Below are 137272 nucleotides of genomic sequence, written 5' to 3' on the forward strand. Positions count from 1 at the left end.
TGTTGAACCAATTAGTTAATAAATTTTCAATAATTTTTTTTTTAATTTTCTATTTATTCATATCATGTTAACATGTTAAAATCTTTGCATTAAAGCAAAAAATTGTTTCAGTTTTTGAATATAAATACGATGATTTTTCATTCATTTATCTCTATCGTCGAAATCACTTTATATAAAGTTCAGAAAACTTAAATTTTTTCGTTTGATGTTAATGTTTATGTCCTTTTGTTGAAGGACTCAATTGAGGCAAGCTTGAATAACCACTCCGTGGACTCCTTATAGCGATAGATGAATTAAATTGTTCCATTAAAATTCTCATTTGAGCCAAATCATTTTCTGTTACCATTTTCTTATTCATTTCCTTTAAGCTTGGCAACATGCATAGACATTGTATTCTTGGTGAAATATTTTGTGTTAAAGGGTTATCATTAAAATCGAAACTTTTTAGTTCTATACAACATTTTAATTTTGCTACCTCATCAACTGTTGTAATTCTATTGTGAGATACGTCAAGTGATTTTAAAGTAGGAATTCCTATATTATCGAGTTTTCTTAATGAGTTATAGCCCAGATTCAAGTTCTGAATATTTTGACAATTCAATGAAATTTCGGTTATATAATTGTGTGATAAATCCAAATCGATCAAATTTGGGAAGTTTAATACAATTTTTCTTATGGAGTTGTTTTGTAAAATCAGTTTATTTAAGTTTGGCAAATTAACCATTGAAAGCGAACCGATTTGTAAATCATTCAATTTGTTTGATGAGATATTTAAAATTTTAATTTGAGGAATAAACATCAAAAAATTCAAATTTTGGAGTTGATTAAAAGATAAATTTAAGTCTAAAAGGTTTGGAATCGATTTTAATGTCCATTCGATATTACTAATTAAGTTATTTGATAAATTTAATTCTTTTATTGATTTTGATGTAAGTGCATTTACATCTTTTAACTTTTTACTTGATAAATCCAAAATTTTTTGGTTTATTTTAATAAACTTTGGTAAATCTTCAGTAAATAGAATGCCATTATATTGTTTTTCTACTTTTGAACGAAGTTGTGAAGAAATTCGTAATGAATTTAACATTTTTAATTTCGGCAGAATGAAAATGAAACGATTTTCATTAAATAACTTAACACATGGATTATCATTAACATTTAAAACGATTAATTCAGGGAAACCATTAAAAGAATTTATATTTTCTATTTTATTGTTTGATGCAAATAATATAATTAATGTTTTATGAGGTATTAAATCTTTTATTTCATTATTATTCACATTTAAGATTTCGATATTTGGTAATTGTTCGGAATTTGGAAACTCTTTTAAATGGTTATAAGAGAAATCGACAAATTTTAATGAATTGTTATTAAAATCGATTTTTTCTAAGTTGTTTCCACACGCAAATAACTTTTGAAGATTTGGTAAATTCGAAACAAAAGAAAAAGAATTTAAACATTTCCAATTTAAGTTTAGAATTGTAATCGAATTTATATTTATATTATTTGGATTAAATATTTTATTATCGAAAAAATTATTATTTATTACATTATTTTCGGATATTAATTTCAATGTTTTAGGTAAACAAATTGGATTTCCATATATTAATAATGTTTTAATATTGTTTATAGTTATTAAATCATTTAAATTGGAAATTTCATTAAATGAAACATCCAAAATTTGAAGTTTCGGAAGATTTGGTAAATCGGAAATTGTTTTAATTTTATTAAATGGAACTCTTAATTCGATTAATTGTTCGAGTCCATTAAATATATTTAATGTTTCAATATTACAATTAACTAATGTAATTACGGAAAGATTTTGATTTGTTAATAAATCATTTTCGAATTTATTATATAAAATGATCGAATTATTTTCGTTATTTTGTATATTATTCTCTTCATTTAAATTCGAATTTATTTCGTCACAAATTTGTGAAATTTTATTATATATTTCATCATAATTTAATCCAAAAATATATAATTTCGTTGGAGATAAAATTTCATCATTTTGAACATATTCAAGAATAGAAATAATTTCCTTGTTTATTATTAATTTTGTTTCTTTAATTAAATTCCTCGAATTTGATACCCAATTTTTTATTACGTTTATTACATCTGAAAGTGAATCAAAACTTATGTAATAATTTTGAATTGATTCATTCGATGCGTTTTCGTATGGAATATATGAAATATCATATGATTTGATAATCGATAATTGCGTTTCAAATTTAAAGTTTTCTGGAATAAAATCTTTAACGCATTCATTAAATTGAATGGTTCCACTTGTTTCATATGTTAGTTCACCGCTAAGTTTAATGAATTCTGTGATTTGTTCGGTAATTTGTTCTGCAATCTCAATTAATGAATAAATTTTTTCTAATTTTTCGACGTCAATTTGATGGTTAGGTTTGATTTTACTTATAAGGTCTTTTGTGTTAGATAGAAATTTGAAGTAATTCGATGATTTATCTGAGATTTGTGAAATTGATTGTGACGTATAATAAAGATGGACATCATTTGCCTTTGAGGTGACTGATTGCCTGGCTTGGGGAGTTATGATAAAGGTATCAATAATGTTTATTTGCGGAAGTCGAGCTAATGAAATAATGTTATAATTAGGAAGTAAACAAAGTGGATTACTACCATAACAAGGATCATATATATTAAGTTCTCTGAGCTTATTAAGCTTTGATAATGGCCCAAAAATGGAGAAATCATTGAATTGATTTCCTCCAAGATATAATGTTTGCAGATTAATTAAAGATGTAATCGAATCAGAAAGAAATGAAAGACCACACGAAGAAATATTTAAGAATTTAAGTGATGTAGAACTTGGAAATTTTTCAATTGTATTTATTGGATTGTTTGAAATTGAAAGATGTTCAAGTTGACTTAAAAAAGATATATCGGGAAATTTTTCAAGTTTTCCGCGTTCCATAATCAATTTTTTAAGTTCAAGTGAATATTTAATTCCATCGCAATTTGATAAACATGTATGAAAAACAATTAAAGAAGTAAGTTTTGGTAAATCTGAAAGCCAGTTTAAATCAACAATATCTTGTTCAATTATACTCAATTCACGAAGATGTGAAAATTGAGAAAAATTTGGATGAATTGATATATTAAAATGAAAACATTCAATTTTTGTAAATTTGTCTGGATTTTCTTTAAAATCATTAGCATTAATTTGATTGTCAATTAGGATATTTTGTAGTTCTTTCTCATCCATTAGACCGTTACATTTAGAACGTTTATAATTTTAGGTGACCGTTAACCTAATATTTTCGTAAAATTAAATCAAATCCATTTAAGCAATTTCAACAAAATTATTTATCAGACACCAGAAGGGAAGAAAGGTTTGGAGAAGGGGTTACTAAAAGAAAACAAAATTTACTTCATAAATCAATTTTAGATTCAATTTTTCAAAAACTTTCTAATCCTGAAACAGTTCAAGAAGGCCTGAATGAACTCCAAAATTTATGTGATGAATACATAATAGTTTTTTCTGTACCTCAAATTAATTTTTTATTTTCATTACTTCAAGCCGCTTCAAATACCCAAGCACTAGAGCAAGTCATTTTGATTATCCATGAGATTATTTCTTTTTGTGAAGAATTTAATAATGAACCGATTTCTAAACCTGAACTAATAAGATTTTTCCTTAACAATATTAATCATCCTCTAATCTTTGAATGCCTTCTCTTCCTTGCTCAAACCAATGAAACGTGTGCAACTGTAATTTCTGAAACTATTACTCAGTCGGAAGTCCAAAATCTTATTGAAACCACAAATCCAAATCTTCAACTTAATATTGATTTATTAAGCTCATTTGTTGAATATGAGTCACTTTCACAATTTTCTTTAACTTTTTTACCACAAATCATTCAAATTTCAAATCTGACCACCGACGAAAACATTTTATTTTTATGTTTACAAACCATTAACATATCATTAAGCAACTCTGTTTTACGAAAATATTTGAAACGCTCCAAAGAATTTCGACTTCTTTATACAAATTGCACAAATTCAATTCGATGTATTAACGAACGACTTGAAATCTTACAAAACTTTAAATATCATTGTTATCAAGTTATTATTAACAATGAATTATTTCCATTTGTTTTGCAATGCATAAACATTGATAATTGCGGTATTAAATGCAATTGTTCGAATATTTTTTACGAAATATCGCAAATGAATTTAATTGATTCGCTTCATTTTTTATACCAAAATAATTGTGTTAACATATTATTTTCATTTCTTGAAAATAATCCATCAGTGGAATTAATCATTTGTTGTATTACTGCACTGTCTTCGATTTTTTGTTATTCGCAAACAGAACAAAAAATTTCTTTTTTCGAAAACGGTTTTTTTGATTTGTTTTGTAATTATTTTGATTTGATACCAATGAATAATCTCGAGCTGATAACACGCGATTTGATGCAAGTGATCAGAGACGCGGAAGTACATAATGATATTGTGATCATAGAAAGATTTAAAGCAATGACAAAGTTAATAGAATTGTATGAAGAAGTGTTGGAAGTGGAAAAAGAAGAACCGTTTTATACCATTGCGTACTCATTTATAGTAAGAATTAAAGAATAAAAATTTTTAAAATAATTTTTTAAGATAAAAGAATGTGATTTAAAACTTCGCTGTATGCATGTGAAAGTGTATGAATAATTTTGTGCACAAAATTTATTTTTTGATATTAAAATGGTTATTGTTGAACAATTTATTTGTATCTTTTACTTCCATAGTAAATATATTACAAATTGTAGTGATTGTGATGAAAGCTCAGTTTAAAATTGATCAACTACTTAATGTTTGTAATATATTTTAATTTGTTTGAAATTATTTTTTGAATAAAAATGAAGAAATTTTTAAGAAAGCCGTTTTATTATTTCTAATTACACAAAATTATCCCTCCGTGAACTTTATGAATTCTTGTACTTTATCACGTAACGCAATTCTATAGACCAAGAAGCCAATCAAAGCAATGACTAAAATAGTACAAACCATTGTTATAGCTACTACAGCACCTGTTGAAAGTCCTTCTTTCATTGATTCTTCTTGAGCAATTTCATCATTTGTTTGCTGTGCTTGTTCTGTGTTTGATGGATAATGTGTATTTGTTGGATTCTGTGTATATGTTCTAGTTTGAGTATTCGTTTTTGTATTTGTTGGCGCATATGTTTTAGTTTGTGTATTTGTATATGTTTCATCGGGTGTATTAGTTGCAGTTTGAGTGTTTGTTGCATCCTGACATTCATTATCAGTACCAATTGTAACTTGTGTTAAGCCAAAAGTTGTTCCTTGATATGATGACACAACTTTAACATCGGAAACTGGTGCTGAGCCAAAGATATCATTGAACCCATTTAGCATAGACGGATTATAATAACCACAAAAACAAACAGTATTTAATTGGTGGCAGCCATCAAATGCATACTTAAAAATATTAGAAACTGTACTTGGTAATGTGATAGATTGTAAACCAGTGCAACCTTGGAATGCATATTCTCCAATTGTAGAAAGTGTGCATTCCATACAAAATTCCAATGCAATGATTCGTGCTTTGTTTTGAAATGCTCTATGACAAATAATATTAACTCCTGGTCCAAAAAATATTTTAGAATATGTATCAGTAACGTTATTTACATCTGTTGAAGTAACATATTTTTCATCACTGATAGAAAGTATTCCATCTTGCACATTATATGCTGAAAATGAGAGAGTAAAAAATGAAAGCAACATGAAAGGAATTTTTTAATAATGAACTGCCAGAAGGTGGAATGGCATTGAAAAATTCAAAGCAAAAAATCAATAACATTCAATTGTGCACTTTTTAGAGGTACCCCAAACTTGAAGTCGCAATACACATTCTTCACTCGTTCTTCAAGTGTTGATTTCAGTTATAGTAATTGTCATGTAAGCAATCTTTATTTTTCAAACAAAGTTAACTCTAAGAGTTTCTAAGAGAAACAAAGTTAACTCTTAGAATAAAAGAATAAAAGTCAACAGTAGTTACCATTATTTGTGGAAATCCATCAATCAAAAAAATTTATGTTAATTTGTTTAACATTTTTATCATTTGTCGGATACAATAAAAGTCCGAATCCAAAAAAGTTGTAATCAATAAACACTTTTCATTTGAGATAAATTGATCTCATAAAAATGTTGATAATAACTTTATGTAGAATTAAGTAACACTTTTGGGAACATAATATTGACAATAAATAATGAAATTAAAGGAATCCTGATTAAAATTTAGAAATTCTGAAATAAGTAAGAAATAAGAAATATTTTTTGGACAAATTACTGACAACTTACAGACGTGACATTTTCATAGTGGTCATTCAGGAAATAATGGAATTCTTTAAGATCTTCAATAAATTGTAAATATTAACATCAGAAAATGATATGGAACATTTTAACTTTATCACCATCGTTATGACAATGATATTGTAACATATTCATATTTTTTATTGGGATAAAAAATTGATTATTATATTATTATTAAATGTAATGTTTCTCGAGATATAGGAGTAGGAAGTTGTACATGTAATAGATTTGGTCTCTTCAAATTTGATCTATATAAGTGAGAACTGTAAAAAAAGAGAAAACATTTTTGTGCAACTAATTGTGAGTGCTGACCGTCATAACTTTTTGATAGGAATTTTGTGAATAAAAAATATAATTAATTCAATTTTGAGTTATGGAGATTGCTGGTGAACTGAATATACACTTGCTTTGAAATCATGGTGGTTCCTGTGAGCATTCTGGACTTTTTCTGTCGAAAAAGTACTGATTTCAATGACTTGAAGCGTTTTAGCACTCAAATTTACCAGAAGACAAAAACAACAAGAACATTTTTATACGAAAAAAAAAGTAGATACTGTCATTTGCCAATTGAAATTTAGAGCCAAAATGTTTTCTATTGAAACGAATGCTAAAATTATTTTTACTTAAAGAAGGTTATAAGGGGAGGATTACGTCATATTACACAGTCTCAGGAAGCTGGTTCAATAAATTATTAATCTGCACAAAGTAAAAAGGATCGAATTGTTGATTGTTTTCCTGATTGGTATCTTTCAATATTTGATCTTCATCATTTATATCATTATGAAGATTCGGAGGGTTTTTTGTTATTAATCTTCCACAGTAAAAGAAGTCTTCTTCTGACTTCACATTCAAGTTTAATGCCTTGATCTTCCTCATAATAGAATTCCATCGATTTTTGACATTATTAAGTGATCTGTTATCGAAATATTCTCTAATGATTGACCACTTCGGACCATATATATTATATTTATCAAATAATATACGATCTTCTTCAGGCGTCCATGGGGAAAGGTTCACACTCGGGCACAAATAGAATTTCCATCTTTCTCGGCATTGCCTAGCATTTCTAGTTCCAATCTCAGATGAAATAAAATCCCAATTTTTTGTTCCATGTTCTTGTACAAGCATTATGAGCTTTTGATCCTCTTCATATAAGAATGTTTTTCTTTTCTTTTTATTATTTGGTTCATGAGATATTTGTTCTTCAGTACGATATTCCATTTGATTTAACTGTTTTTTATTTGTTCAGAATTAAATATTGAAGGCAAATTTGAGATTTGTGTGATATGTTCTGGATATTCTATACTAGATTTTCTATCAAAATTTGTTAGCCGCACACAAACCGCTGGTGAAAACAAATTTAAAACACGATTTTCTTATTATTATTAAGGAATCATCATTATTTCACCATTTCTATTAATAACAAATATCAGTAAATTGAAAATTAATATAAGTTTCATTATATAATTAATACCAACAGAAATAATATTATTTTTCATATTGAACTTATGGTTCAAGGTTTGTGAGAAAAGCGTTCAGTTCTATCAAAAAGTTAAGATTTTTAATCCGACGAAACGTCAAACGATCGACCATAGAAAGTTTCGCATTTGCATGTCCACTGATAAACCATACAAAACTTTACATGAAAACCTGTAAATCTTCTAACACAACAACAAGCATGTTTAATATATATATAAAATTGTTTTGCATATAAGTAAAATAACTAATAAAGATAGAGACATATTTGATAAGCTGTAAATCCTCCATATCAATTTAGATTGTTCAAAAACATTTAATTTATGAAACAATAGATGGGATTTAGAGTTCTATTTATTTTATTTAAATTTTTTCTATTCTATAATATTACAAAAATAATTTGAATTTGATATTTCAAGAATAGTTTTAATAACAAAAATATTTATTCATTGTAAATTTCATTGAAGAGACCTAGTAATATTACATGAAGTAGTTCCATAGAAGCGATGGAAAACATAATTTTGTACAACCAGACTAATCATAAATTTATGGCAAAAAGTGACACACGTATACTATTCAAAAAGTTGTATCGTACTAACTTTGGCTGTTGGAAATTTTTATGGAACCAAAAACAAAAGAAGAGAAAATTCAGGAAATACTTGAAACATGTAAAAGTCCATACATATTGGCACCAATGTTTCAAGTTAATGATTTAGCTTTTCGATTAATGTGTCGAAAACATAATGTAAAAATATGTTATACAGGTATGATTAATTCTCATTTATGGGAAATTAACAGAACAGATCGTCCAAAGATGTTTGAAACATGTAAGGAAGACAGGCCATTAATTATTCAATTAAATGGAAATGATGAAAAAGAACTTATTGACGCAGCAAAGGATCTTGAACCATTTGCAGATGCAATTGACATTAATTTGGGGTGTACTCAACATATAGCAAGGCGTGGTCAATATGGATTTTATATGGTTAATACAGATGAAAAGCGTCAAAACGTCATCAAAATTATCACCAAAATTACCAACACAATATCTGTTCCAATGACAGCAAAAATCCGTGTTTTTAGTGATAATGAGAACAATGTTGATGTAGAAACAACTGTTGAATTTGCCAAAAAACTTGAATCAGCAGGAATTTCATTAATTGCTGTTCATGGACGTTCCAAGCAGCTTGACAAAGCTGGTGATGTAGATGTTTCTATTATTAAATCCATTGTTAGCAGTGTTAAAATTCCAGTAATTGGAAATGGTGGAATCAAATCAAAAAGTGACGCAGATTCAATGCTTTACCAAACTGGTGCTAAAGCGGTTATGATCGGTCAAGCTCTTCTTAATAATCCGCATCTTTTAGAAACAAATGATCCTGATCCTGTTGACCTTTCATATGAATATCTTGAATTCAACAAAGAACATCCAAATTCTGATTTTATTCTAATTAAGAGACATATTTTCTGCTTTTTTAATCAAGTTCTTTCAAAGTCTCCTGACATATCATTGAAACTCAAAAATGTTCATACATTTGAAGATTTAGAGACATTTCTTAATGATTATCGTGAAGCACACAAACAAGAATAACAATGATAAATGTAACGATAGAAAAACATCAAATGATTGTGTGCAATATAATCGTTCTCTATTCAATTAAACGGCTTGTATAATAAAAACAAAATATTTTTTATAAAATTATTTCTGTTGTTCATATTTTGTAATCATTTGATAACTCATTAGATTTCCGCTTTTTGTACCGCATGCAAATATTGGCAAACAAGGATGGAAAGCCGAAAAGTTTGCGATATCAATATCTGGTACATAATTAGTAATTGCTGTATTCGACAATGATGTTAAAAATGGAGGCTCTTCTTTCGGTGAAAACAAAATCATTCCTAATTCCTTATGTACATCGAATGACAACAAGTTTGATCTTTTTAAACCACAAGGAGCAATAATTTTGGTTTTCATATTAAAGGAAACACATCTACCACTTTCAGCTGCTGCATAAACATTATAAGAATCACCACATATTTTCACTACTTTTGAATCAAGCATTGTTTTTGTAACGTCAGTGTTTAACGGCTCCCTCAAATCCACGCCGATCAAATAACCGTCGTTGTACCCTGCGAAACAAATGTTTTGATCAACGGAATTCAAGAACAAAGCGGAGATAATATGATGAGATTGGAAGGACCATTCTCCTATTAGTTTTTGAGTGTTTATATCCCAAAGAGATATTCCACTATTTCCACGAGATGTAACTATTCGATTTGAATCTTGAGCCACACCACAAAATTGGGATATTTCCTCACAACGAAAATTAGCGTCTGCTCTCCACACAATAGAAGAAAAAAGATGAGAAGGATTCCATATTTGAACGCATCCATCATTTGTACAAATCACGGCCGTATTGGAATTCACGAAATGTATATCCGAAACGCAATGTTCAAGTTGATGTTCATATAGTATATTAAAGTCCTTATCGAGGTGATAAAACTTATTATCGAAAGTTGCTGCGATCAAATTTAATGAGTCAGGAGAATAAGCCAAGTTAATAATTCTCGAGTCCAGTGTAATTTTAGCCGACATCTTTGGCTGTGTTTTTTTAGGCAATGAAGCAGGCAAACAAGAACAAGATTTTAATGATATCTCTTCATTTGAGTTATTATTTTTGTTGAGAAGATGATGTAAAGAGCTATTAAAAACTGATTCCGATTCATCTTCGAGTGAAATTGTTGCTTCTATTGGCTCATCTGCTTGTATGTTCAATAGCGCTTCATCTTTAGGGTCACTCATCCAATTTATATAACTTTCGTAACTTGAAGGCGATGGTTGTTGTGATTGGATTTCATGTTGTTTTTTATAATGTATTAAAAGTTTAATACTTACTGCTGTTTTACGTATGAAAGGATGTGGATCTTTACATAAATATTCGATGATCCCATATATAACATTACAGAAATATGAATATTTATTTGTTCGATGTGATGCATTATCTACGAGTTTAATAAAGTCATAAAAGTTGTTGTTGTATAACATTTGTATGTCGATTTTTTTATCGAACCAAAATGATAAAAGATCAGAAAATGTGTTATGTGCATTAGTGAGCTCACTTTTTTGTAACGATGAAACAAATAAATTTGTACGAGTTTTAATGAATTTGGTTAAAAAACATAAAACTTGATGACGGACTAAATATGACATATCTATAGATGAAGGAATTATCATTAATAAAAGTTCAATGTTATTAATGTTTTCAGTGCCTAAAACAAATGTACATAAAGTTGATAAAGAAATGGCTCTAATTTGATGTGACGAATGAATTAAAGATTTCGAGATTTGTAAATAATATTTACGTACTTCATTTTCTGGTAATTCGTATACTGAAAATGTAAAAATCCGTTTGAGAAATATATATATCCATAATAATAAATTCGAATCTTTCTCTTTAAGAATTTCACGAATCTTTAATAAGAATTGGATTTTAGTACATGTTAATCGTATAGATCGTGATGTAGGGACAGTACATGATAATATCGAGAAAATATTAATTCGTGATTTTATTGGTATATTTTCATCGAATATTTTCTCTGTTATTTCATCAAAATCTAATTCTTTATTAATTAATAATATTAAATTCGGATTTTCCGAAAACAAAAACAAAATTAAATAACAAACAGCTTGAAAAACATCAGAATTCACGTCACAAATCATAAACTTCGAAAATAACTTTGGAAATAATTGTGTATAAAATATTTGTAAATTATTTTTCTCATTGTTCTTTAAATATTTCACTAATAATATTAATATTTCATCATATTTATGTGTCTCGATAAAAGGGATTTTAGTGATGATTGATAACAATGAATATTTGACTTGATTTGGACTTAAAGTTTTAAACGATTGAATCGCTTGTTTAAACAAATGATTCGAAAAAGAAGGTTTAGGAGTAAATATCGAAGTGACCCAAATATCTATGATTGATTCCCAATGTTTCCATAGTTCGCTCCCTCTTAAATCAGGTATAAATGGATAAGAAATCGGATGAACGTCATAAGGTAATAAAAGAAACTTTGCTAATATAAACCCACGTGATAAAGAAGTCATTATTTTATCACTTTGAAATAACTTTACATATATTTCGGGACTTAAATAATCAGAAGCAATTGCATCAATAATCGATGAAAATGATAATGTCATTGAATTAATTTCTTCATTACTAATTTTACTATTAATAAAATTCGTTAATTGTTTATTATTACTAAATGTAATTCGATAATATTGTAAGATATACCATATTATCGAAATACGAACAGGAGTAAAAATACATGATGTTAAAAAATCACGTGGCAAATATGGATTTATTGGTAATGTCTCATTCTCAGAGGTCAAACAAAAGATATAATAATCTTCGTTTGATGGGATTTTAAAAAAAGATGAAGAACTTGGCATAGAAGTGGTGTTCCGCACTTGCGAAAGTTGCTTAAAATATGGTATTATTGATCCAGAGTTATTACAATCAAAAATATAACAGGAAGGTAAATAAATATTCTGAAATAATTTCTTTAAAGGATATTTTTGGACTTCATTACTATGTGTTTCTGATGCATAGATGTTTGTACCATCAGTATCAAGTGAACTAAAGCCAATATAATGAAATACAACTCGACCTGTTGGAATGTTTTTTCTCATTTTTGATAAATCATCTAAAACTTCAATTGTTGGTGAGACGTATTGATAAAACCGGAGTTGATAACATAATGTTTGGTAAAAATTTTTATATGTGGAATTAATAAAAGATGGAAAATCTGAGGGTGTCATTATTTTAATGTTTTTCCACGCAAATAATAATGGACATTCTGTAAAATAATCTGAGGTGACCTTGATACTTTTAGATGGATATTGTGTAACTGTTATAACACATTCTATTTCTTCAAATGAATCATCAGGATGTGTGACATTTTCTTTTCGAGTTTGATCTAAATTATAATCATAATCAGTTAATGAATATATAAAATCACCATTGCTTTCTGGAATTTTAAAATCATCTTCTGGATATAATTGAGACAATGGAATTACTTGATTATCACTTGAAGGATCAGACATATCTGTTTTAGAAAGTGTATCTGAGCTATCATCAATGATTGAATAACTATCTGGAGAACTGATGGATAAATTTAATGTTTTCTTCATTGATGACATAATTATTTATTTACAATTTTTATGGCATTTTATATATAAAATTTGAATACAACTTCCGCCATTTTAAACGGTTGTAATCTGTTCAAAAGTATGACATGTGATATGAAACCAACAACAAAAAATATCAAAATGGCTTTACCTTTTACTAGAGATGATGTTCATATATTAGTAATTGATGATGATATCATGCAATTAACTGTCGTTTCAAAATCTTTAATATCTCTTGGTTATAAAGCTACTAATGCAAATAATGGAAAAGAAGCATTAGACATTTTAAATTCTGGTATTCATATCGATTTAATATTAAGCGATGTTATGATGCCTGTTATGGATGGCCCTCAATTTCTTTCTGCGGCGCGTGCTGATCCACGTTTTACTGAAATCCCAATCATCATGATGTCATCTAATGACCAATATGAAATTGTTTTTAATTGTCTTTCACGAGGTGCTGATGATTATATGATTAAACCTTTAACGCCACAAGTTCTTAAAAACATTTATGCAAATGTATGGCTGAAACGTAAGCAACAAGCTATTGCAGCTAAAGTTCAAAATCAAATTGTAAGTACTGCAGCTCTTACAAAACAAATTCAACAACTTAAAACTAATTATAATCAATCTTTTCATTCACCAATCCAAGATATTAAGACATCATTGGAAAATCTTTTACAAACTAAAACACTAACTCCTGACATACAAGAATCCTTAACTCAAACCATCAATAAGCTTAAAGGGCTTGACTCAAATGCAAATATTCCAATGACTTCTTCACCACAACAACAAATTCCCCAAAAAATGCAAAACTATTTTTCCTCACAATATGGTGTTAAAATGCAACCAAGCAATTCCAGTAATAACACGCCAACTGTTACACCAGTATCAATCCCAGCTGTTCGTAAACGTGTAGGCGCACCAATACCAGCACCAGCGCGACCAGTAATAGACATACCACAATTATCATCCTTAAATTTAGGCGAATCATTATTCCAACTTCATTTTAACATTTGGAATATCAAAGAGTCACTTTTGATAAACCTCGCAAATGATTTATTGAATTCCACCGATGTAGTAAAGACATTAAATTCCAAACCTGGTGAAATAGAACATTTCTTAAAGCGAACATTACAAAGTCATAATGCTAATCCATTTAATAATTTCCGCCGTAGTTGTGATTGCTTACAATTTGCAGTATATCTCTTACGAAAAATTGGAGATAATTTCACTGAAATTGAGAAAACGGCATTGATATTATCCACTCTTTTACATGACATTGATCATCCCGGCACAAATAATTTATTCCAAATTAATACATGTTCAAAGATATCAATTATATATAACAACAAGCATCCAATCGAAAGTAACTCAGCTTCTTTAGGCTCAAAAATCATCCAAGAATGTTTTTCGTTAAATCTTAATGATAATAATTATATTGAAATCCGGAACATTTTCATTAATTGTGTTTTAGGTACTAATTATTCGAAGTTACAAAAGTTTTTGATGAAAATTTCTTATAATGACAAAATCGATTTCAATAATAAAAATCATAAAATGTTAGTTCTAAAGTTAATTGTGTTAATGGCGGACTTAAGTTTCGCGATAAGGAAATGGGACATAACAAATTATTGGTACCAAATGTTAAAAGACGAACAGCTGCAACAAGGAGATATGGAAAAGAGATTGGGAATGAACGTAGAACCTTTAATGGATAGAAGGAATTCGACAACTAAATATGCGGTGCTGAAAACATATTTTAACATTGTCGTGCTGCCAGTGTTCCAAACTGGTATAAGAATATTCCCAGAATTGGAGGAGGAGTTGCTGAAGGCATTGCAAGAAAACTTAAGCATTATAGAGGAAATAGATGCAATGCAAGAAAAAGATAACGATAACGAAAATAAATAAAAATATTTTTATGCAAAATTGGAAATATTGTTAAAATGAGGTACATCCATAGTACTCATTTAGGAAGTTTTGTTTTCACATTAGATAAGCTAAAGAAAGCTGAATATTTGTATTTATTGATAATGATTGAAGATATTTTCTGATATACATTTCGATGTGACTTTTTTTCTAGGTTTGGATATAACCATATTCTATAAAATCTTAATAGCTTCATTTAATTTATAGTGTTGCATTTAGAGAAAGATGAAAAAAATGAATAAGATATTCAAGAAGTGATTTAACTATTGCTTGGTGTTTTCATATTTTTTGAATGAGTAGTACGTTCGTAATAAAACATTAGCTATGCAGATTAAAAACTTGACTATCTAAAACAATCAAATTTAAATTTGAAGCATTTCCAGGTCACCATAATTTAATATGCCAGAAAAATTGAAATTAATATCTATTGCTCCCTTTAATGTTTTTTTTTTGAAACTTATTTATTTTAGAAGAAAAAATAATAGATGAACTAAACTATGTCATGTTCATTATGTATCCTTGTAATTGAGAAATATTTTTTGTATTAATATACAAAAGGTAAATTCAGGATATCAAATTCGATGATACAATTAAAAATGTCACACTATTCGTAAGTCAGCACTTGAAAATCATTTTCGCTTAGCATTTTGCAATTTACTTCTTTTAACTGTTATTTTCTAACAAATAAAATCGATTTCACAAATGTTTATGAATTCATTCAAACATTTTTCATTGTATTTGTTGCTTCGGCTTAATAATTCCCTGTCTTACCAAATCCTGGTACACCTTCAAACTCATTACGTCGCCCGATTCTGTCTCTATTTCCTCATCTCCTTTTTGCCAAACCTCCTTTGACAATGTCTTCTTAATCTTTTCGAACAGTGCAACTGCCTCAGACACCTTTGTCACATAAACGAAGTGTCTTGTAGGCGGAATGCCCAAAGCTTTTAAGCCATTGATATGACGCACATCAAAAAAGTGACGCTCAAATGCCAGGGCACCCCAATAACTACGGTTACCGCAAATTTCGCATTTGTACTCAACAGACAAGCCATGAAGTTTGTAGAGCCAATATGGAATAGGCTTACCATCCCAACCTAACGGTAATCCTTTCGGATTATAAAAGTGTTGTTCATCTTCACTATCACTTTCATCAAATACAATTGGAGAATCTAAATCTTGTTCTGCTTCAATGACTGCAGCTGTTAATGTTTCACGTCTACTTGTGTTTTCGATTGTATTGTTAAGGGTATTACGTACGGTATTAATTAGTTGATATAATGTGTATGCTAATTCTTCATAATGCAATTGTCTTAAATGACGTTCTTCAATGAGCTTATCAACGCCACCTAATTTCTCTGCGCGTTGAACATTCTTTGAATGACTACGCTGCTTTTGATGTGATTCAAGTAACTCGGGGCTTTCGAACGAACGATCGCAATAATGGCAGTAGTTTGGCGGTAACGGTTTCGGGCCACCCCTATATTGAGAGAGGAATCCTTTGTGAATTGATTGCATCGTGGACTCGATGTCATAAAATGGATGGGAGCGTTCAATAAAGGAAACGAGATAGTCTATGAAGTTTTGGAGGAATTTCTCTCCTTGTGGGGATTTAGGAATGAATAAAAAATTGTTGGAATCATTAACCATGTTAAGAAAGTCAAGATATCGCATGTCGGCGCCACTTAAGGTTAAATATTCACGATGAATTTGGGTTAGATCAAGATATTTGCCATAACATTCTTCGCCACTAAATTTGGAAAGAGCTTCATCATTTTCGGGAACAACAATGTGACGCTTGTGACTGCGGTGACGTTTCTTCTCTTGCTCTTTTCGTTGGTTTCTCCATTCTTGATATCGATCATTATCATAAAATAAACTGAGATGAATAGTGCCTTTGATATCAAGTACAAGATCATTCATTGATACTTCCTCAGGAATTGGCGCTTGTGGTTGTATATTGACTTCAGGTTCTATGTCACTGACTTCTTGATGAAATTTAACACGCTTATTAAGCTCTTCATAAAATGACTCGACTGGATTTTCAACTCGCGGAAATCCCTCATTGACTTTTTCGAGAACTTGCTTGCTCAAATCTTGGATTTCGTGGCATAAACGAGCAACATGATGATTAATATAGGCTTCTTCTTTAACTGTCTTTGGCTGATTAATTAGAAGCCTTACCGCCCTTTTTCGCTTTTCCTCAATATCTTGGTACATTTGACGTAATTTTTCAAGAGGTGTTGAAGACATTGTTTAGGAAAATGAAAATAAACGGTCGTATATCCTTATCGAGAAAAGTGACATATAAAGGAACAAAAAACCACTTATTTTGATTTTTGTTCATTATAGAACTAATGTTTCAAAACGCCATTTAAATGTTTTGACAACACTTCACACCCTAAATCTCTATTTTAAACACTTCCAACAGGCGGCAATCGTGTCATATTGCCATTTTCAATATCGCTTGATAAGAACATGCTCAGATAAATAAACGGTCGAAAATTGTAGGTTGATTTTAAAAAATGAATGTTTCCACAATGGATATCAAAGTAATGGTAAAATCATAAGGTCACCAATCATTAAGAAACATTAGTGCTGTTAATAATGATTCTTTCATGGTAATAAATCATATGTATCCAAAGATCTTATAGACATTTAATGCTAAAAACATTTAATTTTTTTAAATAAAATTTAGTTTAATAATATATGTTTTTTAATGCATAGATTTGATTAATGCTATTGTAATTTTAAAATAAAAATATTTTTTCATCATTGATCATATCTCATTTTGAATTTAATTTTTTGAAGATTTAATATTAATTTATTTTGTTACTTTGTTTAAGCTATATCATATATTAATTTTGTCGAAAATCTTTATTTTTGAAGTTTCTAAAAAATCAAAAAATGATTTGGAATTTTTTATGGCTAGATTCGGCGTATATTCAAAAAGTGCATATTTGAATAGTTTATTACTAAAAGCGAGTATGAAAGTGTGTACAAACTCCCTCACGCGTGGGTGCTGTTTTTCATGTAGTTTCACTTTTTCTCAAATTTTTTTAAAAAAACAAGATAATGATTTGGAAAATAAACATATCTAACATACAACATTGCTATGTAGGAAATATTCCAAGATTCCCTAAAAAGTATGGTCGAAATCAGATCGAATTTGGAAAGATTGAACAGTCTAAATTTCATGATGATGGTGTTTTTGTAATCTCTTACCTATGTCATTCTTAACCCAAAATTACTGCTGAAAAAATGCAACAGGATTTTGAATTTGAGGAACTCTTTTTTAATTAATTAATTTCCTAAGTGACCAAATAAAATAACCGTTTATATATGATTTTTTTCCTTTTTTTAACATGCATCCAATCTGAAGGAAAAAGTAATAATATTGAATATATCGACGAAGGTCTTAGAGGTCGTGTGGAGCATGTTTTTTCAGAAGAACAACTAAATCAATTACAGAATACATCAGAAGCACATGAATATCAAACAGAAATTACACGTTTGATGAATATCCTTGTTGACAATCTTTACCAAAACAAAGACATTTTCTTAAGAGAAATGATTTCAAATGCAAACGATGCATTAGATAAAATACGTTTTTCTGCTCTTCGGAATCAATCAGTTCTTGATGGCGGACCAAAGGAACTACAGATTCTTATAGATATTGATGAGGAAAGTAAAACTTTATCAATTACTGATACAGGAATCGGTATGACGAAAAAGGACTTAATTGAAAAATTAGGAACAATTGCAAAGTCTGGAACTAATGATTTCCAAAAACTTCTTCAAAGTGGAGATGCAACATTAATTGGTCAATTCGGAGTTGGTTTTTATTCAGCATTTCTTGTTGCAGACAAAGTCACTGTTATTACTAAGCACAACAACGAACCCAAACAACTTGTTTGGATTGGCGATGTTTCATCACAATATACAATTAGTGAAGATCCACGTGGTAATACTCTTGGCCGTGGCACGCAGATTATTCTTCATCTTAAAGAGAACTCATATAGCTATCTTGATCGAGATCGATTGATATCAATAATTCGACATTATTCCATGTTTGTCGATTTTCCTGTCAAAATTTGGCACTACCATCAAGTGTATACCGAAGAAGGTGAGATTGAAGAAGATGATATTGATGTATCTGAGGGCGACGATATTTTCAAAGGTGACGATGTAACCGAAGAATCAGACTCCACTGAATACGTCACGTTTGAAGACGGCCAGAAGGAGAAGAAAGGCATCAAAAAGAACGTTTGGCAGTGGGAGCTCGTTAATAACCGTAAACCGCTATGGCTTCGTGATCCTGACGATGTTCCCGAGTCGGATTATTCCGATTTTTACCAAGCATATTTCAAAGAGAGTTCTCCGCCTCTCCATCATATTCATTTTAAAGCAGAAGGAGGACGTCTAACGTTTAGTGCACTTTTATTCATTCCATCAACTGCACCTCCTGCCGATCAATCGATGGAACGTATTACCAAAAATGTTCGCCTTTATGTTCGGCGTGTGTTGGTACAAGATGAATGGGGTGATGAACTTCTTCCAGATTATTTACATTTTATCAAAGGGATAATTGATAGTTCTGACCTCACATTAAATGTTGATCGAGATCGACTATCAAAGATGAATACACTTAAACTTATTAAGAGAAGGGTTACATCAAAGGTTTTATCAACTCTTCGACATTTGTTTCAATTTGAACCAGGAGTATATTATACCTTTTATAAGAATTTTGCTGGAAATCTTAAGTATGGAGTTATTGAAGATTCAACAAATAAAAGAGCATTATCAAAATTGCTCATGTTCTATACAAGTTATTCACCTAATGATCTAACAACACTTGATGATTATGTCCAACGAATGAAGAAAGGACAAAAGAAAATTTATTATATTGGTTCAAGTACCCGTGAATCAGCAGCAGTCTCTCCTTATCTTGAAGATTTATACAGTAGAGGCATTGAAGTAATCTTTGCTATTGAGCCCATTGATTTATATTGCTTAGATAGGATGGAAGAATACGAAGGCTTCCAGCTCGAAAACCCTGAGCAAGAAAGCAACAAGAAACACGGCCATACAACCGACATGTCAAACTTTAACATCACTCAAAAAGACTTTCAAACGATTTCGAGGTGGTTCAAAAAGACGATAGGAAACCGTTTAGAAAAAGTGGCAATATCAACACGATTAAAGTCTACACCTGCTATAGCTACTTGTACTAATTGGGGTTATACGGCAAGCCATGAAAGATTAATTAGGGCTCAGACAGTACATGACCACAAGTTAACAGATAGTATTTCAATGAATCGAAAAATATTGGAATTAAATCCAGAACATCCAACAGTTTTGGAGATGTTTGAACGAATAAAGAAGAACCCGGATGATAAGGACTTAAAAGAAGATGCTTTGTTGTTGTTCGATACTGCATTAATCGCTGGCGGATTTACTGTAGACGGAATCATGAATTATACCAAAAAGGTCTTTAGGATGTTGGGGAAGTCGCATGGATTGTTGGACGAGATTGATGAGTTTGAAACTAAAAATGCAGTATATTATACGACCATGGACGATGAGATTAAAGCCGGGAAAGAGTTTGAAACTAAAAACGAGAACAAGAAAGCGGATAAAGGAAAAGATAAGCCGAACTCTATGGAACTGTAAGAATTATAAACAGATAATTATTTTTTCGAAATCAATTATTTCAACATATGCAAACACAGCTTTGTTTGTCTTAATATTTATAGTTTTTGCTTTCTTTTGTAAAAGTTATTTTAATCATAAAAATGTTAATCATCCGTATTGGAAAAGAAAACTTGATGACACCAAAGTAAATGTTCTTGTAACATAAAAAAAAATAATATTTTTGCGAATTAATATAGAGGAAATAATATAATTTTCATTGAAAACAGAATGATTTAACTCGATTTGTTATAAAAAAAAATCATATCACTAAAATAAAATTAAAATATTATTTTATCTATATCATATTTTTTTTTAATAAATTCGATAAATAAATAATTTTCCAGATCATAGATAATATAAATATATAAAAAAAACAATATTATAACACTTTTTTATTTCAGACTTTGAGATTCAGGGAATTGATGTTGATTATAAATTAATGTTTATCTCATTATAAATAGGATGTATCAAGATATGACCAAATTAACTTTATATATATATATATATATATATATATATATATATATATATATATATATATATATATATATATATATATATGTATTTACTTTATAAAAATATTAATATTTTTATATCAACTATTACCAGTCTGGAGATCATATATTGAAAAAGAAAACAAAGATAATAAAAAATGCCGAAAATAAAAGTGTCAAATATATTGAAAACCAGATGCTTCCTCAACACCAAAAAGAATTTGTATCATTTATTAAATGGCAAATCGGACAAAAAATATTTGATATTAATGGTAAATACGTTTTTCATGAATATTGAATGTTTAATAATTTTTTTTGGAATTAATATAAAATTAATGAAACAGCACTTCATTGGGCAACACGCCAAGGTCATTCTGAAGTTACAAAAGTTCTTCTTGAACAAGAAGGAATTGATATTAATGCTAAAGATATTTATTTGTTTTATTTAGAATTTATTTTAATAATTTTATATTTCAAAATAATATTTGAAAATTATTTAAATTATTTTGGACAGCACTTATGTTTGCATCTAGAAATGGTCATACAGAAATCGTTAAATTACTTCTAGAACAAAAAGGAATTGATATTAATGCTAAAGATATTTATTTGTTTTATTTATAATTTATTATAATAATTTAATATTTCAAAATAATATTTGGAAATTATATAAATTATTTTACACAGCACTTATTAAAGCATCTTGGTTTGGTCATGCAGAAACAGTTAAATTACTTCTAGAACAAAAAGGAATTGATATTAATGCTAAAGATATTTATTTGTTTTATATAAAATTTATTTCAATAATTTTAAATTTCAAAATAATATTCGAAAATTATTTAAATTATTTTGGACAGCACTTATGTTTGCATCTAGAAATGGTCATACAGAAATCGTTCAATTACTTCTAGAACAAAAAGGAATTGATATTAATGCTAAAGATATTTATTTGTTTTATATAAAATTTATTTTAATAATTTTATATTTCAAAATAATATTTGGAAATTATTTAAATTATTTAAAACAGCACTTATTAGAGCATCTGAAAATGGTCATACAGAAATAGATAAATTACTTCTTGAACAAGAGAATATTGATATCGATACTAAAAATATTAATTTGTTTTGTTTCAAGTATTTTCAAATAATATGATATTTCATATAAACATTTGGAATTACTTTCAAAATATATTGAAAGTGATAATATAATGTGCGGTACCCTTCGAACAGTAGTAAACTTTTAGATAGAATTTTCGTGGTTATAAATCTTTTTAATCAATAATTGATAAACTTATTAATATATTTTAATAACTGAAAAAATTGCATATATTTTACTATAAAGAGCTAGCTATAGGAAATTTTGTAATAAACAGACAAAAGAATTTTATCTTTGGTTAAGTGATCTATAAATTACAATATTTTAAACATGATAGTGAAGGTGATGTCAATGATATGATTTAAAAAAATTGAATTTAATACTGAAGCAATTGTCACTAGAACTTCATCAAATCATAAAATGAAGAAAAAATATTGGAAACAAAGAAAAAAAGAAATAAAGAAGATGAAGACAATGAATTTGAAGAATTGATGAATACAGATATGACAAAACATAATGTACAGAAATTTGTTCTTAGCCTCAAAATATTAATGTTATGAATTGTTTATCCAATTTTGTCATATTCAGTTGTGGTATTGATTGGTTCTTTTTGACCGTCAGCGCCGCTAGAAGCGCCGCCCTTCATAGCAATTATCAAACCAATGCAGGCAGAGATGATTCCACCAATGAACCATGCAGCAACTGAAATAGAAATTCTTCTGCCAATTGAACTAGTTGATACGCAAACAAGAAGTGCTGCAATGAAAGATGTGATGAGATTTGATGTGATGTAAAGGATTGCTTCGTTAACTTTGTCAATTGATGCTGATTCAAGAACTGATGCTGCAAACAAATTTGTTAAATATGGCCAAAACACACAAACAGCTAACTCGATTCCAGCAACTATGATGAAGTAGACCACAGTTCTGTTTAAGTAATGTCCTATAAGGTGGAAATTTTTCGGAACAGAAATAGCAACAATGCCTGCAAAAATTGCAGTAGAGGCTGCTATAATATATACCGTGCGACTCTTTGGATTGTCGTTGTGGAAGAATGCTAAGAATAAACAAAGTCCTGCTAAAACAAGTAAAATAATTAAAATAATTATGCCATCTGCAATGCCTTTAATGAGAAATACTGCTAAAAAGGTAGAAATAAAAGTGGTGACGAAACCAAGTCCAAGCAGCACCAACGTAATTGAAAGAAGGGAACGGATTTCCATTTTTTCGATTTGGGTTAAACTGTTTGAAAGCGTCAATTCAAAGGGCGCATCGTTTCTGTCAAATTTGACATATATCGATAGGACAGTCAAACATTTTTGAGGTTATTAAACGGTCGATTTAGTCAGTAAGGGGGTCCAACACCTTTAATGTTGCACTTCTTTGGTCTGTTCTAGGAAATAATAATAAGAAAAATATATTTGATAACAAGTTTTTCTGTTCCAATTTTTTAGGTCTTTTCTATGCTTTTTGATCGTATTTTCTTTCATTATAAACATTTTATCTCCAAATCAAATTATAATTTAATAAAATAATATCGTTGTATCAATTGTGATTATTATGTAGTTCATTATATTTCGAAATCAATATTCATAATTTTTTGATTTTAAAATGAATAGGACTCAATATTAATCGAATATAAATCAAAATTAATAAAAAATTAAAATATACCATATAATCTTAAAAAATGTAATAGAGAGATTTTTAAACTTTTTAATTTAAAAGTTAAATTGATTATCTATCATGATAAAAAAATTAGAATTAAAATCAAAATAATTTAGTATTTAGCATAGAGCATTAATAATTATAAATATATTTTGGGTTTACAAATTAAGTTTATAAATGTGTATAAATTTATTATTAACAAAACAATATTTTTATGGTGGCAACAGTTTGGAGTACAACTTTAATAACTCGTTATCTGTGGTATAATACATCACAATATATAAAAACAATATTTTTTAAAAAATATTTTACTTTTTGTTCAAACTTAAGAAGAAAAATGTGTTTTGGCAAATTAGTACTAAAATTATTATTGCAAATAATAATTTCGATGATACTTTTCTTGAACATGTTTTGATTCCATCTGTTTGTATACATTTATCTCCTGTTTGAACACATTTATCATCTGTTTCTATGCTTTTATCATCTTTTATGACAGCAGAAATGTTTTTTTCATCATCATAAAAAAATTTCTCTTTTCTCATTTCTATTGGATTCTGAATGTTTCTTTTTGCTTCGGAAAATGATAAATTATTATTTTCATTGAACTTATTTTGAAATAGTTTCATGACGTCATCTCTTTGCGTTCTATTTGAACTGAAACCATTGAACCCCATTGAATTTCCCGAATTTTTATTTGTTTTCTTACCAGAATTTTCAACAGCTCCTTTTTTGCGAAGGAGTTCAATTATTTCTGTATGACCATTTTCAGATGCTAATATAAGTGCTGTTTTAAATAATTTAAATAATTTCCAAATATTATTTTGAAATCCAAAATTATTAAAATAAATATAAAATAAAACAAATAAATATTTTTAGTATTAATATCAATTCCTTCTTGTTCAAGAAGTAATTGAACTATTTCTGTATGACCTTTTAAAGATGCCCACATAAGTGCTGTGTAAAATGTTTGAAGAAATTTCCATTTATTATTTTGAAATATTAAATAATTAATATGTATTCTAAACATAAGAAAGTAATACTTTTCATATTGACATCAACTAATTTTCGTTCAAGGAATAATTTTACAATGTCAATATGATCATAATCACATGCAAGCATAAGTGCTGTTTGAAATAATTTTAATAATTTCCAAATATTATTTTGAAATCCAAAATTATTAAAATAAATATAAAATAAAACAAATAAATATTTTTAGTATTAATATCAATTCCTTCTTGTTCAAGAAGTAATTGAACTATTTCTGTATGACCTTTTAAAGATGCCCACATAAGTGCTGTGTAAAATGTTTGAAGAAATTTCCATTTATTATTTTGAAATATTAAATAATTAATATGTATTCTAAACATAAGAAAGTAATACTTTTCATATTGACATCAACTAATTTTCGTTCAAGGAATAATTTTACAATGTCAATATGATCATAATCACATGCAAGCATAAGTGCTGTTTGAAATAATTTTAATAATTTCCAAATATTATTTTGAAATCCAAAATTATTAAAATAAATTCCAAATAAAACAAATAAATATTTTTAGCATTAATATCAATTCCTTCTTGTTCAAGAAGTAATTGAACTATTTCTGTATGACCTTTTAAAGATGCCCACATAAGTGCTGTGTAAAATGTTTGAAGAAATTTCCATTTATTATTTTGAAATATTAAATAATTAATATGTATTCTAAACATAAGAAAGTAATACTTTTCATATTGACATCAACTAATTTTCGTTCAAGGAATAATTTTACAATGTCAATATGATCATAATCACATGCAAGCATAAGTGCTGTTTGAAATAATTTTAATAATTTCCAAATATTATTTTGAAATCCAAAATTATTAAAATAAATTCCAAATAAAACAAATAAATATTTTTAGCATTAATATCAATTCCTTCTTGTTCAAGAAGTAATTTAACGATTTCTGTATAGCCATTTTGAGATGCATAAATAAGAGCTGTACAAAATGTTTGAAGTAATTTCCATTTATTATTTTGAAATAGAAAATAGTTAATAAATTTTATAAATATAAGAAAGAAATACTTTTTATATTGACATCAACTAATTTTCGTTCAAGGAATAATTTTACAATGTCAAATTGACCAAATTCACATGCAAGCATAAATGCTGTATCAAATGATTTGTATATTTTTTAATATTTTTGAAATATAATTAAGTAATTTGAATAAATATCATATAAAACGAATAAATATTTCGAGCATTAACATCAATTCCTTTTTGTTCAAGAAGTAATTTAACTGTTTCTATGTGACCATTTTCAGATGCGCGCATAAGTGCTGTATAAAATAATTTAAATAATTCCCAAATATTATTTTGAAATAAGAAATAAAACAAATAAATTCTAAATAAAACAAATAAATATCTTTAGTATTAACATCAACTTTTTCTTGCTCTAGGAGTTGTTTTACAATATCTGTAATACCGTTTCCAGCTGCTTGTATAAGTGGAACTCGAAATTATTTAAGTAATTCCCAAATATTATAAAATATCAAAATCTTATAATAATTATCAAATAAAAGAAAACAATTTTTAGGTCATTGATATGGTTTCTTTTTTTCTCAATGAAAAGACTAGTTTCTAGTTGGTTTGACATTTTGAAAATGAAAATTCCTAATCAAAACCGTTCAATAAGTAGTCAATTTTCAGAAGTTTATGGTTAACTGCACCCACGAGCCAACCCATCCACAAACATAAATCAACCAATTTTGATGTTTTATTCGAGACCAAATAAGCTCATTAGTTATGGCGCCCACTTTGTCTACTGGTATACCTTTTGTCAAAATAATTTCGAATCTACAAGAACTCATAAATTTATTTATTATATTAATTGCTTTCTACAAATTTACATAAATATATATTAATAATGTTCGTACGAACTGTATATATTAATACCCAAAACATGAACAAGTTCTCCAGGAAGTCGAATTTTCGTTTATTTTATCGTCCTACCAAAAGCCACATAAACCATGCAAAATCCACTTTTTCATTAACAAATAACAACAAAATTTATATTTACATATGATTAAAAAAAGGTTCCAGAAATTGTATTACAAAATTTATCACCAACCAAAATAAATTTTTTGTTTCATAGGTTTACATTGATTCGGTGTTATACATGGAACATCTCCAACTTCAATATATGGAAAGAATGACTTATTTCCACAACATTGTAAGTTCAGTTCCATTATTAAACGATTCCAATTACTATTTAAAGTGCCAATCACGTGCTTCACGTCAATTGACTCCTTTAAATTAGCAAAAGAAGTCACTGCTTCTCTATAATGATCACTGATTTTATATAAGTTAAATCCGCCTTCTGTTCGTTTGTAATCAAAATATGAAAAATCGAATTCATCCGAATATTTCAAGATTTTATCAATTGCATTTTGATCATCACTACTTACGAAAACGGAAATTTTTTTATTATCATAAATTTTCTTTAATACTCTTAAAGGGTATATGAAATAGTTCGGATCAACAACTTGCATTTCCAAACTTTTATCGCCGCATCGGATATGGACTGATACGTCGTAATGATTTTTAGGGTTTACTAAATGTTCTTTTCGGAATTTGAGAATAATATCATTAAACTCGTCGTTAAACTTGGTGAGAAAAAATGCTGTTTGAAGACGCCAATAATAATAATATAATGACTTCGGCGTCGCTGTGTTTTGAATGATATCTATGATTCGCTTTGGTACAAGTGTACGCGCATATATACCTGTCTTCATATACTTCGGATTAGAGAAGTTGATCTCTTCGGGCCTTACCGAACATGATGATAAAGGTTTGAAGTAACAATCAAATAATTTCTTGCCGTGACAATTCGGCGTGTTAGAAAATGCATAATGATATCGAGGATCATATATTACTGTGCGATTAAGTTCAAGACCTCGGCCAATATAAGTGCCAATAACATGGATATATGAACCAATGCCTGACGAATAAATGTTTGGAATAAAAAGAAAGTTTCGTTCACTACAATTCTTGGGAAACTGATTTTCATAAATGATCTTTTGAACTTCTTCTGTTCCTGGAATACCTTGTTTCTCTGGTGGATATGGATTATCCAGTGTAGGATCAAAAAAAAAGACTTTCTGATGCATTGTATGATAAGGATATAGATGATCGAATATCGCTAGAAGTCGTTCTTTGGTATAATTTTTCTCTAGCATCTCTTCATATAACTTGTACTGAAGCGTGGTGTTATCAAACTCGGAAATGGGTGAGAAGCCATTGACATATACTAGGCGATGTAATTTATCTTTATCTGTGTAAAAAACTGTAATAAATAACAATAATGTTATCGTAAACAAAGGGATAAATATGAGAAAACTTTTACATTTTGTCTTTTGTTTCTTTTTCTCGATTTCATTCATATTCGGTGTTTTCAGACGGTTTTTCTTGGAAATTTTGGATATTTACCCACAGTTAACTCATTGAAAAAGTGGTATACGGTAGAATTTTAGACGAAAAAAAATATTTAATAAACGTTTACTTATATCTTAACAAAGCTTCTGAATTTCCTCAAACAAGAAGAATGTTATGACAGCAGACGAAGTAAACTTTTTTATTGAACGTATTGCTACTTGAAATCATTTAAATAATTTCCAAATATTGTTTTAAAACACTAAATTATCATAACAAAAATATACCTTGAACATTAGTACTAATTCCTTCTCACTCAAAAAGCAATTTAGCTATATCAGTATAACCATATGTTGATGCGATCATAAGTGGAGATGAATATAATTATATCAAATTAGATTTAAGTAAAGTAAACATCAAATATATAATACAATTACTCGACTCAAAAATTTTGGCAAACTTTCGAGTTCAAAAGATATGAAACTTATTCAAAGTAATTATGCCATCACCATTTTTTGAATAAAAACGATTAATCGTTTGAATGCTTCCAAAATTTGATTCCAATGAATGATTTACTTGAGTAAAACACACAAAAGCTAGAGAATTGAGCATTTTTAAGTTTGAATTACTAGAGAACGGTTTTGATCGGATTCGATTCTAAAAGTGTGGATAATATTAACGTATTTCCTGGTATTCAATTCCAATGTTTCAATAAATAACTCAGTTTTTGTCAAGTTAATCTTTACAAATCAAACCCCGCGGTGGGGCAAAAAAAGCTAAATAGGTCATTTTGGGACAGTCTATAAAACATAAACAAAATCCATCGAAAAAATCATGTTAACTCCTTCTTTTCCCGCTAATGTTTACTATGAATCATAGCATATGATCTACAAACTTTGAAATAGCATCTTTTGTAACAATTGTGTTGGGCAAAACTTGTGTAAACGTTCTATTTTTTATTTTTCATCTTGGCGAAGGGGCTCACATTCAATGCTTCCAAGATTTGAGCTTACAAGTCTAATGCTAAAAATATCTATTTGTTTTATTTAATATTTATTTTATTAATTTAAAAATTTATTTAAAAATGTTTGTAAATTATTTAAATTATGAAACTGCAGATATTCAAGCTCCTTTTAGAGGTCGTACAGAAATAGTTAAGATAATTCTAGAACAAAAAGGAATTGATGTATCTTGAATATAAGATATTTAATTGTTTTTAGAGAGAGATTGAAGTAAAAACAACATTCTTTGTTTTCAGCATGAGTTTCTGTAAAGTTAATAAGAATACTTAAAAAATAATAATAATGATATTATTTATGTTTCGCATTACCCAAATTATAAATGGTCCACATTTTTCATAGATGTGCAATCGTTTATTTCTTCAATAAATGAATTTCAATTATTTATTTAAAAAATGACATAAATGGAATCATCATTCACAAAACTAAAAGGTATAAAAAATTTTTTTAAAGGAAAAGAAATTAAACAAATACAACTTTTTGCTATCGCCGAAAGTGTTTTAGTATTTACTACATCAACTGACCCTCAACCAAATTTTTATTTTTTTAAAGATGATAAAGTAGCCACGCCATCAATTGATGAAACTGTTATGTACCAATATCACATCGATAAAGTTTCTTCATTAGATATTTCACCATGTGGAAGATATGCAGTCACAGGTCATTCTAATGGTCAAATTATTTTATGGGATCCAAAACTTCTTATTCATATTACCTCATATTATATACCTACACACAGAAGCATCACATATACAGCAATTCGACATGATTGCAAAGCAATTTTAATCTCTTTAAATAATTTTCAATTACATCAATATATGATTATTTCTCCAATGAACTATCTCACCATCAAACAGGGTGATCAAATGGTGTTTGAGTCTCGTATTACTGGAATCAAAGCAGCATCTTCATGTGATTTATCCATTCATTTTTTTATAGTTTCTTTCACAGACAAGATTATTATCATAAGGTCAGAAGAAGATATGACTCAAATTGTAGACATTCCCTTTGTTACGCCTCTTATTAACATTATTGGAAATGATTACAAATTTATCGTTTCAGTTGCTACAGAAGAAAAAATAACACTTGTTCAAATTCGTGAAGATGGTGAGCATACGGAACTTTACTCACATGTTTTTGATTCCAAAATCAAATCCGTATCGTTTCTATCGTCGCATCATCTTTTAATTAAGTTCAACAAAAAAATCTTAATTTTACATACATTAGGAGAAATTTGTTCAACTATTCCACTTGATTCAGCAACTGATGAAGCTACTTCATTAGGGAATAAAATATTCCTCACACCGCATTACCAAATAACATTCAAAACTTGGAAAGATCACATTTCACAACTTTACGAAAATAAACAATTCAAAACTGCCATAACAGAAGCTTATTCCATATTCACAGATAAGTCAATAATTTACTATTGTGAAAATAAAGATGAAATTGTAGAGCTTGTCAAGTCTATCATGATTAGTTTCCTTAAAACAATTCAAGGAGATCTTTCACAAATACAATTTATCGCAAAATACTCAATCGATTTTGGCCTCTTTGAGTATATTTTGACTGTTGGTTTCTCGCATATTCCAGAAGAAACTCAAAATCTCCTTGCTATTGCAATGCTTGATTTTGCGAAGAATCATTCATATTTAACTTCAACCTTATTTCGAATTGTTTCAAAAATCAAAACTCCTTTTACAGATACACTTGAAGATGCACTTTTAAAAGTATCTCTTCCTCCTTCATTTACTGAAGAAATGATATCAATTGCACAATCTCTTCATTTTAACAGGTTAATTTTTCATCACTTTGATTGTGTGTTTGGTGATATTTTCCCAGCATTTTCTCTGATTATAGATAATGGATTACCATCTGAAATTTCATTTGCGATACGCCATGTTTTTCTTTCAGGCAACTTTACACCATCCAAGACACTTACATGTACTATGTGGTTATTTACCCCCGATTATAGTCGTCTTCGTAAATGTTTTTCATCCGATTGGATAACCGCCGCCGATTATATTCAAAATGTACTTTTTCAATGTCCTATTCAATTTTCGTCTATTCAATCGTTAAATCTGAATGATGTAATATCTGTTTCATTATTATGTTTTACCAATGCGCCACTTGATAAAGGCACGAACCTGTTTGAATTATTAGCCAGAGCAACATTAGAAAACAATGTTATTATACCAAGTGAATCAATTAACACTATTTTGAATTTCATTTTTAATAATAATAAAGTTACAAGAACATTACGCGAAAAGTTATTGTTAAAAATCATTAACAATGATTATAAAAACGAAATGAAACTCATTGACTTTAACGAAAGTATTATAACTTCAGGTTTTATTAATGCATCTCGGATTATATATGAAAGTAATAAAGATTTCAGCTCATATATAATAGCAATTTTATTTAGTGATAATCCTTATGATGCGTTAACGATTCTTGAAGAAAATGACACAATAACTATTGACATATTATATCTCTGTTTCATTCCGTTACTTCTACTTGATGCAAAACGGTTTATTAAGTTAATCATTGAAAAATTCAGTGCTTTACACCCAAAGTTCATTAATGAAATTGAAAACCCAAATTTGATATCTATTTATTATGAAAGTTTAATAGATTGTGGATATGCTAAATATGAGGATTATATTTATTATTTGTTGTTTATTTCTAAGGTCGATACTAATAGATTTGTTGATTTTATTATCAAGAAAAAAGCCGAAATTGTTAACGATAACTTATTGAAACTTTTTGAAGACAACAAAATTTACATCGGATTAACGGTCGTTTATATGACACTTTTGAATTGGATTGAATCATACAAATTTTATTTGAAACATTTGAATGAAAACGGTTTATTTAATGTAATCGTTTCAAAAAAATTAATCGAAAATATATTGGATATTAATGAAAATCCCACTGAAGCTTTATGTAAAATTTTAAGACCAATTATAAAAAGCATTAATGTTGATGATAATATAAAATTAATTTTAGATTTAATAAAATTAGCAAATAATAAAATGAAGACATGTGAAGTGATATCGGCTGTTTTGTCGTTATCGTTGGGGTGCTCCAACACTAAAATGAAAAGTGCTCTACTGGCGTACGTTAAAAAGGTTGGCGGTTGTTGTTTTGTTGAGCAGTCATCGTTAACCGCCGATGTAAAATTCAGAAAGAACATTGAAATGATTTACGAAAAGTGCAACGGGAAATCAATTTCAGATGGAAAAGTTTCAGCTGTAAATACTCAAAACGGAATCGTAGTAATATCTACAATCGAAGAACAAAAAGGAGAAGAAATGGATAAAGAAACATCAGATGAAATTAAATCAGCATTACAAAGGGCTGAATCGATTCTGATAAGTCGAGGAAACAGAATTCCTCAGAACAAAGAAGCGACAGTTGTTCTTTTTACAAATAAATAAATGTTTTTATATGCGATTTTATTTTTGGCGTTTTCGGAATCAAAACGATCATTTTGTGTTTGCAAATGTTTGTAAATCCATAAATTTAAGTTCTTTTTTTATAAAGTAATTTTATTATGATGGTGACCATCATCAAAAGATAATTTTGTGTTTGCAAATGTTTGTAAATCCATAAATTTAAGTTCTTTTTTATAAAGTAATTTTATTATAGTGATGATCATCATCTAAAGATAATTTATCACGATATGATGTAATGAAATCTGTTGTACACAAATTATTTAATTTACTTTTTCTGCAACTAAAATTTTTGTATCTTTTGCATTAGGTTTGGTAATATTGACATAACATAAGCAGTCACACAAAGACATTAAGAGATATTTACTTTTGAGCAAAGGTTTCTTAGTCAAGAAGGTCATCGAATCCGAGCGCTTCATCCATTTCTTCTAATTCATCGTCATCGTCTACTGCTTGATCCAGCGACTGCATTCCCATTGCCATACCCACAGCAGGCGCCGCCGCCAGACACTGCATGTACACTCTATTCGATAGCATTGCTCTTTGCTGCATTTGCGTTCCTGCGCTAAACGCGTTGCTTACACTACTTTGCTTTATTACGACGCCTTCTCTCGGCTCTAAGAACTTCCAAATCTTCGGAAGTAATTCCTTCACTTCGAGTGAGTCTTCTCCCAATTTGATTAGGCATTGTTTAATCATTGGATATAATAACCTTCGAACTTTTGGATCATTCGAAATCTCTAAAGGCCAATCAGAGATTTGTTTTAATTGTTCATAAGTTAAAACGTTTTCATGTTTCGAAAACATTTTTTCCACAATTGGAACGAATTGGAAATCTTTTTCTTTCGCGATATTTAATATGAAATTTAATAATTTGTTTAAAGTATTTGACGAAATTTCTTTAGTCGAAATTACATACATTAAATCATCATTCGAATAATTCTTTAGTTTTTGGACAAGTGTATCATAAGGTAAATATGAAACTATTGGCGGAGATTTACCTTTAATAGCAATGAGAATTCTTTTACATATGTTACACATAGAGATAACATCATTCGTACCTATAATCTTTTGATGAACTGAATCAAATGTTTCATTATATATGTCAAAGATATTATCAATTGATGAATATATTGAAGAATCGATTTTTTGTGGATTAAACCAAATGTTTTTGACTTGCTGTTCATTTATTATATCTAAGGCTTCTCGAGTTTTCTCGAATATTTTAATGAAACTATTTATCATTTCGGTATATTGTTGATGAGCTTCACTAAAACAAAATGAAAATGTAAACGTAAGTAATATCGCTGATGGTGTTAATACATTAAATGTATTAAATGCTTTTTGTATAAAAATAGATACTTGTGATGCTATTTCTCCTCCTTTAATACCGATTTTAGTCAAAACTTGAATAACTAATTGTAAAACATGTTGATCATTAGTTAATAATCCATTCCCTAAGAACTCGGAGACATATTGTTGATATTTTTGTTTCCATATACCATTACGTGGCATTGATATTTCGCCATAATCTTGTGCGCCAATTAAGTTAATAGGCCATGAAGATTTAGGCATAAGTTCTTTATATATTGGCGATTGATATAATACATTATTACAAAACTTAGGTCGAATTAATTGTGCTAAAATTGGTAAAATTTGATTTTTACCAAAACTATAAATATTTATTATATACTTAAAAAGTTCATCAAATTGTTCCGGTTCTTTATTACAAATCGCTTGTGATTTATAATATGCAACTATAGAACTAACTATAGTTTTACGGATATCAATATTTAATGTCGATATACAAATAGTATCAAGATAATCAAACGTGAATTTAGGTAAAGGAATTCCACAAATTTTATAATTAAGAATCCATGAGATTAATTTAATACTAAAGATTGGAACATAAGAAATATCTTTTTGTAAGTTTAATGAGATTAAACTTGTTAATATTCCATAACGCTTATCTTTATTAGGTTCATTAATTAATTTTTGATGAATAAATTCTAATATTTCACCTGCAAATAATTCACATGTAAGTAACTTTTGTAATGTTTCAACTTCTAATGTTTTATTGTTATTATACCAATTTATACTTTGGATTCCATCAGGAAAATGAATTTGATTAATTATAACATGTGAAAGATAATTAATAAATCCAAATTTATTGTTTTCGCCTAAAGTTTTCTTTATATCATTGATTGATTGTGAAAAGAATTTAATTAATGTTTCATAACATTGTTCATTAATTTTAATATATGAAGAAATCGTCGGCTTTAACATAAGTGAACATACATAAGCTATTAATGCCATAGTTCCATCATATTGTTTTAATCCAAATGATTTATTATTATAATATTGGCGACTTTTAATTTTTAATGGACTTAATGAAGTCGTTGTTATTTCTCCAATTTCATTCCTATATAATGTTTGTTTTGGCTGAGGATTTGGATCATAATTTGTTGGAATTGGATCTTTAATTAATAAATCATTGAATAATAAAGTTAATACTGATGATAAGAAATCATTTTCTTTATCAAGTTGAATTGATTTCCAACATTTATATAAACATGAAATTACATTTTCAAGTGATTTTCCTGAATATTTAATATTTTCAATGAATTTTTCGATATTACATTTAAGTATCGAATTACCAATTCGTTGATAAAATGAATTCGTCCATAATTCATATTGATATATTTTAGGTTTGTTTTGTTTTGTTGGAATTGGAGGTAAAATATGTATAACTCCATTTATTAATACTTTTCGTGGCTTATTTTTATGTTTCGGAATCTCTTTCTTTAATTTTAGATAATTAATTATATAAATATCAGGTTGAGCTTTTATAGTTAATGAAAAAGTATAAAAAGGTTTCGCTTGTAATTTCTTTTTACGTTCTGTTTTTTCTATTGGTGAATCATTATGGAAATTAAAAATCAAATCTAAAATTTCAAATGTTTCTGTTGAATTTTCATTATTAAAAATCCTTCCAACAAATGTATAATTCGGTAAAAAACATTTAAATGCTTCAACTGAAGCTTTAGTTATTTGTACATTTAAATCCAATTGTTTTATAGTATTTTCATAATTTTCAAGTGAATGTGTATCAAAATAATCATTAGGTAATATTAAATCATTAATTAAATATAAATTATTTCTTGTAAATAATGATTTTATATATGAAATTAATTTCATCGTAAGTATAGTTGATGGCATTTTATAATTTTTAGCTTTATAACTATTAACTTTCTCTTTTAATATATTTAAAACAACTTTAATTGGTTCATAAGCAATATCAGTTGAATTTTTGTTTTCTTTTTGATATTTACTTGCAAGTAAATAATATTTTATATCTAATCCACCTATAAAATTCAGACTTCGATCATTATATACATTTCTTGATAATATCATATCTCGATATTTCTTCGGTAATATTAACGTAGAAATTCCATTCATTATTTCGATTCTTAATTTCATTAATTCATTATTAGAAATAATTGGATATTTTGGTTGAGGAATTGAACTAAAACTCATATCAAAATTGGTCGGAACATTATTATATAATTGTTCTAAAAGAATTTTCGTAATTGATGAATAAACATTACTTATATCTGGTAATTTATCATTATATGACCATTCGATTGAATGTGTAAGTAATCTTCCATAAGGCATTGAATTTTCTTGATAAATTGGACACTTCGAAATGATTTTATTATATAATATATCAGAATAATTATCATAAACTTTCATTCCAATATATACTGAAAGTGGACTTAAAACATTATCATGAAATATTTCCATTAAATAAGAACTACTTTTTGTGTTTTGATTTAAACAAAATATACAAAGTCGATGATGACATTCTATTGATCTTTCCATTAAATATTTATCATTTGTTTCATACGCTTTAATCAGAATCTTATTAACAAATGATTGATAAACAGAATGAACTCTTTCAAATAAATTCGAATTTTTGGTTTTCATTACTTGGAAAAGATATCGTTCGAATAAATGGACTGTTTCTTTAGTTATTTCACCATTCTTATTAACATTTTTTATTAATGGTGGATATTTAACAGTAACATTTTGTTGAAATCCATATTTATCACATTGGTCATTTTTCTTTTTAGTCTCAATTGAGTTTGTAAGTGTTTCAAGATCATCAATTAATAATGAAAGTGATAATGGAACAATCGTAGGTTGTTTAGCTAATTGTGAATTTAATGTTTTCTCTCCAAGTGGATCAGCCATTAATTCATTGATTAATTTATCTCTTAAATTAATTGGCAAATAATAAAATGGGAAATTTCGAATGTCATCATAAAGAGAATTTACTTCCCATGATTTTCCATTTATTAAAATTTTGGTGATTCTGGTTAAATATTCAGTGTATTTATTTGGTGATATTTTAATAATGTTTTCTTTATTATTAAATATCCTTTCGATAATTATAGTGATAATATTTATCGCTTCATCATAAGTAGGTACAATTCGATTAGTTAATGATTTTAGAACAAATTCCATGTTAAAAATAGATATTAAGTTCTCAAATGGTTCATAATTATTATGTTCAATGATTTCTTCATAGATAACATCAGGTGTTTTCTCCATAAAAATGTTCCAATATTTGGAAAGTGGATGTTGTGGTTCATCAATACTAAGTGAACGAAGTGTATTTATGAAATCAATGGAATGAGAATTATAATTAGGCGCAAAAAGTTGTTTGATTACATTTGTAAGATGTTTTCGCTCATGTTCTTTGTGTTCAAGTTCATATTCAAATGAATTTGGTATAAGTTCTTCATAAATAAATTTCATGTCAATGAGTTTGCAATTTAGATAAAAATCAAGTGGATAAAAAATGTTTGTAAGAGCACTCGGTTTCTTATAAAATATGTCGGAAATATGAAGTCTTTTGGATTTATACGCAGGAAATTGGTGAATCGCTTTTGATAATGATTGACATAAATCTTTTTGTTTGATCCATACTTGCTTGAATTCTTTGAGGCAATGAAACATGGGATAAAGTATTTTCGACTTATAATGTTTTGGTGATTTTGTTGAATATAAGTTTAAAATTTCAATTACAACATTGATAAGACATTTCCCAAAAGATGACCGATGTTGAAGTACCTTATGGGAAACAAAAAAGCGCTTGTCAATGAAAATTATGGATTTTCGCTCAGGACTGATTTTCGAATAATGATGATCAGGATTAATATACTCTTTCCAGATTCTAAGGCTCATCTCGTCTTTAAGTGGTTCACATAGACGAGCTGAAAATGCTGAAATAATATCTTTATCTGATTGTAATGAAAATAATTCAGGAAGGAATTTATATGCCCAAAGATGATCTTTAATATTACTAAGAATTTCCACACCAACTTTTTCTGATATTTCAAGAGAATCAAATTGTCGAATAAGGATCTTGAATATTGTCGATCGAACAGAATCAATTGTATCATCTAAAATTTTGATAACGTCATTATACCTTATATTTTTAAATATTTGCTTACGAACAAATCCTTTTTTAAGAATTGAATTCACATAAGTGAGATATTTAGAATCATAAACTAGCTGAAGCAATTCAGCCCATTGCTTACGTGTTGCAAGGCACCATACATAGCTTTTTGGATTTGATTGAATAGAGTTTATTTCGCCATTTTTCCAATCAAAAGACATTAAAATTTTTTAAATTTTAATCACTTCACATGGCAATTCTATCTGCCATTGAATATTCGAAAATTTTGAAAAAAGTTTAACACAAATATTTTCAGTGGTAACCGTTCGCACAGTGTGAAAATTTGAGTACTTTTTGTTCAACGAAATTTCTATCGTTTTTCTGAACGAATGGTAAAAATGAAATGATTATATATATCGTTATTATTTTCCATAAAGAACAAACACATCATTCATTTTATCTTATATTGAATATGATTAAAAAGAATTGTGTTGATTCAAAAATACCGAAAAACACAATCTATTTTTTTGCATTACATGTCAGAAGAAAAAAAAGATATGAAGAACCATTTGACAAATCAACTTGAGGGAAATTATGATGTATATGTTTAACTTGATTTTTTTTTCAATATCAAATTTGTGAAAATTATTATCAAATTTTTTATTCATAAATTTTTTTTTCAATCAATCATAGCCATTTAATAGGTCATTCAAAAAGAAACTTATCCATATCAAAAAAAGTTAATTAAAATAACTTAGATAAAAAGTGAGAGATCATAAATGTGATCGAAATTCGAGAATTTAATATCTTCTGAGAGGAAACAATAAAATAATTAAAAAAATACAAAATATTTATATATAACAGATAGTGAAAATATGCAGCAGAAACTATAGATGGATAATAAGTTTGAAAGAATGCATTCGCTCATCGCCGATAACGTTTAGTTGGTTTCATAGATTTGGGAAGTGATTGTAGAACAGATGCTTTGCGGATGTATGGTATTTCATTTTTCCTTAGAGGATAAATGATTTTTGGTGTTGAAAATCTTGAATCATGCACTCCCTCTATAGTTGTTTTTTTAAGAGCTTCATCATCTGCTTTTGCTTCTCGTTCCGCAATTGCTGGAAGACTTTTTGTTCTTTTTGAATTTTTATTTTGATGTAGTGTTTGATATGATATTTTCTTAATTGTTGCATTCCAATTGTAAGGCTTGTCACTTGGCTGAATGCCTAAGGTAAGAAAATTATGTTTTTGTTCAAGATTTAAATTATTATCACTACGACTATCGACAGGTTTTTTCAAAAAATCGTCAACAGTTTCAAACGCTTCCTCTTCACTCATGTCTTTTGATTTGTGATTTGGTTTTGAGCGTTGCTTTTGTCTCATGTTTTTGTTAGCTTTTCTCTTGGCACCAAAAAACGTTTTTATGTAAAGTAAAAAGTGACGTCATCATTTTTATCTGAAAAAAAAAATCGAAATTAAACCAATGTTAAATAGAATGAAAGAAAATTCATTTATTGCTGATGCCTATTAAAAAGATCTTTAAACTTTTATTCCCAATATTTAAACATATTACATTATTGAATTGATGGGGTACTATACTTCCATTCAAGGTTAAATGAATCTATATCAAAGTCATCAACACCTTCATCATTAGGTGGATTTTCTAATTCGTTTAAAGTTTGATCAACAAGTTTGGCTTTTTCTTCAATTTCAGCGATACGCTTTTGTTTTGATTCTTCTTCATCTAACCTAACCACTTTCTTGATTTCAGTGGTTTCAACAATATCGTATGAATCATTATATTGATGATTATCATTTTTATGAATTTCTTGTTCACCGTAATTACCGTCATCTGAGTCATCTGAAATTCCAGCAAGTTCTTTATCCAATTCAGCCATTGCGGCATCAATATCTGAGTCTGCCATTACTTTGGTATCAATGTCATATCACATTTCAAAAAAAAATTTGAACGTTTAAACAAAAGCACTTTTCAAATTCTTATAAACGTATTTTGCTTCGAAGCAACAATTTCCTAAAAACAGAAAGATAGACGCAAACCAACCAACCTATCTTTTTACCCAAATACAAAATAAAAGTGTTAATCACAAAACCCAGCGGATACTTTTTTTCCCAATCATTTTTGGAATCTTAATCCATTTTTTAGCAACATTATCATATCACAACACTGAAGTTCAGTGTTATCTGCATGCACATGATTTATGTTCAGTTAATTTAACAATAGTATATGACATACCAAATATTTCTTCATATTTAAAACATGAATCTGAATATCATTTTTCTAACACTCCAAATTATGTTTACATCCGCGATACGCATGTCCCCGAAATGACATTTCTTGAAAGAGTAATTTTATCTAATTATCCAGATCGTGGATATATTCCACTTATAGCAGCAACTTACGCATATACTCTCCCTCAATATATTCTTTATATCAATGGATCCACTATAAGTGAATTTCCTTCTGATGAATGGATTAACAATACATTATACAAAATGCAAAAAAATGATACACAAATTGCATTTGGTTGCCAAACAATGTATCATAACGAAAAAGTCGGATGCGGCTTAGCTATTATTCAAACTTCTGTTGTAAACGAACTTCTTTTTTACACAAATTCAAGTTCACAATCAATTCCACCACTTCTAGCATTATCTTTATACTCCAATATGCATCCAGATGAAATTCAAACCATATATGCACCATTTCAAGGAATCAAACCGAACATTAATTATAATTATGTTGATTCAACATATCAACCAATTCGTTCCCAAAGATGTCCACCACATAACGAAACATACAATGACACCTTTGCAATACTTTTACCACAATTTAAACGCGATTATATTTATAATTTTAGTAAAAAATTCCAATTACAAAGTGTTCAACCCGAATTTTATTGTATTGTTCAATGTGAAAATCGAATTCATTATGACTTAACAACAATTCAAAACATATTACGACGAAAAGTATATCAAATATGGTGTTATAATTGGAGTCCATTATTTTATTTTCCTAATCATATCACATCTATTTTTCCTGTTGATTTTGTTATTCGATATGATGATGATATGTATTCTAATAGCACAAACACACATTATGAAGTCATCAAAAAGTCCAAAAACGATGACGTTATTATCGGTAACGAATATTTTATTTTGAATATAAATTTGTGCGGTTATGACGGCAAAATTAACTGCAAAGATTTTGACCATGTGACCTCACCTTATGTTTATCGTCCTTTTCATGCCAAGTTGAGTTGTAGGCTTAAACATTATACTTTCGCTGGTGGTGAAGATATTGGACTTTGCGTATCTTCAAATTTGTTATGTAATACAAAACATTCGGTTTATCCCTTTGATATAATTGCATTTCATCAAGATAGAAAAGGACATATCGAAGATGAATCAATTAAAAGAGCATATATTGAGGAAAATATTAATGGAATTTTGTTGTTTAAAATTTATTGTAATTATGTGGATGGCGGATATAAGCCAAAGTGTTATAATGGATACACAACGCCAATAAAGAAAAGAAAGAATTTGGTTCATGATCATTATAAAATGAATTTCATTTAATGTAATAAAATATTTATTTGTTAATTGAATTTTTGTTTTATTTAACATGAAATAATGAAATTTTAATATCAAAATTTATTTGTTTGATTAAGATTAAAAATAATTTATGCATTGCATCGAAATTTTGTAGTTCGGAATTTAATAAGGATAATATTAAATTTACAAATGGATTTTTACCAAATTAATTTAAAGAATATAATTTAGTAAGTCAATTATCTAGCTTTGAACAGCAGACACTTTCCCAGGACCAGCCAATAGAGCTAACACATTCCCCATTGCAAGACGACGCACTAATTAATTATTGAAATGGGTTGGTATCAATAAAAATAAGACAAAAAGTAATCCACGCATACAGTTTTTGCAAATTTTATTTTGATGATCCGTTTCAAGCTGCTGCACTCCAATTTTTAATAAATAGAAAAAATTTTTGGGACCATTTATTTTTTATTTTTCTTTTTCTTTTTTCCTATTAAAGGTCATCATCCTCAATGATAAGGATTTTGATTTGCATACTCCATTATTTTATTTGCTTCTTCATTTGATATATTCATTCTTGGATCTTTAAATATGTATCTTCCTACATACTTTAATGAAATTGTACCTCTTGGACCCATATCAGCCATCTGAAAATCAGTCGAATGCACAGGCAAAAATGTGGCATTTGAAAAAAACCTTCTCTTGAAATAATTACAAATTCTTTGCTTTTCTTTCTTGAATCCCAATTTATTTACTAGAATTACATGATACATTTTTTGTGATAACATTAGCACATTTAAATTATTTTGGTTTCGGGGACGTAATGTTAATTGCTGACCTTCAATGAGATCTTTTGGTTTATCACTACCACGTCTAAACAATCTCTCCATTAAATTTGATATTTGGATTCCATCAAAGAAATGATTTTCTGTTTCATTGTTATTTGATTTAAATTCAATTCCAGTTAATGCTTGGAAAAGTAATTTTGAATTTTGATGTGGTTGTTCATAATATACCAATAAGGGATATCCTAATTTCTTTAAGCCACCAAAAAATCCAAAGAATGATGATTTAAAGAATGTACTTTCAGATTTTGTTATTAAATTATATTCCCATAAGTTGGTGTATAATGAGGTATCGATATCAACTTTAACATCTCGATTTGAAACATAATGTTTGTACACATAATTTACACTTAAGCCTGCAACTCCCAATAAAGCTAAAACACCAGTTCCTCCAAGAACTAATTTTCCAACAGTAGTTAATGCTGGTAAATAAGGAGTAATTAAATGAAAAATCTTTGAACCTAAAAAAGTAACTACCTCATGAGTAACTTTTCCAAGTTCTATTAATTTTTCAATTGATGATACATATACACCATGTTGAGCTAATACATCTAAACCTTCCAGGAATGTTAGTGAATATATATAGGAAATTGATTTTATACCTCCAATCGCAACATTTTCCCCAGTTTCTCCAATTAAACCAACAATAGATGTTCCAATGTCTTGAATATTTGATATATTTTCATCAGCATTTCTAATACAATCAATTACGTACTGACGAGCAAATTTGTTCCTTTTTAAAATTGAAAATGCATCCTTCAATATTTCATGAAAATATTGTTGATAATCGTTCGCAGAGATGTCATCTTCACCAATGACATAAGGTAAAACAACACAAATAACAATACCAATCGTTAAAGACAATTCTGAAAAAATTTGGCTAATGTTTTCTTGGTTAGCTTCTTTTAATTTATTGTTTATCAATGTGTTAAGATTAGCACAACATGTAGAACAATGTTTTGCCACTTCACTTGCATTACGTGGTAATATGTTGTTATCATGCGATTTGATTTCATTTCCAAAATCTACAAAAAAATTTTCAAATAACCCCACAGATAAAAGTGCTAAAGATTGAATCTGATCCTTTGGATGACATAATTTGTCATAACTGATAGATTTTAAGATATGGTATAATGAATAATAAACTGTAATATAAAATGTCACTGGATGATTTATTGCATCTCCAATTGGTAAAAATTGAATAAATTCATTGAAATAATGTTCTGATGCAAGTGAATGTTCGTTCATCCAATCTCGTTTCAAATCTTCAAGTATTGAATTATATTTACTTAATGAATAATCCCCACTTAAATCCCTCATGTTATTATAATCTCGTACAAGAAATATAACTTTTGTCAATGATGAAGATGAAAGTTGTGCTCTTCGAATTATTGTTAAAACAGGTTTAATGCTTTCTCCGATATCTTGGATTTTTGAAACAGTAATACAAATTGTTGAAATTGATGAGAATATTGCATGAATGCGATCAAGGTATCTTGCTCTTGCATCGATCGATCTTTCATCCCCAGTTCCTTGTGCATCAAATAATATTACACAAGTATTTTGATTACTATTTGCTGCTTGAATACAAAAGTTTCGAATATCTTGAAATTGAACTGGAATTCTATTTATGAAATCAGAAACTCGGTAAATTCCATCTGCTAATAAACCTTTCGTTGTCGTATGTATTCCATTTCCGCTTGGAAATCCCATATTACCTGTAAGTGCTTGTAAATATGTTGATTTACCTGTTTGATATAATCCGATAAGCATAATTAAAATAATTGGTACATCTCCAACTTGATTATACATTTCTTGAAGCTCATTTATTTTTATAGGTATTTGTGATCCACTATCAGGATTTGTATTTTGTTCATTGATTAATTGATATGGGATATTAAAATAAGTTTTAGGCAATATTGATGAACATTTCAATTGTTGTTTATAACAATTAATGGTCTCTTGATTTACAACAATATCATCATAACTTTGATTAATCATTTGGTAAACTGTTTCGAATGTTATGTTTGATCTATAATTAATACATATATCTATTAAGTCTCTAAAAACAAGATTTTGGGGAATTGTACCTGCATATGCATGACCTGAAAATAAATGAAACAAAATTCGCCCAAATGATTTAATATCGTTTTTTTTCATTTTTGTTGAATTTCTTTGGTTGGTTAAATGCGTAAATGTTGTTCCTGTTATGATTGGCCATTTATTGGAATCCAAATAAATATTTTCCATAATGAGATTGCAATGTGCATAATTATTTAAATGTAAATATTTCATCCCAGAAGCTACACCAATTGCAATTATAATTTTTTGAACAAGTGATAACGAAGAAAGTGTATTACCATTTAATTTATTTTCGTAAAATGGCGTAATAAGAACTGAATGATGACTTGAATCCTGACAAAGGCCAACAGCTTTGATTGAGAAAGATTATTAAGAGCATTGAATGTGTTAAGAAGATTTCCTTCTGTTACATGTCCATTTGCTTTTTGCATTGAAACGATTTGACCTGTCGAATTAATCATTCCTTTATCGATTCCATTTCCAATCCCTCTTCCAACAACAGTAAATGACTTCATTTCGACATGGCGATTTCGATTTGCACTCAACATTGTTTTACGAAAAAATTTGTGAGATGAAATCAGCCAATTGTTAACAATTGTGAATTCCTTTGAAAAATTGTATTAATCTTATGACATTTTGTCATAATATTTTTGACAGCGCTGACACGTATCTGGCAAATTCTAGACTATTGAAAAAGTTGTGTTTATTTATCAGTTTTTGAAGCAAGTTCGTTTTTTCAGGATGGACCAAGGAGAAGAAACAGAAGAGAATCATGAAATTAATGAAAAAATAAAAAACTTTCCTATACCCAGGTCAATGAAAACAAAAAACAAAGTTGAGCCAATAAAAGTTGAGTATAAATATAAACCTGAAGAATTTGATCCTGATCTTTTCCAATTGTTTTTTGGTCTTGTAAACTTTCATTTGCCTGCTTACGGACTCGAACAGACTCAACAATTTTCAATGGCTTTAAAAACAGTTGGAACTGCTTTTGAACAAAGTGAATCAAATCTTCTTCAACTACATATTGCTCGACAATTCTTACTTGAATGCCATAACCAACTACTTGCTTTGACATCAAATCCAAAAATTTCAAAAATATCTGTTCTTCATAATGAATTATTTTTAGCTTCAGAATTCTTTCATTTACAAATGAAATTAGGCAAATTAATCGATTACTGTGACATGCTTATGGCAGAAACATGTGATATGTTTATATCTGTAATGACCAAAATTGCAAATGATTATTGGAAAAGTGGAAAAACAGCTGAAAAACTTATAAGCGAAGTATTGAAGAAAGAAATGGAAAAGATAAGAATCCTCAACAATGGAAGTTTCGAAATACTTTCAAAATGGGCTGTGAAATGTTCAATCGGAAGTGCGCCACCAAATGATAAACAAAAAATTTTATATTGGGCGAAAGAAAACGAAATAAAATATGAATAAAGTATCTCTAAAGTGTGACATAGTGTTCATTTTTAAATATGAAACCCAATTTTTTAGAATAAAATTTATATTTCTCACATTTTGTGTATAATCTTCTGTTCACTTTCATATACACAAACAAAACTTCAAATTTTACTTGTAATGATTAAGAATTTTTCAAAGTTTGGAATAAATTAATTCATAATTAATCTCTTTTTATCAATTAAAATATGCTTTCGTATATACTTATATGTATTATTTCAACATTATCACTTGCAATTAATAAATTTTCAGACAAATTAAATTACAATTAGATAAAATAATTTATAAAGAAATAATTGCAAAAAAGAAATAACAAGGAATAAGCAGTTTAATGTTTTTTTCTTCGGTAATCAAAGCTTGGTGTAGAATCAACGTTGAAATCAGAAAAAGATTTAAAAATAGTATTTTCATTTTCTTGTGCATCTGTTTCATTTTCTGCTTTTATATGAATTCTGTCACGGTAGGTTTGCATCATTTCCCAAATTTGTTCAATTACTTGCACAGATGATTTTTCATTTTTTACTATACTTTTAGTACGATTACTCTTTGTCAACGTAGCAAGTTCCATTTCTAGTTCTTCTACTTTTCTTTGCTCATTTCTTAGTTGTCTTTGAAGATCAATATATTTTGTTGTGAATTCTTTTTGTTCTTGTTGATATCTTTCACGTGCACTTAAGAAATGCTCTTTTAGTTTACATAGTTCTGAATTTTTTTGCTTCATTACAACATCTAACGAAACATTATCATTAGATGTTGATTGTTTAGCAATAGATATTGGACGATTCATTGATTGTTGACGCTTTAGCCCACTAAATTGGAATCTGCCAACACCACTGCTTGCTGCAAAAGAAGGCGAAATTTCCATTTGATGATGAGAAACATCAAAGCTTGTTATCACATCAAAGAAATCAAACAGAGTGAAATGTCATGTGAAATTCATATGGGGAACAAAGAATTCTGTTTTTTTCGGGTAGAAAAGATCGAATTCCAAAATCCCATTGATACACCTGTTTATCTTTCAATCACAACAAATAAAGGAATCAATTTTTCTTCTCAAACAAAAGCAAAAAAATTTCAGGAAAATGTTATTGAATTTCAAGAAGAATTTTGTATTCCTTTTACATCAGATAAAAAATCATCACTTCAATATATAGATATTGATTTGAAAACTCAGGATAAAAAGAAAAACTTAAAAGAGAATTTGGGAAATTGGCGATTTGAAATAAAAAATATAAAGCATGAAGAAAATTATAAAGAACGACAAAGAGATGAAGAAATTGAGGATCAAAATTCGGTAACAATTTTTTACCGAATATCCATTTTCCCGCAAACTTTTTTTGATCAAGAAACTCCTCCTGAAGACTTTTTGGAACTTTATAACACCAAAAAGTTCCAGAAAATTATTCAAAAAAATCGCAAAAAAATAATTAAATCAAAAGTGCCTCATTCAACAGAAAACATTGTCCTTGAGACAGAAATTAAAATGCCTAAAAGCCATGACTCACAAGAAGAAAACTCTAAAAAATTTTTGGATGAAGATATAAATGAGGTACCCTATAAACAATCTAAGAAATCCAAAGAAAAAGCACTTAAAGAGACAGAAACACCCAAACATAAGAAGCATCAAAGCGAAAAACCAAGTTCTGAAGCCTCAAAGCAAGGAAATCTCAAAACAAATTCGAGTCAATTATCAAAGAAAATCACTCCATCCAACTCAAGTGCAACCGCTTCTTCCATTATTGAAACCCAACGGAAGTGTGCTGAGTCTATTGCCTTATCCCAATTTCAAATTAAATTTAGCATAACTGTATTTCGTCTTATCTCTCATCCATCATCCATAGGCAATGATTTTTCCCAAGATTTGTTTCAGCCATTTCTTGATTTTGGCATATTTCAAAATTTTGATTTAAGTGAATCACAATTTGAACAAATTATCTTTCCACTTATTCATTCCCTCATTTCTACTATGTCCAAGTCACATACTATCGAAGAGTTATTTACACTCCTTATCACGATCATAAACTTCAGCCAAAGGATCGGCAAAGAAGCCGTTACGAAAACGACCGTTTACGTCGCGTCACTTCACCAACTCGAAATCATTGTAAACAAAATTATGTTCTTTTTAGTACAAAATTTAGCGTCTATTATAGCACCATCAGTTAATATGTATTCATTTACATATATTGATGAACTTTTAATCGATTCTGTTAAAGAAGAAACAAATCATTTTTTAACAGTAGCAACAAATATGAAAATACCATTAACTATTAAGCAATCAATAATCACTGAAACATGTCGAACAATTGACTCTATGTTATTTAATGTTGTCATCCAAAATGTAATGCCAATAGATTCTGAAATGATATGTTGTTTAATGCAAAAAATTAATGTAATGAAGAAACTGTTTCAGGTTGAAATTGGTGATGACGCATTCGAATGGACAATGTACTTAATTAGGACAGTTGATGAATTAAATTCAGGCATCAAAAATTTTAGTGGAAATAACCCTTTTTTAAGGCTTATTGCAGAAAGGATCGAACCAAAAATAGTTTTGCCGAGTGGTATAACTTTGGAAATGTTGGGTCCATTAATTGATGACAAATCACAATTATGTTTAACCAAATCAACAATCACTGAACAGTTTTCTTTTGATGATTTCTTTCAATAGAACATAATTAATAGAATGTTTTCTGAATAAAAGTTATATTTATAAATTTTTTCTAAAAAAATATTTGTTTTATTCGAAGTGGAGCCAAGAAGAATGTAATTGGTATCAATTTATTATAAATATTTACTGAATATATATTGATGAAAAATAAATTGACATTTATTGATATTTTTTGAAGAGCATTTCATAATAAATATAAGAAGCCCCTTTCATTTTGCATTATTTAGGGAGATTTATAATAAATAAGAATAATTTTTCATCATTGCGAATTCGTTTCAAAAACTGACTTTGAGAAGCTTCTAGGAGCTTTTAGGCTCAGAATTTTCTGTCACTGTAAACAATATTTTGTGCAGAATTGAATCATCTGAAAAATTGAGCGTTTATTTGCGGTATCATCGTTTTAGATTGAGAGTATCGAAATCTTATCATTGAAAAGGTGAATTTACAACCATTTAAATCAGTTTTAAATGCCAAACTTTTTAGTCAAAAAAATGATTTCACTTTTCGTTATTTGAAGTCAAACGTCAAAAAACCGCCTAATTGATTCCATGGTTTTGTCGTTTTTAAGGTATTTTATGCATAATTCGGTCTTAAAAAGCAATGTGAATAACTTAAAATGTATTTTTATTTAATATTGGAAGGATTAAGCCAACCACCAAGTCCGAAATCTCATTAGGCATTGGAGAATACTTCAAAATTCCGAGGTCGATTTAATAATGTATCGATTGAAATAAACTCACAAGGATCTAATGAGTGTGGTTTTGGCTTTGCTAATTCATAATATTCTTTAACCATGGATATTTCACCAGGTATTACATAGCTCTTGTGAACTACGCCAATTGACTCAAGAATATAAGCAATTTGATAAAGCTTGCAAACAGTTGTCTTGTATCTCCCATTATTTCTTGAAAGAAAAGTCCCCATTTTCTTAACATCCATTGTATCTGTTTTGTTTGCATAAAAAAGCATTACAAAGGAAACAGTTAATGAAGATATTGAGATGCATTTTTCGTCAGGAAATAGATTTACATTCTTTTCTACCAACTCTTTTAGGTCGGCGAAGGTCTTTTTGATGTTAGAAATCCCTAGCCAGTTTATGCAATCGACGCTAGGCTTTTTGCAGCAGCCAACAGCTTCAAGAACATTAATCAAATCATAAAATCTTCTTCTTTGGAAATTAAATTTTTCACATATTGCAGATATTGGATAAATTTTGAACTGGTGTGATTCCGCGTAGTTTATGAAGGATTGGATATTCATTCTGAATGAATCGGTTGTCTTTATTTCTGGTGGCTTATTTAAAATGCTTTCTCGTTTCACCAATTTTGCAGGCTCAATTTGTAAGGGGATATTTGGGGAAAAAAATTGGGGATTGACTGTGCCGAGCATATAAAATGAAGTCACTAATTTGAATGGATGAATGGGAAACCACTGAAAAAGCTGACATTGGCCACATGTTTGAATGATGGATAACCGAATTTTTACTATGGCTTGTTATGGTCAAAAATTTATATCGACTTCAAAATCAATTGACATGCGATCGGGATTACGCAATTTATCGCGTAAACAACACAAATTTCTTAACAAATTAAAAAATTCTGTGTTTAAAAACATCGGCACCATAAACAACGAAACAACCACCTGAATTTATCCAAAAACTGTGGATAAAACTAACTCCTCAACTCAATGAAATAAAAGCTAAAATGCATTGATTTCTTAGTGCCCACACAAACAAGTATTTAAAGTTCAATCTATCATAATATGAATAATACAAAAATTGAATATTTACATCTTCTCGATGTTTCAAGTTGTACCCTGAACCAATGAAATTCTGAAGTAATTCCGTTCCAATCAATATTAATAGAAAAATATCCTTATCATAAAAAAACTATAAGCATTCTTTATATTCGAACGTAATGTTACAGGCGTTGAACGGGAAATGTATAGTTAAATTGTTCTGGTTGTATGCATGGTTTTGGTAAATAAAAATTCCGACAATAAAAAATTATTGCTTCTTGTTTGTAATAAAATGCTACACAAGTGTTACCCACTGTATGTCGAATTTCAAGAGGTAATAAATTTTAGTATTTTGGTGTTAATACTTTTGTGATAATGAAAAAATTTGCTCATTGATGAAGCTCATCATCATTGGGGTGCCCGAAAGACGGTTCAGTTCAAAATCAACGGTTTGGCCATCCATTTCTCAAAAAAGAAAGAAGTGTATGTTTTCCCCTGATGAGACAGTACGGACCTGTTCTGATTATAGATGATTCGTGCTTGTCTGATGGAAGTATCGACATTCTAACACATAGATATTCTCAATCTTTTCCTTAGGTAACCTATGGTTATTAATCGTACATCTTAGACAGTAGCTTATCTTTGCTAAGCTTTGAATAAACAATCTAGTTTTTTACTTTCTGTTTTTATTCAATGTATTGTTTCATGCTACATTTATTATACAATAGAAAGAATGAAAACCTTCTCTCTGTTTTTATAAAAAAAATGCGCCTTCACTCATAGGAAATTGTAATAATTAATAATTAATAACTTAAGAAAATTCTTACAAAAAATTAAATTTGCGCAAACTATCAACCAAGTAAAGCCCTACGGACCTTTTAAAACAATTCCAATAATTTTTGAAATAACTTGTGAATTACATGTTTCACAATGATATCACTGTTAATAATATCAATTGGAATATTCCAATTGATTTTTTAAAAATGAAAAAAATTATATATCCATTATTGCCATTCACAACAAATTTTTTGAACTTTTCTTTATGGGATAATGCCCAAAATTAAGAACCTATAAATAGGGAATTCATCTGCACTGGGCACAATTCATTGCCCATAAACGTTTTTTCACTACAATTTTGAATGAGTTAAACGGCTATTATTTTTGAAAAGGTTTAGCAGCATCAAAATGTTTGATGTGGTGATTGTTTACTTATGGAAGTTTACATTTCGTCATCTTCCTCTTCTTCACCATCTTCGACTGATTCAGAAGCAACTTCATCATAATCCTTTTCAAGGAGTGCAAGATCTTCACGTGCTTCAGGGAATTCAGCTTCTTCCATACCTTCACCTACGTACCAATGAACGAAAGCTCTTTTAGCGTACATAAGGTCGAATTTATGGTCGAGTCTACTCCAAGCCTCAGCGATAGCAGTAGTGTTAGCCAACATGCAAACAGCGCGTTGAACCTTAGCAAGATCACCACCAGGAACAACAGTTGGAGGCTGATAGTTGATACCCATCTTGAAACCAGTTGGGCACCAATCGACGAATTGGATTGTGCGCTTTGTCTTGATTGTAGCTACGGCGGCAGATACATCCTTAGGTACGACATCACCACGGTACAATAATGTGCATGCCATATACTTACCGTGACGTGGATCGCATTTAACCATCATATTAGCTGGCTCGAAAAGTGAGTTCGTGATTTCGGCGACAGATAATTGTTCGTGATATGCCTTTTCGGCTGAGATGACTGGTGCATATGAACAGATTGGGAAGTGGATACGTGCATATGGAACAAGGTTAGTTTGGAATTCGTTGAAATCGACGTTGAGTGCACCATCGAAACGAAGAGATGCAGTAAGGGAAGAAACAACTTGACCAATCAAACGGTTCAAGTTGGTGTAAGTTGGCCTTTCGATATCTAATGCACGGCGGCAGATATCATAAAGTGCTTCGTTATCGACCATGAATGCGCAATCAGAATGATCAATCATAGCATGGGTGGCGAGGATTGAGTTGTATGGCTCGACAACTGCTGTTGATACTTGTGGTGCTGGATAAACTGTGAACTCGAGCTTGGACTTCTTGCCATAATCGACAGAAAGACGCTCAAGAAGAAGTGAACCAAAACCAGAGCCTGTGCCGCCACCGAAGGAGTGGAAGATAAGGAATCCTTGAAGACCAGTGCATTGGTCAGCGAGTTTACGGATACGATCAAGAGTCAGATCGATGATTTCCTTACCAACGGTATAATGACCACGGGCATAGTTATTGGCTGCGTCTTCTTTGCCATTGATGAGTTGATCTGGGTGGAAAAGTTGACGATATGTACCAGTACGGACTTCATCCATACATGTGGGCTCGAGATCTACAAAGACTGCGCGCGGGACATGTTTGCCTGAGCCCGTTTCGGAGAAGAAGGTGTTGAAGGCATCATCGCATACACCGATAGTTTTATCGGAGGGCATTTGGCCATCTGGCTGAATGCCGTGCTCAAGGCAGTAGAGTTCCCAGCATCCGTTACCGATTTGAACGCCGCATTGACCAACATGGATAGAAATAACTTCACGCATTATGAAGAATGAAGTGACAGCGAAAAAGATAAACGGACAATTATTTGAGAGCTATAATAACGTATTAATTTCAATGAAATAAACGGTTATTGGCCAATGAATTTTTATCGTTTTCAAACGACAAAAAAGTGCGATAATTCGAACAGAGTACTGTTAACGTTTGTAAAATAAAATGGGCGGTGCAACGTAGAGGTGTTCTGCAGAAGGAGCTGAAGCACATCTGTTACCCCCGCACATGGATAACGTTGAATACAAAAGAAGCAAAAATTGCGTGGCGGTTTTATTTAACCAATTTTAACACAAAAACGAAATGTCATGTAAAGACGATAAGTACTCAACCGTGCAAATTGTCAGATAAAATGAAAGTTTTTTGGACTTTTAAAACCGTTGTTTGCTTTGAAAATGTTTTTTTTTTTTTTTTTTTTTTCTCGCTCAAAAACAAGAATAATACAATGCGATCATTTATTAGGGCTGAACACTCAAAGCGCAGAAATTTATTTTTATAGATTGTGGTCAATTTTTTGCGGAAAGAGAAATTTTGGTAAAGAATTTCTGGCAGATGAAAACTATTTTCTCTTCAAATAAAATGGATTTTTAATATAAAAATATTACAAGCTGCTTTTGATATTAAAAAAATTGTTGAGAAATTTAATATTAATGCTGTATTTGAACACAAACATTATTTTTTTTCTTCAGCGAACAGCGGTTTTGATCGTCATTTACTTCATTTTTTTGGATGGATGAAGTATCAAAATACAAAATTGTTCTTACTGGAAGTGCTGACGTCGGTAAAACATCTTTGTTGACTCGTATTACAAAAAATTATTTTTCCAAAACATATAATCCAACTGTTGGAATTGGATTTGGATTTTGGGAAACAGTAGTGGAAGGACACACAGTCAGACTGCAAATTTGGGATACTGCAGGAACAGAAAGATATCAATCTATAACTCCAATTTATTATCAAAATGCAGAAGCAGCACTTATATGTTATTCCTTAAAACAAACAGAAAAAGAATCAGAAGAAGCAGTAAAATTTTGGGTTAAGAAATTTTTAGATACTGTACAATCTAAACCAATATTTATTGTAGGAAATAAGAGAGACAAAAATGATACGATATCAGATGAAATGGAGAGGTACCTCAAAGAGCAAGGAAAATATAAGTTATACAAAGTGTCTGCTAAAACTGGTGAAGGAGTAATTGATCTTTTCAGCAGTGTAGCTAAAGAGGTTTGGAAAAACTCATTTCCAAAATCCGAATTTTTGGAACAAAATACGAGGGTTTCTGGTCCTCCGCAAAAAACGAGTTGCTCATGCTGATTATCTTGTTTTTTACTGTGTAAATATTATATATTGAAAAATGTATAAAACTGTATTGAAATAATGGTGGGCATTTTTTCTTCTTTCAAGGCAAAAAGTCATTTGTATTTAAAGTTGAAAAATTTTAAAAATTCTTTTACAAGTTAAAATTGATTTCAAACCAATTAACAACAATCTGCAACGCCCAATGTGTGTATAAAAACATATTCCATTTAAAAAAATTGCAAGAAAATTTTTGAAAAATCGTCTAATTTTAACTCTAATTTATGAAGAAAAAAAATACACTTCTTTGGAGTTGTTCGAAAAATCTACTTATTGTCAAATTACTTTTAGTAAGTCCAAGAACTACCATCCATGTACTTGCATCCTATCTCACATACTTCATATTGTTCTTCAGGATGACCAAGGGCAGTTGTATGCGCACGACACAAGGATTGGCATTTTGATAAACTTCCATAGAGAGGTGGATATGAGCAGCAACCGTATTCGCAATCATAGTATTCACTAGTATGCCCATTTTTTTTGTCGTAACGTCTTTCGCAATAACGCTCGTAATCATTCCTAACAACAACATAGTTCCAATTTTTCTCAGGTTTGATGGTTTGTTTTGGCTTTGTTATAAATTTCACTTGCTTCTTACTTTGTACAAGACAGCCTGCCTTGCAAGCATGTTCTAATGATGTAGTGTTAAATTTTTCGCAAAACTTGAAGCATTTTTTGCTTGAGGCAACGAAGCAACCGCAACGATCAAACAGTTAAATTTTCTTATAGTTTGGATAAATCTCAGTGTTTCTTGATATTAAAATGATAAAAATTAGGGTATGTAACATCCAAAACATCGCATTTACAAAAACATCAGTTTTAAGTTAGTAAATAATGATTCAAGAAATATTTAGGACACAGCTGCACGTGCTGATGTGAATTGCATGGCTGATAGGGAAATTAACCGGCAATTAAATAGTAAAGAATTGCTAGAAACTTTGCACAAAATATATTATGTAAAAAAACAAAACAGAGCCTATTTTCTATGGAAATTGATTTATTGTGAAAAATCAAAATTTTATTGAAATTTAATAAAATATTCAGAAATTCCTAAATTACATTATGCATATTCATAATATATAGAGTTTTCAGGTAGGGACAAACCGTTGACATCATTTCTTCATTATTAAAAGGCAATTTATAAAAATACTCTATGTAATTCTTTGAGACAATTTTTTTTTTGAATGCACCCCCACTAAACGAGGCATTCCAAAATTTTCCTGGATTTAATTTATTATAACGCCTAAATGAAATCTTAATTTTTTTCAACATAATTTCAAAAAAGCATTAACAAAATATATAATATGACTAAATATTTAACGATCTTATATTACATATTATTTATGCTAAAATATTTCATTCATATAAAGAAATAAAACTTTACTTTTGTAAATATTCCCAATTCTTCACATAAGAAGGCATAATCGAATGATAATATTATTTCAACACTTTACTTATTTACTTTTTATTAAAATTATTCATCATAAGGCGTTATAGGAAGCCTTATGTCATCCAAATTTAACTTACACAAATTAGCCTGTTCTGTAGTTGTTGCCTTCAGCATACAATAATAGTACGCCCAATTGTCCATAGCCAGCGCGGTCATCTTCGCCTTATAACTCCATTTGCCTCTGCTTGTTTCGATTACCCAACGCGCGGCTTTGCGGATACTTTCGTTACCCAAATCCGGCATTCCATACGCCTCCGAAAATCTGTATTCGAGGTCCCATTTGAGCTCATTATGTTTCGGATTCATTAATATATCTCCGTAATATTGCGCATAATCAATTAACCCGCGCTTGGAACTAACTGTGTATACTCGAAACGCGGGATTATTGTTGTGCGATGGTGAAATACTAGGACTGGAAAGGGTATAACCTTTCGATTGACCTGTTTCCCCAAAAATAGGCATGAATAAGTCATAATGACTATGACCAACTAAAAGATTTTCGATTTTATATTCTTTGACAATCTTGTCGAAAATGTCAATGTACTTAGTGTGCCAGCCTTGCGACGCTTTGACATCGGAATAGCCCGGTGGAATATGCATCGTAATCAAAATTTGGAGATCTTTGTTTTGAGCATCAATAATGGTTTTTCGGAGCCAGGAGAACTGGCCATGTGGATCTGTGTCATTGATTTCGGCTCGGACTGTACTATATGCGACCGTATTCAAAACGATGATTCGAAGATTTCCTTCAATGTAGTCATAATAATAATAGCCTCCTTTAAGAAATGTGTCCAATTGTTCGCCTTTTAGCGCTAGACGAGTAAATGTTGAAATTTTTTTGAAATCTGTGGAATCAGTTTCGAAACTACCATAGTTCTTGAAAAAATCATTGTTCCCAAGGGAAAAGAATAGAGGAATATTAGGATAGATGTTGCCAATTTGATTAACAACATTTTCAACTAATGCTTTATGTTCTTCTTCATTGAGACCAAGACCATGTGCTGGTGCATCGCCTCCAAAAATAATAAATTTAGGATCTTTGCAAAATCTTGGCACTACTTCAAGCATTGACATGAATGTTGCATTCGGTGTGTCACAATTGTATTGGCCGTATTCATGTGTTGAATTTTCATGGAGAAATTCTGGATCTTGGCAATAATATGGATGTTGTGGTAATCCGTTTGGAACGTATTTTATATCTAAATGTACATCATTGACAAAAAGAAAATCAAAAATAATTTCTTTGTCCCATGGCCGCGTTAAAACTAACGATGATATGATTCCTATTACTACAATAACTGATGACAAAGCAAGCACAACAACAATAGAAGATTTCATGAAGTATTGCTGTGTTGCTGGTGTTTGTCAGAAACCACTTTTTTAAGAACGATGCTTCAATTTCAATCAAATCGGCAGTTATGTGAGGTCAAAATTGTGTGATTGTAAACATTTCAAAAAGTCGTTTGAATAAAATTAAATTTTATTTGAAATGTTTATGTGGTAAACGGGTGAGTCTAAACGTAAATATGAAAAAAGGAAATGTAAAATCACCAAGAAGAATTATTCCAAAAGAAATTTCACATATAAAAAATAGTGGTTTTTCAACACCTAGATTTGAAAATAAGAAAATAAATCAAAATGATTTTGTCTTTAAAGACACAGATTCAAATCAAAGTAAAAAGCCATCAAAAACCATCAAAGAAAATATTGAAATGAGACATATAATAAATAAAAAACAAGAAGAATATGAAAATCGAATTAATTCATTAAAAAAAGATATCCAACAAATTGACAATGAGTTAGAAATTTCAAAAAACATTTCTCAACAGAAGACAACACTTCTTTGGAAACAATTAAAATCATTAAATGAACATGTTTCTATTCTAGCAAATAAATCAAATCTTGATCAAAGTGATGAAACTCCTCAAATGTTAAAATCGCAAATTAGTATTACACAAGATGAATTAGAAAGTCTTAAAAATACGGCACTTCATATTCAAAAATCATGTGAAGAGATTGAAAATGAAATCAATGAATTAAATTATTTAATTAATATAATTCCAAATGATTCAGCCGATATTTTAGAAATTGCTAAGTTACAAATAAGTTGTAAAGTTCACCGTTCAATTAGAGACTCAAAACTTAAATATCAAAATCACCAAAAATTTGTTCAACAGCTTGAAGACCAATTTCAATGTATTACAATCGTCAACACAGAAATTTCAGAAGACAACCGTAATATTAACAACAGAATTAAAAAACTCGAAGAAGATTATTTACAATTTCAAGACCAAAGAGAGAAAATGTTAGATTTATTAAACAATTCTACTACTAAAGTTTCATTACCATCATTACGGTCAACACTTTCAGATATTAAATTACAACATCGAACTGAAATTTATGAAATTCGTTCAGAATATAAACGTCAAATATCAGAAATCGAATCACAAATTCAACAACTATCTAAAGAAAATGATGAAAAATGTCAAATAATTGAATACTTAAATACTAAAATTAATGATTTAACAGCAGAAACGTTAAACATTCAAGAAAAAGGCAGATTGGAAATCCAACGAATCCAACGTAAAAACAAAGAAGAGATCAATAACATTCGCAAACGATATCAATATCAAAACACGATTAAATAGATTTTTTATTTAAAAAATTTTTAATTTCATCAAAAACGTTTTTATAATTATCAATTTCTATTCCATCAAATTCATTTTCATCAAATTTTTTAATAATTTTTGGATACAATAAATATTTTGTTAATTCACTAATGTTTTCATTTTTATATAATTCCATCCATTTCGATTTCAATTTTTTTATTATTAAAATCCCAACTAAAATCAAATTAAATGGATTAACAAATATTTTATTATCAATTTCATCAACAAAAAACATATTAAAAAACGAAGAAGCACAAAAAACAAACCATTCGTAAGGTGAAATTCTTAACTTCGAAAATATAATATATTCATTTTCGATACATATTATATATTCGAATAAAATTCCTAATGGAATTATATCATTTGATGTATTTAAATTTATGTTTTTGTTTATTATTTTTAATATTTTTTCATTGTTTATATCAAACTCTTTTACTAATTTTTGTAATTCCTTCTTTAATAAAAGATTTGTATATAAAATTTGTTGAATATAAAATGAAAATTTTTCATTTTTCATTGTTTTCATTTCGTTTAAAAGTATTAATAACTCATTTTCATTCGAAATTAAGCACATTTTTAAATGAATAAAATTAAAATCTTGTGAATTATTTTGAAACTTTTTAATGTATTTATTCGAATAATTTTTTTCTTTTTCATTTTTATTATTCAAAAATATTTTGAATAAAGAATTAATACTAAATTTTGGTAAAGGAATATTTTTAAAAAACGAAATTTTTTCTGTGATTTTAATTATGTCTATAAATCGAATAATACTACTAAAAATAGAAGAAATAATTTTTTCTATTTCACTTTTATTATTTTCTTTTTCATTTTCTAAAAGTTTCAATAGTTTTAAATAAAATGTTTCATTAAAAGGTATTAAAGGATTCATATAATATAAAATTAAAAAGTCACAAAACAAAAATAAAATTAAATTTGTTTCAGTTTCAATTTTTTCGTTAATGAAATTTAATATTTCATTAAAATTATCCAAATTAAACATTGATGAAAAAGAAGAAAAAATATTTTTAATATAATCTAAAACATCGAAAGAAAACTCATTCAAATACGAAAAAGTATTTTTCAACGAATTTATCATTTTTTTGATACTTATTAAACCTTTTTTAGTTCCAATTAAAACGAAAATGAAAAAAGTAAAATTTCCTTTTTCGATATAATCATTCGAAACTAATAAAATCTTTTCGAAGTTATTAGTTGGAAGTGTTTCAGTAAACCATTTAAGCGAAACATTAAAATTTAATAAAAGTTTTAAATTTTTTGAATACGAAAATTGTTCTAAAGTTAAATATAAATTTTTTTCAAGTTCTTCATCAAGAACAAATGAAATGTAATTACAAAACTTATTAAGAAATAGTGAAAGAGATGCAGAAAATTCAAATGTTACATTTTCGTTTCGCCAAATGTTTACAATGTTTCGTATTAGTGATAAATATTCGATTGTTTCAACAAGTTCGGGACCGCAACGAATTAATGAATATGAATAATGTCGAACAAATGGATCATTAGAGTTACAACTTTTAAAGAGAAGAGTATAATAATCGATTAATGATGTTGATGATAATTCATTCGGATCAATATCATGAATATTTTGAAGATATGATGTGTCGTAAGTAGTGGCTTTTCGAAGTTGTTCTAAAAGTTCTTCAGAATTTTCGTTTTTGGTTGTGTTTCCTATGGGTGACCATAAGCCATTTTTGATTATTGAATGAATGATTAAACGAATTTTAGAACACGTTTCACTTAAAAGTTTACTGTAATGTTCGCTGTTTATAAAATATGTTTCATTTGATAAATATTTTTGTTTTATTGATTTTGGGAATGAATAAATTATTTGTCTGATCTTTGGTTTCATAATCAAAGACGAACCAGTTTCATAAATACCTAAGAATTCTACATCTTCACCAATCATCTGGAAAACGAAATAAAAGAGTTCAATGTCTTCATTCATTCATTTGGAGACCGTTTAGTCTTGTGTTTTTTCAAAATGTTACAACTTGTTGCTAAACATATTTGATTTTTGAATTAAGGATAAAAAATTCAAAACCAAATGTTAATGTATTTTTTATCGAAAACATAATAATAAAATATTCGAAATGATCAAATATGAAGGAATATATTCAATGAACTTTGACAATATTGTACGTAAAGTATTTTTTGATGAAATAAATACACCTGCAATACATTTTGGTTTTTTAACATAATGATGAATTCGACGAACATTTTATTTATTTTCAGCATTTTTACAAATACAATAATCAGAAATATACTAGTCACACGATATATCACAACATCAATATCCAAATCGATTTCAGCATTACCAAATTATATATGTAACTTTAAACTAAGTGTAATTATAATATAATCATAATTATATTAACAAAATTGTTTATCATTCATTTATTAAAAGCGAACAATGACTAAATACATAGCTAATTCATGTAATTTAATATATATATATATATAAAATATATCATAATAAAAGTTATTTGATTTTTTCTTTACTCAAGATTTTTTTTCCTTGAAGTTATTTATTTTTAATGTATCAACTATAACACCTTCATCTTCATTACTTAACTCACTTTTTATTTTTTGAGTAACATTATACTTATCATAGTTGTCTTTGATTCCTTTAATAACATTTTTTGATATTTTGAAGAATTCATCAAAATCAAATCCTAGATAATAAAGAGAATAATTATATTCATATATATTTGAAAAATTATACATATTTATTTGGTGTGCATTGTTGAATTTCTTAACCATATATAAAGATCTCTTTGGAATAATATTAAATTTGCGAAGCATTACCAGTGAATCATTGACTTTTACCATAATGTTTCTGGAATAATAAGTTTTTTCATTACGAATAATAAATAGACTCATTGCAAATTTAATAGGAACCATTACTGAAGTATTAATATCATTATTCTCTAGTTTTTGCGTTAACTTTAAAGGTATCTTTGAGCATAATCTCAGCGACAATAGTATTGTAAACATTTAAAATGATATGAAAAAAACATAAAATTCATCATAATTTTATTTTTTCAAATATTTCGTAAATTCAATTATATAAAATTAAAACGAAAATGCTTTGAATTTAAGTTCCATGATATTTATTTTAATGTATAAAAAATTGGATAAAAAGCAAAAAGAATTTAATACACCTTGTCGTGAAATCAAAAAGTAATACCTTCAGTATTTATATATATTTAAATTTCACGATAGTTCTTGGGAAATATTTAATATGATATTAAGTCCTTGTAAAATGTTATAAACCAATTGGAACGTTATTTCTGAGTATGGTTTGTTCAACAATATTAACACCTATCTTTGGTTATAACAATTGGCTTCTAAGCAATTTATGATTGTTATTTATAAAATAATATTCTATTCTCTGGTTTCAACAATTGATTTAATGATCAAAAATTAAAAATATATCTATTTAACATTATGATCATAAAATTATTAATTGCAAAATGTTAAATATTTTTATATAAATATTTGTATAAATTTTAATTTATTTACGCATATATTTATTAATAACAACAGTTTATGTCGACAATATCATTGCCAATTTTCTTGACTCATCGATTGCCTCATTTTTCGGTTCCATGCAAAAGGAGTACAGTTCCATTAACATCTCGGCGCCGAACTTTATTCCTTCCTCAGTCATTTTCCCCACAATCGTACAAAACAACGCGACGTGTCTTGCATAGACGTGTTGATCTCTTATTGTCTTACTGCATTTCATCATTTCGATTACGATTTTTTGAATTATTTCATTTGGCAATTTTTCTTTTGTTAATAACCATTTTAATATGTTCGCATTTGCCGCATTTAATGGAACATATGAAAGTTTTTCGATATGTTTATATGATTTAGCTTTAACAAGTTGTGATATTAATGATTTTGCAATAAGTGGATTTATTTGAATTAATGAATCAATTTCTTCGAATTTTATGTTCGTGGAGAGTTCTTTATGAGAACAAATGTATTTAATGAGGGCATCGGTTTCCCCTCCATTAAGTGGAGATTTAATAGCTTTTTTATATAAAGTTTGCGCTTTTTCATTTGAATCAATTACAACGCATTCATCAAGTAAAAAAGTGACATCAAATGATGTGATATATGTAGAAGAAAGTTCGCTCACACTGACGGGAAGGAGTGGAGGAGGTGGTAGAAGATGTGGCGGTTCGAAATCAGATAGAAGATTACTAGTTAAAAGTTCAGAAAGAATCTGATCATGAGTTTGGATATCATAAGAGATTGACGATTCGTCAATAATAATACATGGAAGGCTTGTTTGAACTGTATAATGAAGAGTTGGATTTTGTGTAGTTTGTGGAATTCGAAATTTGGGATTTAGAATTGACTTAGTGGAATATCCACCAAAATATTGTATTGATGAGCCAGATAAAATTTGAGATAAAATACAAGTAACACGTGGTGAAGTAGAATCTGGTGATGAATTCAAAATTGAATATAAATATGAAAATAATGGAAGAAATGGATTATCGACTAAAGAAACATTATTGAATTCATTTGATAAAAGCCAAATTGCGACGATTTGTTGGGAATGTGTTAAAATTCGATTTGAAAGGAAAATTGAAATTCCTGTTAATGCGATCATTCTATATCTTTTTTTCAAGGAAGAATGAAATTTATAAGTAATTGAAGTTAATGTATCTGTTTCATTTGATAATAAAGACACCAAAAAGTCGGCATCTTCTTTTTTGAGCATTTTGGCTCTTGGCGAACAAACACAGTCAATTTGGCATAAGTCAAATATTTGTCAAAAACGGTTTGTTCAAAGATAATTCCTTTGAATGGGGTGTGTATTGTCCCTTTGTAACAAGAAGGAAGGGGTTGATTTTCAACCTAATGAAATGCTTGACGGACCTGGTGGACAACATACTCGTGGTGTTAGAAATGATAAAGAAGATCCAAATGCTCCACTTCTTACAAAGAAAAATCCTACACCATTTGACAAAGAACTTGACGAATTCGTGGAAGGATTAAGTACAGATGATGATATGATCCCTAATGATGAGGAAATTGAGGCGATACTTGGGGAAAAACAGGATTAATGTTTTTCTGTATCATTGATAAAATACGTAAATATTACAAGTAGATTAATACATTTTTTAGTTGGAATTTTTAGCACAAACAATTAATTTTTTTCTTGATTTCTTTCACAAAATAAATCAAAATTATTTCACACTTATAAAAAAAAAATAAATTATTGTGTAAAATATTGTAAGAAAAGATTTATTCGGCTTCTACTGTAATGACTGATTTATAAAGAAGTTCAACTAATTCATCAAGATGTTTTTCACCATTCTTCTTTTGTGCCTTGATTTGTTTCTTTGTTTTCTTCATCATTTCTTTTTCCTTTGCGTCATTTTCCTTTTTCAGGGAAGATTCAAGTTCTTTCAAAGCTTCTGCATTTTTAGCTTGGATTTGTATAATATACTTTTTAGCTTCGTCATGTGTTTGACTATGAAGTTCCTCCTGTCTTTGAATTGCTGCGTCAAGGACTGCGTTTACCTTTTTCTTATTTTCTTGGAGATCCTTAATGACTGACTCCATTCGATTTGTCACTTTTTTGTGGATGTTTACCAATGACAGTGACTGTGAAAAATTTGACAAAGTAAATCGGAATGAATTTACTAGAAAATGATCAATTACCAATAATTGAAGAACAATCTGTAAAAAGACCTTTAAACTCTTATATTTTATACTGCAGTAAAAATAGAAGTAAACTTCAAGAACAAAATCCTTTCTTATCAAATAAAGAAATTACAAAAATCCTAGGAAATAATTGGAAAAATCTTTCTCCTGAAGAAAGAGAACCATACGTTCAAGAGGCAAATGCTCTTTTAACAGTATTTAAATCATCGAATCCTGAATACCATTACACAAAATCAACAAAAAAACGCCTTCTACAAGGAGAAAGATCAACTGCTCTTTATGAATCTATTTCGAATTCTGCTAATCAGCTAATTCAGATGACAGAACCACCAACAGATCCATCAGAATTTCTTGCTTGGATTGGTGCACACATTTTCACACAATACATACAATCAAATGAAGCAATCCCAGATAAGCTTGTGTCAGTGTTGCTAAACGGAAACTTAATGGTACCTCCTACACAGGAAGATATTCAAACGATAATACAAAAACTCAAAAAAGAGCAAAAAAGAAATAAGTCCAAAACTTGAAAGAACAAACCTCATTATAAGTTTTGGTATTGTTTGATAATATTAAAGAATAAATGTTTTCAAAATATTAATATTTTGTAATTTATTGAACAATATTTTATAACAAACACTATTTAAAACAATATTAGTTCCTTTGTTGATAGGAAAAATTATATCATTTCATTTGAGATTGTGTCAATATGTTCAATGATCAAATATTTTTCAAACAAAAATTCATAAACACAAAACTAAAAGTCAGTGATTCTCAATGATCACAACTTGAAGAAAATTGAGTCATAAATTGTAAATTTTGATTATCGCAAATGGAAAATGTAATAATAAATATTCAAGAAAAAGGTATACCTTGTTTGTTTAATGAGTTGCAACTTCGAAAACTGTCTTAAGACCAGTCAAACGATGGTATGCAGCTGCAAAACCGTTAAGACGATCTTCAACTCTTGTCTTGTCATGGGCGTCAAGGGTGACATATGTTGTTTGCTTTCCATCGGTGTCATAGTGGGTACGCTTTGCAACGATTGCTGTTGGGTATACAACATCATCAAGAAGGCCTTCGTGAACAGCGCGGAGTGTACGTCCAGCATTACGGATGGCCTTGTAACGGCGACCTGGTTGTGGTGTCTTTGGAAAAGCACGACGTTTGGCAACGATGACAACTTGAGAATTTCCAAGTTTCTTTTCAAGTTCTGGAACAAGAGCTCCTTGAATTTGGTGGTAAGCTGAAATTTGCTTGTATGGAACTTCAACAATAACAACTTTAAGTCCATTAACAGTAGCTTCTTTAGCACCAGTGATCTTGAGAAGATTCATGGCTTTTTCGTTAGCAGCACCCTTGATTTCAGTGAGTGCTGTTGCAACTTGTTTTTCGAGAGCTGTTGCTTCACCTTTTTTGTCGATGATGCTCATTTGCAGAAAGGGCCACGCATAACCGTTAAAACTCCTTTTTTGAATGACACTTTTCCAATTACCAAATAAACTAATTTTATTATAAAATAAAGATGAAAATGACAAAATAGAATAAGAAAAAAGTAAATTCAATAAAAGTATAATCAGAGCAAGAAAGTATTTTAATAGGTAAAAAATAAATTTTTAATTATGATAATTATAAAGTTAAATAATAACACGAAAACGAAAAGCAAGGAAAGAATTCGTGTTCTTTTTAAATTGGAAGAGAATATGCTACCTAATTTTTATGACTTTCACATTATAATGAATGTCCAATTCAAGGAAAACATTGTATATTTTACTCGGGACATAATTTCAATTCACATGTCACGTTATTATATTGAAGATTGTTGTTGCTTAAATGGAAAATTTTTTGAAAATGCACAAGAGAATTTTGATTAAATACAAAATATTTTTATATTCTATTTAGTGTTGCTTCAAATTTTTCAAACCCATTGTGGAGTGTTTGAGCATTTCGAAATATTTTCATATCATAAAAAATTAAACATGATGAAAAATTTTGTTTGAAAACTATATCATAATAACTTTATTATTATAATCACCCGATAATAAATAAACCAAAGTATTCAAGTATCACAAAAATATATTAATATTTTAAGAATTAAGAAAAAATCAATAAATTTGTGATTTTAATTTTTTTTTGAATAAATATAAAATTATATTTACTAAATACCTTAATAATAAAGATAAAATTTTGCTTGATTTTATTAAGGATAAGGCTCATTTTTGAAGAGTTTTTTTCGCTTACTCCATACTGCCAATTTCAAGAATCAGAAATTCCTTTTAATTTTTATATATTTGATTTAGAAACAAAAATTTTTAGTACAACTATGTGTCAAGCAATCAAATCCAAATCATAAATGATAACAAACTGAGGCTTGAATCAAGCCGCTTGATTCAAACCAACGAGTTCAATACTTGGAACTGTTCAACATTCCAGTCCAAGTTTTACAACAACATTGAATTTCAATTTTAATCATTTGAATTTTGTGAGAGCTGATTTTTGTGAAGACTCCGCAAGAAAGAAGACGTTAATTATCAATGGGTGTGAACGAAAGCCAACTAAAGAAAGTCGATCCATCCTTTTCCCATGCAAACACATACGCCAACATACCACTGAATGTACGTGGCCGTGGGAGAGGCAATAGGTTCCCTCGAAATTCTGCAACAAATAGAACAGAATATCGAAGAGAAGCAATTCTTCCTCAACCTGAGCTACTCAAAATGTCATTCGCAGCAACATGGAGCATTCAATTTCCAGAAAGTCTTGCACCTACTCCTCGAGAAGGTCATTTTTCTACATATTCTGAAGAATTACAAAAACTATATATTGGATATGGAACTGATTCAGTAGGCACAATAATGAATGACGTCTGGGAGTTAGATCTCGCCCAACAAAAGTGGCGTAGAATTATTCTCCATGATCCACTTTTCCCACGTACTAATTGTAGTGCTTCAATTTCTGGTGACTTGATTTATGTTTTTGGTGGCGAAACTAATGAATGTGAATATGTTTCACAGCTTCATTCAATTAACATAAAAACCGGTGAAATATCCATTGCAGATGACTCTCTTCCGGACTATCCAGAGCCACGTATTTCACCCATTATCCAAGCCTACAACCAAAAAATCTTCATTTGGGGCGGTTCCAATGGATCTAATCTATCAGATTTATCAATATTAGACTTATCTGAAAATCATTGGCGTACCATCAAGATTGATTTCCAAGGCAGAAGTTCTGTACCATGGTGTTTAATTGACCACAAAGTATATTCATATGGCGGATCAAAAAATTCTAGTCTTATAATAATTGACCTTGAGGAAGAAAGTGTTGTGCAAGAGCAATGTATAGGATCACCTCCTCCGCCAGAGTCCTCAAGCGCCGGAATGGTTCGCGTTGAGAATTCAATACTTTACTTCGGAGGAAAGACACAAACAAATTGGAGCTTACTGTATGCATTGGATCTATCACGTTCGTGGTGGTATGTTTTCCATGTCCTTCCCGATAATGAGACCGTCACAGTTCGCGATGGTAGGGTAAATGAGTATGGACAATTTATGCTTCCTCGAACACATCATTTTTCGATCGGCTATTCGCCGAAAGATAAGAAAGTTGTGGCAACGCTTGGTGCGCCTTTTAATGAGCCGCCGACATTGTTTGTGCTGTCGATTGGCGAGGCGCTTGGGGTGCTCCATATGAGGGACGATATGCTCGACGAGCTTGCACGCGCGCATACATAGTCATCTTCTGTAAATGTTATGTCAAATTGCTTTTGTTTACAAAAAGAATAAAAGTATTAATTTTAATAATGAACTTTTTGTTTGTAAATGTTATACCTCTTGAGAAAATGCACTTTAAGTGTTCATTGTTTTAATTGCTGAATTTCATTATTTTTAGGAAGAATATTAACATTAAAACTTTCACTTTTTGGAAACTTACTATATAAATTAGCTGGTACTAATTTGATTTTCTAATAATATTTTGATTAAACTACATTTTGAATCTGTATTTGTTGGAATTTTTTTGTATTTTTGTTATCAATTAAATATATAATAATAGTAATGAAATTGTTTGGTGTAACTTTATTTATCTCCATAATATAAAAATAGCTGCATTGATAATGCATTTTTGTTCATTGCTCCAGTATAAAATCATCAAATTATCAACTTGAGGTTAACAAGGAATTTTGGTGAAAATTTCATGAATGAATCAAAAACATAATGGTGTTCTAATTAAAACATAAAAACAATGGAATAAATAAGTTAGTTATAAATTATCATCAAAAAAATTAACATTTTTGAATGAGCATGTGTGTTTTATGTCTGAATAAAAAGATCGACTTTTTTCAAATTTATTCAAAAACACCTAAATTTCATTTACGAATATTTTTATATAATTTTTAAATAAAACTAAACCCATTTAAACCACCCACATTTTGCTGTGCAATAATTTTTAGTTTAACGAGAAAATTTATGCACCAAGCTATAAAATGATTTATTGAAATTTTTAAATTTTTTGAAGAAAATTGACAATTTCTGAATTATTTCCTGTTATCATAATAGTTAACCGACATTTTTATTAATAATTATAAAATGAACATTTAATGGATATGTTTTACTTGAGATTTCATCAAAATTTAATTTTCTAAAATTATTATCAATTTTTGAATTTTTTCCTATCATAGTATTGCTCATTTAATAGAGCACTTAAAAAGAAATCGATTTATATAAAACAACTTAGATAAAAAATTATGAAGAATTACCAAGAAAATTATATTCGTACAAATATTTATGAATGAAATTGTTCTCATTACAAACATTCAGATATTAAACTCCTTGACGCTTCTTACTCGTGTGGACAAGAAACACATTGTAATTGTATTTGCACATACAAAAATTACATATAACTTGAGAACTCAGATTTATTAAGCGTGAGCCTTTCTTACCTCGGCTAGGATTGACTGTGCCTGCTTCAATGCCTCTATCAGTTGTACGCATTTGTTACGCTTTTCTCTTACAATTGGGTCTTCGACCAAATCGGGGTTCAATACGAATCTTTCGACTAATCTCAAACGTAATTCATCAACGGAATCCGTCAGCAAATACTTGAAGATGGCTTTGGGGATAGAATCCATAACTTCTTTTCTTACAACGACATAATATCTATGTACTAAATCTACAAGTGCTGATACATTGTTTATAACTGAGCCAAAATCGATTTTGATACCTTGGAAGTCAGGATGTGATGTATTAATGTAGGCTAATTGAATGTCAATTAATTGGTTGATAAACTTTTCGGCATCTTGTGTGGCTTGTATAACACTGTCTTGAGCTGATAAGACTATGTTATCACGTAATGAGCTAAAACGTGATAATTCAGGAACATTAACAGAATTATGTAATTCAATTAATGCTTGTTTAACTTCTTGAACACAATCAATAGATGGCTGACGAAGCTTTTCTATTTCGTGGTCAATAAGTGTTTGGAATGTTTGTTGTGGGAAGAACATTGAGCTGTTGATACCAGCATTGTTGGCGATCAACTTTTGCACTTTTTCAATTTTGAGATCTTTAACCGATGGAATTGAAAGCATTTTCTGAGGAAATTCATCGATGAGTATTGAAATAATAGATGAACCTCCCTCGAGACCGTTTGGTGTCAAATTTTTACTCGATCCATGGAGGAGACCGTTAAATTCTTCCATATATTTGCTGACAAGATCAAAGAGAAGAAGCTCTTGTTCTTCAAGGGTTAGACCAATTGAAGCTCCATATGTTTGAAGTTCATTCTTCTTCGCTGCAAGAAGTTCATTGACTTGAGCATAAAGTGATGGGATTTTAGATTTGATGTGTTTCATTAAAAGTTCATTAAGTGTACGTGAAAGATATGCAGTACCACAGTTGTTGGCAATATCTGCATAAGCTGGGTGACTGGCAAAGAATTTACGTTCACTTTCAGCAGCATCTGAAACTTTCTTATTAGAATTGATATCATGTTGTGAACGATTGACAACACCAATGTAACCAAGCTTGAGAGGATAAACTCGGTTGAGAAGAACTTCACGAGCATCAGTTCCTTTATCCATAATATCAAGTTTTGTTAATACACCAATTGTACGATTACCTTCTGGATCTACTTTACGTGCGGCAATAAGAGAGTCTGAGTTGGCAAGATCAGTGTTTGCTGGTGTAATAGCAAGGATGATAGCATTTTTAGGTTTGATATAACTCATAACCATCTTTTCGATTTGCTCTGAAATATCTTTAGGTTGATCTTCAACAGCAATTTTGGTAAGACCTGGAAGATCAACTAATGTGAGGTTGAGAACTGTTGGTGAATAAATTCTTAAATTGATTGGAACATCTTTAACACCTTTGTTTTTGCCACAGAGGCGGTCTGTTTCGTCTTCGATTTCTTTGCGAATCTTGGTGAAATCGGTATATTTATGTCCAGGATCATGAAGAAATTCACCCCACTCACGTGGATTATTGCCTTCTTCGATGTGGACAAGTTGCAAAACTAATGGGCGACGTGTACAAATACCGGCATTACGTGGAAGGAAATCTTTTTGAACAATAGCTTCCAAAACAGAACTCTTACCGGCTGATTGACAACCTACAACGACAATTTGTGGCAAATCTATTGCATGTGATCCAACTGTTGAAAAAACATTTTGAAGTTTGTTTAAAACAGGAATCAAGTTTTGCATGGTTAAATTAGAGAGCGGTTTGACACTTGACGATAGATTTGAAATAAAGTTGCGAATATTAAAAAGTGACGATAATCAGCCATTTTTTAAATAAAACGGTTTCTTTGGCAAAAATAAACAACGATTTTGGCAATGATTAACCCGTTCAAAAGAAAATAAAAATTAAAGAAAAGAATGTAGGGCATTTTAATGACTAACAAAAATGATATTTTCGTTTTTGATCCAATAAAATATAATTATTATCAATCACAACATTAATTTATTTCTTTTCGTTTTGCTGAATAAGGAGAGTCTTGAAAGAAGCAATGAGCTCAGTAAGCTTATAAATAGGAAACATTTTCTCATAAAGAATAATTTATTGTTCTTTAGTTTGGTTTATGAAACCGTTATTTAGTAGTAAACGTGCTCTATAAAAATGTCCAACCAAGAAGAAAATAAACCTATCCCAGATTGGGAAAAGAATAGAATGAAACAAATCGAAGAGCAAGAAGAAGAAGAAAAAAGACAGAATGAGGAAATGAGAAAGAGAGCAGAATTAGAAAGAGAGAAATTTCTAAAAGCAATTCAGGAAAAACAAAAACAGAAAAAACTCGAAAACGCTAATATGAAAGCGCCACAGCCACTTCAGTCAGATCCAGATGATCCAATAGCAGGTTGGGGGCAGGTAATGGATGCAGTTAAACCTTTGAGACCAAATATCAGCCCAGAAGAAATGCGAAAAGTTAGGAACCTCTACTTTTCAATGAAGAAATGAATTTTTTTTTGTATTTTCAATTTCAATTCAAATTTAATATTAGTATATAAATAAATATATTTTTTTTATAACATTGCATATTGTACAAAAATAATATTATAATTTTATTCATAATTTTGCTGAGTTGGAATCTGATTCATAAATGAAAAAAGAAAGAAAAAAACTCCCATAACGATCAAATTGTTCACAATTGATGTCGATTTTTTTTAAGTACTTTTTTTTGGCACAATTATTTTCTCACAATTGAACGCTGCTAAAAAATAAGGCCACAAATGGAAAAAAAGCAACTTCAGCAGGATTTAGAAATTAATGACTTCATTGACTTAGCTCGCCCACTTATTAATCGTAAAGGGAAAAGCACAACAACTTTATGCCTTGAGTATTCAAAAATATTTGAAAAGACTTCGTATTATGGCTTCCAAATGCAAGGCAAAATATGGCTTTTACTTTCAATGATTACCGATCGTTCTTCATCAGTTCCTCAAAGTTATCAGCCATTGATAAGACAAATGCCTTCAATTGAGATTTATTTAATATTCTTCTTTTGGCTTTCAAAAATCTATGATTTCACCAAAGAAGAAAATCCTACTGATGAACCAAATACAACATTTGAATTTATTCGAAAAGGAGATTATGAAGGATTTCTTAATTACATACAAGAAATGCCAAAACACTGGAAACCTGTAATGTACACAGGTTCTTTTTCACCTGCTTATTACAAAAGGTGGCGCCAAACAGCACTCAATTATATGGCGAATGCAAATACCACAGAAGAAGAAAAGACAATCATGTCTGCCCTGTGTGCGAACAAGGATACGCTTTATTCCTTCTCACATAACTTCTTTGATAAATTATGGAGCGAACTTTACATATTGATTTCTAATGCAATATGCGGTACATACGAACAGAAAATAGAAACACCAGAACCACAGTCCTTGTTCGAGAAGTTAACGTTGTTGTTTCTTGATCCTAAAATTAATCATCTAAATTTCAAATCAATTTTGGGAAATAAAGAAGTTCCACTTGTACTCAGAGTTCACATATCCATAGTATTTGGCCAGATTGATCAGTCTGTTCTCGAAGATTTTATTGATCTTCTTGTTCAAAATTATCTTCTTGATCATGTCATTTTGTATGCTTCATTTGCTCCCAAAGAAAATGCTCTTGAAATCATATCGAGAATATACTCTGGCCTTCCCGAACCAGAAAAGCGCGTTTTTAATGTTTCCCAGCAAGTTGGGCTTGATTCTTTCGAAGTCGCCGATGGAATTGTAAAGTTCACAATATGCTCTCAAAAAGACGATTTCGACGGTTATGTCAACGAACAAGAGCTTTCACAAAGAAAAATAAATTCATTAAAATGGATGAAACTCATCTCAGCAACAAAGGAACAAGAGCTACTGGAAGCTAGACGCCTTATATCACGCTTTGTAATTGAGGGTAATTTCATTGAAGCTAATAATGTCTTTAAACAATTCCAGAGTTACTTCGATGACAAATACGAAATCTCATGTTGGAACATTCTCTTTAAGACTGAACATCTTTACGCTCAATGGAAGAATGGTTCTGGAGATGCCAAACAATTGATACAAAGTTTATACGATTTGATTAAATATCCAAACGGATGGATGAAAAAGTCTGCGCTTGTGGATAGAGAGGTTGGCCAGCATTGTATTCCATTGGTAACAAATCAACTTTTAGAAGCGCTATGTTCTATCAAAGATTATGACCGAGCGCTTGGGCTTTCGTGTTTGCTGTGCGATGGCAGGCAGATCTTGCGCACGTACTTCCAGAGAAACGATGCGATGCTCCTATTGCAAGAAATAAAAAGAATCGCAATCGGTAAGTATAGAATGAATCAAAGTGTTCAATAAAACTGTAATATTTTTAGCAATCTTGGTGTTCTTTGAGAACTTAGTGATATGGATTTCAAATCATCTGGATGGAAAGATCCATTCCATACAAAAACGGTTGCCCAAAAAATCTGTACAATCAAAATTTCAATTACAATCGATTTTTCTCAGAATCTGTGTTAAACTGTCGAATTCATTTGTCCGCAATCAAAAAGTTAAATAAATTTTGATTTGAATGGATTTTGATTTTTATATTATCAAAAAGTTGTGCCAAATTCTTATTGGTTGACAAACAATTTCTTCTTGATGCTATCTATGCTTCTATTTTATACTTTCTTTAAACATAACTTAAGTCAAGAACACTTTAAAATCTTACAGAAAAAAAAGCAATTCAAAAAAATTGTTCCACTAATTCAAAATCTGAATGCACAAATTGAATTTATACAAATTGTTAATACTGATCATTACGCTACTAGAGGCTATCAAAGGTTTAAGCTTTTTTTAAGATGCACTTTTGATTATTATAAAACAAATCTTGTAAATTCCAAAATGTATTTTTGTAGAAACAATTTTATCGAAATTTTAGTGATGTTTTCTTGTTTTCTATTTTCTTTTGTGTTTTTTTTATTTCTTTTTTCAAGATTTTTATTATTTTATAAAAAGAAAAAAAATATAACAGAACATAACAATAATCTCAAGATATTTTTGATATTTTTTGTTATATTTTTTGTAAATTCGATTCAAGAATATAATGAAGAAACTTTTACACTTACAGTCAATAGCACTAATGAATTTACACAAGATTATAAAGCAACAACCAAACATGTTATTATTGGTGGTGAAATCAAAGAAATTCCTTCAATGTCATTTGAAAAATTGGTCAAATCTTTATACTGCATATATTGGTGATTCAGTAATAACGATTCACTTTTTCTGCATTTGGCACATGTTCCAATTTGAAATCAGTTTATATTGGGAAAAATGTCACAACAATTTCTGGCGGTGCATTTGCATATTGCACAAGTTTGAAATGCATTTTCTTTAATGGTGAAAAAGAACCAACATTTCGATCAACATTATTTTTTTCATTAGCATTTGATAATGTTCCGTCAACAACAGTTATGGTTCCATCATCATATTCAGGAGATGAATTTGAAGAATTTGAAGTAATTCAAGATACAACGATTGAAGGATGTGAAAATGATGACTGGGGCTTGTCAAACATTAAAACAGAAACATTTACACAATCAAATACATTTTCATTATCGAATACATTTACAAAGTCAAATACATATACTAAATCAAATACATTTACAAAGTCAAATACATTTTCTCAATCGAAAACATTTACAAAATCAAATAATTTTACAAAGTCAAATAATTTCATTAATTCAAATACATTTACAAAGTCAAACACATTTGGTCAATCGAATACTTTTACTAAATCTAATACATTCATTAAATCAATGAATTCTGACATTAATTCTAATACTAATTTTACGATTTCGTTTCTTTTAACATATTCATTAACATTTACACAAACGATTTCATATGAATTAATTGTTACGAATTCATTTACAATTTCACTATTTGAATCTAAATATATTTATAGTGAAGTTGAAATGATATATTATAATTATACGATTGTTCGATATTCGACATATTTCACATATTTTTCACAATATTTCATTACACTTTATAGTGAAGAACAACAACTCCAAAAATCGAACTTCACCACCAGTCTTTTGATTGGATGCATTTGTGGCGGCATTGCATTTGTTTTCATTGTTGTTGGACTGATCATTTTCCTTGTGCATCATCAACGAGGCAAAACAATCGCAATTTCAACGACAGAAGATCTCGAAGAACTTTCAACATCAAACACAGAAGAAAAGGAATCAATCCAAAGAATTCGTGACTTTGTTGTAAATGATAATGATCAATGGATTTGAACTCAAGAACAAGAAATAAAAATGTAATAAAAATCCATGTAATCGATTTTTATAATATTCTTCGCAGTAAACCTTTTTGTTTTGAACTTCAAATACTCCTAATACATTTGAAATTCATATTTATATTAGATTTCGAAACATATCATTAAAATAAGTTTAAGTTTTAATTTGAAAAAAATAATTTATCAACTATCATAAAAAAAGATATTTTATGTTAATCAAATCAACTATCATTATCATGAAGATTGATATAATCAAAATCTAATAATATTGATTGTGGTGTTCCTTTTTGTTGGTGCACCCCGCAAATGATATTCGTTAACGTTCTCTTCAATTTTCTTGAAAACATTTCCTTTGTTAATGAAAGCGAATCAATTCAGGTCTTTTGGCTATTTCACGTATTTTTTTTGCATGCATCCGTATACATTTTATTTCATAAAGGGCATCCTTAATATTTTAAATTTCCTACCAGTTAAAATTAAAAACGATTTCTTTAACAAACAAATTTCAAACAATATCTTAACATCGCCAAGCAATAGTTTTTCTTGTTTTAATAATTTGTTTGATCAATTTTTTTTTTATGATCATAACTCTTTTCCCATTTATCAAAACTTGATTCACCTAAATGTAAATTCGTGTTTTTTATCTAATATTAATTCACTTTTCATAAGTAAATTGTTTAATATGTATAAAAACATTTTTTTGAATTCACATTTATTCTTAATGTTTATTATTTTATTATTATTGATTTTCTCCAAACTTTTATTATTTTATAAAAAGAAAAAAAATATAACAAAACATAACAATAATCTCAAGATATTTTTGATATTTTTTGTTATATTTTTTGTAAATTCGATTCAAGAATATAATGAAGAAACTTTTACACTTACAGTCAATAGCACTAATGAATTTACACAAGATTATAAAGCAACAACCAAACATGTTATTATTGGTGGTGAAATCAAAGAAATTCCTTCAATGTCATTTGAAAATTGGTCAAATCTTTATACTGCATATATTGGTGATTCAGTAATAACGATTCACTTTTCTGCATTTGGCACATGTTCCAATTTGAAATCAGTTTATATTGGGAAAAATGTCACAACAATTTCTGGCGGTGCATTTGCATATTGCACAAGTTTGAAATGCATTTTCTTTAATGGTGAAAAAGAACCAACATTTCGATCAACATTATTTTTTTCATTAGCATTTGATAATGTTCCGTCAACAACAGTTATGGTTCCATCATCATATTCAGGAGATGAATTTGAAGAATTTGAAGTAATTCGAGATACAAAAATTGAAGGATGTGAAAATGATGACTGGGGCTTGTCAAACATTAAAACAGAAACATTTACACAATCAAATACATTTTCATTATCGAATACATTTACTAAATCAAATCTATTTACACAAAGTAATACGTTTACACCATCAAATGCATTTTCTCAAAGTAATACATATACTAAATCAAATACATTTATACCATCAAATACTTTCACTAATTCGAATACATATACTAAATCGAATATATTCTCTCAATCTAGTACGTTCACAGAATCAAATACATTTTTTTACTTGAATACTTTCATTAAACCAATTAATTCTAATTCTAATTTCACGATTTCGTTTCTTTTAACATATTCATTAACATTTACACAAACGATTTCATATGAATTAATTGTTACAAATTCATTTACTATTTCACTATTTGAATCTAAATATATTTACAGCCAAGTTGAAATGATATATTATAATTATACGATTGTTCAATATTCGACATATTTCACATATTTTTCTAATTTTTATTTTATTTATCAAGGAAATTCATTTTTACAAGAAGAAACAAATGAAAATGTTATTATTATCATTGTTGTTGTAATTATTGTTATTATTATTGTAATTTTCATAATTATTATTATGTACATTAAAAGAAAACAACTAAAAATTGAAACTTCAATGATCGAAACATCTAAAGAAGAAGAAATCAACTACATTAACGAAATCGAAACAATTGTACCGAATTCAAACATTGAAAATGATCCATTTGCGAATGATTTTCAAGAAGATAATACTATTAACCATTTGTAAATGTAAATATAACTTAAATTTCAAATTATATTTTTATATCTCATAAGCAAATCTTTCCATCTGTTTCGAACAATTTGCATTATAAAAACAATGATAAAATATTTTTAACTTTGGGCTTATAAACGTGTAAATTTAACTCTTGAAAAATTATTTTACGACTCATTTAATATAAAAATTACCCAAACGCATTAAAATACGAAAACAAATTTATAATGAATCTAACATTTCATATTTAGTGAAAACTTTAGATATAAATAAATGTTATATAAATTTTTCATTGATTTTGTATAATATATTCGTAAACTGTAATTTCAAAATATTTTTATGAAATTTGTGTTCCATCAAATATTTTAACATTTGAAAATTAATATCATTATATCTAAAATACAATACGTATAAGCAAAAATAAATAAATGCAAACAAAAAGTATCAAACGAATTATTATATACTATTAAAATTTCTAATTTCATATAAAAGTCAAATATATTAAGGTTTAGCATGATAACATAAATAATTTATTTCTTTTTCATAAATAAACTAAAAGTGTCATTTGTTCTAAATTTACGAAACGGTTTATCATCTGCCAAATTTTTTACTTTTGAGAGAAATTTCAACTTTTTGAAAGGGCAGATGTTCCAATTTAAAAATTAATCAAATTTTCAAAGAAACCAACTTTCACTTCACAAATGTCGGATCATTCGGACAAATCCTCATCATCAAGTTATGATGTTCCTGAACCAGTTCAAGAACCAGTCCAAGAACCACCAAAACCTGAAGAACCTGCTTGCAAAATTGGTGGATCATGTGGTGGCTGCTGCCCATTAAAATGCTGCCGCAAATGCCCATGCGAAGCATTCAAACCAGAAAATATCCAAACCACCCTTGAAAAGAACGAAAAACTTGTTCATGAAGTTCAAGCCATGATTATGTTCAAGCGCCCAATTCCATTTGCTATCCTTCTTGTTTTCGTTAACCTTTGCTTCTGCCTTTATCGTGTTCTTGACCTTAACTTTTATGCCTTTGTTACACTTGTTGCTATCATTAGACTCCTTTTCAAAATATTCGGCTGCACAATCAAATCAATTGTTCTCAAGACATTCTTTGGTGGTGAAATTCCAAAGGGTGACGGTTCAAACCGCATTCGTTCTATCGAAGAAGTCAAATTCTTCCTTAACAAAGTTTTAGCACCACTTTTCAACCTCCAAAAGATCATCAAGAAGCTTGCTTCCGATGATTCAGTTACAGGACTCCTTATCTATGCCGGAATTCTTTTCTTTGCATTTGTTTTAACCGCTGCAATTGATTTCTTCTGGCCAGTTGTCATTCTTGTTAACCTTCTCCTCATCCTCCCAGGCGTTCTCCTCCACCCATTAGTTCTTGAACAAATCCAAAAGATCAAAGGAAAGGCTGCACAACAAGCACCAAAGGAAGAAAAGGAAGAAAAGAAAGAAAAAGACCTCAAGGAAAAGGCTGCTGATTTGAAGGAAAAGATGGAAGAAAAGGCTGAAGACCTTAAAGAAAAGATGGAAAAGAAAGCTGAAGACCTTAAGGAAAAGATGGAGGAAAAGATGGAAGAAAAGAAAGAAGAAATCAAGGAAAATCTTGAAGAAAAGAAGAGTGAATCATCTGATAGTGAAAAGAAGGAAAAATCTTCTGAATCATCTGATTCAGAGAAAAAGAGTGATTAAATCATTTGATCACAGCGTATACTTTACGCTGATCATTTATTCACTAATTTTTTTATTTTTTTTAGAAAATTCTCTTCATCCAATTTTTGTAAGGTTTTTTATATCTATTCCCATACTCTAAGTAATATATTATATTTGCTATTGATTTCTTTTATGCAATGCATTGCTTCTGATGACAGAAAGAAATGTGATGTAAATACGATAATTTTTTATTCATTTAATCTATCGTTATGATTTGTAAAGTTTACAATGCCAAAATGAGTGAAATGAAGAACAAAAATATTTTAGTCAGCTTTGATATCGATGCAACGCTTTTGAAGGTACCACTAACAAATAATTGCCATCACGAATCAATGGTAAAAGCTATGACAGATATTTTCGGAATTGACCCACCACAAAACTTATCGGAGTATGTTGGATTTAAATTTGCTGGTGTGTCAGATTACACAATAGTAAGAAGTGTTGTCGAAAAGGCTACAGGTAAAACAGAAAATAATGAAGATTTAATAAATCAAATGATTCTTCTTTCAGAAGAGAATTACGAGAAAAATTATGATGGTACAACCGAACTCCTTCCAGGATGTGAACATCTTTTGAAAACACTTAGTGAAAATCCAAATGTTACTGTTGCAATATGCTCAGGAAATTTACCAAAAATCGGAGAATCAAAACTTGTTGCCGCTGGGCTTTGGAAGTATGTTAATCCTGGCTGTTGTGGTTGGGGACTTCATGAAGACAGAGCCGAAATTTTGAGGGATACTATCAGCAGATCTAGAGAAGCAACGAAAAAATCATTTGACAAAGTTTACCACATTGGCGATGCTGTACAAGATGTACAGGCTGCGCTTGATGTTAACAAAACAGAGGAAATCGATGTGATACCAATCGCTGTTCTCACTGGGCGAACCCGTGAATTCCCACCAAACACACGCATTGTAGAGAACCTAGAGAAAGGGTTCCAGGAGCTGGTGGACTTAATCACGTACTGAATAAACGTTTTTGAAATTCATTCAATTAAAAATATACTAAATAACAAATGATAAAAACATTCGTGAATAAATTTCTTTATTTCGTTGAACATAAATATGTAAAGTGTTATACGGAATAAAATTATTTTCCTTGATTCGAGTATCATTTTATTTCAAGATCTTCAAATATTGTATGAGGATGACGCAATTTCAATCAATGATTGAATGTGAGCAATCTTTCATTTTATTAATTATAATAATAATTTCGAATAAAGAACAATATTTATTCAAATTATTCAGTTGTTTTCACGCATTTTTAAATTTAAGAACAATGCCCAAAAGCATTTACCAGAAATGAAACACTTGTTTGACCGGTCAAATATACAGTATATATTGTTGTATGATACATATGTGCGGACTCTAAACGTGAAAGGATGAATTATCTCAGATTTTGTTAACATTTTATTCATCATGAAGAAAATGATTATAAATATATTCTTTGTTGATTAATACATCAATTAATTGGACTCAGATTTTGAAACTCCCAAATTCTTCATTCATTGCATTGATGTATTTTGATTCAGTTTATTTAATCTTTCTGCTGAATACAACAAATGCGTTTAAAAATTTAGTATGATAATACAAGAAGCATGTGTTTCATTGTGGAATATCTTTTTGCATGGAGTATTTTTGTTTTTTTAAGTTGAAAATTTAATAGTGGCATGAGCTTTAAGATTTTACATGCCATTCATCAACAAAACTTGTATTCAAAAATCCGTGTAAAACATACGATAAGAACGCTGGTTTCTCTCAAATATTCTGAAAAATTTCAATTTAAACAGACCGAACATATACACAACTTTTGAATGGAAATCAGTGGTTACTTAAGTGGGTTTTGAATGGTATCGTTTATACTCCACAGAATTATAAACGTTATACAAAATCAAAATAATTAAAATCATTTAACAAATGAAAGCTTCAACAAACAATGAAACTTATAAGATCATAGTTGTCGGCGACATCGGGTCTGGGAAGACATCATTAATTAAAAGATTAGTTCACCATACATTTTCAAATCTGTATCAATCAACAATAGGCGCAGACTTTGTAAAATTCGATATTCATTTAGGCCCACAAGAAATAATAAGTCTTCAAATATGGGACATTGCTGGAGGTATAAAAAGAAATTGGGTAACAAGAATGTATTACGCATCTGCAACTGCTGCATTAGTACTTTTTGATATGGGAAACAAAAACTCATTTAAATCAGTAATAGATTGGAAAAAAGACATTGATGATAATGTTGTTACATCGGAAAATAAACCAATTCCATGTTTACTGATTGGAAACAAATTTGATTTAGTAAGAAATACCCAAAAAGATTGGGGAAAGAGTCAAGAAGAGATGGAAAAATATTGCAAAAAATACGGTTTCTTGGATTTCTTCAAGGTGAGTGCAAAAGATGATATTAATATATCTGAATCAATAATGTTTTTAACAAATTATATCGTGGAAAACAGTATCCACTCAGAGGTTTTTTGCAGCACTGAATTGGTTGAGAACCCACAAAGAAATAATTGCTGCAGATAAGCAATTTTGTTTTGAAATTTTATATAAATAAAGAAGACCGTTGAATAAATAATTTTTTAATGCAAAATGCACAGCCTTAAAAAAGAATGAGATTCGAATGGGATTTTTTTCCTGAATCTAAATTTTTATAAGCATTTAAACGGTTTGATATTTGATAACGGTCATCAGATTGCATCATGAATCAAGAATTTGAAGTAATTCGTGGCTCAAGTGATGGATATAGAAATACTACAGAGATTCCCAAATACCAAAAAGATGTATTTACAAATTCAAAAAAATTTTTATTTTTAATTCTAATTCATAATTTTATTTCTTTTAAAATGTTCAATATATATTAAAATTGATATTTGTTACTCCCATTATAATTCTTATAATTAATTTTATTTTTACCATCATGAAACATCTAAGAATTGACAGTAATACTGATATCAGAACAAACATACAAATAAGAGAAATCAACAACATTCGTAATGAAACACATTAAGAGTTTAATGAACTTTTTCTTCAGTAAACAACAAACTTAAGTTTTAATCAAAATTTGTTTTTTAAATTGTGCGAATTTCTTTGTAATGACAGATATTAATTATTTATTAATTCCGATTCAGTGAATACTGAACATTTTTTAAATTATGAAACTACTTTCAACAAAATTTGTTTCCGATAGATTCTGTAATTGGTTAGGAACAAATGATAACGGATCACTAAATATGTCCATTGGATCATTTTCAACAAAGTTATCAAATGATTCTGATTTCTGATCAAAATATTGATAATCACCTATACCTTCGATACGTAGCTCAGTGCTTTGATTAAAACTTGATATATCATCAATTTCGGTAGCCGGAGAGATATAATCAAAATTTGAATCATTTGGAGTTACTGTTTCTTTTTTTATCCTTGAACTGGAGTTTCTTTGTCTAGTTGTCCACTGCCTAAGTTCGGAGAAGTTGTCTTTTAAGAAAGGAAATTGTTTTAATAATGAAGATGATTCATATTTTTGTGGTGTCAACCCATACCCAATAAGCTGAAATGACCCATTTATTGATGACTTACATTTCGAAGTAAGTAATCTAAGTTGTCTTGTATTGATTGCAATTTCATCATCATCGTTTAACCAACAAATTCCGCAAACAAGTGAACGCTTCCAATCATCTTTATTCCCTTGAACAACAAATGCTTTAATTGCGCTTATAATTTTTTGAAATGTTTCGATAGAATGATTTCTCCTATTTTTACAAGATGGGGCAGAAATAGCAGCTTGCAGTAGAAAATATGTAGCACGGTCTTCTTCAGAAAGAAGTTCATAATACATAGGTTTTTGTCGGGAATGATCTTTGAGTTGAGTCTTGTCCCCCCACATCCCAATTGTAAAACGGTTTTTTAAGAAATTCAACTTTATCACCATTCAAAACATTTCGTTTGATCGTAATAACCTCAAAAATTTTCTTGCTAAAAAACAACATGCTGTATAACTAATTAATTTGATTGATTGCAATTAAAACATCTCTAACTTCTCTTGTTAAAAAATTCTAAGCACATTTAAAAAAGTATAAATTGTAATTGATGTGAACACTTTTATCTGTCATAAGTTTCAAAGCTTACTTTTACAGCTTATTTACCACACATGATAATATAAAAAGTTTCCAATATTAGTATAGCTAATTATGTATTAAAAAAAAGCGATTTTATTTAAAAATTTGTTCTAGAACATCTACTTTTCAAAGTTAGTAAAAATAAATGTTACAAGGTATGGTAAATGTGTTGTATTTCCTTTATTTTAAACAAATATATCTTGAATAAACGAAATTAGACATTATCATTTCCTGTATTAAAAGTGACGAAGAACTTTAACGGCCTCCAAATACACGTTACTAAATATGACTGATAGGTTTTCAAGAGCATGCCAAGATTTATTAAAAAATGAAGAAATAGCTGAATCAAAAAGAGCACAGTCTATTCGTATGGGTAAAACGCTTCCTGATCAAAATGTAGTAATTCCAAAAATTGGTGATTGGGTATTATCACCAGGAATTTCAACAATACATTCTAATCAAAAGAAGTCAAAAAATAAATCAATAAAACCATTTCCACAAGATATACCATTATCAGATGATCAAAAAGCTCGGAAACAATTAGCAATAAAAGAAGGTCGTCTTCCAATCGCACAACCAACATCACATACTGCCAATGCTCCCTATCATGTTAAAGCTCCTCGATTAATTACAAATTCCAAAACTAATTCCAAATCACCAAAAAAGAATTACCCACCTGGGACACTTACAACAGATCTTAAATCGATAATTCGATCCAAGTATCGTCATATGACCGATTCTTTACCACCACTTGAAGATCATGAGAATTCTGAAATTCAATCATTAATATTACCATTAGAAGTATTTGATGATTCAACATATGAAGAATATCCCATTGAAGAGCTTATGAAACATCCAGATGCTGTTTCCAAATTTAAAGCATCTAATGGTGATGTCATATGGAAGAAATGTAAAGTCATAAATTATAATTCTGAAAATGAACTTTTCACAATCCAATGGAAAGACAATGACAAAACCAAACAAGTTGCCAGGTTTAACATTCGATTTCTTATTGAAAATCCACAAAAGTTTGAAGAACGAGTTTTACATGCTAAAGAATCATGCGAAAAATACATTACACAATTTCGCTTTAATTATCGTATTGAACAAATGCCTATTGATGATTTACCTGACATTAATTACGACACAATTCTAAATCCTAAGAACATAAAATATCCACAATATAATATCCCGAATGATAAAAATTATGAAGAACTTAAACAAGAATTATTAAATGATGTATCAAAAGAATTCAAATTCTTAAATAATAAACTTCAATTTATTTATGAATTAAATATGAATCCATTAATACCAAATCGTGATGAATTTTTATCATTAATACCACAAAATAAAACATCTAAAGATTATGGATTAATTATACATGTTAATTATGATTTTAATTTATTATTAAAGAAATTTTCGGCAAAATTTTTATTGGCAAATGAAAATGTATTAAATGGAATTCGTTCGATTTGGTGTATATTACAAGAATCTTCTTCATTAACATTTTTACGAAATGATTTTAATGAAGTATTAACATTAGATGAATTCATTAAAATACAAAATGAAAAAATTGATAATACAAATGATTCATTAAAAGAAATCATTAAAGAATCACTTGAAGGTATTATTAGTTTAACTATATGTAATGTAACGACAGATGAACAAATTAAAAATCATGATTTATATCAAAATATGGTAAATTTATCAATAATTATGTTAAATACGATACTTCGATCAATTGTATTAAATACAATTTCGAATTTTATTAATATATTTAATCAAAAAAATCCAATTTTTTTATTTAATTTTAATTTCGATGAAACGAAAAATGAATTAAATTTAAATCCAACAATTAATGATTTTAAAGATTTAATAATTTCATTATTAAATCAACTTGAAAACACAATAAAAAATCTTCCATCAATAAGTTTAATTATATTTAATTTAGAAACAAAAAATATTTCATTTGATTATTCGATAATCGAAGACAATAAAATGAAATTAAATGAAATATTAAATAATTTATGTAATGTTTTATCAGAATTTATAAATGAAAGAAAATATTTAGAAAATACATTAAAACTTAACACTAAAACATTTATAAATGAATTTGATCCAAATGGAACAAAATCATTAAATGATTATAAAACAAAAATTGATGAATTTGAAAATGTTATTAATGTTATACAAAATGAAACTCAAACATTAAACATAATAAATATATTTCAAATTCATTGTCAACAATTTAAAGAAGAAGGATTAAAACATACGAAACAATTAATTCAACAATTATTATTACATATGAAAAATTTTGCATTAAAAGAATTAAAAGAATTACAAAACGAATATATTGAAATCACAGAAAAGATAAAAAATATACCAAAAACACCCGAAGAATTAATGAAAATATTTCAATATATCGAAAATGTTATTAATAACACCGAGAAAAGAAAAATAAAATTAGAAAATGCTAATAAACGATTTGAATTTCTTGAGATATATAAATTCCAAATTAGTGATGAAGAATGTAAAATTAAATATGAATCTTCATTAATACCAAATAAAATTAATAATATTATTAATGAATCGAAACAATTATTAGAAATAGAACAAAATAAAATGATAACAGAAATTAAAAATGATGAAAATGTTCTAAAAAATGAAATCGAAAATGAATTACCTCAAATTATTAATAAATTCCAAGATTTAGAAATGACTGTTGATGCATCAGAAGCAGTTAATTTATTACAAAATAAAATCCAAAAAATTCGTGAGAAACAAGAAAAATATTTAAAATGTGAAAAATTTTTTTCATCCGAAAAAATATTATCGAAACCATTACAAAAATTAATAGAAGAATTCCAACCATTTCATCTTTTATGGAATTTAGCTAATGATTGGTTAACTATATATAACCAATGGCTTGACACTCCATTTATACAAATAAAACCAGAATCAATAAATATATTTTTAAATCAATCGATTAAAAAGACAACGAAATTAAAAAAAGACTTAAAAACATATCAAATAATTATCGAAAAAGTATTAAATCCATTAACAGATCAAATATTAAAATTTAAACAAATAATTCCATTTATAACTAAATTATTACATCCAGGAATTAAAACAAAACATTGGGAAAAGATATCAGAAATTGTTGGGTTTAAAATAATTCCTTCAATGGAATTAAATCTTCAACAATTTTTAGATTTAAATCTAGAAAAATATCAACAAGAAATTACAGAAATTACAAATATTGCTATTAATGAATATAATATCGAATCTATACTTGATCAACTTGATATCGAAATACAATCTAAACAATTCCAAACTTCAAAATATAAAGATACAAATGATTATATTTTAATTAATATTGAAGATTTAATGAGTTTAATTGATGATCAAATAATTACTATACAAAACTTATTAATGAATCCATTCATTAAACCAATTAAAAAAAGAGCTATCGAGAAATTAGATTTCTTAAAAAACTCGCAAAATATTATTAATGAATGGATTGAAGTCCAAAAGAATTGGATTTATTTATATCCGATTTTTACTGAAACTACAATTACAAAGAAATTAAATGTTGAATCACGTGATTGGAATTATGTTAATAAGAATTTTAGTAATATTATGATAAACACAAATAATTATCCTGACTTTCTAACTGTCATTCATCGTAATAATCTGTTAGATAACCTAAAAGAATTAAATCGATTATTAGAATCAATTATTAAAGGATTAAATAAATATTTGGAAGATAAGCGTAACGGTTTCCCGAGATTTTACTTTTTGTCAAACGATGAATTGATTTCAATACTGTCTCATTCAAAAGATTTGAATTACATTCAAAAGTCATTCTCGAAACTTTTTGAGTACGTCGCATCAATTGATGTGGATGACAACTTTTATATTACATCAATGAATGATAATGGTTTAGAGAAGGTCCAGCTCAAGAATTATGTGAACGCTAATACAGAAGAAATAGAAGATTGGTTAAATGCTTTTGAAAATGAAATGAAAAACACATTAAAATCCGAAATTTCAAATGCAATACATACATCAACAAAAAAGAAAAAAGAAAATTGGATTAGTGAATTCCCTTCGCAAGTTGTGTTAATTACAAACCAAATTTTGTTCACACAAATGGTTACATCAACAATTCGTTTAACTAAATCAAAAGGTTTACCAAATTTATTACAAAAATATATTGAACAACTTGAAATACTTACGACAATTATACGAAATCCAATCACATTATCATTACGACAATTAATTTCGAGTTTATTAATAAATGAAGTACATAATCGCGACATTATCAATAATTTACTTAAGGAACAAGTCAATGATGTTAATTCATTTCATTGGATTAAACAATTACGTTATTATTGGGAAGATGATACAGTTATTATCCATAGTCTTAATAACATTTTCGAATATTCATATGAATACGCAGGTAATTCTACAAGATTAGTCATCACGTCATTAACAGATCGATGTTATCAAACATTATTAACAGCATTTAAACAAAACTTAGGTGGTGCTCCATCAGGTCCTGCGGGTACAGGTAAGACGGAAACTATAAAAGATTGTGCTAAAGCATTAGGTCGTTCATGTATTGTATATAATTGTAGTGAAGATGTAACACCAGAACAAATGTCGCAATTCTTTGCTGGTTTAATTAGCTCTGGTTCGTGGAGTTGTTTTGATGAGTTCAATCGTATTAACATTGAAGTCTTAAGTATAATATCACAACAAATTCGTATCATTCAAAACGCGTTAAATTCTAATTCTGATTCGTTCGTATTAGATCAACGTAAGTTAAAGCTAAATATTAATTGTGCAATATGTATCACTATGAATCCTGGTTATCAAGGCCGAACTGAACTGCCGGATAATTTGAAAGCTTTATTCAGACCGATAGCGATGATTGTACCAGATTTTCAATTTATCGCAGAAATTTTATTATTTTCAGGCGGATTTAAAAATGCAACGATATTAGCAGTTAAATTAATTGCGATAATTGATTTATGTAAGAAACAATTAAATAATTGTAAACATTATGATTGGAGTTTACGAAGTATTAAATCGATATTAGAAATATCATCAAAATTAAAACGTAATAATGTTAATGAAGTTGAAGAAATTATATTAATTCAAGCAATTGTTAAATGTATTAAGCCAAGATTAATTAAAGAAGACATTATATTGTTTAATAATATTATTAATGATGTCTTTCCTAATGTAAATTATAAATTAAATGTTATTGAAACATTAGAGAAATATTTACTTAAAGCATTTAATGAATTAAATTTAATACCTATTGATGAATATATCCAAAAATGTTTTGAAGTATATGAAACTGTTTTAGTTCGACATGGAATTATGTTCATTGGTAATAGTATGAGTGGCAAAAGTATTACATGGAAATGTTTACAATTAGCGTTAAATAAATTATATGAAACAGAAAAAATTGGAATGAAAATTAATATAAAAACATTAAATCCTAAATCAATAACTACATCTGAATTATATGGGTTATATGATCCAATTACTAATAATTGGACCGATGGAATATTATCAAAAAATATTCGTGAATTTGATGATAATGAAAATAAATGGATAATAATTGATGGCCCTGTTGATTCATTATGGATTGAAACTATGAATTCATTATTAGATGATAATAAAGTTTTATGTTTATCTAATAATGAACGAATTTCATTAAATAATAATATGAAAATTATGTTCGAAACTGATAACTTAAATCAAGCTTCACCTGCAACAGTATCACGTTGTGGAATGATATATTTTGATTCTAATTCATTACCTTATAATGTTTTAATTGATTCATGGATTAATTCCCATAAAAATATTAATGAAATTGTTACTAATTATTTAAAGGAATTATTTGATGAATTCGTACCAATAATGATAAAATTCATTAGAAATGACGTGAAACCAATTATAGGATCAAATTATTTATTCATTTTAAAGAACTTTTTGGATTTAATCGATTGCTTTTATGATATATTACGAAAGCAAATTATTAAAAAAGATGAAAATGAAAATGAAACATTAATTGATCCTTTAAATCATGAAATATATTATTCGGATTTTGTGAAGATGAAAAAAGAAATTCCTTTTATAGATGATTTTAAGGAAATATTTGAAAATATATTTTTCTTTTGTATTATTTGGAGTTTCGGTGCAATACTTCCCGATAATTCACGTAAATTATTTGATAACTTCTTAAAAGATATTATTGTTAAAAGTAAAAGAGAATTAAAATTACCAAAAACAAAAACTGTTTTTGATTATTTCATCGATATTTCGAATAATAAATGGATAGAATGGACTGATGGAGTTACAGGAACTGAATTAACTATTAATAAATCAATTGAAGAAATATTTATACCTACAAATGAAACTTCTTCGATTATATATTTAACAAAATTATTGATATATCATTCGAAACATTTCTTATTATATGGACCAGAAACATCTAAAACTTTAAGTATTAAAACATTATTTGATAATATTTTAAATAAAACAAAATTCGACTTAAAGAAAATAACATTAACAAATTGTACTTTGGTAAATAATTTATTAAATATCATCAAAAGTTTCTTATATAAAAATCATAATAATTATTATGGACCATTAAATAATGAACAAAAATTATTACTTTTCATTGATAATTTAAATTCCATTAAACCTGAAATGTATGGATCACAACCTACTTTAGAATTAATACGACAATTCTTTGATTATAATGGAATTTATAATCCGAATTCTATGGAATTTCTTAATATATTTAATACAATAATTATATCAACAATGAATATTAAAGGTAATTATGGATTTAATTCGATATCTGAACGACTTTTAAGACATTACTTTTATATATATATACCTAAATATAATGATGAAACTAATTTAAATATCATCAAACAAATATTAAATATTAAATTTAATAAATTTAATGAAACAATTAAAAATATGATAAATTATATAAGTTCAGCAACATATTTAACATGTAAAAGTTGTCAAGAGAATTTATTACCATTACCTTCGAAACTTCATTATCAATTTTCATTACGTAATATTATACGTATTATTAAAGGTATATTAAATGTTAATGAAGTTAATGATGAAAAACAATTTATCCGTTTATGGTATCATGAAAGTAAACGAGAATTATATGATAAATTAAATGAAATCTCTGATAAAGAATGGTTTGATTCTATCATTAAGTTAAATATATTAAAAGAATTTCATATTTCATATTTATTTGATGAACCTAAGTTTAATACATTAAATGGTAATTATCAAGAATGTAATTTAAATGATGAAGAAATGTTAAAACAATGTCAAATGTTATTAGAGAATTATAATAATAATTCGAATATTAAAATTAACATAATATTATTTAATGAATTAATTAATCATTTGACAAATTTATTACGAGTTTTATCAATTGAAAAAGGTCATATTATATTAATAGGTATTAAATCGAGTGGAAGAAAATCATTAACTAAATTATCATTGTATTTATCATCAATCGAATTATTTGAGATACAAATCACTAAAAATTATTCATTTAATGAATGGAGAGAAGATTTAAAGAATTTAATTAAACAATGTGCACTTAATGATATAACTACAGCTTTTGTTATCTCTGATAATCAAATAATTCATAAGTTTCAACTTGAAGATATATCGAATTTATTAGTTAATAATGAAATTATTGATTTATTTGATAATGATGAGAAAGAACAAATTAAAATCGAGTTAATCCAAAACGAATTATTAATTGATGATAATCCATGGGAAATATTTCTAAATAGAATCAAAAAGAATTTACATATAATATTATTATTTTCACCTTATTCGAATAATTATAAAGAATTTATATTATCTTTTCCTGCTTTAATTAATGAAACTACAATTGATTATTATCAATCATGGAATGAAGAATCATTTAAAAATATATGTTATTATTCATTAACTAATTTTGAGAATTTAATGCCTATCATTAATTCATTAGTAAAAATTCATATGTCTGTAAAAGAAATTTCCGATTTATATTATAAAGAAGTAAAACGTTTTACTTCTTGTACACCTTCACGTTTCTTCCAATTAATTTCAACATTTAAAACAATTTTAACTAAAAAACAAAATGAATTAAATGAATCAATTACAAAATATTCGGGTGGAATTGAGAAAATTATAAAAACTAAATCACAAATTGAAATATTACGTAAAGAACTTGATGAAAATATACCGATTTTACAACAGAAACATAAAGAAGTTGAAGAAATGTTAAATGAATTAAAAGTGAAACAAAATGAAGTCGAAACTTTAAGAATTGATGTAAAGTCACAAAATGAAGAAGCTGAAAAAGAAACAAAAATTGCAAATGAAATTAATAATTTGGCTCAAGAACAATTAAAGAAAGCTGAGCCTATCTTAAAGTCTGCACAAGAAGCCGTAGATTCTATTGATCGTAATTCACTTATTAATATTAAAACATTAAAAAATATTCATCCAGCATTAAGAGAAACATTTGAAGCGATATGTATAATATTTGGTAAACAACCAAAGAAAAGCGATACTAATATACCGGGTGTTAAAGAAGAAGATTATTGGCCTGAAACTTTAACATTATTAAATGATATACAATTCATTAAAAAAATTAAAAATTATGAAATTGAAAAAATACCAAAAAATATTATTGAAAAACTTAAGAAATATGTTGGTGAAAATAAAAAAGAAAGAGAAAAGAAATATAATGAAGTAAAGAATGGATATCAAGCAGTAGCGAATTTATATTTATGGGTTTGTTCTGCTTATGATTATTGGTATATTTATCAAGAAGTATTACCAAAGAAAATCGAAGCTGATAATGCTAAGAATAAACTGATTGAACGAGAAAAGATTTTAGAAGAAAAGAAATCATATTTACAATCAATTGAAAACCAATATAATGAATTAGAAAATAAATATAATGAATTAAAACAAAATGAACAAGAATTATATAATAATGTCGAATTACTTAAAGTTAAAATTAATAGAGCAGAGAAAATTATTAATGGTTTAAGTAATGAATATAAACGTTGGAATGATAATTTAATTAATTTAAAGAATTCATCGAATTATATAATTGGTGATTCAATATTAATATCTTCTACTTTAATATATTTTGGTGTATTTTCTTCTATTTATCGGAATAAATTATTAAATATATTTAAAGAAATATTAACAAAAGAAAATATTCAATTTTCGAATAATTTCTCTATAATAAAATCATTAGGAAATGAAGCAGAAATAAGGAAATGGATAGTTAAAGGGTTAACTAATGATATAAATTCTATTGAAAATGCTCTCCTAATAAAATATAATGAAAATAATTTCCCATTATTAATTGACCCACAATTTAATGGTACGAAATGGTTATTTTCTGAAATTAATTCTGACGATTTAACAATTTTACGTTTTGATCAAAATGATTTCACTCAAAAACTTAAAAATTCAATAACTTTAGGTCAAAATGTATTAATAGAAAACGTCGGATTAAAATTAGATCCAATTATTGAGCCAATATTATCTAAAGAAATCATTGAAGTTGATGGTCAAAAGAAAATGTTAATTGGCGGTGAATATATTAATTATAATGATAATTTTAAGTTATTTTTAAGTACTAAATATCCAAATCCAATATATACACCTGAAATATGTTCACAAGTTATATTAATTAACTTTAATACTACTAAAGAAGGATTAATTGATTTATTAATGAATACTTTAATTGAAGTAAAACAAACTGATTTAGATAAGAAACGAATACAAATAATGGAAGAAAATGCTATTAACATAAAGAAATTACAAGAAATTGAAGAAGAAATAATACAAATTGTTTCTAATAATAGTAATGATATCCTTAATGATGATAAAGCTATAAATACTTTACAAAATGCTCAAAAGACTTCGATAAATATTGAACAACAAATGAAAATATCAGAGAAAACTGAAATATTAATACAACAATTTAAAGATAAATTTATATTAATAGCAGAACGTTCCAATATATTATATTTTTGTTCATCTGATTTTAATATTATTGATCCAATGTATCAATTTTCATTAAATTGGTTTTTAGAAATATTTAAAAATTCGATTAAAAAAATCGAATTTAATTTAAATGATAATGAATTAATTAATAAGTTAAATTCTATAATAACAAAAAAGTTTTATCAATCAATTTCATATTCATTGTTTTCGAAACATAAATTATTGTTCTTAACTTTAATGACAATTCGAATTTTATATTATGAAAATAAAATTACATTAAATGAATCAAAGTTTTTTATATCGCCAAAGATTTCAAATATCGAAAATAAAATCGAATCTTTACCTAATGAAATTTGGAGAATCGTTGAACCTTTAACACATATTTCATCGAATTTCGAATCAATAATTATCGATGTAATGTCACGTAAAGAAGAATGGAAAATATATTTCGAAAGTAATGAACCTGAAAACTTAAATATTCCAATTAATAATGAATTAACTGAATTCCAAAAACTTTTAATTCATCGAATATTTCATTTACATCGAATTCCATTTGCATTACGTATCTTTATAACTAAAACATTAGGAAATGAATTTTTAGAATTACATCCTTTAAGTTTAACAAAAACATTTAAGAAATCGACAAATTTAACGCCAATAATTTTCATAATTAATTCTGGCATAGATCCATTAGATGAAATTATAAACATTTCGAATTCATTAGAATTAAATAAATATTTGAAATGTTATTCATTAGGTAAAGGTAAAGAGAAAGAAATCGAAGAATTTATTCTCAATGGAATTGAAAATGGTTATTGGATCTTATTACAAAATTGTCATTTGTTATGTAATTGGTTAAAACATTTAGAACATATATTAGATAATTTAAATCCGGAGAAAATTCATCAACGATTTCGATTAATATTAATAACTATGTCAACAAATGAATTTCCAATTGGTTTATTATATCAAAGCTTAAAAATTATTTATGAAATTCCGAAAGGTATTAAAGAAAACATATTACGAATTTATGATGGATTTAATAAAGAAGAATTTGATAATGAATATACCGAATTAGAAAAGAAATTAATATTTAATTTAGCAGTGTTTCATTCAATAGTATTAGAAAGAATTCATTTTGGTTCAATTGGTTGGAATATTTCATATGAATTTAATTCAAATGATTTTAATATATCATTAAAAATATTAAAACAATTTCTAAATGAATCAACTAAAAATAATAAAATTTCATTTAAAACTTTGAATTATATAATCGGCGAATTAAATTATGGTGGAAGAATTATTGATAAATTCGATCGTAGACTTTTATTAACTTTATTAAAAATATATTTTAAACATAAAGATGAAATCGAAATTGGTAAAAATTATCAAATCCCTAAAGATTATAATATAAATTTCGATGAATTCATTTCGATAATTAAAACTTGGCCAAATATTACTGAAGGTGAAAACATTGGATTAAGTGAAAATGCAAATACTATAAATACACGACATGAATCAATACAAATCTTTAATTCGTTAATTGAGATTCAACCGAATTTAATAATAAATGATAATAATATTAATAATAATAATGAAGAGAATTTTCAACTTAATTTAATTGATAATATAATAAATCAAATTCCTAATAAAATAAATTATAAAATCTTCATAAAGAAATTCGATTTAAATAATATATTAAATAATGTAATTAATCATGAAATCATTAAATATAATTTGTTAATAAAATGTATAAAGAAATCATTGAATAAGTTAAAAAATGGATTAAAAGGATTAATTATTATTAATAAAAAATTTGAATTATTTAACAAAGAAATTATATCAAATAAAATCCCAAATATTTGGTTAAAGAATTGTTACCCATTAAACCCAAATATGAAATTAAATGATTTCATCGATGACTTAAATCAAAGAATTAATTTCTTAAATGATTGGATTAGAATTAAAGAGCCGTCAATATATAAGTTAAACGTCTTCTTTAATCCTGAAGAATTTCTAATTGCACTTTTACAATTATATTCTCGAAGACTTAACGTTCCCTTCGATAACTTAAAATTTGAAACGTTAATCTCGGAGAAAGAAAAAGATCAAATTGTAAGTGATATAAATGATGGTATATACATCGAAGGTATTAAGATTGAAGGAGCGAAATGGAATAAGTCATTGAAATGTTTGATGGAATGTGAAAAGAAAGAACTGATTTCGGAACTACCAATCATTTGTCTAAAGCCAATTGATAAAAATGACGTCAACAACAACGAGAAAGAGAAGTTGTATCATTGCCCTTTGTACATAACTCAGAACAGAGGATCAAATTTAATTGGGACATCAAACTATTTGATGTCCTTGAATTTGCCGACGGGTGAAATGACAAAAGAACATTGGACATTAAGATCGGTAGCAGCATTTGTAACTGCGGGAGAATAAATAAATAAAATGTGTTTTGTTTGAAAATCGTAGAAATCGATTTTTGTAAATTTATTTATAGAGATTAAAAATATTTGATTTCATAGGTAAAAGTGGCACTTTTCTTTACGCATAAATAAAAATATAAATTTCTTGATTAGATAATTAGGGATTGTGGCGGCGGTCGAATGGAATGAATGTAAATTATGTGTTAATAATAAATTTAGAATATTATATCCTGTTTGTCAAAAAATTGACCGATTTAGATAATATTTCATGTGTGATAATGTTCAATTTTTTATTTATAAAAAGTACTAAGAAGTGGTGTTACTTTTGACTTTGTGCAATAAGAAGTTTTATCAATTAAATTAATTTAATTCATTATTTTGAAATATTAAATTATTAAAACAAGTAAATATCTTGAGCATTGATATCAATTCCTTCTTGTTCAAGAAGTAATTTAACAATTTCTATATGACCATTTTTAGATGCTAAGTGCTGTTTCATGTTTGGGATAAATTCCAAATATTCCTTTGAAATATTAAATTATTAAAACAAATAGTAAATTAAACAAATAAATATTTCTAATATTAATATCAATTCCTTCTTGTTCAAGAAGTAATTTAACGATTTCTGTATGGCCTCTTGATGATGCTTTTATAAGTGCTGTTTCTACTTATTCAATATTTCCTGATTCTGCGGAAAAAATCAAGATGTCAACTGGAAGCTGATTTGTTTTTAGAAAATATTTTGTTAGAAATAAATTACCTGTTCTTGATTCTATTATAATGAATCATCAATTTTCATTCCTTCTTCTTGTAAAAATGATAAAATTTCATAATTATAATGTAAAATACATTTCTTCTCTAACTTCTTGATGCTTTTGTTTTTTATTATTTGGTTTTCATAAATAAATATACCTTCATCGCGGAGACTATACAAACAATGGATTACTCAGAATCAGGCCAATAGTTCGGGAGATTAATAGATATAATAGTCCCCGTGATTATTATAATTATTTTGGCTTTAAGAACAGTATACAGGAACCAATACATTTAGCAGTATACAAGAATCATTGGTTTGTATATGAAGAAACACCGTTTAATGATAATCTTGTAATAGCTGCTAAAAGAAATCTCAATAGTATACGCTTGGTAGTCGAATTGGAAAAAAGGGGTTTAATTAAACTAAGAACTATGTAAATTTTTTTTTTATTTAATAACCATAAGGGGTACCATTAGCATAATATTTCAATCCGTTGTGTAAATCTAATGTGAAATAAGTATCTCGACATATGAATAGTTGTGGTGGAGGTGAATGATTTCCAGCATCAATCAATGAAACATCATATACATGAATATGTAATGGTATATCTTTATTGTTAATGAATGAATATCTTTCAAAAATTGATGGCTCAATTTTCTGATTAAAATCAAAATTATTTTGTGATGACATTTCTTGAAGCTTTTCAATTTCATCATTTCGAATTATTTTTGAAATTTCATTCGGATTAACTCCTTCTTCAAAATATTTCTTATAAAGTTTCCAATTGTTCTTTGAAAGTTATGCATAATTTTCTTTGATTTGATCAATGTATTTATAAAATTTCGATTTTTTAATAAATTGATCAAGTTTTTCATTTGAAACATAATGTATAAAATATGGTGTTATTTTATTTTGATAAATTGTTGATTTGACGAAATTGTTTTTAATTAAGTGATTAAGGAGATAACTTGATTCTTTAGTATTTTTATTCGGAAGAAATTTTGCAAATATTTCAAATATTTGGTTATTTTCTTCAAAAATTTTTAATTTCTTTCATAAAATCAATATATATATCAAAACAATTTATTCTAGCAACAAAAAACGAATATAATATTTGACTTATCATAATATATAAAGAATAAATGTAATTTTCACTAAAATTATTTATTATCAAGCCTGCTGATTGTGCAATATTTCCTTTGTCTAAATTGAAAACTATTTGTTGAACTGATAAAAGTATTTCCATTTCATTTTGATTTTTTGCTTCGCTTTTCTGATTAATGTTTGTACATTCTGAAAACCGAAAAATAGATAAAATTCAGGATTAAAAAAAAATGATTAAAACTTAAATTTATTGTTTACTGAGGAAAAAGTTCAATGAACACTTTTTACAAATGTTTAATAATATTATCTTCTTGAAAATCTTTCTCAAATGGATCATTTTCAATGTTTGGAATAGGTAAAATTGTTTCGATTTCGTTAATGTTATTAATTTCTTCTTCTTCTTTAGATGTATCCGTTCTTATTTTGCCTCGTTGATGATGAACAAGGAAAATGATCAGTCCAACAACAATGAAAACAAATGCAATGCCGCCACAAATGCATCCAATCAAAAGACTGGTGGTGAAGTTCGATTTTTGGAGTTGTTGTCCTTCACTATAAAGTGTAATGAAATATTGTGAAAAATATGTGAAATATGTCGAATATCGAACAATCGTATAATTATAATATATCATTACAACTTCGCTATAAATATATAGGGGGTGGAAAAAGTCTTTGCGTGCGAATTTTTTTATTCAAAATAATTAAGTAAATATTTTTTTAATTATTGCTAATTAATGTACTCCCCTTGGTTTTCAATTACCATGAAAAGTCGGTTCATCCATTCATTATACACGGATTTAAATATATCTTTTGGTATATTGTATAGCAATTCAGTCACTTTTTCCAAAAGTTCATTTTCATCCTGAAATTCACATCCTTCTAGTAACTTTTTAACATACCCAAAGAGAAAAAAGTCCGAAGGAGCTAGATCCGGTGAGTACGGAGGATGATCAAGTCTTTTTATGCCTAAATCATTGAATTTTTTAGCAACCAAATGTGGTCTTGCATTATCTAAATGTAAAAAGTATACTTTTGTTTTGGATTTTTTGAGCTAAATCTTCAAGAACAACTTCCGCAAAAAAACTCCCTATTAAATTTTCTATCGAGCGGAAGCATTGTAATTGATTTAATACCTGTTATTCCCCAAATAACAGATATCATTGCTTTTTTCGCTCCAATAGTTTGTTTGACTTTTTTTTTTTTTTTCTGCCCCGATTCTAACCACATTGTATTTCTAGGGTTTACAAAGTATACCCATGTTTCATCTTGTGTAAGAATCATCCTTATCTTTCGCTCGTTTGCAGTTGTTAAAAATTCTAATAATTCCTTTGCAATATGCACCCTTTTTGCCTTAATTTCTTCAGTAAGTAAATGTGGTACCCATTTGAAATTTACCTTCCTCATTTGTAATTTGTTTATTAAAATATTTTTTTTTTTTTTTATATCAGCATTTGTAATTTTAGCAATTTTTTTGGTACTTGCATAAGGGTTTGACGTTAAAAAATTTCTGATTTTTGGCTCTAAATCGGTTCTTTCTGGTCTTCCTTTTCTGGGAAGATCAAAAATCGTACATGTTCCTTCTCGTAACTTTTTTTGTTCTATCTTGAATAGTTCTTAATGCGGGTGCATCATTTTTTATATACATCAAGCAACTCACTATATATGATAGAATTATCTAATCCTTTCTTCCAAAGGAAGTTGATAACTGCGCGGATTTCAACCTGAGTTTCATTCATTGAAAATGTTTAACGTTTTTTCTGACAATCCACTTTTCTTGTATGAATTTTTTTTGAACTAGTAAATAAAATGCCTTAGTTTTATTTTAAAAAATAATTCATTTAGAACATGTACTATTTAATAATATATTTCAATTTCTTATTAAATAACTTCATTACATAAAAAAAAGCTCGCGCAAAGACTTTTTCCACCCCCTATATTTAGATTCAAATAGTGAAATAGTAAATGAATTCGTAACAATTAATTCATATGAAATCGTGTGTGTAAATGTTAATGAATATGTTAAAAGAAACGAAATCGTGAAATTAGAATTAGAATTAATTGGTTTAATGAAAGTATTCAAGTAAAAAAATGTATTTGATTCTGTGAACGTACTAGATTGAGAGAATATATTCGATTTAGTATATGTATTCGAATTAGTGAAAGTATTTGATGGTATAAATGTATTTGATTTAGTATATGTATTACTTTGAGAAAATGCATTTGATGGTGTAAACGTATTACTTTGTGTAAATAGATTTGATTTAGTAAATGTATTTGATTTCGTTAATGTATTTGATTGTGTAAATGTTTCCGTTTTAATGTTTGACAATCCCCAGTCAATATTTTCACATCCTTCAATCGTTGTATCTCGAATTACTTCAAATTCTTCAAATTTGCTTCCTGAATATGATGCTGGAACCATAACTGTTGTTGATGGAACCTCATCAAATGCTTTTGAAAACCAAGATATTGATGGAAATGTTGGTTCGTTTTCACCATTAAAAAATATGCATTTGAGTTCTTCACAATATGCAAATGAACCCCCATAAATTGTTGTAACACTTTTACCAATATAAACTGATGCTAAACTTTCACAATTACTAAATGCAAATGTATTAATTGTTGTAACTGAATCACCAATATATGCTGAAATAAGATCGTAACATTGAATAAATGCATCTTCGGGAATTTCAGTAATGTTATCTCCTATAATAACATGTAAGGCTGTTTTTTTATTTCCATCTTCAAATTCATATTCACTATTTATTGTAAATGTCTTAGTTGTAGAATCATAGATTTGAAATGAATTCATAAAAAATATGACAATAAACAATGAAAATATTTTGATTTTGTGATTATAATTTGTTGTTAATTTATTTTCTTTTAAATGATATAATAAAAATTCAAAACCCAAAAATATTTGCCTTATAAAAAAAATAAATAGTTCAATGAAAAACAATGAAAATACCATAAAAATTATTAGCAGGTGGAAGTTAAGCAAAAGAAGTGTATGAAAAATCATGTTGACATTTTTATAAATATTACACATTTCCAATGCATATTTCTTTTTTGATGAAAAAAATTTATTATTTCCAAAGTAATAAGCACTGTTACAACAAATATAAGGCGAAGATGGTACGTCAGTCTTATGCAAACTTTTGATAATTGAGAAATTGAATTTATTTTTGATTTTAAAAAGAAGTGAAACATCGTGAATTATTGAACAATTATTTGTACCTTGAACAGTATATAATTGCATGAGATATAAATAGAAGTTATGGAATAAAAGATTGATTTATGTGCTTGAATGTTAATGAAAACCGATCGAAAATTATTTGTAATTTCTGTGAAATCAGTTTTATTGACTTTTTGAATCAAAGCTTTTTCAGTGTGGGTAATTTGGGTAAATATTTTTTGAATTTCTATTCGATACATGTATTCACATGTTTTATTTTCAAAGGCTCATTGTAGAGAGAATTACTCATGACACATCTGAAATATTTATGTTAAATTTTGCAAAGCATAAAAGAAATTCTTTTATTAGACATTTGTTTATGCATCTCATATTATACAAACGAAATTCCTTATTAAACAAAAAGGAATTGATATTAATCCTTAAAATATTTATTTAATATAATATTGATTTAGAGCAGTATTTGAGGTGGAAATATCTATAATTTCATATAACTTTTAGCTGAATCATTGGGTGTCTTTCATCTTTCGTGTTTATGAACTGACTTTGGCTTTAAAACTATTTTATTTGTTGACATAAGAAAAATTTTTTTGAAATGTAAATTGGAAATGAGAATTTAACAAAAATGAAGAAGGAGTAGTGATATTTTTGAATATTTTTTTTTACAAAAAATATTTGCTTGTTAGAGAGGTGCCCTATTTTATTTTATATGAAATGAAAAATACATCCGTGCCCCCCACACGTACCACACCACATATAAATTCTCCTTGAAGAAAACATACATCAACTCTGATGTTTTCATTCTTGAATATTACTACAAATTTGATATATGAATTATTTGCTATTTTCTACAAAGAATAATCATAAAATTATTTAAAGAAAAAGAGTATGCTATGATATATATAACATAGAATGCAATGGTTTTTGAATGATAACTTTTACAAGTTTCTTCACTGTTTCTCAAATCATGAGTTTGATTTATTTGGCTTATTTCCTAACATTTATTTGGTGTTGAATATGTAAAACAACAAACGTCAGAATAAAAATTTAATAATGTTGTTTGTATCAAAATGATTTAAATGATTATGAAAACAACCATGTTTGCAATTTTTTTCAATGTTACACATTAAAATCATCATCATCATAAAAAGTTAATGGTAATCATAACATATAAGATATACAAGTCATGGGTAAATTTTTCATAATCAATTGAGTAATCATATTTGATTTCATACCATTCAGTTCAGTTAAAATAGCAAAACCAATGCAAATAATTATTTCATGAAAATAGCCTGGAAAATAAGTACGAATTCCAAGAGAAAAATACGCCCATATAAGTTACATGAATAAACCAATTTAGTGATGTTTTTAGTGGATTAACTAGTCAGTTTCTTATTAATTAAATTAACGATTTCTATGTGACCTTTTGCAGATGCTTTCATAAGTGCTGTCCGAAATATTTTAAGCAATTTCCAAATATTCTTTTGAAATAAGAAATTATTGAAATAAAATCCAAATAAAACAAATAAATATCTTTAGCATTAAAATCAATTCCTTCTTGTTCAAGAAGTAATTTAACGATTTCTATGTGACCTTTTTCAGATGCCAAAATAAGTGCTGTATAAAATATTTGGATTAATTTCCAAATATTATTTTGAAATAAAAAGGTATTAAAATAAAATTCAAATAAAACAAATAAATATCTTCAGCATTAATATTAATTCCTTCTTGTTCTAAAACATATTTAACAAGTTCGTTATTTCCTGAATCTGTAGCAAATGGTAAAATATCTTTAGGAACTAAATTTTCTTTAAGAAAATGCTTAACGAGATAAAGATTTCCTGTTCTTGCTATCTCCAAAATAATATATTTCTTAATTTTCAATCCATTTTCCTGTAAAAAGGTAAAAATTTCAGTATTCCAAAAAATACTTAGCAAATCTAAATTTTGTTTATTTTTTATATCATCCAATTTGTTATCATAAAGATAATAAAAGATATTATTTCTATGGAACGCAATTGCTGCTTGATATGCTTTTTTAAATGACGAATGATTTTGCTCACATAAATGAATAATTTCTTCATTTCCACCTGCAACTGCATATTTACCTGTTTTTTTTTACTTTTGAATTATTCATAAGTAAATATTTAAAACATTTAACTGATCCAAAAAATGCTGCATAATCAATTAGTGAAACATTTTCTTGATTAATAAATGAACATCTTTCATAAATTGATGGTTTAATTGTTTGATTAAAATCAAAATTTGTTTGTGATGATATTTCTTGAAGTTTTTCTATTTCATCATTTCGGATTATTTTAGCAATTTCTTTTGGACTGTGTCCTTCTTCAATATATTTCTTATGAAGTTCCCAATCATTCTTCGATAGTTTTTCATAATACTTAAAAATTGTGTAAAAAGAATCATTCATTTCTTTTTGAATTTCTTCTTGCGACATATAGTGAGCAAAATATGGATTTAACCTGTCTTTTATTATTTTTAAATCAATAAGATTTTGCTCATACATTTTCAAAATTGGATAATTTGCTTCTTCATAATAACTTGAATGAAAGCCAGTAAAAACTTCAAAAATTTGTGGTTTGATTTTATTAGTTTCTTGAAATTTTTCAATTTCTTTCATAAAATTTAAATATATATCGAAATCGCTTTCTGGGATAATAATACAACTAGAAATAAATTGGCTTATAAGCATATTAAAAGAACATGGAAAGTCATAATCAAATACTGCAATCAATGATTGGGCTGATTGATAAATGTTCTCTTTATTTAAACCAAAAATAATTTTTTGAACATATTCAACAATTTGCATTTCTTTCGTTTTTTCCATTGAAGAAGAATTAGTGTCACTTTTGATTTGTCCTGTACGGAAATTCTCAAAAATCTATTTCGATGTAAACTATTCAATCACATTCCAACCCACTCTTGTGATTGTGATCGAATTTCACTGAAAAAGTGTACACAACAGTGTCACTTTTGATTTGCATGCAAAAGGGTTCTGTGAATGTAAATAAAAAACATAATTGAAATTTTCATCTGAAAATAGCATATTACATTTGTTATTAATGTAACTAATAATAATAGATCAGGTTTAATTTAGAAGTTCATCAAATGATAATCGTAAAAACACATTTAAGCAAATCTAAACATTTAATATATTAATTTGTGATAAATCTTGAAGAAAATCAAATATGTAATTCATGTAATTGAATCTAAAATGTATACATTTATTCACAATTCATTTTAAGCTTGAATGCTCTAAATCTATGGTTCAAGCTTGCGCAACAGTGTATCTGCCCTTGTGAGTATATTCCGCCAAAATCAGGATTATCTTCGATGTAGAATAGCCTTCCAACTCTCGAGTGCACCATCGCCATTGCGCACATCATGCATGGCTCATAATAGCAATACACATCGAGACCATTACATAGGTATGAATTGTTTTCTATGGTGTAACGAGATGTGTTACCAAGAGCCCGAATCATTCCGTGATTAATATTACCAATACAATTTGTGCAATCAGAAATATCTTCACATATTATTTCTGTTGAGTCCGGCTTTTTGATAATTATTGACTTGTTAGTGATGACCTTCGAGAGGATTATTGAGTGATCAGAAATTGGATCGATTGGAAGTTGTGGTGATGTGATTACATTGTTCATTGGCCAAAATATAACACATTCATCACGTTGTTTCACTGAACGTGGAACCCAAAGTGGAAGCTTGACAACATGAAGCTCAGATGTGATACCTAATTCTTGGAGTTTTTGGAGAATTTCATCATGATTATCATTGGTATAACTTACAATTACATCTGAAGTATCACCAATGTGTCTAACTCTTTTGATGTCACGACGCTTTTCAATAATAAAAGAAGTGGTAATAATTCCTGTTAATTTGACTGGAACTTGAACATAAAGACCATCAAAAAACTGCATTGGAGCTTCAATATCTTTGTCTATGATTTCAATAAGTGATGCATCAGGAGGAATTGTGGCTGTAGTTTTAGGCTGTTGCATTTCCCTGATACCAAACAAAGATTGTCAAAAAGTGAAAAAATTGAATGGAATAAAGTTAAGAAATCACGAACGATATGATTACGTTTTCTTCTGCTTTAGAACGTTCAAATAAAATCGTCTGTTTTTCCATGGAACAGGCTTTAGATTTCCTAATACTTCCACTTGTACAATCTACTTCAGAACAAGATCCAATTAATGTTGAATTAATTCAATCAATTTGTAGTAAAGGCCTTGATGAATGTCCGCCTGAAGATCGTGTAATCGCCTGGCTTGTTTTATCAGGAATTTATCCGAAGCAACCAGAAGACTGGCCAGATGTCAAAACTATGAGAATAGCACAATACAAAGATTTTATCTCTTTATTCGAAATGGAAGGCTATGAAAAGCGTATTATACCCAACACTACCGATCTGTTTGATTATGGAATACCCAAATCCGATCTTATGGAAATTATTCATGGAGATGTCATTCGAACATCACATCATATTATCTTTCTTCCATATCCCGATCGCACCATCAAATCTGAAGATCCTGAAGATATACTCCTTCCATATCATGAACAAATGCGTCGACTTGAACGAATTCTCTATATCTTTGCCTGTGTCAATCCAACACTTTCATATGTTCAAGGGTTCAATGAGATCTGTTGTGTCATTTATTATGCTTTTTCTCTTGGTCTTCCCTATTTTGCTGGTGATTTTCTTGCCATGGAAGCATTTGTTTTTTATACATTTCAACAACTTTTTGCTGTTACACAAATCAGTGAACTCTTTACAACACAAGATAAATCATCTTTAATCCATAATCAAATGAAGTTATTTATGGAAGTTCTTAAACGACATTTACCAAACGTAGCAAACATAATTAATGGACTTGGAATACATCCATTATGTTTTTGTTATCGATGGTTAAATTTAATGTTTGCACAAGATTATTTAATGCCAAATTTACTTATGATATGGGACGCATTATTTGCTCATTTTAATGAATTGATCGACTACGAAAAATATGTTTCCGTCGCACAAATGAAAATGATCAAAAATCAAATAGATAATAACGATTACGTAGGAACAATAACAGCGTTGCAAAGAATTGAAATTGAAGATGTAAAACTTTTGCTGGTGTATGCAAACCAGTATTGGAATGAGGATCATCAAGAAAAGAAATCAATTTTCACGGAAATTTTTAATTTTTTTAAATAAAAATTAATTAGTTTGTTGTTCATCATTTATTTTTTTAATATATTTGAAATAAAATTATTTGTGGATTTTTTATTTACAAAATATATTTTATTATGTCATATTTATTTTATTTTCTATAAATTAATGTATACTAATAAATAGCAACCAATGAATTTATTAATGAATCAAAAAAAAAAAAACTTTACATTTCTTTGTTTTTAAATATCATATGAAATGATATTGTTTATGCAATAAATTAAAAATATCTTAAAGTATTTTAATTAAAAAGGCATTTATATAAGAAAACGTTTTTTAGATATAAATATAAATCAAATAATGGTATAAGTTCATTCTTTGACTTTTTTGCAAAATTTAATGTAACAAATATATAATTTAATAGCTATTAGTTACAGTTGATTTCAAAAACATTTTTTGAGATGCAGAAATATTTAAATATTTAAATGTTAACATTGTTGTCAAACATGAAAATAAATTATTTATTTAATAAAAAGTAATTATTTAACAAAATGTTTTTAAATCTCTTTGACACACACAAGCAATTGTCATTAGTTTGTTCACAATTTCCTGCAAAATCTCTTTCGATATCTTTTAATTAAAAACATTTGAAGTTTATAAGCTTTTAATTAATGAAAACACAATTTTACACATTTTCTTCTTCCTGCTGTATCTGCTGCTGTTGTCTTTGTGGCAAAATTCTTTCTTTAATTTCATTCACAAATTCCTTTTTTACGAAATTCCGAAACACAATTACACATATCACAATTACCAAAAACAGGATCAATGATATCAACACAATGTACGTAAACTTTGAAACATTCTCATATGTATTAACCTCAACAGTGAATTGATCAGGTTCACTGTCCGTCGTAAACCATTGAATTGTATGTAAACCGCTTCGCTCAGAATCCTCCTTTACGTAAACGTACACCGCTGTTCCATCGTCATCGATGCCACTTTTTGCAATAAACATCAGTTTTTTATCGTTGTCTTGTTGGTTTATGGTGTACTTTGGCCGCGTCATTTTATCGTCGTTATCTTTGTTGATTATGAAAGTGACCAACTTATTACCGTTATTAATATTTAATGTTGAATTAATAACAATGTATTTACTATTAACATTTGTTAAGTTAATTAACAAATATAACGAATTAATTGGGCTAACTTGGAATGTGTAAAATTGATTTTTAGTAAGTTCCAAAATTGGAATTTGACAATTAATTCCAGTAAACTTTGGATTACATTTACATATTCCATTCCTTATACATTTGCCATTATTATTACATTGGTTGATACACATTTTACTTTTCATATGTTCAAATGATTTCATCCCAAATAATGGAAATGGCCCATTAACAACTATGGAATAATTAATTGTCGCTTGCGATGGAAATCGATTCGAGTAAATGTGAATTGTATATGTACCTTTGACAACGTCTTCTTTCGGAATTACGATCTTTTCGATGGTCGATATGCTGTCTTCAATGTTATTAGCATACATATTCCCATAGATGACGTCGTGATTTGGTGTCTCAATGAGTAGATCTAAATCTGCAAAAAGTCCGTTTTCGAAATATGGATCATTCCAACTAATGGTTACGCGTAAATCACGTAACGGATTTGATGTGTCAATGTGGATTTGATAAGTGTGATGTTGTATGGTTTCAATTGTGGTGGAATTAAAATATATGCCACTTTCATTAATGGGCGGATATTGATATGAATCATCAAGAACTATGACATTGGCAAGATTTGGGACACCAAAGCCACTGTTATAATTGGGTGATGTAGATGCATTATTGAGATACTCGGAAGATTGAATGATAAAAGCTTTGAGAAGATGTGAATGTGAGACTAGGTTAAGAGTTGTCCCGAAGTGTTTTTGATACATTTGTGGATATTTTTGTTCGATGTATTGAACAAGTAATGCTAACGCCCCTGAAACAGCTGGAGCTGAAACAGAAGTACCATATGATGATGAAATACATGTGCTATCTGAAGCAGTTATTCCGGCTTTAGATGAATATATGATTTCACCAGGAGCAACTAATTCAGGCTTAAGTAAACCTTGGGAACTTGGCCCACGGTTGGAGAAAGAAGCTAATTCAACCTTACCATCTTCGACCCGAATTGAAGAAGAAGAAAACGATATAGAAGCCTTTTCGCCGATAGGAATGTATTGGGAATAAACGGTCGAAACCGTCAAAACGACGATGTTTGAATTCATCGAGATTGTTCTATCTGTTATCACAAGTACAATTGGCTTTTCGAACTTTAAGAGCGAGAAAAACCGCTCTTGATAAGCACCATCACTTTCAAAAAAGAGTATTTGGTTATTTACATCGGACGTATTATACAAATTTGTTGTATCTGTAATGATCAAATCCGTATAAGAAAGCATAGGGTCACTTTTCATTAATGTAAATACATTAGAACTTGAAACAGGAATTTTATATTCCCCAACTTCTATGTATGTTTGACGATAATTACTGTCTTCAACACTAGCACTCCATGGTTGAGTTGAAGCTCCAACAGTCAATGCGTTCTTGTTGCCTGCTGGAAATACGTTTAAAACATTTAAAGCTTTCCCATCATTACCAGATGCACAAACCCATAAAACGTCTTCATAACAACTGTTAACTTCACCAAACAACTGTAAAAGCGTTGTGTCAGGATTTACTATTCCCCAACTACACGAAATTATTCTTGAATTAATTAATGTTGAGTTCTCTGCAGCAGCGGATAATAGATCTGGGTAAAATATCATTGTTCCCCAATCATCGTATGCTATATCTATTACGCTAAGTTTTGATTCTGGTGCATGTCCATGATAAAGATTTATTGCAATATCAGATTGAGTACTCCCACTAATAATCCCACCTGTAGATGTTCCGTGGCCAGCGTTTTTATCGAGGCCATCGGCAATTGTGGCGTATTTATAGATTTTCCTGTGTTTTGGGTTAACTTCGTTGTAAACCACTGAATTTTTCGAGTCGCGAAAGAAAACGTGATCAACATCAACGCCGCTATCGATAAGGGTAACAACAACACCAGATCCATCAAGGCCTCTGTTGTTTTGGAGCTGGTTCGATTTGACAACGCCATTAAACATAAATAAATTATCATCACCTGATTGCATAAAACCGGACGTCCAACGATTAAATGGTGTGATTTCTGGAATGCTTGTGTAGGATAATACTTTAGGATTTGTTAAAAGACTTGTTTCATTTTTTGTGGTAAATGTGAAATAATTACCAAAAAAGTTTTTTGCTTCTGGTTCTGTAGAAAATGATGGATCTGCATAAACAATGTAAGTATTTTCGAGTGATGCTAATATTTTTTTATCTGATGATTCTTTTGTTGATTTATTTAATAATATTCGACTTTTCTGAAAATTGCTTAATTTTTTTAATGAGAATTGATCCAAATATAACCTGAAACTGCAAAATGTTAAGATATCTCTTGGTTTAATTGAAAAACCATATTGTTCGGAAAATGAATCGATTGTTAAATTTGTAGGAATATTTATAATATACCATCCTTCATCTTCGAATGACGAAACAGCACAATCTTGAATGATAAATACCGAAAAGAGTGCTGTAATCATCAGGTCGTTCGAAAGATTTTAACACAACTCAGGGCGCCCCACAGAAAGCGTTTCACGTTCTGGATGCATCGAAAAAAAATATTGATATTGAGATAATTTTTACTTCAATCAAATGTTGGTAAAACATATTGTAAACCAAAATCATATTAAAATTAATCACAAAGATGTTTCCTGAATAACAGTGTGGCAAAATTCGAGAAAACCGTAGAGAACGAACGTTCAGATAAAAAAAATGACGTAAGTTTTCATAACATTAACCGATGTTTCGAATTTTTGAGTGTATCAGCATTCAATTATTTTTTCGTAAGATGTAAAATACTCAAAAAGTCATACGATGATCAAACACAAACAATTGATTCGGTGATCGGATCTAAAAGTGCATAAATATCACAATCTTAAAATATTACATAATGGCGAACATGCGATCGTTTGTTTCGTAAGAAAAATCAACGCAAATGTTAGAAAGTTATTACTAATGAAATTTTTATTTTCTAATTATTACTTTACAAATTACTTTGGTTTCTCTTCAGCTGGCTTTTTCTTTCTTAATCCAGTATCAATTTTTCCATGTTCAAATTTAGTAAATCTCTTCATCTTGAAGGTTTCCTTGAGAGGAGGCTCTGTTTCTTTCTTTTTAGTGTGACCTAATGAAGCAGCTGTTGGTCTTAATGGATCAATTTTCTTTCTTGGATGCTTTTTAGCGTCTTTTTGTGAGTTTTCAAGTTTTTTCATTTCTCTTTCATGTTGTTCATTTCTTCTTTCAATGATTGCATTTGATCGTAAGAATGGGTCCGTTTTTTGATCAATATCATGAGTGGACATCCCATATACATAATTGGGATCAATTTCACTCGGAAGTGGTTTTGCTTTGTAAGTTTTGTGAACAAGTTTAACTTGTCCTTTCCGTTTCTTATTTACTTCTAAATTATGTTTTTTTGTTTCCGCGATACGGTTATCCCACCCTTGTAGAACATCTTTCATGTCCTCGTGTTTGCCATATGTTATTCCATAAACAATATCTTTCTGCTCGGGTTTTTTTGACATTCTCTAAAGAGAAATATGTGGAAAAGTGTCGAATAACGTATTTTTATCATTTTCAACACATAACAATTGTTTAAAATAATCAGTAATCATATTTAGCGTAATCTTAATATTCTTTATTTCTGTCAATTTAATCTTTCTTAAAAAATGTGAAATTTAAGTTTTTTCAAAAAATTAATAATTACAAAATTTTACAGAAGAAAGATATGAAAATGATAAAAAACATTAGATTTATTCACCAATAATTTCACTGATAATTTTGATGATTTTTTCTATATCAATGTTATACTTTTTATCTGTTGAAGGATAACATGAGAAATCGTTACACGCATTATTACATTTTTGTGTCCTATAGTAGCTAATGTTTAAGCTATCTGCAACGTTTTTGAACCAAGGATTGCATGCATAATCCGCATGAGAAACATCAATCACAGCTGATTTAGCAGATCCGAGCCAAGCCATATGGATCAAGCTGCTAATGTGATCACCAATCAATATCTGTGATTCGCTTGTTTGATGAATGATTTCTTGAATATTTCCAGATTGAGATAATTCAACAATTTCACAATCGGCAAATTTTTGTTTGATTGGATCATAGATGGCTGGATACAATGTGTCTGTAATTATTATCTTCTTCTTTTTAGTCTGATCTAACCCAATTTTCTGTCGAAGAAGAGGAACATCATCGATGAAACCGTTTAGGGCGTCCTGAATTTGATTTGAATTAACTCTGTCTGAATATGTTGATGTCATCAAAAGTGTCTCGAAGCACATAATGTCATCAAGTTTAACAGGGGCATTAGGTGAAAGAAACTTAAGAACTTGATTTGCGTTATCTGGAATCGTTTTCCGGAAAACAATAAGGACTTTATCTGGATTTGGTTCATTTCGAACAACTGATTTCGTTAGAGGAATCAAAGAAACAAGAACAGTTTTCCATGCTTCGGTTGGAAATGGAGCAACAAGGAAACATGTTTTCATTGTATGTTTGACCTTTTTGTGATCCAAATATCCATTGAGAATAGGCCATCTAAGCATTTCAAAGCGGAAATTATCATTATCAAAAGGAACAGAAGGTCTATCACCATAAATAGGGATGAAATAAAGAAACTTCTCATATTCAAGACAAACATCATGAAATTTGGCATGATCTGTCCCAGGGTGATCACTTGTGCTATATTCAGGCTTTTTGAGAACAACATCCTTAAGGTCTTTTGTTATGGATTGTTGCTTGTTGTGAAGACATTGTGTGGTAATCTTTGATTGACCTGCAAATGTATGTTCAACAGTAAAACTTATCCTGTGATCATCTCTAGCAACATTCTTAATTTGATCGCCAGAGTACCTCATCACTACAGGATCTGTTTCAACTTTAATAGAAATGAAATGTGGCAAATATTCTGGTGGATATTCAATGGATTGCTGTGCTTCAAATACAAAATCTATTTCTCCGCCTCTGTCTTCAATGTTCGTAAGATTTAATGAGTGACAATCAATTGAATCAAGTTTTGATGGAAAAGGTGGCAGCAAAGGTCCTTTATCTAAAGTTGCCATTATAACATAAAGTCCTAGGCATACTATAGTTAAAAGAATAATTACAATGTTTGTTCTTTGCTTTCTTCGCTGTTTTCCTTTTTCGCTTATCATGAATTGTGATGTAAAAAGATAAAATGTTGTACAAACTTAACATTGTTATTTATCTTCATCAATTTCAGATCAAAAGTTTCTAATCAGCCAGCGTTGCAAATTTTAAAGTTGATATACAAATTAAAATTAATGTATTTGAAATCATCAAATTGTTTTAATAATTTACTAATTTATCAAAAAATAAAGGTAGAAAAAAGTGATAATATGTTATGATTTTAATATTTTAAGTTAACAAAACTTTGTTTAAATTTATTTTTTTTTTAATATAATTTGAATATGTTTTAAAGATATATAAATAACAAAAACATTTATACACGAGAAAAACATAAACAATATTCTCACTTATAAACAATATTCAAAACAAAAAATAATTTTCTTCCAACATTAATTTGTTGATTTATTATTATTCACGTATTTAATGTTTGAACTAAGATCTTTTGGATGTCCTTCTTACAAAAGAAACGATCAAATATAGAGAACAGAATTATTGCTACAACACATATAGCAGAAAGTGTCCACCCTATTATTTCACTAACTCTGTTCGATGTTCCTTGGTTCAAATCAATTAAACCGCGTTTCTCAAAGAAATTTTTGAGAACATCGGCAAGACGATAGCCACCAAGAGCAAATTGCATGTGACAAACATCTCGCGCTTTGAGAAGGTAATCTTGAGACGGCACGTGGTTCATGCTTACATTATATGCATATTTTCGAGCCACCGCATAGCTTTCTCGAACCCATGAATATGGATCTGTTTTTGATAATTCATCTTGAAGTTCTGATCTCGGGTATTTTTGAAGAATTTCTGAAACATTATGCTCAAAATCAACTATTGGTAGGTACGTTTGATGTGAGAGTCCAGCACTATCCCAAAGTTTGTGAACATTGGCTGCCGCATCACCAAGATTTGAACGATCGAGATAATATGAGTTACCACCACGATCACTTGTAGGGAACCTTTCACTAAATAATGCAATGCTATGAACTGGACAATGTGAATCACCAATAAAATGAATAAGACATCGAATAGCAAAAGAAAGTGCCCATGGTGAAACTGTAGATGGGTTATTGATGGTTTCAATGCAGTCTCTGATTACGTTTGATACATTATAAGTTTCTGGAGGTATTTGAAGTACTGACATATCAGTTGCATTAATAAAAGGTTCATTAGCAAAATGCCAATTAGACATAACATAAACTCTCCTTTGAATACCTTTGATATCGTCCTGCCAAGATGATATATCAATAATATTTCCTTCTTCGCCTGGCCATAAATTTAAAAGATCTGTAATCCATTGATTTTGTTCCTTTGTTAACTCTAATTGTGCAATCCTAGCAGTTGACCTGTGGCCAGAATCCCACCATTCAAATGTTAGTTTCGCCAAGAACAAAAGAAACATTGCTTGGGCTTTGTAAACCGACATATTTCCACACAAACGTCGGTTCATGTAAACGGTCGATTTATTTCAATAAGCTTGTTTAAGCATGGCAACAGACTTAGTTAAAATGGCAACAAACTTAGTTAAAAATGAATAATAAGATATTTGCAACATTCCATCAAGATCGAACCTTGGTACTACCCATTTACACATTTCCAATATTTTTTATATATCTTCATTGTAAATTTTTTAGTTTATTATTATCCATGATGATAAATTTTACTTTGAAGTAAACTCTTCACCAATTTTCCTGAATTTAATTTTTTGTTCATATCAAAAATCTATGAATTATTGTATTTCTTGGTTTTCAATTTTTTGATTAATTAACTTAAATTTAACAATTTCTATATGACCATTTTGAGATGCATAAATAAGTGCTGTTTTAAATTATTTTAATAATTTTCAAATATTTTTTAAAAATATAAAATTACTAAAATAAATTTCAAATAAATATCTTTTTCATTAATATCAATTCCTTTTTGTTCAAGAAGTAAATGAACTATTTCTTTATTACCTTTTTTAATGCTTCGATTTTTAGTAAACTCTTTCATTACCACATGAAATCCTAAAAATATGGCAAGCATGTATGCAAAAAAATGGAAGCAGATTTTTTAAAAAGTGGCCACAAAAAACTCTATCGGAGTGGTTATTACATAATCACAAAAGTTGTTTTTCTTATATAATATTTCTTTAATTGATAATGTTGTAAATTTTTTACATGCAATAATTTGCGAACTGATCTATATGTATGACAAGACAAAATCAATATATATGTATATTATACAAAATACAAATAGAATAACAGGAAAACAACAAATAAAATTGGTTTTTATAATTTTTTCTACAAAGGAAAACTTTACAACAGAAATTGAACTTCGTTTTCTGAAGCAGAAAATGAGTCATATGTTATTAAATTTAACTTTTATAAAATTGTGATGGATCTCATTAATTTCTTTTTCTTCTGGCAGATGATGTAACTTATTAAGTTATTATTAAATATGAAACGTCTTTGGAACGCTTGTAGATTATCATTATAATTGATACTATAAAACAGCAAATTATCCAAAGTCACGTTTTCATGAACTATTTTGGTCGACATTTTTTACAGGTCACTTTATAACATTATTTTTACATGTTCTTCCATGAGTATATTTATTCAAAAGTAAAATATTACGATGTATTTTGTGAATTTGATGACTTTCAGTAGTTTGTGTGCTGATGTTAACTTTTGTTTTGAAATTTTCCTTTTTATTGTCTTCTTTATACACTTGAATTTCAAGTTGGCTTTGTTCATCTGTAAAACTACTTTCAGTATTTATCGAAAGCCAAGAAGTAGCATTCAGAGAAGAAGATTCTGAATTAGAATTTTCTTTTGTACCTTTTTCACGAAGTAAATTTTCTATTATGTTATAACCTTTTTGTTGTGCGATTTGAATTGCTGTATAAAATTACGAAAATAAATTATAAGTTATTAAAACATATTCCAAATTATTAAAACATATCCAAAATTATTCAAATAAAAATTTTTTTTAACATCAATTCCTTCTTTATCTAAAAGTAATTTTACTATTTCTATATTATTATTTCTAACTGCTATATGAAGTGCTGTCTCAAATTATTAAAACATATATAAAATTATTAAAGCATATTCCAAATTATTCAAATGAATAGTTTTTGCATTAACATCAATTCCTTTATCTAAAAGTAATTTTACTATTTCTATATTTTTATTTTTAACTGCTATATGAAGTGCTGTCTCAAATTATTAAAACATATTCTAAACTATTAGAACATATTATAAATTATTAAAACATATTTTAAATTATTAAAACATATTCCAAATTATTAAAACATTTATCAAATTATTAAAACATATATCAAATTATTAAAACATATCCTAAATTATTAAAACATGTTTCAAATTATTAAAACATATATTAAATTATTCAAATGAATAGTTTTTGCATTAACATCAATTCCTTTATCTAAAAGTAATTTTACTATTTCTATATTTTTATTTCTAACTGCTATATGAAGTGCTGTCTCAAATTATTAAAACATATTCTAAACTATTAGAACATATTATAAATTATTAAAACATATTTTAAATTATTAAAACATGTTTCAAATTATTAAAACATTTATCAAATTATTAAAACATATATTAAATTATTCAAATGAATATATTTTGCATTAACATCAATTCCTTTATCTAAAAGTAATTTTACTATTTCTATATTTTTATTTCTAACTGCTATATGAAGTGCTGTCTCAAATTATTAAAACATATTCTAAACTATTAGAACATATTATAAATTATTAAAACATATTTTAAATTATTAAAACATGTTTCAAATTATTAAAACATATTCCAAATTATTAAAACATATAAAAAATTATTAAAACATATTACAAATTATTAAAACATATTTTAAATTATTCAAATGAATATATTTTGCATTAACATCAATTCCTTCTTTATCTAAAAGTAATTTTACTATTTCTATATTATTATTTCTAACTGCTATATGAAGTGCTGTCTCAAATTATTAAAACATATATAAAATTATTAAAGCATATTCCAAATTATTCAAATGAATAGTTTTTGCATTAACATCAATTCCTTTATCTAAAAGTAATTTTACTATTTCTATATTTTTATTTTTAACTGCTATATGAAGTGCTGTCTCAAATTATTAAAACATATTCTAAACTATTAGAACATATTATAAATTATTAAAACATATTTTAAATTATTAAAACATATTTTAAATTATTAAAACATATTCCAAATTATTAAAACATATTTTAAATTATTAAAACATGTTTCAAATTATTAAAACATATATTAAATTATTCAAATGAATATATTTTGCATTAACATCAATTCCTTCTTTATCTAAAAGTAATTTTACTATTTCTATATTTTTATTTCTAACTGCTATATGAAGTGCTGTTTCAAATTATTAAAACATATTCTAAACTATTAGAACATATTATAAATTATTAAAACATATTATAAATTATTAAAACATGTTTCAAATTATTAAAACATTTATCAAATTATTAAAACATATTTCAAATTATTCAAATGAATATATTTTGCATTAACATCAATTCCTTCTTTATCTAAAAGTAATTTTACTATTTCTATATTTTTATTTCTAACTGCTATATGAAGTGCTGTTTCAAATTATTAAAACATATTCTAAACTATTAGAACATATTATAAATTATTAAAACATATTATAAATTATTAAAACATATTTTAAATTATTAAAACATATTTTAAATTATTAAAACATGTTTCAAATTATTAAAACATTTATCAAATTATTAAAACATATTTCAAATTATTCAAATGAATAGTTTTTGCATTAACATCAATTCCTTCTTTATCTAAAAGTAATTTTACTATTTCTATATTTTTATTTCTAACTGCTATATGAAGTGCTGTTTCAAATTATTAAAACATATTACAAATTATTAAAACATATTCCAAATTATTAAAACATATTCCAAATTATTAAAACATATATCAAATTACTAAAACATATATCAAATTATTAAAACATATCCTAAATTATTCAAATGAATAGTTTTTGCATTAACATCAATTCCTTTTCGCTCTAAAACATATTTCACAAGTTCAACGTTTCTTGATTTTGAAGCAAATGGCAAAATATCTTTTGGAATTTGATTATTTTGAAGGAAATATTTAACAAGATACAAATTTCCATTTCTTGCTGATGCATTTATATCATCAACATTAACATTCATACCTTTTTCTTCTAAAAATGATAAAATTTCATAATTATCTTTTTTAATACAAAAACATATTAAATCATTTGAATTATATTTAGACATTTGGAATTGATTGCGTTTTTTCTAATTTATTTTCATAGATATATTTAAATATATCATTTTGATGGAATTCAATTGCTGTTTCATATGCACCTTCAAATGACGAATTATTTTGCTGACATAAATGAACTATTTCTATATTTCCACCTGCAACAGCATATTTACCTGTGTTTTCTAATTTAGCACCATTCATAAGTAAATATTTAAAACATTTAACTGATCCAAAAAATGCTGCATAATCAATTAATGTAACATTTTCTTTATTAATGAATGAACATCTTTCATAAAGTGATGGCTCAATTTTTTGATCGAAATTAAATATATTTTGTGATGATATTTCTTGAAGTTTTTCGATTTCATCATTTCGAATTATTTTTGCAATTTCATTCGGATTATGTCCTTCTTTAATTAATTTCTTATGAAGCTCCCAATCATTCTTTGATAATTTTTCATAATTTATGAAAAGAATATCTTCAAAGCCATATTGGCTTCTATTAGTTTGTTTTTTGTTTTCTTCTTCTGTTTTACAATGCGCAAAATATAATGATTGAATTTTTTTGGTGATATTTAAATCAATTAAATTTTGTTCAATCATTTGTGCTATCACATAATAAGATTCTTGTGTACTGATTCCAGAAATATACTTAATAAAAATCGAAATTAGATTACCGATATTTTGATTAATTTCATCATCTTCTTTTTGAAGTGTTTTTACAAAATTTAAGTAGATATCAAATGTATTTCTTTGTGATGAAAATGAATTAAATACTAATTTGCATGCAATAATATTAAATGTGTTGGGAAGATTTGAATCGAATATTTTCACTGTGTCTTGAACCGTTGCCAGAAAATTTTCTTGGGTTAAACCGAATATAAGCCTTTCAAGTTCAATCAATTTTGAGATAGATAGGATTGAATGTTTGGGATTATTATAATTTGGCGTTTTACCGCAATCATCATGCATCTTAAATTATGTACATCGGTTAATTCAGAATTATATCTGAAATCTTTTCTCACATCACAATTCATACTACAAACACAAAAGTGCTACTATTTGCGAAAAGAATAAGGGTCGGTTTTGATCGGTATGCATTGTAAAACGATGTTCTAAATATAACATCAATTGGGATATCATTGTTAGTTTTTGGTGGAGTATTTGTCACACCATTATTAATTTGTGCTAAAAAATTGTTGTATCAAATTGTGGAACACGATACGGTATAATTGGATGGTTTTTGATCGTATTATCATTCCAGGTTTGAATACAACCGCTTGGGTGACGATACGGGTTTATTGAATGATTTTGTAATTTACGATTGGTTCTAACAAAATGAATGACATACGAGACTGATAGCTAACAGCCATATCAAAATTAGTATGTTTAATTCAATAATGACACCAAAAAATTGACAAATTTAATCATTTCGTCATTATTAATTTTGAATAATGCTACTCAAAAATTTATAGGTCAACCCATAGATCATAAATTACATTATTACTTGTAATTATAATAATCAAAATTGGAGGAATTAAAACATTCCCCGATAGTTTTAAACAGATGTATTTGAAAAAAGTCGATCATTTTTATCTCAAAAATCACATAAACTATTGAATTCAAAATCAATATTGAAATATAATGAAACAATGTTTTTAAATATTACATATCTAGATATGTTATATACTCATATTATATTAAAACTTTTTATTAAGGAAATGTCGTCAGGCTTGCACCACTAACGTTTTTTGACTATGCATAGCTGTTTGCACCCTAATTAGCTTATCAACATGGAGCATCCCTTTGCTTATGTGGAAAAGAAATGAAAGAAATTTCAAAAGTATATAAATGCATGACAAAATAAATACAACCTTGATATAAAAATGTTCATAACCAAAAAGAAGGCCTGAAAACAAATAATCTTATGAAATAATTTGATTGACGTATTGGTGTTCATAGCTATTTCTAGGATAGTTAAAAAATAATAAAAATAAAATATTTTGTTTCTTCTAAATCAAAGGAAAAAATCAGAAACACATTCCTTAACAAATTAGTTTTTGTTTATTAATTTTTAACTTAAACATTATTTTAAAAAGTATTTTTATCACCAAAAATATCATTAAAATTATTTTTTACTTGAGAAGGAAATACATCGGCAAGCAAAACTCAATAAAAACCAATTACATCTTTCATTTTTTCTGCTTGTTCCTTTGTCCACACCTTGAAAGGGTGGGCCTCTGTATTAAACACGTATTCAGCCGTTGGTATCAATTCCGACGAGCTAAAAATCAAATACAAATATTTGAAAGTTTCTGCCAAGAAATAAGAATCCATAGTATCGCCATGACTTGGGTTTGGCGAATCGACACCAAACACATTTGTGTAACCATTTTCGACCCTGCAAGATTTCTCGATGCTCTTATATATTTCCCACGCATAATCTCTATACTTTTGTAGCCCAGTGAATCTATACAACACAAATAATGATTCAACTGTTTCAGGTCTTAATAAATATTCTGATTTACATGAATGAACGCCTCCTTTCCCATCAAAAGATACGCATTCAGGCATCAAACCAGAAGGTTGCATAGTGTATAACTTATAATATGTTGTCGCTAATTCATCAGCGATTTTCATATGTTCCGCAATCTTCGGATTCTTTTTAACTGCGCCAATCGCTAACATTCCTGCTACAAATGTAACAAGATGTGTTATTGAGTTACGTTTCGTTTCGCCCTGTAATCGTGCAACCCATGTATGCTTACCATCAGTGGTTAAAAGTTTATTCTCGATATCTTTGGTGGTCAAAAGATATTTGTCTAAGAATTTGGTTTGCGTTCCATTTGTCAACAAATAAAGTTTGATAAGATATTCATAAAACGAATCAGATGAACAATCAATGCCTTTGTAACTACTTCGTGAACTACCATCACGTACCCCAAGCATTTCAGGATAGAGACCTTGGTTCGGATATTTGCCGAAAATGGTCTTATAAATACGATTTGCAACTTCGGCATATTTCCGATTTCCGGTGTGCATCGAAAGTGTATAGAACTCGAGTTGTATCGTTCCAACATCAGCTAAATAATTGGAGTCGCCGCCATGAGGTGAGCCCTGATACTTATCACCATTGCGATGGATTGACACTAAGTTGCTAAAAAGCCCAGTTTGAGGATTAAATACTGGTAATAAGGCATCGGCTAATTGGGTCACCTTATCGAGAAACATTTTATCACCTGTTAGTTCGTATGCACTAATGAGACCGCCAATATGTCGAATGTTGATCTCAAAAACTGAGTATGAACCTGACATGGAAAAACTATTGGCAACCCAATCTCGAGCTTGCTTAAATTCATCATCAAGCCCCATGATTAAAAGAGTGTCAAGGGAATCTGTAATGGATAAACCGCCACTGTATACATTTTGGCCGCGTTTGGAATTTGGTTTTAGAAAATCATAGCCCCACGCATAATTCTTATAGCTGTTCCAGGCAAATAAGAAGGAGTCACGAACAGCTTTTTGCTTTTCAACATCAGCTGTAAGTTTAGGGAAATCATGAACATAAAGTTGATTATGAAGATGGTTTTTTTGATCACTATCTTGTTTGTTGTTAATTTCCTGTTTAACTTCTGTCTTTTGATTGACTTGTGAGTCTTGTTGGTTTTGCTTATTTTCGGTGTCTGGTTTAATTTCTGTGTCTTGTTTGGTTTCGATTTGATCTCTTTGCGGGGTGTTTGCTGTAGAAGTTTGACTTACTTCAGTAATACTTTTGACCGGTATTGATTGTTTCGAAAAATAAAAAAATAAACCAGTACAAATGGCCACGAGGTATATAACAGTAAAGAGTGTTAAGAAGGGAAGATGCTGTGGCGTCCGATTTCTTTGAAGCATATGCAGGTGAAGTGATAATTCAGAATTTTACACGGTTGGCTGGTGGCCTTTTTTGTGATATTTAGTAAATCATTTAAGTGTGAGTAAACTTTTCAAATTTTTGGGCAAAACAGGTTTGAATACAAATAAAATTACAACCTAGAATCAAGATGACTCATCATTAAAACATATTTTAATTTATGTTGTTATATAACAATACTCGGATTTAGTGTACCCGCACTTTTGCCGATAGTGTACACTGCAGCAAACGGAAGAAAAAATAAAAGAAGCAAAATAAATGCATTTCGTGATCAATTTGGAGGAGGCTTATCTAATTCATGTAAATCCGTTGTATAAATTCATTTATAATGTATTATTATAATTCGTTCTCCATGGCAAACACATAATCAATTTCAATTCACTAATACTGTTATTTTTTCACAGACGATACATAACCACGGAAACCGTTTATCTGGGCTCTGAAATGCACATGTGCGCCATCGGCATTGAAAAATTGAATTAAATTTAATTGTGGTAACACAATTACCTCCAAAGTTCAGAGGTCAGATAATTGTCCAAACATAACTTTTTTATTATAATAACTTTTTTTTAGGCGGTGGAAGATTTTTTAAAAACGATAGGTACACGAACCATTTTAATGTACACCCTATATATTGTTGTGAATCATTTACAAAAAGAAAGTTTAATGACCATCATTAATTGAATTTTATAATATCTTTAATCTTATATTGATTGCATTTCGCCAACAACCATTTTAGCAATTTTAACATTATTTTTTTCATCAGCACTCATAAGTGCTGCTTCAAATAATTTAAAAAATTTCTAAATAAAATAATCATTATGTAATATCATTTAGCATATCAATTCTCATAACATTAGCTGCAAAAAATCGTTTAAATTCAACAATGCTCGGCTCTAGGACAATTGTTCTTCTTGAGGATTTTCATTTTTCTTCAAGTTTTCAAATAAATTTATTCCTTTCTAATCTCACTTTGCAGTGTATCGGTCAATTCCTTGAGTGAAAATTTGACAATGTTTGTTTCGATGTGACGGTTATTGCGGTTTAATAACAAAAAAGCGGTTTGGCCATCCTTTCAAAAATGGGTAAATCCAAGGCTTGTGGTCGCCAAGCTGCTCGTAAGCTCCGTGTTGCACACAGAAACAACCTATGGGCAAGCAAAAAATATCGCAAGAGGCAAAGCACAACAATCTACAAGACACCATTAGAAGGTGTTGCTATGGCCTCAGGTATTGTTACCCAAAAAGTTGCTGTTGAAGCTAAGCAACCAAACTCTGCTATTCGTAAAGCTGTTCGTGTTCAACTCAAAAAGAATAGCAAAGTTATCACTGCATTTGTACCACGTGATGGTTCCCTTCGTTTGATTGATGATAACGATCGTGTGCTTGTTGCTGGTCTTGGTCGTTCCAATCGTTCTGTTGGTGATCTTCCTGGAGTTCGTTTCCAAGTTATCAAAGTTGCAGGCTTCTCCCTTCTTGCCTTGTGGCTCGGTAAGAAGGAAAAACCAAGGAGCTAAATTTGATTCATAAGTTATCGTTTTGAGATTTGTAAATCATGAAGCCTCATTATATTTCATTTTATTTGATTTTTTTCATTCTTTTGATTCTTCTGTAGGAGTGTTTATTCAGGAAAACTTGGAATTCTAAATATTATGACAAATCTAAATTTTGGATTATTTGTTGTAATGATTCTTAGGAGGAAATAGATGCTATTTCAGAGACAAATCTGGGTATTTCTATCCAATAATTATGTGCTTTCCACCCATTTGATACAATCAAACCGACTTCTGATGCCAGTTTCGATCATATGATCATATCCTGCATCACATTATTCGATTTGAATCGGTGTTTGAATGAATTGAATATTCAAATTGCGCTTTGATGAAACAAAAAATGCTACACTTCCACTTGTTAGCAACCAAGAAGAATGCACCCAGGTTGAACTTGCTGAATATCTTGCTGGATGGTCTGGTGATAAAAATCAACCTTATGTTCTTGTTTATGATGAAGCTTATTATTCATCAGGAATATTCACATATTGACAAAATGGTGATGACGTTTTCCCGATATTACGAAGATAAAAATGCTGGAATCGTATACACTACCAAAATAGATATCAAAAAAGCTCTTTATTGTATTAATTCTCTATGATATATATCTTTTCATATTACCATTATAAAATGCTTTCATAATTGCAATTCTAAATGTGAAATAATTTCAAAATATTATTTTATTACCCAATATTATGAAAACAAATATGAAATAAAGTAAGTAAATTTCTTTTTCATTAATATCAATTCCTTCTTGTTTAAGAAGTAATTTAACTATTTCTGTATATCCTTTTGCAGATGCCCAAATAAGTGCTGTATAAAATATTTTAATTAATTTCCAAATATTATTTTGAAATATCAAATTATTAAAATAAATTTTAGATAAAACAAATAAATATTTTTAGCATTAATATCAATTCCTTCTTGTTCAAGAAGTAATTTAACTATTTCTATATGACCATTTTCAGATGCCAAAATAAGTGCTGTACTAATTAATTTAAACAATTTCCAAATATTATTTTGAAATATCAAATTATTAAAATAAATTTTAGATAAAACAAATAAATATTTTTAGCATTAACATCAATTCCTTCTTGTTCAAGAAGTAATTCAACTATTTCTGTATATCCTTTTACAGATGCTATCATAAGTGCTGTTTTAAATAATATAAATAATTTCCAAATATTATTTTGAAATATTAAATTATTATAATAAATAATATATTCAGCATTAATATCAATTCCTTCTTGTTCAAGAAGCAATTTAACTATTTCTGTATAACCGTATTCTGATGCATACATAAGTGCTGTTTTAAATATTTTAAATAATTTTTGAATATTATTTTTTTATATCAAATTATCAAAATAAATATAAAATATAACAAATAAATATTTTTAGCATTAACATCAATTCCTTCTTGTTCAAGAAGCAATTTAGCTATTTCTGTATAACCATAATAAGATGCTAAAATAAGTGCTGTTTTAAATAATTTAAATAATTTCCAAATATTATTTTGAAATATAAAATTATTAAAATAAATTTTAGATAAAACAAATAAATATTTTTAGCATTAATATCAATTCCTTTATGTTCAAGAAGTAATTCAACTATTTCTATATAACCGTATTCTGATGCATAAATAAGTGCTGTATCAAATAATTTTAATAATTTTCAAATATTATTTTCAAATATAAAATTATTAAAACAAATATAAAATATAACAAATGAGTATCTTTAGCATTAATATTAATTCCTTCTTGTTCAAGAAGTAATTCAACTATTTCTATATAACCATTTGAAGATGCTAAAATAAGTGCTGTTTTAAATAATTTAAATAATTTCCAAATGTTATTTTGTAATCCGAAATTATTAAAATGAATCTTAAGCAAAACTAATAAATATTTTTAGCATTAATATTAATTCCTTCTTGTTTAAGAAGTAATTCAACTATTTCTGTGTGACCGTATTCTGATGCATAAATAAGAGCAGTTCTAAACATTTAAAATAATTCCTGATTATTATATTGAAATAAATCGGAAATATATATAACAACAATATCACTTTTTTCTTTTTCAATCATTAATTTGATGATTTCTATATTTCCATTTTTTGATGCCAACCAAAGTTCTGTTTCAAACATTTTAAATAATTTCCTAATATCATATTGAAATATAAAATTCTCATAAATCCTAAATAAAATAAATAAATATCTTTAGCAATAATATCAATTCCATTTTTCTCAAGAAGTAATTTAGCTATTTTTGTATATCCCTTTTCAAGAGCGATTATAAGAGCTGTATTAAATAATTTGAATAATTACCAAAAATTATTCTGAAATATCAAATTTTTAAAATAAATTTCAAATAAAACAAATAAATATCTTTAGCAATAATATCAATTCCTTCTTGTTCCAGGAGTAATTTAACTATTTTTGTATGACCATTTTCAGATGCTAAAATAAGTGCTGTTTTAAATAATTTTAATAATTACCAAATACTATTTTGGAACATTATAATATTGAAAGTAATCCAAAATAAAACATCTGAATAGTTTTAGCATTAATATCAATTCTTTTAATTTCAAGAATTAATTGTATGGTTTCTATATTACCATCGGAAGATGCTTGAAGGAGTGACTCTTCTAATTTATTAGATAAATATTAAATAAATTATTGAAATCAGAAAATCTTTATAATCTTTATCAATTCCTTTTTGCTTAAGAAGTAAGTTGAATATTTCTGCATGCCTATTTTTAAATGCAAAATCAAGTGCTGTATTTTGATAAATATTATAAATAACAAATATTATCAATAATTTCTAAATATCATTTTGAAATCCAGTTTTATTAAAACAAATATATTCAGCATTAACATCAATTCCTTCTTGTTCAAGAAGCAATTTAACTATTTCTGTATGACCATTTTCAGATGCATACATAAGTGCTGTTTTAAATATTTTAAATAATTTTTGAATATTATTTTATTATATCAAATTATCAAAATAAATATAAAATAAAACAAATGAGTATCTTGAGCATTAACATCAATTCCTTCTTGTTCAAGAAGCAATTTAGCTATTTCTGTATGACCATTTTCAGATGCATAAATCAGCGGATCAAATAATTTGAATAATTTCCAAAAATTATTCTTATATATTAAATGTTTGAAATAAATTATTAATAAATCAAATTAATATAATCAATATTCGTACATATACATTTTTGATCAAGAATTATTTTAACAAGTTCAGCGTGGTCATTTTTATATCCATAAATAAATTCTATCAAAAATATTTCGAATGATTTCCAAATATTTTCATTAAATCCAAAAATATTTATGAAATATCTATAACAAATAAATAAATATTTTTAATATTGGGATGATTTCTTTTATAATCAAGAAGTAATTTAATTGTTTCTTGATGATTATTTTCATATGCATACATAATTGCTGTTTTAAATAATTTGTATAACTTCCAAAAATTAATTTCATATTTCAAATTATTTATATAAAAATTATATAAAATAAGTTAACTGATTTAAAGTTGATATCAATTTTATGTTCAAGAAGTAATTGAACCGTTTCACAATAACCATTGATAGATGCTAAAATAAGCGCTGTGTTAAATATTTTTAGTTAACACCAAAATTATATTTTATATTCGAAAGTAATAAGAAAAATTTTAATTAAAATAAAATAAAATCATGTAAATTGACATCAATCTTTTTATGATTAAGAAGTAATCTAATAATTTCGATATAGTTATTTTTAATAGCAAACATTAGTGCTGTGTAAAATAATTTAAGTAAATCCCAGTTATTATAATGAAATTTTATTTGATTTAAAGAAAAATTAAAACAAATAAATAAAAATTTGCTGCATTCACATTAACCATTTTATAATTAAGAAGCAATTTAACGATTTCAATGTATCCATTTTGTGCTGCATCAATAAGTGCTGTCCATCATAATATGTATATATTCTAAATTTTAGAAATAATCTCCAAATATTGAAAATTAAAATTAAAAAAAATAAAGAAAAATTTACTGCATTAACATTAATTCTTTTCTGCTCAAGAAGTAATTTAACAATTTCAATGTTATTATTATGAACTGCCATAAAAAATGCAGTATAAAATACACAAAATGAATTCCAAAAATGTTATTGAAATTCCAAATGGTAAAAACAATTTTTATTTTTTTCATTTATTTTAATACTTTTTTGTTCAAGAAGAAATTTAACTACATCAAAATAACCTTCACTACATGCAACAATTAACGGTGTATAAAATTTTTAAAATAAATTTTATTAAATATTTTAAAACTCCAAATTATTAAAATATTTTTTATTAAATACAATGAAACATATTTTATATTTACATTAATTTCTCCTATGTCAAGAAGTAGTTTAACAATTTCTTTGTTTCCTGATCTTACTGCTGATATTAAAGCCTTTTTTGGTATTTCATTTCCATCTGAAAAAAGTTTTAATAGAAATATATTTCCACTTTCGACTGATTCTATTATCAATTCTTTAAAATTTAATTTCTTTTCTATCAAAAAAGACAAAATTTCATAATTGTTATATATAATACATTTTTTAGCTAATTCAGTTAAATCTTCTTCTTTAATGTTTTCATTATCAAAAAAATATCGGAAAATTTCATTCCTATGATATTCTATTGCTATTTCGATTGATCCTTCGAAGTTTGAGTGATTTTGCTCACAAATATAAACAATTTCAAGATTTCCACCTGCAACAGCATATATCCCAGTGTTTTTTATGTCAACATTATTTAACACTAAGAATTTGAAACATTTAATTGATCCAAAGAATGCAGCATAATCAACAAGTGAAACATTTTCTTTATTAATGAATGAATATCTTTCATATAAAGATGGCTCTATAATTTGTTTAAAATCGAATTTTGGTTCTGTTGAAATTTCTTGAAGTTTTTCTATTTCATCATTTCGAATTATTTTAACAATATTAGAAGGATTAGTTCCTTCTCGAATGAATTGCTTGTGGAGCTTCCAATCATCCTTCCTAAGTTCTTCAATATGTTCAAAAATTTTTTTATGAAACGGATTATCACTTGTTAAATCTTTTAATGCATTAATTTCTTCATTCGTTTTATAATGAATAAAATATAATGATTTCATGTAGCGGACAATTTTAGAATTTATTAAGTTTTCTTCAATTAACTTTTCTAAAAGAAAATTTGATTCTTGTGAATTTAAATGAATAAGTAATTGTGTAAAAATATTAATTATTGTGTTCGAATATTTAGTAGAAAATATTTTAAGAAATTGTAAATATCCATTAAAGTTTTTATGTGAAATGATATGTAAATAAATTAATCGACTTATAACTATCAAAGAAGAATATGGATAATTAGAATCAATTAATTTATTTATCAATTCTACTGATTCAGGAATATTTTTTTCATTTACCTTTAAAACACTGTTTTGTATAATTTGTAGATATTGAATATAATTGGTTTCCTTTGCTACATCAAATTTTTTCATTCCTCTGCTTTGCAGAATTTCGGATCCAAAACGATTAATATGCGAAAAAGTGATGGTTTTTTGAATGCGAAATTTTCAAATTTTGAATAGCCGATACAAGCCAAAAAAAGATAAAAGTATTCAAATGAATACAAAATTACGATGTTTGATTTGCAAATCCCTGAAATTTTTTGTTCGACACACAAACAATGTTTTTTATGTAATTAGAAAGCATTGAATAAGGGATAAGAACAAACAAATTTTGTTGACTTTTTTTCTATACACATTATATATATTTTTATGTCTTATTAAACAATTAATTGTTTCATTGATTCATTTGATTACAATGTTATTATGATTTTGATACTTGTTAAATTAAAACAAAAAATTATATCTCATAAACCAAAAATTTATGAACGCTCTAATGAAAATGATAATTTTCATCACAAAGTTCCTGTGAAAGAGAAATCCGGGAAGTTACATGAAGCCGATTGCACTGCCGAATCGACCGGATTTTCAGTAGTGAACTCCGGGTCGAAGTTTGCCGTTATGTTACCCTTATTCTCAGGTATGAACGCCGGTGTATATTTCTTGTTATATACGTCGTCCCAATTCAACGAAGAGAAGAATTTCATCTTCTTAATTCTATTAAACCCTGGTCTTAACTGTGGGTCTTTTGTCAATAGTAACCGAATGAAATCGACAGCGTCCTTCGGTAACATTCCGGGCGGGAAATACGGAACAGCTCTCACTATATTTTGGAGTGTTTTTCCACGATTATCATCGAGGAAAGGATTACCATCAGTCAACATTTCATACGCAAGTACACCAAGTGCCCACCAATCAACAGCATATGAATATGGCTGACGTAATATTACTTCTGGCGCAAGATATTCAGTGGTACCACAAATAGTAGTGGCTGTACTATTACTTTCAACAAGTTCTTTGGATAAACCAAAGTCAGTAAGTTTAATGTGGCCTTCGCTATCTAATAATACATTTTCAGGTTTGAGATCACGATAAATAATTCCAATTGAATGTAAGTAATTAAGTGCTAACGCAATTTCTGCAATGTATAGACGAGCTTCGTCAATAGGAATGGCACCGCGCTTCTCCATATGATAAAATAATTCTCCGCCAGACGCATATTCAAGACCTAAATAAAACTTGGAGGAGGTTTGGAATGAAAAACATAAGCGGACAAGAAATGGATGCTTGGCCTTCATGAGAATATTACGTTCGGCTATGACTGTATTGATTTTGCTGGTTTCGATGAGTCGCTTCTTTTGAATGGATTTAATGGCAAAAAGTTCTCCAGTGGTTCGATGTTGAACAAGCATAACTTTACCAAAGAAACCACGTCCAATTGTGGATAAGATACGAAAACTTGCCATAGAAAGAATAGGAGATACTGTTAGTGAATTGGTAATGGCTGTGCCCCAACGAACTGTCTTCTTTTTCTTTGTAAACTCAAAGGTTATTGGATCACTACCAGGATTTCTTACTACAATGTTATATGGAGTTTCATTAACATTAATATCCACTTTGGTCTCGGTAGTAAGTGGAATAGTACGTTCAATTTGTTGATAGTTTTTATCTAAATATATCGCACTTGAGTTAGAAAAAAAACATACAGATTATTTTCGTGAAGAAGAACATAACGAGGAATCGTTTCATCTCCATTTCGGAGTTGAAGGCATCCCCTAAATTCCAAAATTTCTTGGTTCGAAAGCTCTTCATGTGGGTTCATATTCAAAATAAAAAACGGTTTAAATATTTTCTGGGCGTGTCACTTTTGGGCCGTTAGAGCTGTAGACAAATGGAAATTGATGAAAACGTAAAAGCTTATTTAGCTGGGATTATTTATGATGCTGGTAGAGCTCAAGATTCTGCTGATATACTTCTTGAATTATTGGAAGCAAAATATACATTTCAAAATAGTGATGCACAACTATTTATTTCTGTTTGGTCTGATTTAATTTCACCTTTGCGTATTGCAATTTTGAACATGAAAGATGATCTTGGTGAGCAAAGTTCAGCTATAAAGGAATTAAAAAATGTTTTAAATGAAAAATTAAATCAAATCATAAATATTCTCCAAGATATCTTTATTCCTTTAGCTCAAGATGAACTAACACAAGCAAGTTATATAAAAAAGCTTGCAGATTTCCAAAGATATAAAATAGAATGTTATGATGGTGAAGAAAAAAAAACTTTATCAAATGAATCACAAAAAAACTATAAAAAGACACTCACAATACTTGATAACTTCCATGAAAACATTCGAAATGAACTTAATATATCAACAGAACTTAACTATGCAATTCTCTTAGCTGATTATTTAGATCAAAGACAAACAGCAGAAGAAACTTTAACAAGAATATCAAACGAACTAGAAAACTCAATATCGAAATACCCTGAAAAAGAAAGGAGTAAAATCCAAGATTATATTGATATTATGAAAGAAAATTTAGCAAGATGGAATGCTAAAGATAACGAAAATTAATAAAACTGTTTGTAAATAGAAAAAAAAATTGAATATGTTTGTTCGTTTTGAGCGGTTTTTTAGAAATCTGTTGACATTTGTTGACAAGCCATATGAATGTACAGAACACTTTGGACAAATTTGAAAACAATGCTGCTGAATTTTGGCTTAATAAAATAAAGAAATGTATTTCATTAGGAGTTCCTAATGAACTTGAGTATGCAAAGTATTCACTATTACCATTTTTTCGTATGATAGATTTTGATCTTCTTCATTCATTAGAAATAGATCCATTCTATGAACGAATTATTTTATATATAAAAGAAACAGAATCAAATCCCACAGATAATCCAATTGATTATTTCAATTTATGTATTGCACATTTAACAATTGGTGATTATTTCCGAGCATTTTCATACTTCCACAAGGAAACAATTTCCAAAAGTGAAGAACCTTCAACAATTACCGAACTATTTCTTCTTGGAATTTTTTCCTCATATTACTATCGAAATAATGAAACCACAACATTTCTTTCTCAAGCCATCGAAACCCCTTCCAATGAGATTACTCCCATCATGGCATTCGAAGCTATTCTCCACATTGCATTTACATATCGACGTGAACAGAAATATATTCAAGCTATTGGATACTTCAACAAGCTACAGGAACTCCAACATCCTGTTTTCACCCCAGACGACGTTGCTTTCCAAATCGGTTCCACTTTTTTGATGTGCAACAACTTTGAAAAGGGCATTCAAATTCTCGAACCGTTAATTCCCACAAAAAGTTCCGAAATTTTTTTGCAAGTTGCGTATTGCTCAGCATTAAATTTCGACTTTCCTAAGGCCTTATCCTATCTTTCCCTTATCTCTAATGATTATCATTATTGTGGTAATCGGGATGCACAATTTCTTCGAGCATATATCGAATATCGTACAGATGTATATAATCGTGCTTATGATATTCTTCGTGATTTGATTCGGAATGATGAACTTGATGGATTTGGATGGGGTTTACTTGGAATGATATTAATGAAAAATGGGAATCTTCAAGAAGCTCTCTGCTCATTAAAGAATGCAATTGTCCTAGAGCCAAGCATTGTCGAGTTTAAGCGATTTTTTGCAGTTACAGCTGACGTCATGGGATATCATGTTGAATCGAAAATATTTTGTGAAAACACAGATTTGTTTCGCATTGGAAAGTTAGCGATTGGAAAACAGTCAAAGAACCCGAAACAAATTTCACAAGAAGGTATACAGCAAAAATTGTTTGCAGTTCTTCATGAAATGGATTTAAAGCGATTGCTGAAATCGCCAGCAATCAAACAAGAAGAAGCATTCGTCAGAGCGCCACCAATACTTCCCGAAGGATTATATGGATTTGTTGAATCGAATGAAATGAAAATTAATGAAAAGATGAAGAAAGTATCACTAACATCATCAAGTGAAACAACAAAAGTGTTTTTTAATTAAAGATGTTTTTTATTAATTATAAATAAATGTAAATTAATGATAAATTTTAAATATGTATTAAAGTTTGATTGAGCAAAAGTAAATTAAATATTGTTTTGTTTACGATTTACAAATTACTTCTTGAACAAGAAGGAATTGTTATTAAAGCTAAAGATATTTATTTGTTTTGTTTATGATTTATTGTAATAATTTTTTATTTCAAAATAATACTTGAAAATTATTTAAGTTGTTTTGTACATCTATATTATTATTGCATCTATATGTGGCTACATAGAAATAGTTAAACTTCTAGAACGAGAAAAAATTGCTGTTAATGCCAAAAACATTTGTTTATTTTCCCAAAATAAATTAAAAATTTATTTAATATTTATTATAATAATATAAATTTCAAAATAATATTTGGAATTTATTTAAATTAATTATAGAAAAGAATTGATTATGAAAAAAATAATGTTAAATTTGTTCAAATGATTGCTTCTAAAATACAACCATAATCAGTGTGTACTGTATGTATATATTATAAAATTAGTGATATCAATCAATAATTTTGTTTATTATAAACTTTGTATCTTCTTTTGTAAATGATTTATGGCAATATGAATTTAAAATTTATTGAAAATTTCCTTTTATTATTTAAACAATATAAAAAGATTTTCATAAAAACATTTTTATTTTTTTGAATAAAACTTTTCCAAACCTTTTGCTATTTTTGGATCTTCTACTAAGAACTTAAACATTGCTAAACATGTCAACTTCCCAATCATTCTGTAATCTTCGATAGTAAATTGCAACAATGGTTTCACAAGCTTTGATCCCCCGAAACTCATTTCCAATGTATATGAGAAGGGGATCCAGTATCTGTTATGATATGCAACTCTCATTATATCCATTCCACCGTCGTGCAAAAAGTTAATTGATTGATCATAATCAAAAAATTTACAAATTTTCGATAAAATTTTTGGAAATTTCATTGTATATTCATTTAATTTACAATTATCATTTGCACATGTGTATATAAATGAATCGAATTGTCTTCGATGTCCATGAAAATCTAAAAAGAAAACAACATTACGAGTCTCAGATAATTTATCAACAATTTTTGTTATTTTACTATTCCCTTGCCAAATTCGATTATAGTCAATGCCTTTTAAACCAGGCCGAAAATAACCACAGACTACGCCATCAATATTCATCATAGGCATTATTAAAAAAGAAAATCTTTCAAGTAATGTTTTCGAATGTATTTTTTGACTAAACAATTCTTCAATAAATGATTCCATGGCATATGAACTATTCGTTTCGCCTGGATGATGTCGTGCACAAATAATAATAAGAGGTTTCGTTCCAGTTGGAAACGAGTCTATTTCCTTGGGAAACTCAATGGATGACATTCGATCACTATCCCAGAATATCATTGGCATTGGGATTTTACCAGCGGTTTTGATCGGCGCGAAGACTTTGATGTTAAATGAGGACAAAGAACTTAAAAATGATTGAAGCATTGTATAAGTATATGGGTAACTATATGCAAAATATATGGTGTCAGTTGTATTAACCTCAAATGTAAAAGAAAATGACCAATTCTTGCGATAATTTTTCCATTGTTGTAATGAAGAACTAACTCGAAACCATCCAATACCTTCTGTTTGATGTTTGCTTTCTGAAAATGCCACAGGTGATACATTATGAGAAATAAGAACAGAGCGTGATGAGAAACCATTAATGATAAAGGTGTATTGACCAGGTTGAAAATTACTGGCTTTAAAGAAAAACCACTGGCGAGGAAATTTCGGGTCTTTGTAGATTTCTATTGAATATGTATTTGGATCAAGGACAAAAACAGATTTTAAATTGGCACATTCGAAATTAGCATCAAATATAAGTTCATTTGAGTTTATCGAAGAGTGGTTTGGAAAGACTTCACGAGATGAGGAAAAATTGAATTGTGGATTTTTTAGTAAAACTTTTTTTTTAGTGAACGGAAAAGTAATCAAAGAATTTTTAGTGGGTAAGATACAAGGATTTTCTAATCTTTTTTTCGGATTTGCTCGATCCAATTTTGAGAGAATTTGCTTTTCCATTAAATTTTCATGGTGCATGATTATTGAGTGTTTTATTTCAAAAGTGTATAACAAAGCTTCACTTGCTCAAACAATGGTATTACTTGTACAATAAACATGTTTACGTTGTTTCATATAAAGCAGTTATTAAGATTAAGCTAACTTACAATTGGCTAATTATTTCCCATGTGTTCAAATATAATAAATAAAATATGAAATAACTTAAATAATGAAAAACTATATCATACAAATAGCATAACTCCTATAAAAAAATTTATTCATATTATATTCTAAATATCATATACGAAAATCCACAGAAGAGAAACAGGTATTGACACCAAATTTGTCCAAACAAAAGTAAATGTTGGCGAATCCATTTTCATTTTCAACTTATTATAACACAAAGAGAATGCATCCAATCCCATTGGCGATGCATACATCATTGTAATTATAGCCCTTTCAGTCTTACTTCGACCGAATGCGAGTCCCCAAAGTACAGAAATCAATGGCACAGCAATTGTCTTAATTAGTATGTATGGCAAAGTTTCAACAGCATGGAACCCTAAAAATGGATGTTCATAAAGAAGGCCTCCGGAAACAAAAAGGCCAGCAGCATAAAGAGCTTTTTGGTGATCTTGTGTGAAGGTATCAATTATTGTAGGCATGGTCCAACCAATAGCACTCCAAATGAGACCAAGAATAATGCCAACGTTTTGAGGTGTGAGGAATGAAAATAGTATAGCCTTCCATAGAGGTTGTCGTTGATTCTTATCTTTTTCAGATTCCGATTTTTCGCTGTCTTCACTTTCAAGGTCAATGTCAATATGATCTTCTGGGTCACCTTTGTCAATTCCATCTTCGAGTGGTTCCTCTTCCTCTTCATTTTTTGATGAAGATTCTTCTGATGTTGTGCCAACAGGATTGTTGTATTTATAAATTAAAATGTTGGCGATTGGATGAACAATTACAGAGTGAACAATGTATGTGTATACTGCAACATGAACGTATTCATCTCCAAAAATGTATTGAACAAGAGGAATGCCAAAATACTCACCATTGAAAAAACAACAACTTAAAAGTGGCCTCAGGAAGTAAAATATTTTATATGGACCTTTTCTAATAAAAACATAAATTGTATTTATAAGTAATAATGTGACCTCGATTAAAACCGAAATAATGAATGTAACCCAACTTTCATAACTAAGTTTGCTTTTTCCAATTTCCCTAAAAATCATCAGAGAAACACTAACGTTGTGAACAATATTAAATATTAAAATTACATCTTTTGAATTGAACATTTTCAAGAAACAGCAAAGATATCCAAGAGCCATAATGACATTGTTGCATAATATAATTTCAAAGGCATTTAGATAATCAACGAAAGCCATTTTTTGGGTTGTGTTTTGGGATTATCGTCGTTTTCATAAAAAGTGGAAATTTCTTAAGGGTGACCATCAAAGTTTGCAAAAATCGACCACAGGGAATTGAATCCGTTGTTTTCCAAAATTAAATGGTGTGCCGCAGCCGATAGATAGTTATGGAACATTATCGTATAAACAAACTTTAAAATTTTGTAAATAACTCATGTTTCATACCAATTTTTCCAGAAGGGAGCAGAAATAGTCTTTTGAGGTCGATTTTTTAGAAAACCACGAAGAACTCAAAGAATGATCATTGAACAATCAATGAACTAAATTATTAATAATTCAAAAAGTTCCTTCACAACACCAAATTTGATTTTTATCAAACAATTAAACCATTTACTTAATGAAAGATGTCATTTATTAATAAAAGAAATAAATTCATTGACCATACAACATTTTTGACAAATTAATTGGAAACAATTAAATCATTTTTGCATTTTTTATTGTGGTATAACTCAATTTATAAGATGTTGAATGTGAACATCCATATCGTATTAATTTTTATGAAAATTTATGTAAAATAATATAATAAGAAAAAATAAATTATCATTTATATATCAATCATTTACGATATAAAGGGTAAATTCAAGTCTCATGTATGAAACATAGTGATATACCCAATCTTTTGGAATAATTCGAAATTGAATTTCTTATTCACAAAAAAATTTGTTCAAACGGTTTGAATTATTCATAACAAAGTTTGTCAATTCAAGTTCACAAAGTTTTATTATAATAATAACGCTTATTAATATTAATATTATTGGACACGAAAATCTGTCCATCCCGGTACTGTATTAATAAAAGTTACTTTTATGATTTATATATATAAATAGATATCAAGAGGGCATTTATTTTTAATTCTAGCTTAATAAAAAAAAAAATTTTTTTTATTA

The 137272-nt window shown here is 28.2% G+C and overlaps 34 protein-coding genes across 34 annotated transcripts; 15 read left to right on the top strand and 19 right to left on the bottom strand.

The window, feature by feature from the left end:
- Positions 1-4923: 4923 nt before the first annotated feature.
- GO595_002810 (leucine-rich repeat domain-containing protein) lies at positions 4924-5553 on the bottom strand (the record flags this gene model as incomplete). The annotated part of the gene is made up of 1 exon (XM_067915761.1): positions 4924-5553. One exon carries the CDS (start codon positions 5551-5553, stop codon positions 4924-4926), a length of 630 nt encoding a protein of 209 aa, XP_067776611.1.
- Positions 5554-8638: 3085 nt separating this feature from the next.
- On the top strand, positions 8639-9415 carry GO595_002811 (dihydrouridine synthase; the record flags this gene model as incomplete). Its single annotated transcript, XM_067915762.1, has 1 exon — positions 8639-9415. The coding sequence occupies one exon, from the start codon at positions 8639-8641 to the stop codon at positions 9413-9415; it is 777 nt and encodes a 258-aa protein (XP_067776612.1).
- A 3708-nt stretch (positions 9416-13123) lies between these two features.
- GO595_002812 (cAMP phosphodiesterase) lies at positions 13124-14935 on the top strand (the record flags this gene model as incomplete). The annotated part of the gene is made up of 1 exon (XM_067915763.1): positions 13124-14935. The coding sequence occupies one exon, from the start codon at positions 13124-13126 to the stop codon at positions 14933-14935; it is 1812 nt and encodes a 603-aa protein (XP_067776613.1).
- A 747-nt stretch (positions 14936-15682) lies between these two features.
- Positions 15683-17206, bottom strand: GO595_002813 (Zinc finger protein, C2H2 type family protein; the record flags this gene model as incomplete). Its single annotated transcript, XM_067915764.1, has 1 exon — positions 15683-17206. The coding sequence occupies one exon, from the start codon at positions 17204-17206 to the stop codon at positions 15683-15685; it is 1524 nt and encodes a 507-aa protein (XP_067776614.1).
- Positions 17207-18295: 1089 nt separating this feature from the next.
- On the top strand, positions 18296-20626 carry GO595_002814 (Hsp90 protein; the record flags this gene model as incomplete). Its single annotated transcript, XM_067915765.1, has 1 exon — positions 18296-20626. One exon carries the CDS (start codon positions 18296-18298, stop codon positions 20624-20626), a length of 2331 nt encoding a protein of 776 aa, XP_067776615.1.
- A 2172-nt stretch (positions 20627-22798) lies between these two features.
- Positions 22799-23455, bottom strand: GO595_002815 (uncharacterized protein; the record flags this gene model as incomplete). Its single annotated transcript, XM_067915766.1, has 1 exon — positions 22799-23455. The coding sequence occupies one exon, from the start codon at positions 23453-23455 to the stop codon at positions 22799-22801; it is 657 nt and encodes a 218-aa protein (XP_067776616.1).
- A 9706-nt stretch (positions 23456-33161) lies between these two features.
- GO595_002816 (uncharacterized protein) lies at positions 33162-34352 on the bottom strand (the record flags this gene model as incomplete). Its single annotated transcript, XM_067915768.1, has 1 exon — positions 33162-34352. One exon carries the CDS (start codon positions 34350-34352, stop codon positions 33162-33164), a length of 1191 nt encoding a protein of 396 aa, XP_067776617.1.
- Positions 34353-39818: 5466 nt separating this feature from the next.
- GO595_002817 (uncharacterized protein) lies at positions 39819-40142 on the bottom strand (the record flags this gene model as incomplete). The annotated part of the gene is made up of 1 exon (XM_067915769.1): positions 39819-40142. The coding sequence occupies one exon, from the start codon at positions 40140-40142 to the stop codon at positions 39819-39821; it is 324 nt and encodes a 107-aa protein (XP_067776618.1).
- A 7552-nt stretch (positions 40143-47694) lies between these two features.
- Positions 47695-48879, top strand: GO595_002818 (uncharacterized protein; the record flags this gene model as incomplete). The annotated part of the gene is made up of 1 exon (XM_067915770.1): positions 47695-48879. One exon carries the CDS (start codon positions 47695-47697, stop codon positions 48877-48879), a length of 1185 nt encoding a protein of 394 aa, XP_067776619.1.
- Positions 48880-51835: 2956 nt separating this feature from the next.
- GO595_002819 (alpha-tubulin 1) lies at positions 51836-53191 on the bottom strand (the record flags this gene model as incomplete). The annotated part of the gene is made up of 1 exon (XM_067915771.1): positions 51836-53191. One exon carries the CDS (start codon positions 53189-53191, stop codon positions 51836-51838), a length of 1356 nt encoding a protein of 451 aa, XP_067776620.1.
- A 736-nt stretch (positions 53192-53927) lies between these two features.
- Positions 53928-54512, top strand: GO595_002820 (small GTP-binding protein; the record flags this gene model as incomplete). Its single annotated transcript, XM_067915772.1, has 1 exon — positions 53928-54512. One exon carries the CDS (start codon positions 53928-53930, stop codon positions 54510-54512), a length of 585 nt encoding a protein of 194 aa, XP_067776621.1.
- Positions 54513-56028: 1516 nt separating this feature from the next.
- GO595_002821 (Ser/Thr protein phosphatase) lies at positions 56029-57342 on the bottom strand (the record flags this gene model as incomplete). Its single annotated transcript, XM_067915773.1, has 1 exon — positions 56029-57342. One exon carries the CDS (start codon positions 57340-57342, stop codon positions 56029-56031), a length of 1314 nt encoding a protein of 437 aa, XP_067776622.1.
- Positions 57343-62244: 4902 nt separating this feature from the next.
- On the bottom strand, positions 62245-63324 carry GO595_002822 (CCR4-NOT transcription complex subunit 11-like; the record flags this gene model as incomplete). Its single annotated transcript, XM_067915774.1, has 1 exon — positions 62245-63324. The coding sequence occupies one exon, from the start codon at positions 63322-63324 to the stop codon at positions 62245-62247; it is 1080 nt and encodes a 359-aa protein (XP_067776623.1).
- A 196-nt stretch (positions 63325-63520) lies between these two features.
- Positions 63521-63781, top strand: GO595_002823 (uncharacterized protein; the record flags this gene model as incomplete). The annotated part of the gene is made up of 1 exon (XM_067915775.1): positions 63521-63781. One exon carries the CDS (start codon positions 63521-63523, stop codon positions 63779-63781), a length of 261 nt encoding a protein of 86 aa, XP_067776624.1.
- Positions 63782-63962: 181 nt separating this feature from the next.
- Positions 63963-64283, bottom strand: GO595_002824 (uncharacterized protein; the record flags this gene model as incomplete). The annotated part of the gene is made up of 1 exon (XM_067915776.1): positions 63963-64283. The coding sequence occupies one exon, from the start codon at positions 64281-64283 to the stop codon at positions 63963-63965; it is 321 nt and encodes a 106-aa protein (XP_067776625.1).
- Positions 64284-65266: 983 nt separating this feature from the next.
- On the bottom strand, positions 65267-65818 carry GO595_002825 (40S ribosomal protein S7; the record flags this gene model as incomplete). The annotated part of the gene is made up of 1 exon (XM_067915777.1): positions 65267-65818. One exon carries the CDS (start codon positions 65816-65818, stop codon positions 65267-65269), a length of 552 nt encoding a protein of 183 aa, XP_067776626.1.
- A 1101-nt stretch (positions 65819-66919) lies between these two features.
- Positions 66920-68119, top strand: GO595_002826 (Kelch motif family protein; the record flags this gene model as incomplete). Its single annotated transcript, XM_067915779.1, has 1 exon — positions 66920-68119. The coding sequence occupies one exon, from the start codon at positions 66920-66922 to the stop codon at positions 68117-68119; it is 1200 nt and encodes a 399-aa protein (XP_067776627.1).
- Positions 68120-69303: 1184 nt separating this feature from the next.
- Positions 69304-71088, bottom strand: GO595_002827 (Dynamin central region family protein; the record flags this gene model as incomplete). The annotated part of the gene is made up of 1 exon (XM_067915780.1): positions 69304-71088. One exon carries the CDS (start codon positions 71086-71088, stop codon positions 69304-69306), a length of 1785 nt encoding a protein of 594 aa, XP_067776628.1.
- A 415-nt stretch (positions 71089-71503) lies between these two features.
- On the top strand, positions 71504-71842 carry GO595_002828 (uncharacterized protein; the record flags this gene model as incomplete). The annotated part of the gene is made up of 1 exon (XM_067915781.1): positions 71504-71842. The coding sequence occupies one exon, from the start codon at positions 71504-71506 to the stop codon at positions 71840-71842; it is 339 nt and encodes a 112-aa protein (XP_067776629.1).
- Positions 71843-72114: 272 nt separating this feature from the next.
- Positions 72115-73716, top strand: GO595_002829 (uncharacterized protein; the record flags this gene model as incomplete). Its single annotated transcript, XM_067915782.1, has 1 exon — positions 72115-73716. One exon carries the CDS (start codon positions 72115-72117, stop codon positions 73714-73716), a length of 1602 nt encoding a protein of 533 aa, XP_067776630.1.
- Positions 73717-78424: 4708 nt separating this feature from the next.
- GO595_002830 (uncharacterized protein) lies at positions 78425-79426 on the top strand (the record flags this gene model as incomplete). The annotated part of the gene is made up of 1 exon (XM_067915783.1): positions 78425-79426. One exon carries the CDS (start codon positions 78425-78427, stop codon positions 79424-79426), a length of 1002 nt encoding a protein of 333 aa, XP_067776631.1.
- A 353-nt stretch (positions 79427-79779) lies between these two features.
- On the top strand, positions 79780-80415 carry GO595_002831 (haloacid dehalogenase-like hydrolase family protein; the record flags this gene model as incomplete). Its single annotated transcript, XM_067915784.1, has 1 exon — positions 79780-80415. One exon carries the CDS (start codon positions 79780-79782, stop codon positions 80413-80415), a length of 636 nt encoding a protein of 211 aa, XP_067776632.1.
- A 23975-nt stretch (positions 80416-104390) lies between these two features.
- GO595_002832 (cytidine deaminase-like protein) lies at positions 104391-105182 on the bottom strand (the record flags this gene model as incomplete). Its single annotated transcript, XM_067915785.1, has 1 exon — positions 104391-105182. One exon carries the CDS (start codon positions 105180-105182, stop codon positions 104391-104393), a length of 792 nt encoding a protein of 263 aa, XP_067776633.1.
- Positions 105183-105256: 74 nt separating this feature from the next.
- On the top strand, positions 105257-106384 carry GO595_002833 (TBC1 domain protein; the record flags this gene model as incomplete). Its single annotated transcript, XM_067915786.1, has 1 exon — positions 105257-106384. The coding sequence occupies one exon, from the start codon at positions 105257-105259 to the stop codon at positions 106382-106384; it is 1128 nt and encodes a 375-aa protein (XP_067776634.1).
- Positions 106385-107024: 640 nt separating this feature from the next.
- GO595_002834 (Clan SB, family S8, subtilisin-like serine peptidase) lies at positions 107025-109520 on the bottom strand (the record flags this gene model as incomplete). The annotated part of the gene is made up of 1 exon (XM_067915787.1): positions 107025-109520. The coding sequence occupies one exon, from the start codon at positions 109518-109520 to the stop codon at positions 107025-107027; it is 2496 nt and encodes an 831-aa protein (XP_067776635.1).
- Positions 109521-110498: 978 nt separating this feature from the next.
- On the bottom strand, positions 110499-111032 carry GO595_002835 (uncharacterized protein; the record flags this gene model as incomplete). The annotated part of the gene is made up of 1 exon (XM_067915788.1): positions 110499-111032. The coding sequence occupies one exon, from the start codon at positions 111030-111032 to the stop codon at positions 110499-110501; it is 534 nt and encodes a 177-aa protein (XP_067776636.1).
- Positions 111033-111260: 228 nt separating this feature from the next.
- Positions 111261-112583, bottom strand: GO595_002836 (uncharacterized protein; the record flags this gene model as incomplete). The annotated part of the gene is made up of 1 exon (XM_067915790.1): positions 111261-112583. The coding sequence occupies one exon, from the start codon at positions 112581-112583 to the stop codon at positions 111261-111263; it is 1323 nt and encodes a 440-aa protein (XP_067776637.1).
- A 500-nt stretch (positions 112584-113083) lies between these two features.
- GO595_002837 (class I nuclease) lies at positions 113084-114100 on the bottom strand (the record flags this gene model as incomplete). Its single annotated transcript, XM_067915791.1, has 1 exon — positions 113084-114100. The coding sequence occupies one exon, from the start codon at positions 114098-114100 to the stop codon at positions 113084-113086; it is 1017 nt and encodes a 338-aa protein (XP_067776638.1).
- A 6040-nt stretch (positions 114101-120140) lies between these two features.
- GO595_002838 (Mannosyl-oligosaccharide 1,2-alpha-mannosidase MNS1) lies at positions 120141-121865 on the bottom strand (the record flags this gene model as incomplete). The annotated part of the gene is made up of 1 exon (XM_067915792.1): positions 120141-121865. The coding sequence occupies one exon, from the start codon at positions 121863-121865 to the stop codon at positions 120141-120143; it is 1725 nt and encodes a 574-aa protein (XP_067776639.1).
- Positions 121866-122965: 1100 nt separating this feature from the next.
- On the top strand, positions 122966-123400 carry GO595_002839 (40S ribosomal protein S23; the record flags this gene model as incomplete). Its single annotated transcript, XM_067915793.1, has 1 exon — positions 122966-123400. One exon carries the CDS (start codon positions 122966-122968, stop codon positions 123398-123400), a length of 435 nt encoding a protein of 144 aa, XP_067776640.1.
- Positions 123401-129381: 5981 nt separating this feature from the next.
- On the bottom strand, positions 129382-130332 carry GO595_002840 (AGC family protein kinase; the record flags this gene model as incomplete). Its single annotated transcript, XM_067915794.1, has 1 exon — positions 129382-130332. One exon carries the CDS (start codon positions 130330-130332, stop codon positions 129382-129384), a length of 951 nt encoding a protein of 316 aa, XP_067776641.1.
- Positions 130333-130757: 425 nt separating this feature from the next.
- Positions 130758-131444, top strand: GO595_002841 (14-3-3 protein; the record flags this gene model as incomplete). Its single annotated transcript, XM_067915795.1, has 1 exon — positions 130758-131444. One exon carries the CDS (start codon positions 130758-130760, stop codon positions 131442-131444), a length of 687 nt encoding a protein of 228 aa, XP_067776642.1.
- Positions 131445-131674: 230 nt separating this feature from the next.
- Positions 131675-132895, top strand: GO595_002842 (TPR Domain containing protein; the record flags this gene model as incomplete). The annotated part of the gene is made up of 1 exon (XM_067915796.1): positions 131675-132895. One exon carries the CDS (start codon positions 131675-131677, stop codon positions 132893-132895), a length of 1221 nt encoding a protein of 406 aa, XP_067776643.1.
- Positions 132896-135245: 2350 nt separating this feature from the next.
- GO595_002843 (Auxin Efflux Carrier family protein) lies at positions 135246-136190 on the bottom strand (the record flags this gene model as incomplete). The annotated part of the gene is made up of 1 exon (XM_067915797.1): positions 135246-136190. The coding sequence occupies one exon, from the start codon at positions 136188-136190 to the stop codon at positions 135246-135248; it is 945 nt and encodes a 314-aa protein (XP_067776644.1).
- Between the last annotated feature and the right edge of the window lie 1082 nt (positions 136191-137272).

Source organism: Histomonas meleagridis (genome assembly GCF_020186115.1).
Source record: "Histomonas meleagridis strain 2922-C6/04-10x chromosome Unknown contig_20, whole genome shotgun sequence".
NCBI classification, from domain to species: Eukaryota; Parabasalia; order Tritrichomonadida; family Dientamoebidae; genus Histomonas; species Histomonas meleagridis.